Here is a 140,994-nt window from a genome sequence, read left to right on the forward strand (position 1 = left end):
TACTCATGGAGGACCCATCGTCTCTCCGCAAGAACCTGAAAAAGTATGGTTTCCTATAAGATGTGTTCCCTCCATTGACTTAAGTCCTGGTTCAAAACTTTTATTCTTTTTTGGTTTGTGCCTATGTCCATGTGTTGTTTGTTCATGCCTACGAACTATGTGCCTTGTTGTCCATGTTGGGAGTTTCTTGTATTTATTGGTGTTTTAGCTACCTACTTTGGTCAACATGAGTGGTTTTATTTTTATATATATTTATATATGCGGCGTGGTTAGCGTGGTCACCTCACAGCCAGAAGATCCTGGGTTCGAGCCCCGGGGAAGTCCAAACCTTGGTGGGTCATCCCAGGTCGTCCTCTGTGTGTAGTTTGCATGTTCTGCCCGTGTCTATGTGGGTTTCCTCTGGGGCATCCGGTTTCCTCCCAGTCCAAAGACATGCAAGTCAAGTGAGTTGGCCGTACTAAATTGTCCCTAGGTATGAATGTGTGTGTTGGCCCTGTGATGCACTGGCGGCCTGTCCAGGGTGTCTCCCCGCCTACCGCCCAATGACTGCTGGGATAGGCTCCAGCATCCCCGTGACCCTGAGAGCGCAGGATAAGCGGTTCAGCTAATGGATGGATGAATGGAGTTGTTTTTAAATGTGCTCTATAAATAAATTTGACTTCTCATCTAACTTGTACCCCTTTCACACTGGCCAAAAAACCCACTAACATCCGCGGGTTTTTTGGCCAGTGTGAAAGAGGTATGAGCAGTTTGTGTGGTGTGATTTGGGTTGGGTGGATATTTTGTTGACTAAAAAAATAAACTGAATTGATGACATTGTCCACAGTCCAAAAGACATGTAGGTCAGGTGAATCAGCCATACTAGATTGCCCTTAGGTGTGAATGTGTCGCCCCTGTGATGGCCTGGCGGCCTGTCCAGGGTGTTTCCCTGCCTGCCGCCCAATGACTGCTGGGATAGGCTCCAGCACCTACAACCCTGAGTAGGGTAAGTGGCTTGGATAATGGATGGTGACATTGAGTTTATTAAACATGTTAGGACCATGGAAAATGAATTGCCAGTGCTTAGCTGCCATTCTTCCCCCCCCTTTTTTTTTTGTTGTTGTTTTTTTGTTTGTCTCGCATTGTGAATACATTCCACTGTTTTTACCTGCCGGTCCATAACATTACAATAATTACTCTCTTGTAGGAGCCGCTGTTCTTCCCAATGCATCAAGGTTTCCCGGCCCCTGTCTATTGGAAACCCAGATTCAGCCGCAGTGGCCGCCGTTAACTTCCATGCAGGAACACTGAATGGTTTAGGCCAGTGACGAGCACAGTTCCGTTGGCTTTTTTTTTCTTCATGTTTTATTCCATTGCTGTTTCTTTTAACTATTGGTAATCCCAAATTTTAAAAAAAATATTTTTTTTTAACTATCATTACAGCAGGTTGGCCACAACTGCATAGACAGGTCCTACTCTACGTTTTTTGTTTTTGAAAGCACTAGTGTTTTTTGGTGACTTTTTCTGTGTGAAATAAATCAGTTGATGAATAGCCCTTAGCATCAGTGTTATCTTTTCATCAACGGGGGGTGTATAATACTGTGTGATTCTGAGCACATGCGTAATTACGTTTGCAAAGCAGAATGTGGATCAAACAAAACCTTTACCGAATAGTGTTGTGTTTATCGGCAGTTCCAGTCATTGCTCTTTGTTGACGCCCTTCTAGCCAGCCTTGTGTGGTTTTTCTGGGTCCCGTGATCCATTTCCTTGACTCATTTAGAGGCTTTGCAGGACGACCGGGATTTCACCCCTACCTAAAATGACCATGGGTGGTCAAAATGACTGCTGGTTTTTAAACTCTATATTCTGTCAAGATAAATACCCAATTGAGATATTAATACATTATATATATATTGGTGTGTCTGTCAAGAAACTGACACCAAACATTTTAACTACTGTAATACTATTTTTAAAACAATTTAAAATCGCTGCCATCCAGCGCCTGTAAATTAGTGCAATGCCTTGGTGGTAGTCATGGTGCGTCTGGAACCAGACATGTTGGTAATAATCAAAAATCCATGGACAAGGGGACAGACTTTCCAAACACTTAGCAAGGCAGCACCCACACTGGAAAAGATGGGTATTACTGTTGAAGTGGATGGCAGAGAGATGCTGGATAGAGAAATATTACAGGACCAGCGGTCTATTCGGGAGGGGAGCCGGAAGAGGACAAATGTCTAAAGCTGATCTCCGCATCTTAGTACTACGTGACTCATGAACACATAATTACAATGAATAGGATTTCTTTAAAAGAAAATTAACATCCTGTTTGATCTGTAAATATGTGATTACTTTAAATGAAAAATAAGTACTCCTGGGTGATTTTGGTTGGTACTTTGTACTGGCTAGTTTTGTTTTGAAGGAGGCGTATGGTGGTCTGCAGCCCTCCCTGGATCAGCGACTGGGACGGCTCGGAAGAGTGGGGTAATTGTCCGGTTACAACTGGGGACAAGGGTCAGTAAACACTGTCCAATGACTACTTTTTATAGTAGCGACAACAAATCTGTTTTACTTCAGCAAGTTCAGTTAAAAGGGACACTTAAATGCAAATAAAGACTTCATTTGGTGGAGAAGTAGAGCTCAATTTAATAAAGCTGAATTGCGTCCTGTGAAGACTGCTAAGCAGCAGCTGGAAAACTACAACTCAACATTTATCTAGAACTTGAGAAAAGTATATAACATGTTTTACTACACCTGAGTTTGTGTCCAAGGAATCCATTATAAACTTTTTTTTTTTCAAACCAAGGCAGTTAACACATTACCCTACAAAAGATAAGATGGGGTGTCCAGGAAGCATAGCAGTCTAGTCCGTTGCCTACCAACATGGGAATCCCCGTTCAAATTACCTCCGTCTTGGTTGGGCGTCCCTACGCGCGCACACTTGTCTGTGGGTGGGAAGCCGGATGTGTCCTAGTCCCTACACTAGCGCCTCCTCTGGTCGGGGCAGAGGGAACTGGGGGGAATAGTGTGAGCCTCCCATGCGCTACGTCCCCCTGGCGAAACTCCTATGTCGGGGGAAAACAAGCAGCTGGTGACTCCACATGTATCAGACGAGGCATGTGGTAGTCTGCAGCCCTCCCCGGCTCGGCAGAGGGGGTGGAGAAGCGACCGGGACGGCTCAGAAGAGTCAGGTAATTGGCCGGATAGAATTGGGGAGAAAAATGGGGGGGGGGGGGGATTTTAAAACTAAACTCCCCGACAAAGATTAATCTTTCACACATTGTGATGTTATTACAGTGGTAGGGCACTTCATAGACCAGGAAATGACAAAATGTCAGATTTGTTTTGGAAATACATGTGAGACGGTTGTAAATATTAAGCATCTGATATATATATATTTTTTTGGGGTGGGGGTCCCCACCCCCCCAATTATATCCGGCCAATTACCTGACTCTTCTGAGCCGCCCTGGTCACTGCCTTACTCCCTGTGATCTGTGGAGGGCTGCAGACTACCACAAGTCTCCTCTGGTACATGTGGAGTCACCAGCCGCTTCTTTCACCTGACAGTGAGGAGTTTCACCAGGGGGACATAGCGCGTGGAACGATCACGCTATAACCCCCAGTTCCCCCGAACAGGCAACCAGGACACATACCCACATCTGGCTTCCCACCTGCAGACACGGCCAACTGTGTCTGTAGAGACGCCCAACCAAGCCGGAGGTAACACGGGGATTCGAACTGGCGATCCCTGTGTTGGTAGGCAGCAGAATAGACTGCCACGCCACCCGGACGCCCCCCAAGCATCTGCTATTTTAATAAGAAAATGCAAATGCATATCCCCCAAGGATGGAAGTAACAGAAAATACAGTGTCATTTGAGTTAATTTCTTAACATGAATATGGAATCCAATTCCTTAATTAAAAAAATACTACGGCAGTGCTCAACAATTGACATAAATCAGTCACAGAACCCAAAAAAAATTCCTCACATAATATGTATAAGCTCTTATTAGAAGGAAGTCCATAAACCCCTAATTTGCATCACATACAACAATAAACAAGTGTTCAAGTAATCTCAACCAGTGCCAAGCGGTATTGTACTTGTCTTCCGAGTATTTACATAACTGGGGCACAGGAGCACACCCGCCCCAACTCCCCCGCACAAACTACTCGTGAACACTTGATGAAACAGATATCTTAATACCAATATAAATATTGTGTTACAGCAGTAACTAAGCCAAACAGAAGCTTCTCTACAGAGAGGCGAGGGGCAGAAGCAAACTTCCCCGCTGTCCCGATATTTAAAAGCATGTGTGCCCACATCAGCATGATCCTTAGCAGTTAATGTCAGCTTGGAAATATGAAATCACCGGAGACCAGGGTTGATTTAAAGGCACTTTCACCCTATTCCGCTTTGTTTCTGCTGCCTTAGAAACATTTTTATGCTAATGTGGAAAACAAAACGGAGTTGAGTGTTAGTCAACCAGTGGGGTTATTGTGTGTATGCGTGAGAGAGAAAAGGAAGAAATGTCGGGGTCCTCAGGCTTCGCCCTCCACCTCTGTGTCAGCCTCCGTCTCATCCACCATGATGGGCACTATCAAGTTGTCCTTGGCTATGAGATTGTACTTAATGACAAACCGTGTGAACCGATGGCACAGGAAGGTTTCGTTCTGGAGAGAGGGGAGAGAAAATGTGTAATTCATTTCAAGAAGAAAAAACATGGAAAAACCTGCACACATCTGAAAGAGGAATACAGTGAAAAAGAATACTATGAGCTATGCCATCATTGGTACTTATATTTTGATAAGTATGTGACAAGTACCATTTTATTCACTATGCAATTAATGTGCTGAATTTTGTCCTGGTACTACTAGCAGACAAAAAAAATAGTAATAACAACTACTACTACTACTTTTGGCTGCTCCCATCAGGGGTCGCCACAGCAGCTCATCTATTTCCATTTTTTCCTGTCCTCTGCATCTTCCTCTGTCACACCAGCCCACCTACATGTCTTCCCTCACCACATGCACAAACCTCCTCTTTGGCCTTCCTCGTTTCCTCTTCCCTGGCAGCTCCATATGCAGCATCCTTCTCCCAATATTCCCAGCATCTCTCCACACATGTCCAAGCCACATCTCAATCTTGCCTCTCTTGCTTTGTCTCCAAACTGTCCAACCTGAGCGGTCCCTCTAATGTACTCGTTCCTAATCTTGTCCTTCGTCACGCCCAATGAAAATCTTAGCATCTTCAACTCTGCCACCTCCAGCTCCACCTCCTGTCTTTTCGTCAGTGCCACTGTCTCCAAACCATATAACATAGCTGGTCTCACAACCATCTTGTAAACCTTTTCCCTTTAACTCTTGCTGGTACCCTTCTGTCACACATCACTCCTGATACTCTTCTCCACCCACTCCACCATGCCTGCACTCTCTTCTTCCACACTCTTACTTTAGTTAGTTGACCCCAAGTATTTAAACTCATATGCCTTTGTCACCTATACTCCTTGCATCCTCACCATTCCACTGTCATCCCTCTCATTCACACATAGTATGTATTCTGTCTTGTATTCTCCTACTGACTTTCATTCCTCTTCTCTCCAGTGCATACTTCCACCTCTCCAAGCTCTCCTCAACCTGCACCCTATTCTTGCTACAGATCACAATGTCATCCGCAAACATCATAGTCCACGGAGACTCCTGCCTGATTTCGTCCATCAACCTGTCCATCACCATTGCAAACAAGAAAGGGCTCAAAAGCCAAACCTTGATGTAATCCCACCTCCACCTTAAACCCATCTGTCGTTCCAACCGCACACCTCACCACTGTCACACTGCCCTCATACATATCCTGCACCACCCTTACATACTTCTCTGCCACTCCCGACTTCCTCATACAATACCACACCTCTCGGTACCCTGTCATCTGCTTTCTCTAAATCCACAATGTAACTCCTGGCCTTCTCCATACTTCTCCATCAACATTCTCAAAGCAAACATCACATCTGTGGCGCTCTTTCATGGCATGAAACCATACTGCTGCTCGCTAATCGTCACCTCTCCTCTTAACCTAGCTTTTGTTACTCTTTCCCATCTCTTCATGCTGTGGCTGATCAACTTTATACCTCTAGTTGCTACAGTTCTGCACATCGCCCTTATTCTTGAAAATCGGTACCAGTATGCTGCTTCTCCACGCCTCAGGCATCCGCTCACTTTCCACAATTGTGTTAAACAATCTAGTTAAAAACTCCACTGCCATCTCTCTTAAACATTTCCATGCCTCCACAAGTATGTCATCGGGACCAACTGCCTTTCCACTCTTCATCCTAGCTGCCCTTACTTCCTCCTTGCTGATCTACCGCACTTCCTTATTCACTATCCCCACATCATCCAACCGTCTCTCGCTCTCATTTTCTTCATTCGTCAGCCCCTCAAAGCACTCCTTCCACCTTCTCAGCACACTCTCCTCACTTGTCGGCTCATTTCCATCTCTATCCTTGATCACCCTAACCTGCTGCACATCCTTCCCAGCTCGGTCCCTCTGTCTATGTCTACAAAAATATGGTAATAACTCATTTTTAAATATAATAAACATGTTATTTTTCAATGCCCTTTTATAGGGAGTGGGGCAGACAAATCTATAGAGAAGAGTTAGGAGTTGAAGTAGGTCGTAGCTACCTAGGAACTCTTGCCAATTTTAATTCTGAAATATTCTACTGAAATGGGGCAAATACTAGAGATAATTACCTCATACATGTCAAAAATCTGGCGGTGGTGGAAGTAGGCATGTGAGAATATTCTGTAGACTCGCCGACAGACTGAAGCCAGCTTGGCTACTGAGGATTCCTTAATGCTGACCCTGTAGCACAACACAGAGCGATCACTTCAAGCACATAGACCAGCGTTTAAACGAGAATTTGATTCAAATAGGTTGACCAGGCATTCAGCTGATCATCTCCAAGCCAGAAAAAAAAAGGTTTAAGCGTTAATCAAGAGAATATAGTCTTATGCATTACAAATGAATGCAATTCAAACAGTGGGTGAGTATGCCATGTTTTTGTGAGACAGAAAGCATTTGGCTCCTTTTACCGGCTAGGGAAGTACTTGTTACTGTTGAGTAGGTATGCAGCGCCATCCAAAATGTGTCTGGTGTAGTCGATGGCCGGGCACTGATGTGGGGGGAAAAAAACAACCTATATTTGAGCCTGAGAGAACATCGTCATTGGTACAAACAAGGAAGACCTTCAAAAATGTTTCCTCAAGTTAAGAGTCAGATGGTCAGATAGAACTATGCTAATTAATTTATTGGCTGGGTATTAAAGTTACACATTAATCATCCGGGTACTTCCGGGGGGGGGGGGGGTCAGATTATGCACATATACAAGCCTAACATATAGGACCTAAGTTTAATTTTTAAATTTTTTACAGTCTATTCACTGAAGATGGCAAGCAATGTTAAAGTTGCAAACACAAGACAGTTGTAGCAAACACAACAGACTGTTCCAAATTGATTATATATTATATAGCGATCGATAGATAGGTAGATATGTTGGACCCTACGAGTGGTGGACATCTTGAACACATAAAATGTCCTCAGCTCCACTTCTCTAAATCTTTAACCAGACTTCAGACTCCCCAGCCCCACTGAGGAGCACATGTGATCCTAAATTGGCAAATTGAAGGGCACAGGAAAGAAATTTAAGTGCATGCATCTAAAATAGCCCTCATCACTCCACTTCATTTCAAGTTTAACAAAAAAATTGTTTTTACTTGCAAGACTTTGTGCGAGTGTAATTAGATCAGTAACATCGTAGAGCCCCGGTTTCTTTGTACTTCAGACACGAGTAATTGAAACCAGATCTCGGTCATAAATGTATGTCTTAAATCTTTGTATTAGTAGGTACCTCTTTAGGAATCTTGTGAGCAGAACAGAGGAACATCCACTGCCCTGTTGCGGTCATCTGTGTGCAGGTATCTTGGTGGCACTCTACCTATGGATCGATACAGCACAGGAATTTAAAACAGATCAGTAAGTAATGGACAAACTGGACAATTTTAGCTACTCAAGGAAAGTCACAAAGTTGAATCAGTTCGTCTGGACACAACGTTTATTGAGAGAGAAACGTATCGTCACTCATCTAATTGACCTCTTCAGTCTCAACTGACTGCAGATATCCACACCCTTATACACAATACATTGGCATTACGACCAAAACCAACGATCTGTTTCGTATGCAAGTTGCCGTGGCCATTAACTAGAGTTTCAATGGCAACGTGTACTATTCTACAATATACAATGTGTATATTCTTTGTTGGAGAAAAAAAAAAAAGCAGCAAGGTGGCCCAGTGGTTAGCACTGTTGCCTCCAGCAAGAAGGTCCTGGGTTTGAACCTCAGGCCGTCCCAGGTCCTTCCTGTGTGGAGTTTGCATGTTCTCTCTGTGTCCGCGTGGGTTTCCTCTGGATGCTCCGGTTTCCTCCCACCATCAAAGACATGCATGTTAGGGTTATACTCCTGCCCCTGACCAGAGCAATGGAAAGATCTGGAGTTGGTCCCCGGGGCACTGCAGCTGCCCACTGCTCCTTCCATTATGATTGGTTCAATGCAGAAAACAAATGTCATTGTAACCAAACAATTGTACAATGACAAGTCAGTTTTATTTGTATAGCCCAATATATGTCTCTCAGGCGATGTGAAGAGGGAGCGACCATCCCTGAACCGGGGGGGGGGGGGCTGAGAGTACATCTGTCGCCATCTTACGATTACAACTATTTTCCAACCCTCTGTGAATAGTACACATGGCCACTGAAACTAAGTTGTTATGCCACTGTATTGTTTATAAGGGTGGGGATACCTGCAGTCAGTCGAGACTGAAGATGTCACTTAGATGAGCGATGAAACTTTCCTCTCAAACGTGTCCAGATGAACTGATCCAACTTTCAGGGATTTTCTTGCCGGGATTATTGAGCATGCAAAAACATACTCAAATAAATAACTTGCCTGATGTCTTACGTTTTCTATGATCAGAGAGATGCTGCTTAATATTGATCTTTATCTCCCCCATTCAATTATTGGTGAGGGGGGGGGGGTTTAGTTTTTCCAAGTTTCGGTGACATCACTCTTGAGCAGCCAACGATTTACCTGCAGTCCTACCTTTTCCGCTCATCGATGCAATCCATTATATTACAGCTGTCTAGATCAGGCACCAGATGGTAGCATGGCCATATATGTGTGAAATCTGTGTGAGGGCATGTCCTCTGTGTGGAGTTTGCATGTTCTCTCCGTGTCTACGTGGGTTTCCTCCCACAGTTCAAAGACATGTAGGTCAGGTGAACCGGCTAAACTACTAAATTGTCCCTAGGTGTGAATGTGTATGTGTCGGCCCTGTGATGCACTGGCGGCCTGTACAGGGTGTCTCCCCGCCTGCCGCCCAATGCCTGCTGGGATAGGCTCCAGCATCCCCGTGACCCTAAGTAACGATAAGCAGTTTGGATAATGGATGGATGTCTTTTTGCATGCTCAATAATCCAGGTAAGAAAATCAAAGGAAGTTGAATCGGTTCATCTGGACACAACGTTTATTGACAGATACGTTTCATCACTCATCTAAGTGACCTCTTCAGTCTAAACTGACTGCAGGTATCCCCACCCTGATAAACAATACAGTTGTATAACGACAGAAACCAACGACAATATCCATACACATTGTATATTGTAGAATAGTACACACTGCCATTGAAACTAGTTAATGTCACGGCAATTTGAATTCAATTTTGAATGTGAAACATCGTTGTTTTCAGTCGTCATGCCACTGTATTGTTTATAACTTCTTCGATTCGTCATCAGGTTTTGCAACATCTTGCAATAATAATATTTTTATACTAGAGTAATTAGTGATGTAAAAAAAAAACTTTTGCAAATGTACCCTTTTCCACATGCACAAATGCTAGATGCTTTGTTCGCAAAAATGGGCACCAGATGGCCGTAGGCTAAACTTAAGGGCATGCATTGCTACGCGAACCTGGGCCTACATCTGGGTTAAGTCATGCAGAATGACTTGTGATGGGTTCATTTCAAGTTAGGAAACTGGAGATGTTGATTCAAGTGTAAAACAAGAGGGCTGAGTTTGCATACCTGTAGTTTGGCCGCCAAGCCGTTCAACTCCAAACAAAATTGCCTGTAAAACAAAACAGGAATCGCAACACCAACGAAATTACCGTAAGTGTCACTGAGTCAATGAAATCGAACATCTACAGGACTGTAGCTTTAATGAAGATGTAATGTAGCTATACATAAAAATAACCATTTGCGCTTTAAAAATATAAAAGTGTGGCAAAAAATGTATTTGGGGAGAGATCATAGTTAGTGATCCGGGGAATATATCACTCAGTCAAGAGAACTGCTTTGACTTATTTAAAGTTAAACTTTGAAGAATTACCAGTAACCTTCTGGTTTGAGTACTATGACCTGAGTTCCAAGTTGTTTTAGTCCATGTGTTGTCTACAGTTTACTGTTAGTTTTCCAGGAATCAAAAAGAAACCTTAACCTTACCCTGGTGCCAGAAAAAAAGTGTTGTTTTGTTTTTTTATAAAAGAAAACAAGATTAAAACCGGTGACTACCTAAGATGTTCATACTTCCAGACTCCTTCATCCTGCCCCTCCGGAGACGCTAAAATTTTGTCGATGTCTGTGCAGTCCGTCCGGATGCTCTGCTGGATATACTAAGGAGAAACAAAGACAAAACCTCAATGACAACACAGTGGTGTCACAGCCTATTCTACAAGCTGGAATCAACGCATTAGGTTTATAACACAACGATGGCCAACAGACCCACTACAGAAGCCAGTAGCGACACCACTGCTGTGCGTTACTGCGTAACATGAAAGTCTGTCATCCTGAATGTCCTGCTGGTTGTCTACGCTGCCGGGTAGATAATTACATTCACATGTTCCAGGTCTGAAACCCTCCTGTTTGGCGGCTGGGATACCATACCTAACAGGTGACTGAAAATCAGCACTGTCCATTCTGCAAAGCAGTTAAATGCATTTAACCGCTGCGAATGTAATGAAATACTCCCTGATTAAACCACTGGAATACAGAAACTTTGTAGTCCAGTTGGCCTCAGGAGACCCAAGGTTGGGAACCATTGGTTTTAGCCACTGGGGGGCGCAGCAGAGAGATGCAGCTTGGAACAACGGTCCTTATTTATACTTGGGAGCATGTGGCCACAATTTATCTCGCATTACCTTTGTAGGTGGTTTAACTGTGTGACAGTGCACCTCGGGTGGTTTTAAACCGGAGTGCGGATTATCCACAAGTGTAACTTAATGCTGCAGTGTTAACAAAGGGGCGTGGCGCTAAACACCGCGCGCAGTCTTACCTGCTGCACGGCCAGCGTGCTGTCCATGTCGTCAAACGGCTCATCCGGCCAGTTGCAGAAATCCTGACGTCACATACAGACACATGGCGGTCAGCCAACAGCTCAAAAGACTTACTTTCCAGTTCCCGTGTTGGGCGAATGTCTGATCGCTGAAACATTAACAGCTGCGTCAAAGGAGGCAGAATCGGTTCATCTGGATACGACGTTTACTGGTGACACGTTTCATCACCCGGCTAGGCGGTGACGTCTTCAGTCTACAGTTCAAGTCAAACGCTTTCAGACGGAAGATGTCACTTTTGTTGAGTGATGAAACGCGTCCGTCAACAAACGGCGTATCCAGATGAACCGATTCAGCCCTCTTAGCTGGATCATTGAGCAGGCATCAAGACATTAATTAGTCAGTAACTGCGGGCTTATTTGTGAGCCCGTTAGAAGAAGTGATGCTGAGCGGGTCCGCCGTCGCTGACAGCCGTAACCGGCGCCAACGTGGAGGCGGACTCGCTGCTGTTGCTCCTCGTAATTCAACGCAGCGCAAAAAAATGTGAACTTTTATTCTATTTTAACATTTTACGCCATTATTGGACAGGGCAGCAGAGACGAACAGGGCGAAGAGAGAAACGGGGCAAAGGTTCTGAACGGGATTCGAGCCTGCGGTCCGGGGTGAACGTTTCTATTAGCTGGCCCAACTAACCTGGCGCGGGGTGACGCACGCCGCAGATAAGTCGGGTCGTTCACGTTTCCGCTGTCGACCAACAGAAGCGCAGTTATCCCACACACGTACCTCAGCTGCGGGACACCCGGCTACCCAAGCCGCTGGCCGTAGCCGACTTCCGCGCTAACCTGCGTGGGTTGCGTCGTTAAACTGTGTCGCGGAGCAGATCAAGATTGCGCCCAAATGAGCATCGTGTTAACATGTGACGCACACGTGTTAATAAACGATGTCTGAATGATTTTACCTGGGATTTAGTTCCTGGGCGATTTCTCCGCAAGACAGCGGTTCCTTCCGCCATGACCATCTCGCCTGAAACACGGATGCTGGATGGCGCGCTTTCCGCCTCAGGAGCGCCTCTTGTCGGATAACAGTGGCAACAACAACAAACTACAGCAATAGTAGTAATATAATTATCATGGAAGAAATTCTTTTTAGGTTTATTGGCGGTTGGCAAACAACAATTTGGTACATTACCGCCACCAACTGGAATGGAGAGGGTCTGAATGTCTGTTTACTTAAAAACAAAAAAAACCTCTTCTCCATTAAACTAGTTATTTCACAGGTTTCTGAGTGACTAAAAAGCCTGTCTGCAGCTGCTGCACACCTCCAGAAACTCCCACAACACCCAGAAATGTCCTTGCTGCACCTACAATTATGTCAATTCTCTCAGATTTTCTTTCTACCCCAGCAGAACAGTTACTCACTATTGCAAAAAAAAAAAGGCCAAACACTTCATCTGGTCCTTACAAAAGCACAACTCAGCATGCTGTCATATATGAAATGCAGCTCAAAATGCCGTACATTAGAAAGAAACAGACGAAACGATCACAAGTAAAAAATAAAAAAAGACAATCAAAAGGCAGTGTCAATGTGCTATAGAGTGAGTAATGAAAACTTAAAACGCTTAAGGGCAGAGAAAATAATGAAATAAAAAAATTGCAACCAAGAGATGGATGTAAAAAAAATCACGAAATGAATGATGTAATGATCAAGTAATACAAACGGCACAGCAGGCGATTTGGATTTAAAACCTAATCTTGGGTTTTACGTTTACATCTATTCATTTAGCGGACGCTTTTGTCCAAGGCGACTTGCATAAGAGGCTAGAAACCATCAAAGCGTACATCGACCATTGGGTCGACCTCCAACTTGAGGGCCTGAGCGCCCTGTTTCTACATTTAACCACATACAAGAGTGCAAGTTAGCTGTGAGGACTCGGGGTAGGGGTTTAAAAAAAAGTAAAAGTTGTGTTAGTAGGATTTTTCAAGCTAGTTTTAGGCAAGATTGAGATGGCTTGGGCATGTGTGGAGGAGAGACGCTGGGTGTATTGGGAGAAGGATACTGAATATGGAGCTACCAGGGGAGAGGAAAAGAGGAAGACCAAAGAGGAGGTTTATGGATGTGGTGATGGAGGACATGCAGGTGGCTGGCGTGATAGAGGAAGATGCAGAGGACAGGAAGAGGTGGAAACAGATGATCCGCTGTGGCGCCCCCTAACGGGAGCAGCCAGTAGTAGTAGTAGTAGGTTAAGCTTTAGTTAGAACGTGCTCTCTTAACTACCATGTCATATATCATTATATCATTGCATGTTATATAAGGGCTATGTGATAATTTTCAGAAAACACTTCTGTCTTTGAAATTAGCTGTGTCACTCATTTCCGCGTGAGAAACCATCCATCCATTATCTAGACCGCTTCAGGGTCGCAGGGATGCTGGAGCCTATCCCAGCAGTTGTTGGGGGGCAGGCGGGGAGACACTCTGGACAGGCCGCCATGCTATCACAGAGCGCCTGCGCGCCCACACACACACACACACACACACACACACACACACACACACACACACACACACACACACACACACACACACACACACACACAGGGACAATTTAGTACGGCCGATTCACCTGACCTACATGTGTTTTGGACCGTGTGAGGAAACCGGAGCACCAGGAGGAAACTCAAGCAGACACGGGGAGAACGTGCGAATTCCACACAGAGGACCACCTGGGACGACCCCCAAGTTTGGACAACCCCGGGGTTCGAACCCAGGACCTTCTTTGTGTGAGGCGACCGCGCTAACCACTGCGCCACCGTATTGCCCACGTCAGAAACAAAAAAATGTAAGAAATAAAATAAAATAAAAAATGTCGATTTGTTGGGTTTTTTTTAACTCTTACCTATTTTATTTAGTACTTTTCTCTAAAATCATCGCCTATGTCAGGGATCGACAACCTATGGGCACGCGGGGCAAATTAAATGTAAAATAAATAGCGCAAGGGCTGATGGGACTGTTAACGTTCGCGTTAAATAGTGTTTTTAGTGATGTTGTGTTCATGTTTTGATTATTTTTGTGCTGTTTGTTTGGGGGTGCGACTCGGACTAATGCCCCATGTACATTAGTCGACTTTTACCCCGATGTTAAGTCCCCGACGGAACTCCCGACTAATTTTACAGTCGCAGAATAATCTTGGAAGGAATCGTCACAAAATCGCGAGTCTGTCAGTTTTAACAGTCCTATAACGAGAGATGGTCAAAGAAAGACGGCCTTGTCCTGTCCCGCTCCAGTCTGGAAGCTGTTGGCGACCTACCGGACCGTTTCAAAATGGTTTGATTTTGTCGGGGCCGTGCAGTGACGCAACCGTTCGCGTGGATCGTCAACTGCCAATGAGTTTACAATAAAACCAAATGCCGACCGCCGTTAAAACCGAGGAAGAAGAATAAAAAAAAATGTTTGCTATCCGCCAGTAAAAAGCGAAGAAGAAGAAGAAAACAACCAAAAACATGGCGGGGAAGACGTGGACGAGACAAGAAGAAGAGGTGTCGGTGGAGCTGTGGCAGCAACACGACTGCCTTTTTAACATGGCGGCAGACGTTGACCATGACAGAGAGGGGAAACATAAAAGGTGGTGCGAGATCGACGATGCCCTTCAACTGCCTGGTCAGTTAAATCTTATTTCAAGCTAACGTTAGCTAATGTTAGCTAGCAAACTATTTTTACCCCCTCAGCTAACGTCATCGAGCGCTAACTCATACAACACGAATGTGTAGATTGTTGGGGGATTAGCTAGCCTAACTAACGTTATGAGTAGACGACCATTTTATTAACCGACCGATTGTGGAACCGTGACTCAGACTAGTGATTTAATAGTGACGTCGGGGGACGCCATAGTTCGGCAACCAATTGCCGTGTGCAAAATGAGCACTTCCGGGATCGTGCGGCGTTTGGCACACGGGAGCTTTGCCTCTCGGCCCCTTCCACGCCAGCGCGCCACAATACTTTTCTTTTAAACACATTTTAACGGTAATAGTTAACTTAATGTTGACTTTAACGGATAATTTTGTAATTGATATATATATATATATATATATATATATATATATATATATATATATATATATATATATATATATATATTGCTTTTGACAGCAAGAGAGCGCACACAAGCGACATGGCCAATCATCCCCCCCCTCCCCCTGATTCGCGCAGAGTCATTACAGCGGTAGTGATGACTTAGCATGGCTGGCTAGCTGGCTAGCTTTCTTCCCTTTTCTTTTCTGCTTCATGTCAAGAACTGCTGACATGGCAGAAGCAACATCGCCTAATATTCGCCTCTTTCAGCCAACTTGGACAAACGAATTCGGGTTTATTTCACGAAGGGACCGAGCTGTGTGCTCTGCTGCGAAAATGTGTGCTAAAATTTTGCGTGTCGAACTTCAATGTTAAAAAACGTCATTTTGAAACGAGGCCCGGGAGAAACGTCAAAGGCCGATGAAGCTGAATCAATGGAGCGGGCAGCGGCCCACCCAGTACGGGAAGCAAAGCAGCGTGTTTACAACCCGATGTGCCGCCCAAAACCAAGCTACAGAGGGCAGCTATAAAGTCGTACAGTGCATCGCTAAACACGGGAAGCCATTCTCCGATATAAAGGAGGCTTTCCTCGGCAGTTTGGAGGTCATATCTGATGGCTTAACAAAGACAGGATCAAAGAAATGTCCTTTTCCGCGAGAACTGTAAAGACGCATTACGGACACCTGCATTGAAAGATGGCGTCGGTATTCAGCGTAGCGCTTGGCGAGAGTAAACGGCGATCTAGACGGGGAGACAAGCAGCAGCAGTACACAAATACACAGGGAAATGGAGAAATGCTCATTAATGAAAATGAACTGACATTAGGGTCTGTGATTTTGTTGTTGTTGTAAAGTGGCACGGGACATCCAAAAGGGTGCCGACCCCTGGTCTAGCTGCAGGAAAGTTTCAGAGCACAGAGACTCACTGTTCGAAACCAGTCACCATATGTCAATGATAAAAACTGACTCTACTTTCCCCTTCATTGTAGTTTATCCTAGACGTGCCAAAAATGTAACTCAAACAGACGTAAAACGTGTAAAATCTAATATGTCAACAGAATTTTCTCTTAGCTATAGGGGGATTGTTGGTACAGTAACTGCTCTTTTTTTAAAATTATTATTATTTTCCTGAATAACTTATTTGATGTGACATGTATGTCAGCCGTGTGGATCTCGTCCACCTGCCAGGTAAAGTGATGGGCTTGGGTTGTCCAATGAATCTGCAGTGGGCGGTATTGGCAGAGTCCCACAGAATGATGGCTGCTATCAAAGCTGTGGACGTGGGAAACCACACGTTGCTAGATGAAGATGCTATGTTGCATTTAGGCAGTCTTTAGCATGTTTCACTTAGAGACCCACAAGGCTGTGATTTGCATGGAGCAGGCCTGGGTGTTAAATTTGAAATCAAAATGTCAAAGCAAGTACCAAACTCATCTGCATTTATCTTTTTGAACTCTTATCATTACAATAGCTTTAATAATAAATCATTAGAGAATGCTGACTGCTAAAGCATAGTTGTATAACTTAACCAAACGTTTTGCAAAGCTGCATCGTATTAAAAATGACGCATTAATGTTTGCAGCTTTTCATGTCTTGTTTTTTTCTTAACTTGCATTGTTTGTTGTAGTCTAACCGGTGCAGTGGCTACTTCATACTTGTGCTGTTGTCAGACAAAGTAGGTGTGGGTCAATAGAAACTGCCCACGAATATCACCACCATCATCTTTTACTGCTATGGTTTTAGAAAGAAACCAATCTGCAGCTGACCAGTCTGTCTGCAGCATACCAGCACATGGACTTTGAATTTTTTTTTGTCATTATTTCACCTTGTGCAACCCATCATATAACACAAGTGACTGCAAAGGGTTGTGATGATCTGAGGAATTCCAGACTCCAAAAATGTATTTGTGACTTGTTGATTACAGCCCACTTGCAGGATTAGTGAATAAAATGTCTTTTGGTGGGCAACATACTGTAAAAAGGGAAGAGGGCAAATAATGTGCCGGGCTAGGCCGTATGCATTGATGAATCAGGGTTTTTATCTGTATGGACTGGATCAAGACCTTGGCAGGATGGCAAAAGCGCCAAATCCCCGCTCATTAAAATAACAAAACGTCTAATCCAACCACTTTTGATTGAGGTTTATAAAATAGCCTAGTGCCTCTCTGCAGCGGATACTACATTGACGGAACCGGTTCCAGCTGTCTGTGCAGGATGAGTAAGGTTCGTGAGAAATAAATTATCTTTTTTGGGTGGAGATGGTAAAATATATTATTATATTTCTAATCTGTAGAAAAAACTTAGATAGTTTTGCAGTTTGGAGTGTTGATGAGAAAGGTAGCATTTTCTGTTTAAATGAAAGTATAGTGGATAAAGAACAAGCTTTCCGATATATTTAATATTGCACTGTACAGTTATCTGCAGTGTTATTCTGCATTTTCTACATTTAAATGTACCTTTTCTACATTTGAATTGAATTATTTTTATTAGCTCTGTTGAGTAAGTGACCCTGAATAGCCATGTATTGAAAATGTTATTCGGGTTTTTACTGTTTTCTCGTGTAATCCTGGAAATCAGCGGATAGCTGTCAAAACGGCGTGTGCAGTGGCGTTGATATTCTAGACAGTTAATCCCTTTGGCTTCTGGCTCTAGATCACGTTTTACGAGGACAAGAACTTCCAGGGTCGCTCCTATGAGTGCGACTCGGACTGCCCAGACATGCATCCCCATTTCAGCCGCTGCAACTCCATCCGGGTGGAGAGTGGCTGCTGGGTGCTGTACGAGAGGCCTAACTACGCTGGTTACCAGTATGTGCTGACCAGAGGAGAGTACCCCGAGTACCAGCGCTGGATGGGCTACAACGACTCCATCCGCTCATGCCGTACCTTCTCCTATGTGAGTATCAGGGAACTGAAAGAAAAAGGGAGTGATTGGACACATACTTTTTTTTTCCTTTCTCTTTTTTTTTTCTCCACAAAGTTTAGAGATTAATTTGTTTTGGTGTTTACACACGTCTGTGTCACAATTGTCAGTTTATTCATCAAGTTTATTTATATATGCCTCCAGTCACAGTTAGTCTCAACGGAGCTTAACATGCCCACAAGTGAAAACAAATTGATGCAGATTTCACTAATTTGCACAGTTACTTTGCTTTACAAATGCCAATATTAGATAAGTTAATTGAACTTCCAGCCTCAATTTAAACCAGCTGGTTGCTGTTGGTGATCAAACAGCCCCTCCGGTGGTTGACCTGTGTTTATCTGTTGTCACACCTTTGTCCCAGCAGACCAGTGGAGGGCCTTACCGTATGAGAATCTATGAGAGGCCTGACTTCCAGGGTCAGATGATGGAGTTCAGTGACGACTGTGACTCCGTGCAGGATCGCTTCCGTAGCCGTGACATCTACTCCTGCAACGTCATGGATGGCTACTGGACCCTGTATGAGCACCCCAACTACAGGGGGCGCCAGTACTTCATGAGGCCTGGCGAGTACAGGAAGTTCAGTGACTGGGGAGCCACCTGCGCCACCACTGGCTCCTTCCGCCGGATCACAGACTTTTAGTGAACAAATCAACCTCTGCCTAATTGAAAATAAAAATTGATAAATCACATTATCTCTGTTGCCATTGTCTTATTTTTACTGAATTCAGGTCCATATTGTGGTATGAGTGCCTACCCATAAATCAGAATACCATTTGTTCTCTGATTTTTGTCGTGTGCCTCGTCAACAGTGAGTTGCATTTTCCTCCATTCTAAATATATTGAAAGAGGTAGAATGGAGATATTTTCAAATAAAGGAGCTTCCTTAGATGGGTCATTTTAAAGACATGGAGAAATATTGGTGCCAGAAAAAGTGGATAGAGTTTTGACACCAGTTCACTTTTTCATTTGTTGTTAATCTGCATTAAGGTCATACAGTTGCATAGTGTGAAACACTGACCCTCAGCTCCCACCAAACGGTTTTGTGACGGTTCTGGCTTAGTCATGCTGTTGGCTGCTTTTAGCACATGGTCACTGTTCTAAAAAAGGTGAATAGAACCTGAAACATGCCTCGTTGGCAGAGCCAGCAACCATGAAAGGTCAACCACAATGTTCCACATGACAGGAAAAAAAAAAACCTTTTGTCTGCAGAGGGAAACACCGTGAGAATGGGAACACTGATATTGACATTTATTACTATTGTCATTACTGCTAAGAAGAAAGAAAAAGTCAGTTTTTGATATCAGTCTGCAGCGTCTGCCGTGTGGGATGAGTTTTATCCAGTTATGGAGAGTACCATCTGAATTTTTAGCGTTCACCGTGACAAAAGGATCCCTTCTGACCAACATTTACCGCAAATAATGAGCATCGTATTTGAGATCGTTTCGTTCCAATCAGGGTTTGGTAATATTAACGCTACAGACCACACACCCCTCACTGTCAGTTTTGTGAAAAGGCCGGAGTGGAGGACAGAGAAGACACCAGTGAGCATTCTGCTGACTCGCCCACCTGCCTATTTGAATGACAACAGGTAGCAACAAACCTTTCCAAAGGTCAGGTGTATATAAAGAATTTCCTTGATCCAGTGAAAACACAAGAGGGAGGCTCACCAACAGCAACCATGGGCAAGGTATACCTTTTTGTTTGTACCCCTGGGTAAAATGGTGTTTTACAAATACTTTTTATAGTTTGTTGTAGCGCAATCAGGTGCTAAATGGACAATAAAGTTGAGACAATGACGATAAAGTAGTTGCAAGCCAATTTAGTCCTTGTTATCTGTGACTAAATCTAAGTTTTTCCCCCATGCAGAAACAAACACTTGGACTCTTTCACACCATTAGTGTACACTGCTACCCACTCAGAGATTTGTCATAAACTTGTTTTATGGATTCGAAAGTGTTCATTTTACAGCCTCTGCAGGTTGTGACATGCATATCATTTCCTTCTCTGTCCTCAGATTGTCTTCTACGAGGAGAGGAACTTCAGCGGCCGTCACCATGAGTGCATGAGTGACTGCGCTGACCTGCACTCCTACTTCACCCGTTGCCAGTCCATCAGGGTGGAGAGTGGCATGTTCATGATCTACGACCGCGCCAACTACATGGGCCACCAGCACTTCCTGAGGAGGGGGGAGTACTCCGACTGTCAGCGCATGATGAGCCTGACCGACTGTGTCCGCTCCTGTCGTATGATCCCTATGGTAAAGAGCTAGTGCTGCCAAAATCATTTCTGAACTTCTCCACAGGGAGGCAATTCTGTTTCCACAGCTGGTGCATGTTACACTGAACACAGCAGAGAGGGATTTAAGATACAGCATGCCTAAATACCCTACAATACTCAAAAACAGAAGCAAAATTCACACAGATGCAAACGAATACGCCCGCCTTATAAAGTGCACAACGCTCACATAGGCAACAGCAAAGATTGACCTCGGCAGGTAACACAGACACTCTTGCATAATACAACCTTGACATTTGCAAGAAAATAGGACAGACATTTGATACAAGTGATTTGTCACTGGCAAGAGAGAGCAATGCAAAAGTCCAAACTTGTAACATCACAGACAGGATCATAAGGCCATAGCTGTGTGCTGATCACTGTATTCATGCTCTCCCACATGTTACTGATGTACCTCTTTCGTGGTTCTCCTCTCAGCACCGCGGCAGCTTCAGGTTAAGGCTGTACGACACCCAAGACATGGCAGGCCAGATGATGGAGCTGAGCGACGACTGTCCCAATGTCATGGATCGCTTCCGCGCCCCTGAAATCAGCTCCTGTCAGGTGATGGATGGCCACTGGCTGATGTACGAGCAGCCCAACTACAGGGGCAGGATGTTCTACCTGAGGCCCGGCGAGTACAGGAGGTACAGCGACTGGGGAGGCATAAGCCCCAGGATCGGCTCCATCCGACGCCTCATGGACCTCTGAGGAGGTGGTCCTCATGAAATGTCTCCTGTATGCCTTTTTTCACACGTTGAATAAAATGGTATCAGTCCCTCGCATCTCTTTGCTGTTTTCTCATCATTCTTTTCCTTCAGGTCTTACACTTGTCCAACACCCAGGTTCCAAAGGAATAACATTTCTTTTTATAATCAGCGGAGGTTTGGGGGGATTCAGCTAAAAATTTGTGGAGTTGTGCATTTCGCTGAATATGTTTCCACCTTTGATCTCCATTAAACGTTGTTTATAGTATATTAAAGCAAACTATTCAGGAGTACATGGATTCATTTCCATCTATCCATCCATTCATTATCCAAGCCGCTTATCCTCCTCTCAGGGTCGCGGGGATGCTAGAGCCTATCCCAGCAGTCATTGGGTGGCAGGCAGGCAGACACCCTGGACAGGCTGCCAGTCCATCAGGGCGGACACACACATTCACACCTAGGGACAATTTAGTATGGCCAATTCACCTGACCTACATGTCTTTGGACTGTGGAAGGAAACCCACACAGACACAAGGAGAACATGCAAACTCAACACAGAGGACGACCTGGGATTCATTTCCATCATTGTTTATATGACACATCTGCTGACCTTTATCACAAAGAAGTAATGACACGAGTAACAACGTAGTGTAGATATCTAGATAATATTTGTTTGTTTGACAGTAGATGCTTTTTGTACCATATTTTATTTGTTTTTAGGCGATAACGTCATCTTGGTGGAACGGATGATTCAAGTGTCATACCTTGAGGTCCCTTTTTGGTTTGGGTGGATGAAATGGGGCCCGAAAATCAACTCAAAGTTAGCCTGACTGGTAAAGACGGTCTTAAAGAACAGCATCTCATTCACTGATTACCACCTCTAGTGACATTTGATAGCGGAAGGTAACAGCTTCAAAGGTTAAAATGGCGGCAAAATCATCTTCCATTACACAGTAAGCCAAAAAAAAAAGGATTTCCGTCTTTACCCATTACCTCCAAAGGCCGAACATTTGGACTAAGTACAATGTGAAATATACACATAAATATGCATGAAAAGATGTAACGATATAAGAAAGTGTTTTGTGAATGAAACTAACACAAAAACAATACATAGTTTTGCTGATGCCGTGAGCCAGGACCCTTGGGTCGCTAGCGTTGTTTTGATCAATAGCGATGAACATTATAAAACCGGTCAACAACAACCCATCACACTGTGAAGCGTAGCTATACATAACCAGATTTGTGTCCCGATCTGTAGATAGAACCTATTTGAATGACAATACTTTATGCTGTGCAATCACACGGCTGTTTTTCATAAAAGGACAGCTGCACAGAGAGCCTTCATTGAGTGTCAATCGGGCCCTGCGAATCCAGCAATGGGGAAGGTAAGCTTATAATGTTGAATCAATTGGAAATACAGAACTAAACCATTTAGAGGCCATAAGAAGATTTTCTTCTAAGATGAAAATAATATAATTTTGGGGGGGGGGGATTCTTTGCAGATCATCTTCTACGAGGACAGAAATTTTCAGGGTCGGCACCATGAGTGCTTGAGCGACTGTGCCGACCTGCACTCCTACTTCACCCGCTGCAACTCAATCAAGGTGGAGAGCGGCTGCTTCATTGTGTACGAGAGACCCAACTACCTGGGCCACCAATACTTCCTGAGGAGGGGGGAGTACTCGGATAACCAGCGCCAGATTGGTATCAGTGACTGTATCCGGTCTTGCCGCATGATTCCATTGGTAAGCTTTGGTTGGGGGAACATTGCATATGAAATTCGATCCAAACCATCTTACAGCTCCACGAACTTGTATGGGGGACCATAATCTAGATTTAATTGTTTAATGTCTACATATTGTCCTTATTGAACCAATTATTGGAGCCATGTTAGATCCTTTTTAATTCCAATTCAGTGACACAGCAAAAGAAGATCAGGTATTTCCTTTGCTGTAACCAAAAGAATGTCTAACCCTTAACAGAAAAAATTGAGTAATTACGTGAGTAACGTCTCTTTGAAAGCTGTTCCTTGTAATAACAATAGTTACAAGGACCTTTGGAAACCTAATAATGAGTCTGTTTTTGTTGGAGAGAATTTACTCTAGTCAAAAAAAAAAATAGTGTGACGTACACATAGTTCAAAGAGAATTAACTGTAAAGATGGCCCTTAGCATTTGCTATAACTAGCATCGAGTAGAATTAAGCCAAATCAAATGAATAAAATTTGTGTTAGGTAATGTGACAGAAAAGTACACCATAATGCTTTTCATATACCCGTCTGTAATTGTTTAAACTTTGTGAAGCACAGGGAAGTGTCCCATGTGAAAACCCCTGCCTGGCACTTTAATAAGATAACACAAGCACTGTTGTACTCCGGTTTAGTGTAATAATGTTCTCTCCCTGTGTTTAAAGCACCGCGGGGCCTACAAGATGAGACTGTATGAGCATCCAGACCTGAGTGGCCAAATGCACGAGGTTAGCGAGGATTGCCCTAATGTCCAAGACCGCCTTCATGTGTCAGATATCAACTCCTGCACTGTAGTGGACGGTCACTGGCTGCTCTATGACCAGCCAAACTACCGGGGTCGAACCTACTACATGAAGCCTGGCGAGTACCGCAGATACAGTGACTGGGAAGGTGTAAGTCCAAAGATTGGCTCTCTCAGGCGAATCACTGACTTCAACTAGAAGATTTCAACCGATCTTTCCCCATCCGTTCACAATAAACATCCTTGTTTAAACTGTGTGAGTGTTTGTGTCTGCATCCAAAAGATATTAGCATTCAATGCATCCACAGAGTGAAATGAGGGATGTGGGTTTAATGCTTGCTACAGCTTACATTAGAGTACTTGGAGATCAAGTTTCTGATATAATGATAATTTCTAATCTCCTCATGAAACAATAGTGTGAGGAAATCAGAAATATTGTCTATTCTCTGAGAGGTGTTTCATGGCGTCGCCAAGTAAGTAAATTTTCCATTCTAATTAACAAACCATCTGTTAGTGTACAATATTTTGATCTGAATTAAATTATTTGAAAGACCCCTGCGGGAATGGAAGAGATCCTGTCCCCCAAGGTAAATCCCTGATCAGTAATGTAACAAATAAAAAATGCAGAAGGCAGCCCAGTGCATTTTTTGGACAGATTTAATGACAGTACTTCACATCACATTGTTTGGCTATTATCTCTTCTTACAAGGTGATACGTTTGATGGAACCAACCCTAGAGCTCATGCTTCCCCACTCGGTAAATCTCCTGTATTCATTGGGGCGAATTAGATACTGTCGACCCCTGTAATGGGGATGCTCATAGAAGATCCAAAACCCATCCGTCACGTTGCAGGAGTTGATGTCGGTTATATGGAAACGCTCATAGAGGGAGGGGCAGTCTTCGGTCAGCTCGACTGACTCACCTCCAAAATCAGGGCGCGGGTAGATTATCATTTTGTGAGATCCCTGGAGCTGGAAAAAAAGAATAAAGTGCTTTATAAATTAGGACTATATGAACTTCAGAAGTTACAGTGCCAGTGGAGAATCATCAGCAAAGAAATACATCTTTTGATAACACAGCCCTCAACCACATGGTGGGAGCTTACCATAGGGATCATACGGCAGGACCGCACACAATCATTGAACCCCATCCAGCGCTGGTAGTCTGGATATTCGCCCCTCTTGAGGAAATACTGGTAGCCCATGTAGTTGGACCTCTCATAGACCATCCAGCCACCGCTGTCAACCCTAATGGAGTTACAGCGGCTGAAGTGGGAATGCAGGTCTGAGCATTCTACACTGCACTCATACGAGCGACCCTGGAAGTTCCTGTCCTCGAAGAAGATGATCTGAAAACAGATCAATGGGGTTTTTTGGAGGGGGATTGTAAGGATTCTGTAGATATTTTCTAGCAGTGAACCCAAAAGAAAAAGAATATGCGGACTTTACCACATCACAAAAGGGTCTTAAATTATCCCTTTTCATTGATTGCGGTGGAATAATCTGTGTAGGTACACAGAGGCACAGAAAATGCATAGCAAAACAACCAGCCTTACCTTTCCCATTGTGTTAGCTAGCCTCCGTCACACTGTAGCACCAACCGTGTGCGCCAGGCTGTCTTTATAACCCACGGACAACCTGGAACATTGTGATTTAAATCAATAGCTTGGCTTGTCAGCTATTCTCGCAGAACAATGTATTTTTTTGTTGTTCAGGTCAACAAAGCAAATCAGCTCTTTTCCTATGAGCAATGGCTTCCCTATAACTGGCTGGGATCTTTGTTTGACGATGAAAATGTCTCATTACACAATACAAATAAACTACAGGTAACTATTACATTATAAGAAAAATATTTTTGCAACTCATTTTTGCAATTCATTTGCGGTTACTTGCAATGGTTTATTTTGAATTAAGTGTTGGAAGGTACTTCTCACATTTAAAGCAAAAGAAATCAAATCGCCTGTTTATAAATATTTTATTTGTTCAGTCTTTCACGGTTTACAAACTACGGCTTTAACAAACACAAATTTCAGTTTGATATCGTTAATACATTATGCACGAACAAGGTAAATGTGTCTAGAAATTACATTAGGCCATAATACATCTTGTGTTGTAAGCTCACTTTAGCTGTTCTCAAAATTAGTTTAACATTAACAGTGGATGGTGATACTGTGTGGTCAAAATGGATTACATGGAATACATAGATTAAAGTGATCAATTTTGTGCTATTGCCAAATCAAATACATCAACCAGTCACAGCTAATTATCCACATATCTCTACTTTTCAAAACTTCTCTATAGGGTGGGTTTTTAATTCATTGCTATGAGGCTACGTTTAGTGCTGTTACAAACTGCAGGCAGACACTGCCATTGCCTTGCTTCTGTGCAATAAGTGATGCCCGCTGCTTTATATAATTTACGAATCAGTCACTATTCATTTCTTTATCGTCAGCATGACTATTTTCTTTCATTATCTAATTACTGGTTCATTCAGTTTTACTTTTGTTTGACTTTAACACCCCATTGTGACATTTCTATAGGCTGTTCTCTGGAACAGTATTCATCCAGCACAGCCACTCAACAAGAAATGTGACAGGATCAGATTTGAAATCAAGCGTATGGTGCAATACTTAGTTTAAATCCAAGATTTACTCACTTATCACTGTACAAGAAAACAAATGACAGATTTGTCAGTTTTTTGTGAACGTTATAATCGCTGTGTGTTGCATGTCATTAGTGGTTAAATAAAAATCCCACTTACTAACTAACCAGAAGTCTACACCTTTCCAAATATCAGTGTAGACATTCATATGTATGGATGGTTTGAGTTGATGGAGTTCAAAGGTTCAAAGACCACTAAAAAGTTCTGCATTAGTTAAATGGCAGAAAGCATTTTAATTCATTTCAGCTGTTTCTTTTTTTTCACAATAGCACAGTTAGCATGTTTCACAGAGACGACACTAAAAAGAAATGAAAATTTGTAGTTGAAATGTAGATGTTGTAGATGCCAGATGTTGCGGCTTAGTGGGTACACAAAGTCATATATTAACATCCTGATATTGTCCCCCGCCCCCACAACCGTTCCTGAAGCCTATTGTAATATCATGTCAGATTTTACAAATCTTTATTTTGCTGGTCTCAACAGATTATAAATGATAAGAGTGAACATTTCAGATTTCTAACAGGGAGAAAGAAAAGCAACTGAAGTTTGCTGTGTTTTGCAAGTACCTGGTCCTTGATAGCTTTCTACGGTGTCAGGGAAGTTTTTATTTCCATGCTTAGTGTATAACTGGTAATTATTGTTCACAAATGCCCATCTAATCAACTTTATCAAACTATAAACTGTACAGCTATCCACATTTCTCTGACAGTGTCTTCAAAAATTAGACAATTAACCACGGTGGCCCAGTGGTTAGCGCTGTTACCTCATAGCAAGAAGGTCCTGGGTTCGAACCCCAGGCTGTCCCAGTTCCTTTCTGTGTGGAGTTTGCATTTTCTCCCCGTGTCTGCGTGGGTTTCCTCCAGATGCTCCGGTTTCCCCCCACCATCAAAAAGACATGCATGCTAGGGTTAATACTCCTGTCTGTGCCCATGACCAAGGCAATGGAAAGAAGAACTGGAGTTGGTCCCCAGGTGCTGCAACTACCCACTGCTCCTATACAATAGGATGGGTTAACTAATTCATTGTAAGAATACAATGTCAAATAAAGTGGATTTCAACTATCTTTGTGTTTGTTTGTTATCTTAAAATGAGATATTACTCATTTTCTCCAAAAAAAGCGGCTCGGTGGCGCCTCACACCAAGAAGGTCCTGAGTTCGAACTCCGGGGTTGTCCAACCTTGGGGTCATCCCAGGTCGTCCCCTGTGTGGAGTTCGCGTGTTCTCCCCGTGTCTGCAGTGGGTTTTCTCTGGGTGCTCCGGTTTCCCCCCACCATCAAAAAGACATGCATGTTAAGGTTAATACTCCTGTCTGTGCCCCTGACCGAGGCAATGGAAAGAAGAACTGGAGTTGGTCCCCGGGCGCTGCACTGCGGCTGCCCACTGCTCCTAGCTACACAGCTAGGATGGGTTAAAAGCAGAGCGTAATTTTCCCATAGGGATCAATAAAGTATCTTAAAATCGAAAATTTTCTGTTTTTGTAGGAAGATCTTTTATAGCTATCCTTTTGATTCTTCGATCCAGATAATGTTATTTCATAATAACAAGGAATCCAGATGGCAGCTCTTGTGGGTTTCTTTTTAATTTACCTAAGTGTGTAAATGTATGTTCTTCTGAGGTCATAGTACATTTTGGACTAAACTCCCTTTTAGAAATGTTGCCATTGTTTTACAAGCCACCAACACCAACTTTCTGGCCATCCAGTTGTCCTTTCATATTTCATAATTTCATCTCATCTCCTCATCAGCCGCTTCTCCAGGGTCGGGTCGTGGTGGCAACAAGCTGAGTAGGGCACTCCAGACATCCCTCTCCCCAGCAACACCCTCCAGTTCCTCCTGGGGGATCCCAAGGCATTCCCAGGCCAGATTGGACATGTAGTCCTTCCAGTGAGTTCTGGGTCTACTGCAGAGTCTCCTCCCAGTTGTACATGCTTGGAAAACTTCCAAAGGAAGGCGCTCAGGAGGCATCCCAATCAGATGCCCAAACCACCTCAATGGCTCCTTTCAACGCAAAGGAGCAGCAGTTCTACTCCGAGCTCCTTCTGGATGTCCGAGCTCCACACCCTATCTCTAAGGCTGAGCCCAGGCACCCTACAGAGGAAACTAATTTCAGCTGCTTGTATCCGCAATCTCACCCTTGCATTTCATATTCATAGTCAGTAATTCAATCATTTTATAATTTTGAAAGGCAAAATAGGGCGGCATGGTGGTGCAGTGGTTAGCGCGGTCGCCTCACAGCAAGAAGGTCCTGGGTTTGAGGCCCGGGGTAGTCCAGCTTTGGGCGTCGTCCTGTGTGGAGTTTGCATGTTCTCCCCGTGTCTGTGTGGGTTTCCTCCGGTGGCTCCGGTTTCCTCCCACAGTCCAAAGACATGTAGGTCAGGTGAATCGGCAGTACCATACTAAATTGTCCCTAGGTATGAATGTGTGTGTGTGTGTGTGTGTGTGTGTGTGTGTGTGTGTGTGTGTGTGTGTGTGTGTGTGTGTCAGCCCTGTGTGATGGTCTGGCGACCTGTCCAGGGTGTCTCCCCGCCAATGACTGCTGGGATAGGCTCCAGTATCCCCTTGACCCTGAGAACAGGATAAGCGGTTTGGAAAATGGATGGATGGATGGATGGATGAAAGGCAAAATAATCTGCCAAGGCTTGGGAGTGTTGTCAAGTTTCCGTGTACAGAAATTGTAAAGTTTACCCAAAGACCCTTAATAATTCCCAATTTTCTGTGTCACTGAGTGCACTAAAACAGTGTTCTTGTTTTTGGTATGTTGTGGAAACTCATTACATACACCTCAACTGATTATTATCCATGTTGGAAACCCTGGTGGTCACAGCAAAATATCTCAACATGGTCACCACAATTAAGCAGACCATCTCTAATCACCTACACTAATTGTTTTATAGCAATCTTAAAGAAGGTAAGATTTCAAAAAACAGTTCGTTTAATCATCTTGCATGAATGAGCTTTGCTTCTCAGAGGATTTGATTTTTACTATCCAGAGGGTTCGACCCTGTAACACCTGCTCTGAAAAAAAGTGTCCATCCGCTTTTAGAAGACAAACTTGGACTAGCAAATTAAGACAAACATACCTGGTGCATTTTGGATTATAACTATTTCATTTGAAATAATTCAGTCGTTTTTCTATATGTCAAATAAAAATGAATTCCCATTTTAAAGTTTCATATACAAGCCTTTATTAAAAATTTAGTATTCACAAAAAGAGTGAATTAACAGGATTCCATGATACGCCTGAGGGAACTGAACCTCGTCGCGTTGCTCATGCCCATATCCCTTGTGCTCCTGTACTCTCCGGGCCTCAGGTACATCATCTTGCCTCTGTAGTTGGGCTGCTCGTATATCAGCCAGTGGCCGTCCATCACGTTGCAGGACTGGCAGTCGGACATGCGCAGGCGGTCCATCATGTTGTCACAGTCGTCCATCAGCTCGTGCATCTGGCCTCCGAAGTTCTCCTTATCGTAGAGCCTAATCCTGAACTGTCCCCTGTGCTGCAAAGTTGGGGGGGAAAATCATATGAGTTTAGCGTGTGTTTTTATTTGTGGCTCAAAGTCAAATGCTGTGATTCTAAGTCTGAATTGGACCTATGTCGTGCTGGCGGCACCGCAGAATTAAATGATTTTAGATTTACCATGGGGATCATACGGCAAGACCTGATGCAGTCGGTCATCCCCATACGCTGGTAGTCGGAGTACTCTCCTCTCCTGACAAAGTACTGGTTTCCCATGAAGTTGGAGCGGTCATACACCATGAAGCAGCCGCTCTCCACCCTGCAGGAGTTGCACCTGCTCAGGTAGGAGGTCAGCTCAGGACAGTCACTGCTGGTCTCATAGGAACGACCCTGGAAGTTCCTGTCCTCGTAGAAGATGATCTGCCAAAAGAAAATTGAGAAGGTTGAAGAACGTTGCAGTGAATATTTAATTAATCAAAACGTTTATTGAGCCAATACCATCAATGGCCTAATTTTTTTTTTAAATTACGCGCCTCTTACCTTGCCTATGGTCATGGTGAGTCTGTTGCGTTTGAATGGATATACGAGGATATTTTGGCAGGTAATTGTACAACTAATGCACTGTACAGGGTACTTTTATACGCAGCTTATCATCCAAACAATCTCCATATCCATTGTTTAAAGCCCTGACTGGACAGTATGATATAGGGCCCCCCAGTATATTGAAACACATTCATTGGCGTGCTATTGGCCATTGTTTGCAAGTGTGTGTGCTGGCGGCTATTGTATCTTTTTCAAAAGCAGAGAAAAGGATAACTCTCATAGAGGCATACAGATCTGTCGAGTGGCATATTGATGGTAGCACTATACATAAAGTACAGTAATGGACTTGTAGACTTTAACATGACACATTTATAGATGGAGTGATCGCAAATTCATTCATAAAGAGGAGTTCCTCGGCTGAAACATGACCAAAGACAGTGGAACTATTATTTCTAAGTTTCATTGTCAGATTTTGATTCATACAGCTGTATAATTTTCTCTTGGTGTTGACTGGTACAGTCTTACCACTAACAGGTTCTGTTTATTGGACATTGACCTCTGAGTGGTTGCTGAGGAACATATATAGATATCTCTTGTACCATATACAGATACCTGTAGCATATACCTGTAGTAGCAAAGGTGATGGATGATGTCATGGAACGTATTGATGAAGTCACACCATCCATCCATCCATTATCTGAACCGCTTATCCTGCTCTCAGGGTCGCGGGGATGCTGGAGCCTATTCCAGCAGTCATTGGGTGGCGGGCGGGGAGACACCCTGGACAGGCCGCCAGGCTGTCATGGGCCTCGCCAGGGCATCACAGGGGAAGTCACACCTCCCCTATTAAAATCCTCCTCAAGTCCCTCAGCTGTTAAGCAGATTAACAGCAGAACACAGATGCATAGGAGTGCAGATGTAGGGCGCTTTCTTAATATGATATATGTGGAGAGATGCTGGGTATATTGGGAGAGGGAGGCTGAAGATGGAGCTGCCAGGCAAGAGGAAAAGAGGAAGGCCAAAGAGGAGGTTCATGGATGTGGTGAGGGAGGACATGCAGGTGGCTGATGTGACAGACGAAGATGCAGAGGACAGGAAGCGATGGAAATGGGTGATCCGCCGTGGTGACCCCTAATGGAAGCAGCCAAAAGTAGTAGTAGTAGTAGTAGTTGCAGTAGTAGTAGTAAGTAGTAGTTAAGGATGGATGAAGCAGAATTACGAATTGCGGAAAACAAGGACCACGAAATCAGTATGACCGAAGTGCTTATCCACAGCCTGCGCATACAGAGACAATTGAAAGCAAAATGTGAGGATCTTGAAGGCCGTGCCCGAAGGAACAATCTGAGGGAAAATGTGAGGGAAGTAACATGGTTGAGTTCGTGGAAAACCTGATACGGGAGAAACAGGATGTTAATGGTGAAATCTGCATTGAAAGAGCACCCTGGGCAGCGGGGCCAAAGACTGGGCACAACGAATGTCCCAGGGCAATAATAGTTTGCTTCCAAAGCTACAACATGAGGCAAAGGGTGCTTCAGGCTGCCTGGGCAAAGAAGGAGATTTGGGTGAACGACAACAGGATATTCTTTGATGAAGACTTCACGACCCAAGTGTTTATGGAGCGTGCAAAATACAGACAAGTAAGAAAACAACTTCAGGAAAGAAAGATCAAGTCACATGTAATTTTTCCTGCAAGACTGAAAATATTTGAGAAGGATGGAAAAATCAAGGTGTTTGACAACCCCCAGCCTGTGGCAGAGGGTCAACTTGAGTATGGTGTTAACATGGAGATTCCAGCTGGGGAGCTGGACTAGGAGTCTACACTGCAGGCTGGTAGACGCCCCGCTCTAGGAGCCGGAGAGCGCCAGCAAGTGAACTGATGTCAGGCGTAAAGACACTACTGGCTTCTCTAGATTGGCACAAAAGAGCAAAGGACTGAAAAGGTATGGATGGGTTTCCAAAACAGAGTTTATTGTCCAGGCCAAGGGGTGTGTCCCCTGCAGGGACATACAATTATTTTGAAACAAACTAATGACTGAGCCACTCCGACGTCAAATCTTTTCAAGATCTGACTACTCTGAGCATAAAATGTATGATTTTGAATATGATGTGGATCCGCGGAGCCATGTGTTTAATTTGATCAGTGACATTTGTAAATACTATTCTGAGGATCAGTTTAATGAAGATGCTGAACTAAATAATACATTTTCGTCAATACATTTCAACTGTCTAAGTCTTTATGCAAACTTCACTAAGATCAGTGATTAGTTGAAAACCTTTAAAAGTAAATTTAAGTTGATAGCCTTATCTGAGACGTGGTTAAATCAAGAGAAAGGTTTTGATTTTCGTATTGAGGGTTATGAGTTACATCATATCAGGAGTCAACAAGAGGGGAGGGGGTGTGGCCTGTATAGAGGGGAGGGGGTGTGGCTTGTATGTGGACAGTGACTTGAGATGCAGACCAGTTGAATACATGACAACTGTAATCGATGATTTCATGGAATGATGCATAACTGTGGAAACTGAAATGGAAAGGATGAGAAATATCGTTGTCACTTGTGTGTACAGAACACCAGGGTCAAATGTAGAAACGTTTAAAGATAGTATGGAAGAATTAATGAATTGGCCAAATGAAAGTAAAACATTTATAATCTGTGGGGATTTTCAATATTGACCTTCTAAATGTATCTAAACATAAAACAACATCAGATTTTTTGGATGCATTATATAGCAGAGGGCTATACCCATTGATTACCAAGCCCAGTCGAATAATCTCGAGTTGTGCAACATTAATTGACAGTATTTTTGTAAATATTATGGAGAACAATGTTAAAAGTGGCGTAATAATAAACGACATAAGTGACCATTTACCTGTATTTCTAACATATGATTGTCAAATAAAGAGAAATAAGACGGAAAATTGCTAAAGATTTGTATATACATTAAGGTGTTCTTAAGAAAATTACTACAATTTGTCCATTGCTACAATTTGTCTATTACTACAATTTGTCTAGTAAGAAAATTAATACAATTTGTCTTGCTTCATCGGTTCTCACTAAGGGTAAGAACCGATGAAGCAATAGACAAATTCAGGAATGGCCTCTTAAAAGAAGAGTGGAAAGGGGTGTATGTAGAAGAGGTAAATACTTCATATGAGACATTTCTAAAGAGCTACTTATCGCTGTATGTTTCACATTGTCCAATAATGCCATGCAAACATAAATGTAACTGTAATAAAAAACCTTGGCTTACAAAGGGCTTACAAAATGCGTGCAAAAAGAAAAATAAACTTTACAGAGACTTCATAAAATTCAGAACAAAGACAGCTTGAAAAGCGATATAAGGTTTACAAAAATAAGTTGACAATGACATTGGGACAAGCAGAGAAAGAATATTATAATGAAATGTTAAAAGAAAATCAAAATAACATTAAAGGTACTTGGAAAATATTAACAGTGTAATCGGAAATAACTGTGTCTGCAGATCTGTCCAATCATCTCATCAATGACAATAATAAGGTTATAAAAAACATCAATGAAGTGGTAAATAAATGTGATTCCGTTTTTGTTAATGTTGGGCCTAATCGCTCAAATTCCATTAAAAAACCTAACGATGGGCGAGTAGAAGGTGGCCGGAATGGAGGAAGTAAAGTGGCACCGTCTATGTTTCTAGGAGAGGTGAGGGAAAATGAAATTAGATCCATTGTAGCAAAATCCCAAAACAAGACATCAACTGGCAGTGATGGGATCAACATGATTATAGTGAAAAAGACTGACTGCATAATCAAACCTCTAAGCTATATTTTTAACCTTTCTTTTCGCACAGGTATTTTTCAGACAGAATGAAAACGGCAAAGGTTATTCCACTTTTTAAAAGGGGAGATAAACACAGCTTTACTAACTACAGACCAGTGTCTTTGCTTTCATAATTCTCCAACTTGCTTGAAAAACTGTTTGTACAAAAATTAGATGCTTTTCTTGAAAAGAATAAATTGCTGTGTGAGAGTCAGTATGGCTTTCAGACAAATTGATCTACATCTTTAGCATTAATGAAAACAATGGAAGAGATTACAACAGCAATGGAGTGTAAGAAAGACTCTACGGGTCTATTTATTGATTTAAAAAAAGCATTCGACACAATAGATCATAACATATCAGTTTCTAAGTTACATACATATAGTGTGAGAGGAGTAGTTCTAAATTGGTTAAGCAGTTATTTAGATAACAGAAAACAATTCGTACAGTTTGCTGGCAATACATCTGAGTGCATGAAGATTGAATGTGGAGTCCCACAAGGCTCGGTGTTGGGGCCGAAACTTTTCATTTTATATATCAATGACATATGTGAAATGTCAAAGATATTGCAGTTTGTTTTGTTTGCAACTGACGCAATTTTTTTAGTTCAGGAGATGATTTAAAAACGCTATATATATATACGTATATATATATACGTATATATATATATATATATATATATATATACACATATATATAGCGTTTTTTTCCAAAACCATCAATGGTGTTGTGAGTGCTCGAGAAATGAGGAGCGGAATATCAACAATATATATATGTTTATATATATATATATATATATATATATATATATATATATATATATATATATATATATATATATATATATATATATGTGTGTGTGTGTGTGTGTGTGTGTGTGTTTATATATATATGTGTTTATACACACATACACACACACACACACACACACACGCACACACACAGGTTGAGATACATATATAGGTTGATATGTATAGGTTGATATATATATATATATATATATATATATATATATATATATATATATATATATATATATATATATATATATATATATATATACACATTACCGTTCAAAAGTTTGGGATCACCCAAACAATTTTGTGTTTTCCATGAAAAGTCACACTTATTCACCACCATATGTTGTGAAATGAATAGAAAATAGAGTCAAGACATTGACAAGGTTAGAAATAATGATTTGTATTTGAAATAAGATTTTTTTTACATCAAACTTTGCTTTCGTCAAAGAATCCTCCATTTGCAGCAATTACAGCATTGCAGACCTTTGGCATTCTAGCTGTTAATTTGTTGAGGTAATCTGGAGAAATTGCACCCCACGCTTCCAGAAGCAGCTCCCACAAGTTGGATTGGTTGGATGGGCACTTCTTTGAGCAGATTGAGTTTCTGGAGCATCACATTTGTGGGGTCAATTAAACGCTCAAAATGGCCAGAAAAAGAGAACTTTCATCTGAAACTCGACAGTCTATTCTTGTTCTTAGAAATGAAGGCTATTCCATGCGAGAAATTGCTAAGAAATTGAAGATTTCCTACACCGGTGTGTACTACTCCCTTCAGAGGACAGCACAAACAGGCTCTAACAGGTACTATTTAATGAAGATGCCAGTTGGGGACCTGTGAGGCGTCTGTTTCTCAAACTAGAGACTCTAATGTACTTATCTTCTTGCTCAGTTGTGCAACGTGGCCTCCCACTTCTTTTTCTACTCTGGTTAGAGCCTGTTTGTGCTGTCCTCTGAAGGGAGTAGTACACACCGGTGTAGGAAATCTTCAATTTCTTAGCAATTTCTCGCATGGAATAGCCTTCATTTCTAAGAACAAGAATAGACTGTCGAGTTTCAGATGAAAGTTCTCTTTTTCTGGCCATTTTGAGCGTTTAATTGACCCCACAAATGTGATGCTCCAGAAACTCAATCTGCTCAAAGAAGTGCCCATCCAACCAATCCAACTTGTGGGAGCTGCTTCTGGAAGCGTGGGGTGCAATTTCTCCAGATTACCTCAACAAATTAACAGCTAGAATGCCAAAGGTCTGCAATGCTGTAATTGCTGCAAATGGAGGATTCTTTGACGAAAGCAAAGTTTGATGTAAAAAAAATCTTATTTCAAATACAAATCATTATTTCTAACCTTGTCAATGTCTTGACTCTATTTTCTATTCATTTCACAACATATGGTGGTGAATAAGTGTGACTTTTCATGGAAAACACAAAATTGTTTGGGTGATCCCAAACTTTTGAACGGTAGTGTATATATATATATATATAGTTTTTTTCTGAAACCGTCAATGGTGTTATAAGTGCTCAACTAATGTGGAGCGGAATATCAACACAGATACAGAAAAAAAAGTTTTAATGCATAGCAGTGTGTGTGTGTGTATATATGTATATATGTATATATATATATATATATATATATATATATATTCCAGTTAATCAAGTAAATTCTTTATGAGACAGTACAAGCCTGTTTCATGCCACAAGCAATCAGATTGACAGCTGATGATTGCTTATGGCATGAAACAGGCTTGTACTGTCTCATAAAGAATTTACTTGACTCACTGGATTTTATATATATACATATACATACACACACACACATATATATACACACACATATATATATACACATACACATATATATATATATATATATATATATATATACATACATACATACATACACATATATATATACGCTCATGTATACATACACACACACACACACACACACACACACACACACATCTGCAACCCTGAGAGCAGGATAAGCGGTTTGGATAATGGATGGATATGTATGTATGGATGTGTGTGTGTGTGTGTGTGTGTGTGTGTGTGTGTGTGTGTGTGTATACATTAACTCATCAACTGCCAACTTGGTTAAACAATGTAGTTATTTAACCACATTGACAGCTGATGAGTGCGTGACGCACGAAACCGGCTTGTATTGCAATGCACTAAAGGTTTTTTCCTACATGGGGTAGGCTCTAGCATCCCCACGACCCTGAGTACAGATAAGCAGTTTGATTGAATATAAATATATATAATGAATATAAACATATATAGATAGATATATATTGATAGATAGAGATATATATAGATATATGTTTATATTCATTATATATATTTATATTCATTCAAACTGCTTATCCTTACTCAGGGTCACGGGTATGTAGTAAAATGTGCAATCTATGTCTAACTGAAAAATATTTTATCTTTTGCAAACCAGAAATGTCCACATTGAATAATAGGAATGAATTGGCCAGCAGTTGCAGACATAGATATAAGCACCTATTTTGTAATTATAAACAAATCATGCCAATAGACAAATACCAAACCCCCCCTCCCCCCATTGGACTGTTAGCGATCACGTGGTTTTTAATTTTTTTAATGTCACACCTCTCCCTTCCCCATTGGGTGTTGCGCACGTGATGTGCATGACGATGCAGTAAATGGTATGTTTCCCGAGTAACTTTATTGACAGCTGATGATCGATGATTGCTTATGGCATGAAACAGGCTTGTACTGACTCATAAAGAATTTACCTGACTCACTGGATTATATATATATATATATATATATATATATATATTCATTCAAACTGCTTATCGTTACTCAGGGTTGTGGGGATACTGGAACCTACCCCAGCAATCATTGGGCGGTATATATATATATATATATATATAAAAACTTTGTTAAAAGAAACACTCAATGGTAGGGAAAGTGCTCAGTAAATAAGAAGCAAAATTATCCAGTGAGTCAAGTAAATTCTGTATCAGACAATACAAGCCTATTTCATGCCATAAGCAATGATTGCTTATGGCATGAAACAGGCTCAATCATTAGTTTGATTTTATATATATAAAAAATCCTGGATTTTATATATATAAAATATTGGATTTTATATATATACGTATATATGTATATAATACTGGATTATATATACACACACACATTTATATACACGTATTTATATATATTTTATATATTATGTATGTGTATATATGTGTGTGTGTACGTATATATATATATATATATATATATATATATATATATATATTTTTTTTTTTTAGTATAGCAATAGTGTATTATTGCATAAACATTTACCATGCAGATAGTTATTTCCTGGAGAAAAAGACAAGTGATGATCTTTAGAAATTGGTGACTGCTAATTTCAGAAACAATTTGTGGCAAATCATTTTATTTTGTGCGTAACATTGCTTGAAGTAGTAGAGTTGATGCACTGTGGCTTAGCCGTGTGATGCCGCTACAGCTCAGGTTATACATGAAAACAGTGTTTCAGGATGCTGTACAAGATCACACTCTTTCTTTTGTCAGCAGTGAGGTAAAGATGCAAGTATGAAAACAAAAGAAAACATCAAATTGAGCTTTAGTCTTTACGGCCAAACAGAATATCTTGGTCTTACTAGGTCTTGTTTAGGTAAAACACATTGGTCAGTGGCAGAAGGGTTTCAAAATACAGCATTTGGAGCGTCACAGGGTTCAGACTTTAGGTGGGCTCAAAAAAAAAAAAAAAAAAAAAAGAAGAAAAAAGAAAAAAAAAGATTGCTATTCAAATTCTTTGTGTTTATTTAAAAACTATTTCAGCCTCTCGGCTGCGAGGTGCTTAATAGTTATCTGTGATGCGTCTGATAGAGCAGAACTTCGTGTCCTCGTTTCCCATCTCTCTCAGGTTCCTGTACTCCCCGGGCCTCAGGTACAGCATCTTGCCTTTGTAGTTGGGCTGCTCGTACATCAGCCAGTGGCCCTCTAAAACGTTGCAGGATTGCATGTCGGTCATGCGGTAGCGGTCCTGGATGTTGTCGCAGTCGTCCTGCACCTCGTGCATCTGACCTCCGAAGTTCTCCCTCTCGTAGATCCTCATCCTAAAGGGTCCCCTGTGCTTTAAGGGTAAGGGGACAGACGCCATTTCACAACTGCACAGAGTACCATAGGTGCATCCTACTCAACAGCCTCTGCAAGTTAAGAATCTGAAGTGGTTGTGGGTTCAAGTGCAGCCTGAACAGCACAGCCGTGTCCAACACTCAATATTCCACCATCAAGTGGGCATTACGTTACATCTCCTACTGTCAGTAAGTACCTGCACTGTAACACAAACCATGACATATGAAGTGTACGTAAAGGAGGGATACTCATCTGTTTCTGGCTGATTATGACGTACAAATGTATTTACCACAGGGATCATGCGGCAGGACCTGATGCAGTCATTGAATCCCATCATGCGCTGGTACTCGGGGTACTCCCCCCTCCTCAGGAGGTACTGCTGTCCCGTGAAGTTGGGCCGGTCATAAACGATGAACAGACCGCTCTCCACCCTGCAGGAGTTGCATCGGCTCAGGTGAGAGCCGATCTCGGAGCAGTCGGTGTTGCACTCATACGAGCGGCCCTGGAAGTTTTTGTCCTCGTAAAAGATTATCTGCAGGAGCAACAGACACATTGAAAACACAGCCAGCATTAGCACCTCACACACGAGACCTTTAAGTCCATCTCATCCAACAAGTCCTAACAGTAACAAGGATCACTATATTAAATGATGGTCATCGTATAGTAAACATTATAGGGGCCACAAGACCAAGGGTTCACAAAATGTCACATTTCTCAGCAAAAATCCTCGTCAGCTTTGATTAACGTGCATCTATTGACAATATATTGTCGTTTTTCTCCACTGTTTTTCCCAACGGTGATCCATACTGCTCATTACCTTTCCGTTCATGGTCGCGGTATTTCGATTTCTGTCGTTCTCCTCGCTGGCGGGCAGCCTTTTATGCATGATGTGGCATCAAAAGAATCTGCCCCTCAATTGTATGAAATGACTGAGTCAGCTCAGCAACACAGCTGTCCTTACTGTACTAGACATTAATGCCGATGCAGGCTACAATTATGTAGCGCTCTGTAAAGTCAAATTAAACTGTAGGGGTAGGGGTTTTACATCAATAAGCAAGGCCCATGAGTAGATATGTCTCAGGAGTTTGCATTTGTTCCTTTTGTTGCCACTATTGCATCAAATGCTGTTTGCAGAACATACATTGTAGCAGTAAAAGGCAGGCAGTAGTGCGATGTGGCTGAATGCATTAAATCTCTGCCTTGTTCCTCTGCGAAGAACAAGGCAGAACACCTTCATGTAAATTAATTTTGATTTGTTTTTTGTTGTGCGTGGCCTTACAGAGATGTGCAGGGATCAAATTGTGTCAAATGTCACTTTACCGTCGCTGCTGATGATTTCTACATTCACAACCGACTACAAATCATGTGTATTCTTCAGCTTTGCAAGGTACTATTAATAAACATGTACACATAGAATAGTGTACTACTGGTCACACAAGTTTAAGAAAATCATGTTGGAAATGCAATTAATCAGATTAATTACTGCAAGTTTAAAACTGTAATGAGTAACAGTCTGCTAACTAGGATTACTCAGATTCATTAATGTAATCTGATTACTGAGCTACTTTCCAAAACAATCCAAAGACTAAGACCTTCAGAAGGGAATGATCCTATTTACAGAATTGGCTGTAAAATAAACAATTATCTGAATAGCATTTGTATCATTTTAAAGCAATACCAAATAACTGAAAACAGAAATCAAAACAGCTATTTCCCTCTGCAGTTTCCCCCATTTTTCACTCTTCCTGTACATGTAATCTGATTCATACAATTACATCTTTAATTAGTCATTAAGTTAATCCTGTTTTATGTAATGAGTCACAACAGAAGTGCTCTTCCGGATTAAATGAATGTGCACCTTCTGCTTATCCAACAAGAGTTCATCTGAACTGAAACTTTTTCTGTCTTTTTTTTTTTCATCCATCCATCCATTGTCCAAGCCACTTATCCTAATTGGGGTCGCGGCCTGCTGGAGCCTATCCCAGCAGTCACTGGGCGGAAGGCAGGGAAGCACCCTGGATAGGCCGCCAGTTCATCGCAGGGCTGACACATTCACACCTAGGGCTAATTTAACATGACCGAATCACCTGACCCACATGTCTTTGGACTGTGGGAGGAAACCGGAGCACCCGGAGGAAACCCATGCAGACACGGGGAGAACATGCAAACGCCACACAGAGGACATAACATATAACATAATTTCAAAAATGTTCAGAGGTCCAAGGGCAAGTCTGTCTGAAATTTGTCGATTTGTGTGCGCTTTCATTTTTATCAAGACGGGTAATGTAGCACACTTAGCCCTTTTTCCACTAATACTAGCTTGCTGTACATTTACACAATCGCAAATTCAAATTCATAGTATGGCTCCCACAGACTTGGAGCTCTTTCAAAGACTCAATGAGAATATACAGAATCAGCAGTGCACTGAGTCAGCGCCGGGCCCCAATGCAAGAGGGTCAAACTGGGCCCCGGCCTGCCCATCACAATCAGATGTAACAAAATGTCATGTCACTAGCGAATGAAAGAAGGGAAAACAAGCAGCAGCGAAACGCACTGCACAGTTGACACCTAAATAAGTGATAACTAGGAAAACACACCGCCGTACTATAGAAGAGGAGTCATAATAGCAAGGCCAAGACAGTGATAGACAAGCCTACATAACAACATCTGGTGCCGGAGCACCATAACAGATGAACACATAATCAGTGGTGGCGCGCTTTGACAAAGATGAAAACATAATCAGTGATGGCGCACCTGCACATTGACACCATTATTCATGTCTGCGCATAGGCCTCATAAACACAAAACACAAGTGTGTGGGTTGATTACTTAAATAAATAATAAATAAGTTCTACTTACATCATAAAGTGCACTCCCTGGGCTTTTCACTGTGTGAAGTCATCTATTCTACTGCGTAGTGTGCATGTCCATAATTACGCGTGGGCAAACTACACATTTTTGAACATACTGTATACTCAGTGCTAGACTCAGCGCTCGAGTTCTCTAATACGATAGTGGAGAGGTAACGAGAGGTCAGTGTGTGTGGGCCCTAAACTGTTGCAGGCTCCAATGCAGCTGCATTACCTGCATATATGGTAGTTTCGCCGCTGTACAGAATACACAGAATATACATACAGAACAACCTTGTCATTAGTCTACCTGAAACCATAACAAGTCATGTGAGAGAAGTCCCACACCATGCATGTATTACCATATCTAACCAATGTACCACACATGAAATGAATCAGAATAAAATAGCTTTCAAATATGTCTTAATGCATGCTCAATAAATCAGGTAAGAAAATCAAAGAAGATTGAATCAGTTCGTCTGGACACAACATTTATTGGCAGATTAAATAAAGCTTTCAAATAATTTGTCATTTGAGCGTTTTTGGACTTTTTGGACTACAGAAAAAAAGAAATACAGATTTTGAAAGAGGCCAGAGCAGCACACTGTACTGGTCCTCTGTATGAAGGGCAGGCAGTACATATGTGTGTGGTACAGTAGTTGTGGTGCTATGTGGTACAGCTCTGTTGGGAGTAGTTTGTATATCAGAGTCAAGAGGGAGTCCACTGGTTTTATATGGGACTTCCAGGAAGTCACTTTCGGCTTTTCAAAGTTGTCTGAAGAACCTCTGCACAGGGCCGCTTCAGTCGAACAGTATCCACACTAGGCGATTGGACCAGAGCGGACCATTCTTAAAGCACCCTTTTACACACAATAAACCTTGACAGGGGACTCTTTCAACACCATGCAGTTGCTTGAGTGCCATTTTCTGACTATGTTACATGCAATGCCTCATAAAAATGTAAAACAAGACAGAAAAAAATGATTTTTATGTATTCTCAAATAAAATTGTGAATATACTGAGCAAACAGCATGTGGTAACATCCGCGACTTCCTTAGTCTGGCTGGATGGATGGATGGATGGATGGTATGCAAAGATCATAATGTGTTATACATCCAGTGATATTGTGATGCTGAATGTGTTTTACTGGTTTCTTTCAAGCACGGAGGATTAAAATATTTGACTTGTGGCATGGTTGACATATTCAGAAACCATTAACTCAAGAATCAGACAAATGAGCACGTGTCATTTATTCATTGTATAGCGTTTATTGATTTATATTTTGCAGAAGAGGGCTGAGGATGAAATCTCTATCGAGTAATCAATGAGAGAAACCACTCAAATCAAAGAGATGTCCAACAGAGTCGGCACGTTTTAGTTGTTTTGATATAAAACATTCCTTAAACTTTTACTTAATGAGAATAATATCCTTGCGTGAAATATTCTCATTTGGTAAAGGTTATGGTTTATTTATTTATTTTGGATTGTATCCGGCCATTAACCACACTCTTCTGAGCCGTCCCGGGCTGCAGACTACCACATGCCTCCTCCAATACATGTGGAGTCGCCAGCCGCTTCTTTTCACCTGACAGTGAAGTTTCACCAAGGGGACGTAGCATGTGGGAGGATCACGCTATTGCCCCCAGTTTCCCCTCCCCCTCGAACAGGCGCCGCGACCAACCAGAGGAGGCGCTAGTGGCCTAATGCCGTGACCAGGACACATACCCACATTTAGCTTCCCACCCGCAGACACGGCCAATTGTGACTGTCCGACCAAGCCGGAGGCAACACGGGGATTTGAACCGGCAATCCCCGTATTGGTAGGCAACGGAACAGACCGCTACGCCGCCCGGACGCCCAAAGGTTATGATTTCTCAGTTTGGATTTGAGTGGTTAGAAGTGGTGGCAGAGCTCCCAGTCAGTAGGGAGGGGTGTGAAATGGCAGAAGATGAAGGTGTTTGAGGCTCCTGTTTGTGATAAAGTACACACGGAAAATGGAAAAAATGGTTCCCATGATTGCAGCATGTTCGAACCCATCATATGGGAGACTGAGACCACATAAAGGTCGTTTCATTTGCCCTCCTCGGTTTTTGTTACGTCGGCCTACTGAATTGAAATTTTGTCAACTTTTTAACAGAACATTTTCCTTAAAAGGAAAGGGGTAAATCGCTAAACTGACACCAGTGCAGCAACATTTTTGGTCACTGCCTGTTGTGTCAAACAAATACACAAGTGCCCAAATCAGGGATCACAAACATTTTAAATACACTGTTCAGCAAATCTAAACTGCACTGTGGTTTAGGAGTCCTTTAATCTTAAGGGCCAGTAGCTCAGGACCCCATTCGTCTGTACTGAACTGATGATGGAGATGTTCTCCTTCAATCAGATTACAAGGAAGAACGTGCTTGGAAACAAAAGCAAAGACAATATGTTCTCTTCTAAAAGTTTGATGTCCAGAAACGAAAATAATCCCAACCTTAACCCGCCTCTCATGAACTATGCTATCAAACACAAGCTTTTAAGACCGGGCCCTCACACATAACATATCTAAGTCAAGGAATAACAGACACAAAGTAAGAGAATACTTCAAAACACAATCTTTATTTTTGAACAGTACTGAACGGTTAAGATTGCTTTAGCAGATGTCCATGATACGTCTGATGGAGCTGACTTTCATCAGGGTGGTCATTCCCATGTCCCTCATGCTCCTGTACTCGCCGGGCCTGACGTACATCATCCTGCCTCTGAAGTTGGGCTGCTCAAACATCAGCCAGTGGCCCTCCATCACATTGCAAGACTGGCAGTCGGTCATGCGGTAGCGTTCCAGGAGAGACTCGCAGTCGTCCATCAGCTCATGGACCTGGCCTCCGAAGTTCTCCCTCTCGTAGATCCTGATCCTGAACTGTCCCCTGTGCTGTTGGGAGCAACGCCACGACAAGTTGAGAACCACAGTGTTCCAGAAAAACTCGCAGAACTCAATGACAACTCGATTAATAAGCATTCAACCACACATGTCTCACCATGGGAATCATACGACAGGAGCGGATGGTGTCCAGAACACCCATGCCCATCATGGTGCCCATGCGCTGCACATCAGCGTACTCTCCTCTCCTCAGGAAGTTCTGGTTTCCAATGAAGTTGGAGCGGTCGTACACCACAAAGCAGCCATTCTCCACCCTGCAGGAGCCGCAGCGGCTCAGGTGAATGGTGAGGTCGACGCAGTCGGTGCTGCAGTCGTAAGAACGACCCTGGAAGTTCTTCTCCTCGTAAAAGATGATCTGCAACGAAGAAGAGCCACGTCATCATCTAGCTAGCAATCGGTTTCAGGAAAGGGAAAGGCCTTCATGAACATGGAAGACTGGACTTTGGCCTGACTGAACTTTTCACTACACCAGAACATAGTGCTTATTTAGATAAACACATTCAACAAGCTGTGCTTTTGTAGAAGAGTTGTCAAGGCTGTTCTAGCATAATCCAACTCAGTATCAGGATCCTGTTGATCAATTTGTAAAAACGGCATCCGATAAACGCTGTGATTAATATCCAGTTAGTTGCAAAGTGAACTGTAAAGTAAAAACGAAAGCACTACATGGATCAAATTTTAAAACATATATTAAATATACATACATTAAATATATAAAATATTAAATAAAAAGAAGCAAATAATTATTTAAATCTTTTTTTTTTTAAATCTAGGAAAGAAAATGAGTTATTACCCTGCCCATGATGACGGTTTAGGTGGTTGGAGATGACCAGATGAGATGGTATGTCAGTTGCCAACCCAGGGGCTACTTTTATATTGCCTACCTCCCCACAGACCACCTTACGCACCTTTGTGTGAAACCGCATGAGTCATCACAAGGCCCACGTGGTCCCCGCATTCATTTTTTTTCCCAAAGTGGGCCTCAATAGTTATTATTGTATGTTGAATGTAGTTTAGAGAGGTTGTGACAGTGAAATGGCCCCATCCCCCATTGTCAAACCCAACACCCACCTGCACCCCCTCACCCCTACCCCCACCCCCCAGGTCATGCCAGAAGCGATCATGGTTTCCTCACAATGCTCACTATATGTAACTTATACTGCTCAAATGATTTAGTGATATTGGTCCAAATCACATTTTCTCATTCCTTCAAATACACTGCACTGTGTACTACCCATGCGTATGTAAATACCACACAGTTTATTGAATGCTTTCACTGTCACAGCCGAGTTCAGTTTTCACCCTTATGTCACTCAGCCCCATTCGGCCATCACTGCACTGCATTTGCTGTGCAGATTTTCACAGAGGAGTGGACAGATGATAGTCAAATGGGAAAAGATGCGAAATGAACTCACTGGAAACACAAACATTAAACCTGTTAATGTGACTGACGAATGACAGATCCAAATTGTGACATAGAGTGAAGTATGCCACCCTATGGTTGTGCACTGGCCCGCAATATAGACTGATGACTCACAGGATTCAGCACAATACACGTGGACATACAGTACTATCGCCAGGCCGAGCAATGTATAAATAGGGTAAAGGGCCGATGTTGTAGCATTGCATCTGGATTTCATTCACTATCATCATGACCATGGGCAGGGTAAGTGGAACATTCATCGTATTCTCCCTAAAGTGTAAAGTTAAAGGTAATATATTTACTGACATTTAATAGTCTCTTGCACTCTGAAGTGGTCTACCAAAGTAAAATCGCAGATACACAAAGAAAATTAAAAAAAAATATATATATATATATAAAATAGAAATGATAGAAGTGTCAAAGTCATGAATTTTCTTTGACCAAGATAAATAAAATAAGGGAACGAGGAGTCAAAATAGCCTCCCGTCTTAGTTCTAATGGGGTAATTCACTGATGAGGTCGGGTTTGCCCTGTTTTTTTGCAGATCATCTTCTACGAGGACAGGAACTTCCAGGGTCGTTCCTATGAGACCAGCAGCGACTGTCCTGAGCTGACCTCCTTCCTGAGCAGGTGCAACTCCTGCAGGGTGGAGAGCGGCTGCTTCATGGTGTACGAGAGGCCCAACTTCATGGGCCACCAGATGCTGGTGAGGAGAGGAGAGTACCCCGACAACCAGCGACTGATGGGCATGACCATGAGCGACTGCATCCGTTCCTGCCGCAACATCCCCATGGTACGTCAGCCAACCCATCAATTAATCGGTCAATCAATTTAGAGCAACATAATGTGATGTACTCGACATGAAAGCGAGTGGCGAGTGTAAAGGGCAGCCGTTTGCATGTAACTACCCTGCTCCGAGCCTCAGTGAAGGTCCGTTGTTTGCACTGTCTTGGCTAATGCAACAGAAATACCATTCCTGAGGTGCACCAGATTCCCGCTCTCATGTTAAAAGTGTTATCAGAGAAACTTCTCAAAAACGCCCCATACATGTGTTTCTCGGTGGTTTTTAAACCAACAGCACAGGGGACCTTACAAGATGAGGATCTACGAGAGGGAGAACTTCGGCGGCCAGATGCACGAGCTGGTCGACGACTGCGAGTCTCTCCAGGAGCGCTACCGCATGTCCGACTGCCAGTCCTGCAACGTGATGGACGGCCACTGGCTGATCTTTGAGCAGCCCAACTACAGAGGCAAGATGATGTACCTGAAGCCCGGAGAGTACAGGAACCTCAGGGAGATGGGCATGGGCAACATGATGAGGTTCAGCTCCATGAAGCGCATCATGGACTCCTGTTAGTTCCAGCAGTGTTTTCTGGGTACATCAATAAAGCTACTTTGAATTTCAACATTTTCTGATGCCTCCTTACTTTTTTATTCAGATTACATGATAACTGATTATAACTGACACCGATTCACCCAAAAGTGACTGAGGGCTGAGTGTTGTCGAACCTAACACGAACCCTAATCACGCCACGTGCATCCTTCTGAAACGGCCTCACTGTCACGAAAACCCAGTATGTGACATGCCATGGCTCCATTCCTTCCTATATGTTGATATTTTGAGTAATTTCTGTGTCATTTTTATAACATACATTTTAATAGGCTTCATATATTATTTTTAGGCATTATTTTTCTGTAGCCACTTCTGAGTTACAACACAACACCAACAGCAACAACAACAACAATAATAATTGTATTTATTATAGCACTTTTCTAAAACAGTGTTACAATGTGCTTCACAAAAAAGAAGAAGATAAAACCAGACAAGGCAAAAATAAGAGTTAAGCTGTTGTTAGTTGAAGTCTGTCTTGATAGCTATGGAAATAGGGAAAAGCTTTTGTAGTGTAAAACAGCAAACTATTCTCACCTTGCCTTATATAGTCCAGGTCCCTGTAATGTAAAGAATCTCTCTCTAAAAAAAGGAATTTAAATCAGCTATCCATCAATCAAGTTGAATTTTATATCATGCAACTCATCTTAAAGACTTTCCTTTCCCAGGCCTTCATGTGGTAACCTGCACTTCCATCATTTATGTCTTAGAGAGATATGATGCACACTTCTGCTGCTGCTCCACCGTTCCAAAAAAGGTACTGAGCTGTGAAGGCAAAGGCGAACTAACAAATATTCAAACTATATTAAAAAAAAAAACCCATGAAACTCAACAAACTGCTTTTGGGTATTGTCTAAAAAACAGTAAACACAGCCGAGTTTTTGCCCGGATGTTAAATTAATGTAATAATGGTGGTTTGGTTGCAAAAAGGTGAAAACAAATCTGTTAACGATGTAAACTATGAAATGAAAGCCACTTTATTTTTACATTGTATTCTCACAACGAATTTGTTCTCTGCGTTTCGTTGAACCCATCCTATTGTAGAGGAGCAGTGGGCAGCTGCAGCACCCGGGGACCAACCCCAGTTCTTCTTTCCAGTGCCTTGCTCAGGGGCACAGACAGGAGTATTAACCCTAACATAAATGTCTTTTTGGTGGTGGGAGGAAACCGGAGCACCCGGAGGAAACTCACACAGATACGGGGAGAACATGCAAACGCCACACAGAAAGGACCTGAGACGGCCTGGGGTTCGAACCCAGGACCTTCTTGCTGTGAGGGGACATTACTAACCACAGGATGTTGTGTTGCTGCAAAGCCCACTGAGGCAAATTTGTAACTTGTGATATTGGGCTATACAAATAAAGTTGCCTTGAGTTGACTTGACTGGGCCAACAACTATTTAAACTATATGTAAACCTGGGGAAGTGGATCCAGGGACAAACTGTGTTTATATTTGAAAGCTAAGGCTGAAATTCTGATTCACTGCATGCATGCAAACACTTTTTACAGAGTCCCTTACTTGCATGGAAGTACTTTTCAGTTTCAAGGACATCTGCAACATCTGCAAGCCAGGTGGGTGCAACACATTGGTGTTGGTTGAGGTGAATTTCCCTCCTTCTCTGTGAAGCACTCTGGGTGTCTAGATAAAGCACTATATAAATGTAATCCATTATTATCATTATTATTTTTGTTATTATTATTATCAGCCATTCATTATCTAAGCCACTTATCCTGCCCAAGGTCATGGGGATGCTGGAGCCTATCCCAGCAGTCTTTGCAGCAGCCATTATTATTATTATTATTATTAATATTATTAACCATCCATTATCCAAACCGCTTATCCTACCCAAGGTCATGGGGATGCTGGAGCCTATCCCAGCAGTCTTTGCAGCAGCCATTATTATTATTATTATTATTAATATTATTAACCATCCATTATCCAAACCGCTTATCCTACCCAAGGTCGTGGGGATGCTGGAGCCTATCCCAGCAGTCATTATTATTATTATTATTTTACCCGCTGGGCAGCTGAGTGTTTGGCAGAGACGATGAGGTTGAACAAAGGATTCCACAGCACTGTGTGACTTGCAATTAAATTTTTTATTTTGAGAATTTCTCCATGGTACCCTCAAAAATATACAATGAAAGATACATCTCAGTAATGAGTTGCAAATATTGTAGTCCTAGATAACATATTGGTTTGACATCAATGGCGGCGACTCTCACAGGAATCCATGATGCGCCTCATAGAGCTGAACCTCATCACGTTGCCCATGCCCATCTCCCTGAGGTTCCTGTACTCTCCGGGCCTCAGGTACAGCATCCTGCCTCTGTAGTTGGGCTGCTCATAGATCAGCCAGTGGCCGTCCATCACGTTGCAGGACTGGCAGTCGGACATGCGGTGACGTTCCTGGACAGACTCGCAGTCGTCGGTCAGCTCGTTCATCTGGCCTTCAAAGTTCTCCCTCTCATACACCTGCATCCTGAAAGACCCCTGGTGCTGTTGAGCGAAACAAACCGACATATAACTATGATGTTACATTTCTGCAGTGGGCTGCCAGTGATATCAACGTGGTTAAGATCGCCAAAAAATGCGATGAATTCACTGGAAAATGAGTGATCTTACATAAGGGATCAGACGACAGGAGTTGATGGAGTTGGCCATGCCCATGCACTGGAAGTCAGAGAACTCGCCAGTCCTCAGAAAGTACTGGTTTCCAGTGTAGTTGGGCCTGTCGTAGATCATGAAGCAGCCGCTCTCCACCCTGCAGGAGTTGCACCTGCTCAGGTAGGAGGTCAGCTCAGGGCAGTCGCAACTGGTCTCATAAGTGCGACCCTGGAAGTTCCTGTCCTCGAAGAAGATTATCTGAGGAAACCAAATGTAGCACAAATGAACAAATTAGATAGATACACAGACAGGTTCATCTATCTGCTATTTTGGCATTCACTTTTCAAACCTCGACATTAAGATCTAGATTTGCTTGCTGGCTTCACTAAACCAAAAAAACATAAACTATTTTAGGAACAGTCAGAAAAGGTTCAAGTGTCAGTGGAAAAGAAATGAAATATAGATGCATTAGCTTTTCCAAACTACAGCAAATGCCCTGCACGAATCAAAGACAAATGAGAAAATACCAACTGTCCATTGGAAAACTCTGTACCTTGCCCATGTTGGATGCTGTTCTGGGAATGAGTCCAATAGTTCCAATGGTTCATGGTAGCTTTTATATATGCTTCGAGATGGCTTTTGTTATTCAAATTCCTCAACCTGATGAATAAGCAGAATCCCCAGTGCTGTAACTTTTATGCCCATGGCAGCTACAAACAGAGGGATTGTTTATTGCTATTGTACGTAGGGAAAGTATCCATCCTGGTCTATAGCATTGTTACGAATCTCTCAGAGGAGAGGAAAAACAACAGTTATAAACAGCAGATGAAATAAAGACTGCAGCAAATGTATGCAGACTTTTATTACTGATAAAATTGCAATTGCATTGCATTGCGTGCTCTGCTGTTCTCTCTCTCTCTCTCTCTCTCTCTCTCTCTCTCTCTCTCTCTCTCTCTCTCTCTCTTTTCTTTTCTTTTCTTTTTTTAATTTGGTCAGAGTGTTTGCAAAGGAGGGGAGTCTCACTTGCCACAGTCTCATCCGCCAAAAACATTAAGACGGATCCGCGGCTGAGGGGGAATAAAATCTCTGTTGCCATGACAACTATTTATGGGAGGCGGACGACAACGTTCCTGGCAACAGAGGGGTCACCAGGTCACGGTTGGACGCGACTACAAGGACACAACTCAAGCAGACCAAAACAGCTGAAGAACTCCGCACATTTACAACGACGATCGAAGACAATATTAGCGGAGGAGGACACTTCAAACTGTCCGGCTACATTAGCTACATTAGCTACATTAGCTAGTCCGACTGACTTTGTATTCCTGAGATATACAATGGCGGCGTCTTAAACGGGACGACGACCCAGAGACAAGCGCTTGAACAGGCTTTGAAATGTTAAAGACAACGTGAAATGAAAATTGACCTTTTTTTCCACCCTTCGCAGCCATGTTATGCAACTGTTCAACAACTTGTGCCCGACAAACTCCACTTATTTCACAGCGAAACCCATTCGCTCGAACGGCACCTCAAACTGCCGAGTTCTTGGGAGGGCTTCGCCGAGGCCGAGTGGGCGGGCTAACAAAATTCCAACCAATAATATCGTGAATGTTGTGCACCATCCAATCATATCACAGCCCTCCCTGCGCGTTGTCCCGCCCCAAGAGCCTGTTGTACTTTGAAATATGCGGCATTGCCAAAGCAAAAGCCGGTTCACGTTGTGTTTAATAATGTTCTGCCTCAGCGGGACTCCTCAGATCTGTGCAACAAGCATTTGATGTCGTTTCTATCTGTGATAAAAGAAGATATCGCAGCTTTCTGAAGGACGGGCGAATATCTCAGGAGGAAAAACAAATACCGATGGTTGAAGAATGTCACAGTGTGGCCCCGGTCACAGTTTAGCCATGGTAAAACAAGCTCACTGTTGAAATCTGTCTGTGGTGACTTGCGCGCCAAGGGAGAGATTATTTGAAAACCGGGCAGCCAAGTCAAATAACGTTTGTATTAGATTTTGTGAAGGCTCCTCTGACTAGATTCACTGTAAAAACTCACTGTGTCGGCCTATATTTATAGGCCCTTTTCTTCTATTCCAGAAGGGAGTTTCCCTCAAAATGCAGAGTTAAAAAAAGAGGTCCTAAACAGCGGTGCCCTCCACTTCCACTGCAACATCCCCTACACTGTTCCAGCAAATCTTTGATACACAGTCACGATTAGATTCGAACAAAAAGAAATCAAACATGTCCAAACCAGTTTGCTGATATGTAAATCTGCCTCATTTGGGTATCAAAGACTTGCCTCACTCTGCACATTTTGTTTATGGATAAATAGTTTCATCGGGCTGCAGCAACGAATGAGTTTTGCAGGGCATCCAAATGGGGAAGGTAAGGTCTAACCTCCAGTAATAGGATAATGCATGTGTCCAAGCTGTAAATTGTTTGGGTGCTTTCTCTTTTCTCGAGTACGGCGCAAACCCCCTCACGCTTCTGGGGTCTAATTTCGCAGCTGACTCGTGTGTGCATGCCCTCTGCCTTTTCCTGCAGATTACGTTTTACGAGGAGAAGAAGTTCCAGGGTCGCTGCTACAACTGCAGCAGCGACTGCGCCGACTTGCACACATACTTCAGCCAGTGCAACTCCATCCGGGTGGAGAGCGGAGTGTGGGTGATTTACGAGAAGCCCAACTACAAAGGACACCAGTATGTGCTGTACCCCGGCGAGTACACTGACAACCAGCAGTGGATGGCCTTCAGCGACAGCGTCAGATCCTGCCGCTCCGTGAAGAATGTAAGACGCCACGCCGGCTCGTTTGTTTGCACTGAGCCATGGGTAGTGGAAGGAGTGGAAAAGAGCACACCACAGTAGCGATGTGAACAGTTTTGTGCCAGCAGAAAAAAACATGCAGACAAAATACATGGGAGGAAGAAAAGGCCACAATGGGGGCCTGTATGTCACCAAGTCACTTCAGTTTTTTAAAGAGGAAGACACTATAATTGGTTCACTGAGCCTGATATAGGCGTGACATGATGAATGTACTTCGTATTTCCTCTCATAATCCAGAAGTTACTCTCTGAAGCAACGAAGGTGCGACATGTTGTGTCGACCAAGTGTGATGGCAGTTATACCTTTTGTCATGTCTTTCTGTCCCATGTCATGTGCGTTCAGGTTTATGGAGATGGATGGAAGCTGAGACTGTACGAGCGACCCGAGTTCGGCGGGCAGATGGTGGAGTGGACCGAGGACTGCCCCTCCGTGTTCGACTCCTTTAAGTTCCGCGAGGTTTACTCCTGTGTGGTCACTCACGGCGCCTGGGTTTTCTACGAGCTGCCCAACTACAGGGGTCACCAGTACTTCCTGGAGCGTGGCGAGTACCGCCAGCACGACGACTGGGGTGCAGCTTCACCCGGCGTGGGCTCCTTCCGCAGGATCACCGAGTATTGACCCGGCTCCGGCCTTCCTCGACATTCGACCGGAGCTTGAGGAGAGATCATTCTGTACATTGATACTGATGAGCAATAAACAAGAAGCAGCAATTTGTCTGGTGTTTAATTGTTTAATGAGGGTTTCCTAAGTGTGAAAATGCACTACAGCATAATATATAGGACAACAACATGATGGCCTAAAGAAATAAACACTACCATAATGTATACAGTCCAGAATAAATACTATATAGGTGGGGTTTCACAGCAATCTGAAAGCACCATGATTATAAAAGGCCAGAGCATTGACTTAAAAGAAACAGCAGCCTAAATGCAAAACCTCTATACTTTCAACAATAAAGGTGGCCCTGAAGTGTGCTGCAACTACTACTACTACTACTACTACTACTACTACTACTACTACTACTACCACTACTACTACTACTACTACTAGTTTTGGCTGCCCCCGTTAGGGGTCACCACAGCGGAGCATCGTTTCCATCTCTTCCTGTCCTCTACATCTTCCTCTGTCACACCAGCCACCTACATGTCCTCCATCACCACATCCATAAACCTCCTCTTTGGCCCTCCTCTTTTCCTCTTCCCTGGCAGCTCCACATTCAGCATCCTTCTCCCAATATACCCAGCATCTCCCCTCCACACATGTCCAAACCATCTCAATCTTGCCTAAAACTAAACTACTTAAAGGCTTAAAAAATCCTACTAACACTTTTTTTTAACCTCTATCCCCATTCCTCACAGCTAACTTGCACTTGTATGTGGTTAAATGTAGAAGCAGGGCGCTCAGGCCCTCAAGTTGGAGGTCGATCCAATGGTCGATGTACGCTTTGATGGTTTCTAGCCTCTTATGCAAGTCCCCTTGTCCAAACCGTCAATGTCAATCTTGCCTCTGTTGTTTTGTGCTGCTTTGTCCTGAAGTGTGCTGCCAACAGACATCAATAATTATAGACCAGTGTATAAATAAATCTTCCTTACTTTAACATGTAGGCTATGCAAACCGACCATTGCAAGGTCCATCAGTGGTTGCAGGATTCATCGATGATATGTGAAAACAATTATTATTTTTACTTCAAAAGTATGAGTGGTATTATCTGGAAAGAATAGATGCAGTCACCCACCATAATACTGGAGAAAGTGACTTGATCGTATCTGAATATTGTGTGATACCCCTCGCCTCAGTGAGTCAGTGAGTCAGTGAGTGAAAGAATAATGTACAAAGCTGTAATTACATGATTCAATAAGGGGTCAGGTTGTCCTAAAGGTTTGCAAACTCTTTACAGACAGGTTGCAGGTTGATGGGCAGTAGCCACCGTCACTGCCCAAGTGTCACTGAGCAAGTGTAACTACACAAGGCACTGAAGACCGAACTGCTACAAGAAGGCTGCACCGCAGGTCTTGCAGGTCTCCTGGAAATGCGTGGGCTCTGCAGAGACGTGCCTCCAGTGTCTGTTTGTAGTGTCTGACATCAATTATCTAACAATTAAAAGCTACCTACAACCACTTGTGTGTCTTGTGTGAATTGAAATGTGAAAAAAAATGAATCAGTGCATAATGTTACGACTTGCCAGGCACACACCACATCATATGGATTATGAGTATTTCCTCCAGACAGAATCATTTCCATTTAGGAAATTACATTTCCAATGAAATAGCACACTGAGTATACAGAACTTGTGTGTTTTTGATGCCTTGGTAAGCAATAGCTCGTGATCTCTGAGACTTGTCTTCCCTTGTCACACCCAGATTCACTCACTCGTCAGTCAGAAGAGCTGCGATGTGGTGCACTGTGAAATTGACAGGACGGGTTAAATTCCTGAAACGCGGTTAAACTCGTGCTCAATATAAACGTCGTTCCATTCTTTTCTGTATGTCTAAAATCCAGCGTCAGAGGTAATTGTGGCAGTGCACCTATGGGCACAACAGTGATATGATTTGAGTACATTTTCATATGATCAAGAATGTTGTGAAAAGTGTATAACTTATTATGGCATTATTGACCCAGCCACATCAACTTATGAGTGTTAATTTTAAGTCAAACTGGTCTCAGATCAGTCCTCCTGTTCTAGGATTACCCCCCCCTTCTTAAACACAGTTGCTTGACGTTGACTTTGGAGGGTTTTAAATTTTTCTCACAATCTATTGTCGTATTCCTTAAGTTTTCCTCCTCAGTAAGTTAGTACATTGCTCAATTTTACAGGCGATATATGTATTGCAGAGTTAAAATACACTCGAGTCAGTATCTGTGAATATACCATGTAGCTGCCTTGGGGTTCTCCTCCTGCTCCTGGGGAGCTGACCGCACTATAAACCAGAGTCTGCACGGTACTATATCATTGGTGGCTTCACATATCTTCTTAAGTTGAGACAATAAACCAAAAGGACCTCCTTTCACCTGTCACGTGGATCATGACGGGGGTTTGACCCAGCCCGGAGTATTTGATATCAAACCAAATGTCCTCCTGTGCCCTTGTTTTTGTCAGCGAGCTGTATTTCATCCAGTAGGTTTGGGATGCTTTGCACTTTTCCATTTGCATTGTTTAGGCATAGCAGGACTCACTGCTTCACAACAATGTGATGAGCCTAGATAAATATTTGAATCGCTGATTGAATTATCCAATTCAAACTGTGGGAACCATGTGCTTGCTTTTATTGTTCCTGCTCTGTATAAAGAGAATATTGGAGGAGCCTGCTTTAATGTTTTATGTATCACACCAGACCCACTGATACAAACCATGGAGAAGGTAAGCTTCACATTAAACAAATAACACACTCATTTTAATGTTCTTCGACACATGCCTGATCGGTACAGCACTCGACCATCAAATTTTGGGTAGATTTGTAAATGTTCTTGAGTGAGCGACGAACCGATATACTTTTAATCATATTTCGAAGCTTTTCAAAGCTTCTCAAAATGAAGTTCTGCTTGTGTAAAATGTGATAGCCGAGCACTGTATTGATGGACAACACATGTATTACTCGTTTACAGCCTTTTGATTGCACTTTAAAAACTCAAGCTGAGCTCTTGCATGGTACAAATGTACATCTCCACTTCAATAAATCACCCTGGGAGCTGGATTTGTGGATTTCCCCTTGTGTTGCACAACATCTTTAAGGTAACTTGTGTCCTTTATATGCATTATCATTATTATCTTCTCCCAGATCATCTTCTACGAGGACAGAAACTTCCAGGGCCGCTGCTACGAGTGCAGCAATGACTCCAGCGACCTGCACTCCTACTTCAGCCACTGTAACTCCATCCGTGTAGAGAATGGATTTTGGGTGCTCTATGAGAGACCCAACTACCAGGGTTATCAGTATGTGCTGAGCCTGGGAGAGTACCCCGACTACCAGCACTGGCTGGGCTTCAGCGACTCCATAAAGTCCTGCCGCATTATTCGCAATGTGAGTCAAGACCATTATGTCCAAAGCCCCTGCCCATTCCAGTACAATCTGTCCAGATACGCTAGCATTGAATTGTTGTGCACGGTGTGCAGATGTTTGTGTTGTATCTTCAAATTGAGGAATTTGATTTGATGGACATATTTTCGGACCTGCTCCCTCAAAGGCTGCAGCACGTTCAGTTTTGACAGTCAAATAATTTGAATTTTCAGCACCATTCCTGCAATTTCTGATTGGTGCCACATTGCAGATTCAGGTATACTAAACGATGTGTGTGGCATCCATTTGCACCGTATTTGTGATTCATCACTTGTACCTGTCTCGCATGGGTCCAGGTGGGGACCTCCTGGAGGCTGAAGATTTGGGAGAAGCCCAGTTTTGAAGGACACTCCATGGAGGTGGCCGACAACATGCCCGCCCTCCACGAGCGCTGGCACAGCCGGGAGGTGCACTCCTGCAAGGTGTTCGAGGGCGCCTGCGTCTTCTACGAGCACCCCAACTACAGGGGGCGCCAGTACCTGCTGGAGAGGGGCGAGTACAGGAAGTTCACTGAGTGGGGCGGGCTGCAGGCCAACATTGGCTCCATCCGCCTGGTCAAGGAGATCTAGGCCCGCTGACCCCAGGGGCTGAGAGTATGGATTTGTTTGAATGAAATAAAAGTTATGATGCAAAAAACAAACCAAAACAACTACTGTTTCCTCTTCTGTCCCGGTGGCGTTTCTTTCCTATCTCTTTTATGAGTCCATTTACATACAGCGACTAGTCAAATGAATTCACACCTTCAGTATTACACAATACAGTGAAAACCAGGCCCACAAGAGGAGCAATGGTGTCCCACAATTAAGTGGCTCTGATTTTGGGGGGTGGGGGGTGGAAAATATTATTTCACACTGCAGTTCAGTCTTTTATACTGATGCTTCCTTCCAACACAGTATTTTAAACTAAACCCAATATAGATTTAGAGACACATTTGCAACACGAGGAAGAGGAGAGGGAAATCATGGGAATGAGGTCACACCTCACACAACTCATATAGGTGTGGAGAATTAAAATGCGAGAAAAGTTTCATGGTATTTTCAACCCCTATAAGCGACTCGCTGGGGGGGGGGGGGTCGTGTTTTATTTCGAGCCTGTTTGTGCTCACCGACCCGTTTTACTTGGCACATTTAATCTGGCTTCATGCGGCGACGCAGAGAAATCATTTCAGATCGTGCACATTTCAGGACGTTCAGCTTTGCATTTCTCGAGGATTTTACACCTTTATATCCAATATAATCCAAAGAAACGCCTTTTTTTTCTCCATGACACTCATTTGGACATTAATAGTTCATTTGCATGAATATATTCACACACAAGGCCCACGCATTGTTTTGCAATGCTGTACAAGCTGGAAGTGTGGGTCTGAACGCTGTCGGGGTAAATCAGAGTTGGTGCGAGTGCAAAATCTGTCACATTCAACGTCACCCAAAAGTCAACACAACGAGTAGCACGTGATTCCAGTCCATGAAAACAAGAACCTGGTGTAGGATATGCACTTTAGAAATGTCATTTCATTTCATTTAAAGTGAATATTTCAGTGCTTTAAGCACTTATCATTAGTGGATATACACCCTTGTTGTAAGTGACTTCACCAACAGTTCAGCCGGTGTGTATAAGTGTTTATTTTAATCTCGTATATGGTTTTGACTTAAAAAAAAAGAACGCTAGGGACCTGATCGTGTCTCTCTCATCATTTGGAGTAACTCCACTCTTGGTATTAACTAAAAGTCAGCGTGACAGATAGTTTCAGCACTTTAAATTATGTAAAACTCCCCCAACGGTAGACCTTCAGCTCTGTCAGAGCACATTTCAGCAATTTCCAAGTGGAGGATTTTCCACCTCCTCCATTCCTGTTTACAATGAGCCCAGGGACTTTTTGCAGATCTGGGCTGTCTGCAGCATCGCTGCAGCGTGCACGCAGCAAAAATGTAAAAATTCATGCACTCCGAGGGTGGATAGATATGTATTTGACCCAATCTAAGGAGATCATCTCGAGAAATTGCCAACGCTTCGTCAACACGAGGCCAAACACAAACAAACAAGGCAGGAAGACTCGAGGTTAATTGTCCCCCCCCCCCCCCCGGACTCTCCACCGCGTTTACCAGCAAAAGTTGGCAACAACTTTAATCAGGTGAGAGAAAGCCATCTTTTTCTGGAACCGGCGAGGCTTGACAGGTCAGCCTCTGTGCACCGGGCATTAAACATTGCATAAAAGCCACGTATATGAACAAACGCAGCATCAGCTGTTGTGTTGTGGTTAATGGCGGGCTCATTTGAATGTCAATCATTCCACTGGGCAATGCATTTTAATGTGCTTCATATATAGGCGGGGGCCGTGCTGCTGGCAGTGCGGTGTGTGTCAGTGGGTTTAAAGTTTGACTGGGACAGATCATTGAACAGGCTGTGATCATGGATCGTGTGGGAAAGGTAGGTACCAGCTGGGGCAAGGGCCCACGCCTTTACACCCGTCCCAGTGGGGCTGTGCCACCAGGTCTGTTTTCCCAGTTTAAAGCTTTAATCTTTGATATATATATATAGACGGTCCCGATACTTCAGGCCAAACCAACGGGACCGTCTATAGACTCGTCCTAAAGGCTTACTTTGGGGTTTAGAAGCACTTATTGAGGCTCGGGTTGGATTTACGAATCATCGTGACGTGTGGATTCTTGTTTAGTCCTCCAAATTGAATTTCGCTACAACAGTCAGACCTTTGCAGTATTTAGATCCACATTTTCATGTTATATAGTGGTTTTATGTTCATTTCCTTCAGAGTGCAATGTAATTTTTGATGTTTGCAAAGAACGCCTTTACAGTTTTGAAAAGGGCTTCCCAAAAAGAGTGAATATTTGCAGCTGCAATAGTAGCAACGGCAGCAGAAGTGATAGAAGAGCTGCGATAGTAACGTTGGTAGTGAAAGTGGTACTCATGGTAATTGTAATAATAGAAAGAACGGCGTATTTATGCAGTTTGCACCAATCTTAAATCTCAAAGTGCATCCTGTTTAAAAGCAATGTGATTGCACATCCAAAAAATAATGAGAAAATGTAGTGATAGCAGAATACCGGTAAGAGCTGAAACATCAGAGGAAAGTGGTTGTGGCGGCAGTAGAGGTCGTCTTTATCGAATCTGTTCGGTCCTTTCACCCTAAACGCCCTATGCTCCCACCTCCCAGATCATCTTCTACGAGGACAGGAGCTTCCAGGGCCGCTGCTATGAGTGCAGCAGCGACTGCCCCGAGCTCAGCTCCCACTTCAGCCGCTGCAACTCCATCCGCGTGGAGAGCGGGGCCTGGGTGATCTTCGAGAGACCCAACTTCACCGGTTACCAGTACGTCCTGATGAGGGGGGAGTACCCCGACTTCCAGCGCTGGAACGGCTTCAACGACACCATCCGCTCCTGCCGCCTGATCAGACACGTAGGTCCCTGAGCAACGTGTGTTAAAACCGACTTCCCGACTCGTCTTTGTTCATCTGGCATCTCTCTAGCATGCGTAAAATACACTTGGCATGCAGTAATATAGAGTAGATCTAACTTTTGCCTGGATGCTGTGGCTTTGACCTTTGACCCTTAGCATCCTTACTTCGATATCAGCTTGTAATCCCGCTAATCTCGGAAATGAGGTCTCTTTTGTTGCGCGTAGTGCACTTTTCTCTTGTGAAAAGCGTCACCAGGTGCCCGAGAGTATCTTTCCAGCGCACACTGCTGTCGATATAAACACAAAAACATGTTGCGGATGTTTGATTTCTCTCCTGGATGTTGCTCATTAACAACTGAATGGGTCGATCAAGCATTAATACGGGCCTCAGCATTTTCAGACATAACCGGTGGGGCGTAGAGAGCGGTAGGTTTAGATGACGGTGCTTGCTTAGCAGAGTCCCTGTAGGAGGCTAATCAGGAGGCTAATCAGGCTAGTGTCTGACGTAGCTGTTGGCTTTATCTATTTCATCATAGCATGTGTCAGTTAACATTTCTCATGCATGTAGGGCGTCCGGGCAGCGTGGTGGTCTAGTCCGTTGCCTACCAACATGGGGATCGCCGGTTCGAATCCCCGTGTTACCTCCGGCTTGGTCGGGCGTCCTTACAGACACAATTGGCCGTGTCTGCGGGTGGGAAGCCGGATGTGGGTGTGTGTCCTGGTCGCTGCACTAGCGCCGCCTCTGGTGGGTCGAGGCGGCTGTTCAGAGGGGAGGGAGAACTGGGGGGAATCGCGTGACCCTCCCACGCGCTACATCCCCCTGGCAAAACCCCTCACTGTCAGGTGTAAAGAAGCGGCTGGCGACTCCACATGTATCAGAGGAGGCATGTGGTAGTGTGCAGCCCCCCCCCCTCCCGGATCGGCAGAGAGGGGGTGGAGCAGTGACCGGGACGGCCCGGAAGAGTGGGGTAATTGGCCAAGTACAATTGTGAGAAAGAGAGGAAGGGGGGGAAAAAAACCTCCCAAATAACAAAACATTTCTCATGAATGAAGTTTTCACTCACATGCCTCTTCTTATGTTCAAGACTTCCGGGATGCACAGGATCCGCGTCTACGAGCGCCCTGACTTCAGCGGCCAGATGATGGAGTTTTGCGAGGACATGCCCACCCTGCAGGACCGCTTCCGCTTCCGCGAGGTGCACTCTGCCCACGTGCAGGACGGCGCCTGGGTCTTCTATGAGCACCCCACCTACAAGGGTCGCCAGTACCTGCTGGAGAGGGGCGAGTACCGCAGGCACTCCGAGTGGGGGGCCCTGCACCCCACCGTGGGCTCCTTCCGACGCGTCCTGGACTTTTAGAGCCCCTGATTCACCACCCAACCTTTGACCCTAAATCACCACCACCACCCGTTCTTCACCTGCTTCGTCCACTCATTCTCCCTTGACGACTAATGTCTTTTTGAATAAAAACAAAGCTGTACGCAAACTCCATCTGAGTGAGTCTTTTTTTCTGTCCCCCCCCCCCCCCCGAGTTACTCAACTGGAACAACCCCATCACCTTCCAGCTGATGTAGACACACGTGGCGATCAGTGAAGATGTGGCGCTGTTCACCAGGTAGAAACGACATGCGAAGGGGCGTCCGGGCAGCGTGCCGGTCTATACCGTGGCCCACCAACACGGGGCTCGGCGGTTCGAATCCCGTGTTGTCTCCGGCTTGGCCGGGCGTCCCTACAGACACAAGTGGCCGTGTCTGCGGGTGGGAAGCCGGATGTGGGTATGTGTCCTGGTCGCTGCACTAGCGCCTCCTCTGGTTGGTCGGGGCGCCTGTTGGGGGCTGGGGGGGGGGGAATAGCGTGATCCTCTCACGCGCTACGTCCCCCTGGTGAAACTCCTCACTGTCAGGTGAAAAGAAGCAACTGGCGACTCCACATGTATGGGAGGAGGCATGTGGTAGTCTGCGGCAGAGGGGGCGGAGCAGCGACCGGGATGGCTCGGAAGAGTGGGGTAATTGGGCAAGTACAATTGGGGAGGGGGGGATGATAGGAGAAAACTGAACTCAACATCTATTTTTAACTGGTTTAACTATACAACAGCAAAATTAGTGAAAAAGCAGTTGAAAAGAGCATGATGGAAAGTCAAACTGAATTCATTAAAGCATCTATCTATCTATCTATCTATCTATCTATCTATCTATCTATCTATCTATCTATCTATCTATCTATCTATCTATCTATCTATCTATCTATCTATCTATCTATCTATCTATCTATCTGTGTGTATATCTGTCTGTCTGTATATCTATCTATCTGTCTGTCTATCTATTCATGTTCCACAACAGCTAAAACACTAGCTTTGTCTTGAAGTGTACATCAACATAAAACCTGCAGGGATTAAAAAAACCTGAATTGAAAAAAGAAAGGGAAACGAGTCTTTCTGCCATGTCAGGCTGTGTTTTGGTTGCGGGGTGCGGAGCGCGGCAGGTCACCTCGCGTGGCCCCAGACAGAGGCCGAAAGAGGTCCTGAAGCCTACAGCACTCTGTTATGGGCCACAAAGAACACTCCAGAAGAGTCACAACATAGTGTATCATCCTTTTGTCTTCCCACGTGAAGCCACCTGATGACCTCCAACGTCGACTTGAATGGGGGCGGAGCCTGTGGTGGATGCTGTGTGTGTGTGTGTGTGTGTGTGTGTGTGTTTATGTCTGCATGAGTGTGTGTGTGTGTGTGTGTGTGCATGTCTATCTAGCCCCACCCTCTGCATGTGTGTGTGTGTGTGTGTACATGTCTATCCTACCGTGTGTGTGTGTGTGTGTGCGTGTGTGTGTGTGTGTGCATGTCTATCCTACCGTGTGTGTGTGTGTGTGTGTGCATGTCTATCTAGCCCCACCCTCTGTGTGTGTGTGTGTGTGTGTGTGCATGTCTATCCTACCGTGTGTGTGTGTGTGTGTGTGTGTGTGTGTGTGTGTGTGTGTGTGCATGTCTATCCTACCGTGTGTGTGTGTGTGTGTGTGTGTGTGTGTGTGCATGTCTATCTAGCCCCACCCTCTGTGTGTGTGTGTGTGTGTGTGTGTGTGCATGTCTATCCTACCGTGTGTGTGTGTGTGCATGTCTATCCTACCATGTGTGTGTGTGTGTGCATGTCTATCCTACCGTGTGTGTGTGTGTGTGTGTGTGTGTGTGTCTATCCTACCGTGTGTGTGTGTGTGTGTGTGTGTGTGTGTGTGTGTGTGTGTGTGTGTGTGTGTGTGTGTGTGTGTGTGTGTGTGTACGTGTGTTTTTAGAGGGGGGTGTTTGTGTTTTTGCCTGTATATGTTTTTCGTGTGTGTGTGTGTGTGTGTGTGTGTGTGTGTGTGTGTGTGTGTGTGTGTTATGTCTGCATGAGTGTGTGTGTGCATGTTTATCTATCCCCACCCTGTGTGTGTGTTTGTGTGTGTGTGTGTTTAGTGTGCTTTCATGCACGGTCGTCATAAGCACATAAGCATGCTTGCTGGCGGCTGGACCGGGGCTGGAGAGGCGACTAGAAGCAGGTGCTGGTCGGCGGGCACGGGGCTAAACCCCAGAAACAAAAGGGGCCCAAAATGAAAACCCACTGATGATTCAGGAGGATTTGCCAACAAGGACCCAGAGAATGCCAGCACCCATTGTGCTGAGGCGGCAGCCTGTGCCAGGGATGGCTGGGGTGGGGTGGGGTGGGGGGGCAGAGGGCTGTTTCCACATAGGGAAGCAGTCCAACTGTACCGGCCCTGGGCCGAACTCCCAGCAAGCACTGCAGGGGGCTGATAATAACTAGACAGAGGCGGGGGGGGGATGTTTAATGCTGCATTAATGCAGTAGTCTTTCTTATTTTGTTTCATTCTCCCTGTTACAGAGCCAGGTTTCCTCCGCCTTATAACAGCTGTCAACATTCTGACGCATTTGTGGAACAACGTGCATTCTGGCTGCATGAATGCACCACAGTCCTGGAAGTGAGACACGATGCAAAAAAAGGGTTTTAGCTCATGCAAATTAACATGAATGTTTTATAACTGTCTCAATGAACGCAGGGAGAACACACCAAATGTTACAAACCATCCATCATCCACATAATCGACTAATCAGTCACCACACAAACACACACAACGACAACAACAACAACCCTCTTCTCTCACATGCACTGATATGATTAAAGGGCACATGTAAGTCCTGCTCTTTTGCTTCTGTGACAACCGCCACCAGCTGCAGGCAGATGTGTGTATCGGGGTTATTGTGGGGTGCACAGATCCTAGCTGGGCTGCTGGATCTCCAGGGCCAAACAACCCTCACGGCCTTCATACTTTTTCAGCCATAGGCGGGCCAAAGGTTGACAGCTGCCAGGGTGCGTTTCCTCATTAGGGGCCTGCACACCAGTTCTCTGGGGCCCCCTGCTGTCACCAGATGCTCTGCAGTTTTGGCTCGGGAGTGTGGTGTGCCAGGTACCGTGTGTGGACACGGGAGGGCGCTGCAGGAGTCTTTGTGGCGGAGGGGCTGTGGACTAATGAGAGGTTGTTGTTGGTTTTTTTTTTTTACAATTCCCTTCCTCCTTTCACCCTCGTGGGCTAGAAGTGGCTTGCAACAATCATGACCATGCTGCTACACTTGCACAACACCCACACACACGCACACACACAACATCAGCTGCAGACACTGTGACATAAATATGACCCACTTTCCACAGTCGGTTCTGTCCTGCCGTGCTACGGTGAAGCTGCCTAAGAGAAACGAGACAAATATAAGAGCTGCTGCCATGTTGGTAACGCTGTAGGAGGGGATTGGTGCCGGCTTATGGCCCAATTTACCTAAAAGAAATACACCCATTAGTTCAGAGGTGACTGTCAGTGAAAGGAGGAGGTAAACGAGGACATGAAGGTCTTTCTAGTTGAACATGTGTTAAGACCTTCAGCAGTGAATATGTTCTCAATCATGCTGATTAATTACAGTAGTGAATTATCCACAGCTATATATCCCCGCAGACTATATCAGTATTTTCCGTCAAACTGATTACAGTCGTTTACGTCACTGATACATAGTGCGAGTTGAAACCGAGGCTGATAACAAGAGGTCATGCCCGTTTACATCACAGCTGCTGATCGGTTTGATGGGACGGCCTGCTGTTTACGACGGATCAACCTTCACTCTTGGCTGTCATGAGTGGGAGCTGGTTAACCAGTGACATGACATCCCTTCACAATCTTCTCAGAATTATGAATGAATGAAGAAGAGGAAATGAGTCATCCTTCAGCACAACACATACAAGAGGCCTGTAGCCCCTCAGTGAGTGTGAGTCTGTTGTAAACATGACAAGGTAATCTGCACACATGGATCCCAGATAGCATGCGGATGTGGGCCACTTCAGGAAATGATGCAGCACTGATGGCTTTCTTCTGGCCCTGACAAAATGGATGTGACCCTGAAGTGGCCCGTGTGGTAAATGGTGAATATGGTCCAAATATCCCAAAACAAATATGGGCCACCTTTGGCAAATATGTGGCACTTGCGGCATTGCTATGGCTTGGTTCTGGCCCAGATCTGGCAAACAGGAGCGGACCGCCCAAGTGCCATATCCACACGGCATGTGGGCCGGATAAAAGTGTCGGGTGTGGGACGGGTCCAGGCCACAGCAATATTAAAGGCAAATTAGGAAGATAAAATGATATCTAGACTGCCTAAAGTTGATGCCCAACTGCATCACTTTCAAGCCACGGTCACGCAGCAACGGAACAGGCTAATCAAACATCTGATGCTTGCACATATTTTCAACACATGCCCAGCTGACTTGTGAAGCTATTTCTACCGGTGACACATGTCATATTAAGGAATCATATCAGGGAAGCAGAACACGCACAAAGCTCTTAGATAAGCACAACACTGGATGCAAAACAGACCAGAACAGGGAGCATTAGCAACATTCATTAACATGTTAAAAAAAAGGGAGGAAAAAAAGCTCTCTTCAATTTAGGTAACAGCTACGCGGCTACCTGGCAGGATGCGTGTTAGATAAGAGGGGGGGGGGCTTATTTATTTGGCCCCACACCAAACGAGGAAGTGTAAAGATAAGCCCCGTGTTATGGACACACGATAGTACACACGTGACGGCAGAGCAAACAGGACAACCGCCGCGTCAGTAATCTAACAGCAGCCTGTTGCTACGGACTGCTTAGCTCAGCTGATGCGGAGCAGGTAATTGTGCACCATAACTGTTATCACACCCACAAGGCCGGCCGAGCGCTCGCTAGCAGCACGTACGCACGCAGTGCTGCACATGAGGGGTGGGGGGACCGTTTAAGTCGAGGCCTTCAGCTTTGGGAGCGTTTCCGGTGAACTCTGTTTCGAATCGAGTGTAGTCATCGCCCAGAACGCGCAGGCTGATTTCTCGAGACCCTTGTCATCCATTATATGAAAGCTGTGTGACACATGAAATGGCCGCGGAAGGAACCGGAAGTTGTTCGCTGTCGGGGGGGGGGGCTTTAAGACTACGCCTTCAGCTTTGGAAGCGTTTCCGGTGAACTCTGTTTCGAATCGAGTGACGTCATCGCCCAGAACGCGCAGGCTGATTTCTCGAGACTCTTGTCATCCATTATACGAAAGCTGTGTGACACATGAAATGGCCGCGGAAGGAACCGGAAGTTGTTAGCTGTCGGGGGGGGGGGGCTTTAAGACTACGCCTTCAGCTTTGAAAGCGTTTCCGGTGAACTTTGTTTCGGATAGAGTGTAGTCATCGCCCAGAACGCGCAGGCTGATTTCTCGAGACTCTTGTCATCCATTATACGAAAGCTGTGTTACACATGAAATGGCCGCGGAAGGAACCGGAAGTTGTTCGCTGTCGGGGAGGGCTTTAAGACTACGCCTTCAGCTTTGAAAGCGTTTCCGGTGAACTTTGTTTCGGATAGAGTGTAGTCATCGCCCAGAACGCGCAGGCTGATTTCTCGAGACCTTGTCATCCATTATACGAAAGCTGTGTGACACATGAAATGGCCGCGGAAGGAACCGGAAGTTGTTCGCTGTCTCATATCTCAATGGGACACTTGCAGGTTTCCCAGTTATAGTCCTTCGTTCGTGGTTCTGTGATAAACCTGAAGACTTGCCGTCACCCTGAACCGGATTTGGAACCGCAATTAGACGATTACAATTTATCAGCCAGACGATCCTCCGGTTTGTGACATTGCAAGCGGATGGGGGAATCGCTTATCTGCGTTGCCAGCTATTTGGTGTCCTGCACTTCCAAACGTGACTGTCATGGATGTCCGAATAAAAACCTTTCCGAGTAGAAGCCAGAGGGGTGTTCTGCTAACTATCTGGAAACATGTAATGTGCTGTGGCAGGCTCTGGCGTGGTGGAATGATGGAGGGATGAACGGATGAGACGGAGTGGCACTTTATAACAAGCACCACGAGGGGGGGGGGGCAATAAAAGGAAAAACAGGCCACCGCGAAACAGTCTCTGAGACAATCCGATATGACAGGTCCTTTTCAGGGCTCCTCTGTGCCTTTGGGGCAAGTAATGTGTCACATTTCCGGGTCCTGGTTTCACTGCAAGCAGGCAGAAATAGGTTAGCCGTTCATTACCTAACTGTTGGCAGCTCTGCGGCTACTGACCTGCTAGAGATGAACCTCTGTGACTCCCCGTTCACAAAGAGGCCATCTATGTGAAGAGGGAACGACCATCCCTGAACCGCGGGGGGGGGGGGGGGTAAGAGTACATCTGTCACTATCTTACAGTGCTGTGATTGCTGCAACTATTCCCCAATCCTCTGTGAATAGCACACATGGCCATTTAAACTCTAGTTAGCGGTCAACCCATATTTGCATATGAAACTGGTCGTTGGTTTCGGTCGTTATGCATCTGTATTGTTGATGGGGGTAGGGAGACCTGCAGTCAGTTTAGACTGAAGAGGTCACTTAGATGAGCGATGAAACGTATACGTATCCAGATAAGCTGATTCAACGTTCTTTGATTATCTTACCTGGATTATTGAGCATGCATCAAGACACATAAGGGAACGTCCAGCATTGACAGCTGAAGAGCTAACAGGCCCACAATTGGTTTACAGATGCTCAAATAACTATTCTGTCTGAAAAGAAGAAAAAAAGACATGACACGGACCGATCCGATTACATTAGTGTCTGAAGCCATCAGCTGAATAATCTTTTGCATTTTAACATCTTTGTCGTTCGTTTGTGAGTTCATCAGCTTCTCCGCCATTCAGTCGTGCAGCCACACTGGTATGCACAAAATCCATTTGCCCAGATGACCCAGATGACACGATCGTACACTGAGGTCTCTGTCCACTGAGGTCATTATTTGCCCGGCAACCCCATAGAACCCTCACAGATCTGAGTATATGGGGATAATCCAACACCACACTGAGGTAGGGGGATTCGGGTTAACGGGAGAAACAAATGATGGGAACATGAACATGGACGCACCTGTGCATACACAACAGCATACAAAGTATAACTTAATCACATGTAAGTGTGCACACATACATGCATGCACAGATTAACAAACAAATACATAGACACAGCCACACACACACACACACACACACACCTACACTGGTCAGTGGGTTTAATCATCACCCTGACAGCTGGTCTATTTTGACATCAGACAAGGGTTTGCTTGCTATCTTAAAAGTTCATCCAGATATATTCCGGATTCAGCTTACTTGCATGCAATGCATGGTAGCATAAATCTTATCATTTGAGTTCCTGTCAACAGCAGATAAAGGCCAATTTGTAAAAGCTGACATGGCTAATTTAGTATTATGCACTCACTAGTACCTATTACATACTTGGTTTTGGTTTGGCACCTATCTCAGAGTGCAGCAAAGTTGTCTTGTTTGGATTTTGTTCTCGTATTCTGGGGAAGAATTGTGTGTTTCGGATAAAAACTGTCGAGCCGAGGAAAACTGACTAATTAATATGTTGCTTTCATTGGGCTCTACCCCTTCTTCTCAATCCATGGTGACATTAACAGTTGTCCAGATGAGACGGATAGTAAAGACTCAAAACACACACAAGCACACGCGCACACTGTACAGGACTTCAATATCTTGTATGTAGTTACAGAGAGGTGACTGTACATGCTTTCTCTTTTTCAGCTATGCTAACACATTTATACACAAATTCTCTCCACACCAACTCAGCAACTACTGATCACTTGGTGCCTCCATTGGAGCCATCAGGGTACTGGTTAGGGTTTAAATGTCTTTCTCGAGGGTGCCTTGATACTTAATGTCAAGGGAGTTGGTTCTTGAGTAAAACTGACGATGCTGCTCTTTCCTTAAAAGAGATGGCCAAATTGATCTGGTTTTTATTGATCCTAGTTCAGCAGTCAAAAGGCCTCTTTTTTTAACTGTCTAAAAACATAATTGTGGCTCATCAGGTGTGGTTTGGGTATTAGGTTGGAGGCAGGAAGAATCAGGAGTCGCTTATGCGGACAGTGAGGCACATATTATATGCTGGATACTATTTGGGTATTCTATTCAGTATGTATTATCCAGTGTGCATTGGGTATTGTCTACATTACATTTGGGGGACTCACATCCAAGTGAAAGTGACCACCAGAAGAAGAACTCTGGCGCTTTCGTTTTGTCTGTTTCAGTTGAACCATGGCACTTCACCATCCATCCATTATCCAAACCGCTTATCCTGCTCTCAGGGTTGTGGGGATGCTGGAGCCTATCCCAGCAGTTATTGGGCAGCAGGCAGGGAAACACCCTGGTCAGGCCGCCAGGCCACACAGGGCACTTTATTTATGCTTAAAACATTTTTCAGGGCATCTGGGTAGCGTGGCGGTCTATTCCGTTGCCTATCAACACGGGGATCTCCGGTTTGGATCACTGTATCACCTCAGGCTTGGTCGGTCGTCCCTACAGACACAATTGGCCGTGTCTGCGGGGGGGAAGCCGGATGTGGGTATGTGTCCTGGTCGCTGCACTAGCGCCTCCTCTGGTCAATCGGGGTGCCTGTTCGGGGGGTATGGGGAACTGGGGGGAATAGCGTGATCCTCCGGTGTGCACTAAGCCCCCCTGGCGAAACTCCTCACTGCCAGGTGAAAAGAAGCGGCTGGCGGACTCCACATGTATCGGAGGAGGCATGTGGTAGTCTGCAACCCTCCTCAGATTGGCAGAGGGGCGGCTTGGAAGATAGGGGCAATTGGCTGAATACAATTGGGAAGAAAAAAGGGGGGAGCCCCCCCAAAAAACCCCAAAAACGTATTTTCCCCCCTACTTTGTTGTCCTATTGCTTTGGAAAATCCTCCATGGATACAACATTATGGGATTGTGGTCGTTTAGTGACCATGTGCTCCATACTTAATATTTTTATCGATGTAGTACGAATGCAAATCTTGTTGCATATTGAGTTTGCAAACTAACATTGTGCAGACTACAATTTGCAGACAACTAGTGTGTGGTATGAACAGATTGGATGCAGCTCATGTGTGGATTTCAGTAGTCTGAGAGACTCTCTGGACTGTCGGTGAACTTTTGCCAACGATCATGAGAAGAGAAGATTGAACTTTGTGCAGGACTTGCTTTTTTGTTTGCAGTGCCGTGTTGAATAAATAATGCTCCGCGGCCAGAACGCGCCTTGCACCCTGCGTCCTTCCTTCAGAGCCTTGTCACAGTAACAAAAGCAAATTGAGCTATTATTAGCTACTGTGTGCACCGGCCTGATTATTCAAACACTCCATGTGCTGCAGCAGAGAAATGTGAACAGCAGTATTGTGGGAGGACTTGATGAGGAAGGTTCACCACACCATAATGCTGGTCCCTTAGGCTGCAGATAAGGACATCTACACCACAGTCTGTGGAAATAAATTTAAGTGGCCAGACCTACTTTGAATTTTTCAAGGTCCACGTGCTCCTTGTTCAGTTTTCGAGGTAATGCCAGTTTATTTATAAAAATAATGGGAAGATGGCGGCCTCACCCAGTACCATCCATGCAGTGTCTTAGTCCAAATCTGCATCTAAGTTTGTGTCTTCGTTTGATGGCTGGGAGAGCTGGCGTTGGATCAGCTGGGAGAGCTGGCATTGGATCAGCTGGGAGAGCTTGGTCTGCTGCGCCCTGTGGGCCCAGGGACCAGGGCCCTGCCTGGAACTGCACCCGAAGAGGAAACACCAAGGGCGGTCTGACAGGACGCGGAGGCGGGGCAGGCTAAGCTAACTGCTAGCCCATGCAGACCGGCAGTTCCGATAACACCGAGGGCGGTCTGGCAGCGACCTGGTCTCGCATTGACTGTGTTTTTGGTGTCTTCGTGTGGAGTGTGGGGAGATGTGTTGAGGGTGCCTGGCTGGGAGAGCTGGCGTTGGATCAGCTGGGGGAGTTTGGTCTGCAGCAGGCCTCTGCCTGGAACTGCGCCCGAAGAGGAAACACCGAGGGCGGTCTGACAGGACGCGGAGGCGGGGCAGGCTAAGCTAACAGCTAGCCCATGCAAACCGGCAGTTGGGACAGTCATCCTGGCTGGCATTCGTTCTCCTGGACAGTGATTTTGCTTCTTCTTTTTTTTTTTTTTTTTTGCTTAGTTTGGATATACTACATGTTCTAGTTTGGATACGTGTGTTCTTGTAGTTTTTGGATGTGTTTTTGTCTGTGTTGCACTGCTGTGGGCTGGGGGAAACGGTATTTTGGTTCACTTCATGTATGCAAGTACATGAAGTGAAATTAAAAAAAGTGTTCCTGATTTCTGATTTATTTTTAGAAGCGTCTTGATGCCCAGTTTTTTTCCCTCTGTTCCATTCCAGCTGATATACAAATGCAAAACATGTTCCTCGGCTTGCTTTTTAACACAGCTGCCTTCTCCTCCTTAATTCGATCCATGCAACAGCACCGGTCTGGAGTACTTTGTTGTTTAACTGTCGTTCTTCTTTGAGTTTTAATATGTTTCTCTAGATAGCTTATTTTCAGCATTAGCATATGGCCAAGTGAAGCTACAGCACACGACACACTCAAACTATATCCTGACATGTGATTATGACACATCATCAATCATATTTTGCATCAACCCAGCCTCACAAGAGCATTCTCTTATGAGGGTGGGTATGAGGGGATTTGTATTTCTACATAAGTTAACAGGCCAAAAAGTTTTAGATGTAGCCACAAAAGGAAAAGAATGGAGGTGAGGGATGTTTTATGATGTCAAACTGCAGCGTTACAATTGAATTAGCGTTTGTTGTGAATTTATCGTAAGCTTTTTTAAAATGCTTACTGAACCCCATTTACCCCAGTTGACAGTGGCGAGCGTCCCATTGATACTTCCATGCACATGGCTAATGGCTGATTCAAAGCTCCTGCGTGGCCTGTCAGGACTTGGCAGCCGTGCTTGGTGCAGACACGCCCTCAACTAGACCGCCGCATGCATGCACCTGTGCAGACATGCACACATAAACGCACACGAGCATGCAGTTGGCCCTGTGTCCATGCAGAACTGAGTAGTGTGTGGGCCCATACGCTGTCTATTTTTAGTACTGTATGCAATAAGAGTGAGTTTAGTTTTGTCTGTAGATTGTTGCCAGTATGATTGAGTCCATATTGTCACATAGGGATATAATCTATACCTGCTTGATGGGTTTACATTTTGCGGATTCATTGTTTGTGAGCTTACTTATCATTCATTCATTCATTCATTCATTCATTCATTCATTCATTCATTCATTCATACTCTATATCTGCTTATTCCAATTCAAGGTTGAGGGGAATGGAGTCTGTACCAGCAGCCACTGGGAAGAAAACAGAGACTTACCATACATTTCTGTGGACCATGAGAAGAGACCAGAGCACTCCCAGGAAACCCGCGCAAACCGGGAGGAAACATGCAACCTTCACACAGGAAGCCTGAGGTAAAAACTGGGACCCTCTTGCTGTGAGGTAACATGCCGACTCGTCCATTTCCAATTAAAAAAAAGTGCTTGTAATAAAAATCTGTCTAGTGCTACCATGCCTCATATCAAAAAGCACAACAGTACGCAACACAAGAGCTGACGCACTTTGTGCCCTCTCTGAAAAAAACAACTGGAAATGGAGTGGAACGAGTTCAAAGGGGAATTAAAGATGGATAAAAACAAGCTACGGTACCCCCCCGTTCCCCTTCCCCTCCCGTCTGTGGCCGGCTGAGATGAATGGTCTTTGGAGCAGTCATGTGTCATAATGCAGGGTAAATACTATCAAAGAGCCGCGAGAACCCTTACAGAACTGTACAAGTGTCTGTTTGGGTTTTTTGGCTCCAGTCAGAGAAGGGGTGGTTGAGGCGGATTAGGAAGCCGCACCGGCAACTTCAAAAGGTCCGTGGCGTTTTCCAAGGTCGGACAGTGGGAATGTGGCGCTGGGCCGTGCGTGGTCCTAAATCCGCACCTGCTATTCTGCATGGGATGTCACAGACTGACACCGGCACAGGCTGCAGAGAGGAAGCGAGAATCAACCCAACCTTGTCCGAAGAGTGTGAAACCCAATTGAAGCCTTGTTACACATATACGAAGAACATCAATATGTGATGACGTAGTTTTAGTAAAATAGATGTGGCTGATGGAAGATAGATATACTGTGACCTTTCCATCCTTAATCAGCCCAAGGCACTAACTAGTCAGGGCCACCCGTAAGGGGGGGAAAAGGGGAAAGCTCTCAGGGACCCAGCCACTAGGGGGGGGCCATGGACGCCAGCAACAATCATGTCCATCCTAAATATAGGCAATGATAATGGCAATGCTTGCCATTGAGTGTGAACTGGCTAAACAGATGGACATTATAAAGGACTTTGCATCCAGTAAGACAAGGAAGATGGCTGTATAAGAGGCAAAAACAAAGCCAGAAGGTAAGAAATTGCATTTTCTACTAAGAAATGTGTGGCGTAAGTGTAGCAAAACTTTGTTGACCATGACGTGTTTAAGTGTGTCAAAGAGTTATATTACGGTGTGTGTGTGTGTGTGTGTGTGTGTGTGTGTGTGTGTGTGTGTGTGTGTGTGTGTGTGCGTGTGCGCGCGTGTGCGCGTGTGCGCGTGTGTGCGCGTGTGTGCGTGTGTGTGTGCCTATGCAGCCCCTGTTACTGAGCAAGTCTCCCTCAGTTTACATGTATGTGTTTAGTAGGAGAGAGAGAGAGCACGTGCATGCATTGATATGAGTAAAGCAGATTTGGGGTGGGGGTGGGGGGGTCCCCGGGGTCCCCATTCACTGTACCTTTTCGGGGGCTCAGCCATTTCAGTGGGTAAGCCTGGCAGTGACCATAATACACATCAGGAGAGACAACCCCCCCCCCATATTCAGATATGATCAGGTCACACACACCCCCTCCTCCCCCAACATCATTGTTTTTGATTATTTCCATTGTTTCCTGCTCTATGTTGATCAGCTGTGGCGCAGCATCTGATACAGTCAAATTCATTCATATCTGTTAGTACTAATGGTAATTTTTACTTCCATCTGCCATTGATCTGAGTAAACTAAAACCAACAGTTGTCATGTAACGAATATTCCCCTGATATTCCAGTGGACACGTGACTAAACTCACCCAAGACAATTACAACTATTTCATCTTTGTTTTATATAATATATGAAAATTGCAGGAAATTGTATTTTTGAGAACCTTGACACATTTACTCCTCATTTTTCATCCCCAGCCACCACGCCATACACACCCAGCAAAGGTAGGCACACTTATCAATACCCACAATGCACTTCTGCAGATACCAGAGTGCTCATAATGACAGCAGCAGAGAGGGTACTCCAGAGAGCACAGACCCATTGACAATCTATCAAATGAATAATGGATGCAAGAGATGAGAGGCACTCTCTCACACAAGCGGCCCATTTCATTGCCGTGGCTCCCTCTGTGACTGAGATAAAACATACACACTGTACACACCACGTGTGGACCGGTCACGACACACAAAGTGTGTGGCGAGGCAGCTCCCAGCAAACATTTATACAGCAATGTCACTCATATGAGAAAAAGATTATATCCTTTAATGTAATTGGAGGAAGTTGTTGAAGGACAGCACCTTGAGGTACTAAACCAGTTACATCAACATAAAGAGCAACTGAAGTGGTTTTAAGATGAGAAAATACAGATGAGCTGAAGAAGCGGAGAGGGTTAATAGATCTCGGAATGAGAGGAAGATTATTCCATTCAGATGGAGCTTTGTATTGGAACGGCCTGCGTCCGGCTTCTTCGACCAAAAAAAAAAAAAAGGGGGATGTTACACATGTCTGAGTGGACATGAAGAGCTACACAGACCCCAAAAACTGTTTCAAGTAGGAAGGAAAATTAAAGTAAACACATTTGAAGATGAGCTGAACCCAGTGACATTGCCTTCTAGATTTGAGCTGCAACCAGTTAAGCCATGCATACATGAAACAAAGGCGAGGTCCACACGGACACCTGGAAACAAAACTAAATAGAGAGTTATGCACAGTGCTAAGCTAGATGTCAAACTTAATCACAGTGGTGGTTATGACAGTATACTTCATTAATCATTAATGTACGTTTTGTGTCACATGGAAAAGAGCCAGGCTGCTGCTAGAGTGATGATACCAGACCAGTCCACCACTTCAGTGGGGATTGAGGAAAAAATATGAGCACCTTGAGTCGTAAAAAGCAGAAGTGTGTATGTCGTGTGCATAAACTGGGAGATGCAGAGAGAGGAAAAAATGTGCAGAAGAAGTATAGAGACACAAAAACACAGCAATAAATAACTTACTTTGACTAAATAGCATAAAGAAAAGCTACTGTGCAAACGAATAAAACTGATAGAATGACTTTAGTCGGGTTAAATCAACTCCGCGATGGCAAGAAACTGAGCTCTACTTAACGAATTATATAAGGCTGGCTCACATCGGCCATAGGCTGCGCGTTTGAGCCCTGTTGGAAAGCGCCCAGCGGACATGAATGAAACGCAGCCATTCATAAAAAAAAAACGAAAAAACAAAGGCGGGGCTGCTAGGTGGGGGGGCGGGTCTTAAAGGGGATTGGTCAGCCGCTTGAGTGGCGCTCCGCCGCGACCAATGGGAGGGTAGCAGGGGGGAGTCGCTGCCCTTCGGGGGTAAAGCGGACGGCCGGAGCGCTCCCATTGAGAAAAAAAAAAACCCACACAGTCAAGTTTTGCGCGAGGATCACTGCAGGGAATGTGGAGCGAGACAAGCGACGCTGCTACGTGGATATTTCGTTCCGCCACCGGTTTAAACCTTCACTTTCCCAGCGTAAGTTCTGCACTAATACCCCTATCTCTTCATGGACGCTTAGGCGTATGCGTTTTCACCCTTTTCCTCCCCCCCCCCACACACACACCCCCGCTAACCCTCCTCTTTTGATCCGTGAGTGTGTGTGTGTGTGTGTGTGTGTGTGTGTGTATGTGTACCAAGCGATGGTCCGACCCGCCGTGGTTTTGCCTGTCGCCGCTGCGCGTCGCAGACGAGATGAGCAGACTGGAGATCGCCATTTTATGGCAACGAAAAACGCCGCATCGCAGCGGGACCCTCCGGGGGCGTCCATTTCGTGCGTGAGATGCGTGTGTTTGGGCCGCTTTTGACGAGCGGCGTTGCTTTTGCGAGGAAGTTTGGCCGTCGCTCGCACGCCGTCTCGATTCTTTCTCCGCGATGACAGGAAAAATTTATGAATGACCCCCCCCTCCTCCATTCCCCCCCCCTTCTCCTCCTCCTCCTTCCCCCTCGGTGCGCACGGCCGAGGGATCGGGTTTCGCTTCATTGAGAAAAACAAGGGCCTCTTGGGGGAGGCCCGGTTAACGAGTGGGTGGTTGTGTACAGTTTGGAAACTTTTCGTAAAATATAATCACCCAGCGTTTCCTCCCCACCCCCCCTCTATGTTTGTTACGTCTTTTTTTTTTTTAATTTCTCTTATTTTTTATTTTTGCTTCAAAGTGAGCCTAGAGGATAGCAGCTGCACACACACCATAGTTGCGCAGTTAACGTCAAGGCATTAAAGCTGTATCACATATTCCCTTTTGGTTGCATGTATTGATATAAACCTCCGTGTAAATCCAAACTGTAAAATGTGGTTGAAAAGGGAGGATGGCGTGTCAGAGTCAACAGCCAAACGTGCTGCAGCGTGTTGGGCTTTTATTAATGGGGCAGCTGCATATCACATCTTTATCCCTTAATTGTACCAGTGTAGACAAATGGTTTGTGAATCTCTCTCTCTCTCTCTCTCTCTCTCTCTCTCTCTCTCTCTCTCTCTCTCTCTCTCTCTCTCTCTCTCTCTCTCTCTCTCTCTCCCCTATCCTCTATTAATGTGACTAATCTGAGTTTAGCGTGATAGTCATGATAAGGTCGGTTGTAACATTGGATAACCTTAGTGAAAGCTTCTTTAGAGGCTCACTCCCCCCCCCCCCCCCGTGTAACCCATATTCCTCCAAATCCTGAAAGCTACCTTTATGGGATGTTACATAAGGGCCTCAGCACACGCCGAGCCACCGTAAACACTCGCAGAGCACCGCGGAGGTTAAACCAACACAAACAGGCCGACACAGATGAAAGGACAGTAGTGGTAAGACAACAGACTCGGACCTATTTTTCCGTGGTGATCTCAAGTGACAGGCAACTAGATCTTGATGATGGGGGTGGGGTGGGGTGGGTCCGCCTTGCAGCGCCAACAGGTGTGTGTGTGTGTGTGTGTGTGTGTGTGTGTGTGTGTGTGTGTGTTTATGTATGTGTGTGTGTAATGTGCATAAAGAGCGATCTCCCCTTGTTTGACCTTTGACCCCCCCCTTTTTCTCCCACGTCTGCCATATCACAGGGAGAACAAGGAGTCCTGCAACATGGACGGCTTTTATGACCAGCAGGTCCCCTTCCTGGTCCCAGCCAGTGTGAGTATTAAAAAGATGCCCCTGTTTGATTTGACAGTATTGTGGTTTACGTCATGGATCGAAGGAGAAGCCCCTAGAATGGGGGAGGGGGGCAGAGCGGTAATCTCCTCTCATAAATTTAGATAAGGGTTGAAGGGGATCTTGAAGATCGCATTACTGGTTATAATGTGTTATTCCACATGTGCATGAGAGCGTGCCCGAGTTTGAAACCGATCAGCATCGTTTCTATGCTGCCTGGCTGACTAATTTTTATTTTATTTTTTGTGATTCCAGAAATCGCATGTGGAGGAACCACATGGGATCAGACCACTTAGCGATAGGAAGAGGAAGTTCGTGGATGCAGAGCTGGCACAGGACACTGAAGGTGGAGTCACAATCGGATGCCAGTCCTTCAAATACAGCAATATAACAGAAAAATGTGTTGTCTGACATTTAAACAGGTTTCACCATTTCTGCAACAGAAAAGCTCAAAGGCTCCCTTATCGGTCTTTGTGTAGCTGAGAAACATAGGCAGCATTTAGTGCAGGTGTATTCCAACAAACCAGCACATGCATAGTTGCACACACCACCTAAATCTGTTGTTGTACCTTTTTTTATCTTTATTTTTATGATAAGCCCCTGTGGCTTACAGTTGTCGTAAATGTGACATCGTGAATTTGATTTGATTTTCAGAACTCTTTCAAGACCTCAGCCAGCTTCAGGAAATATGGATCGCAGAAGGTGAGCCTTGCAAATACACGAGACAAAGCCTGTGAACTCATATAAAGGCGGGGGCCGGTTTTCACCTGAGGGCTCTTTTTTGATCTCCTCCTCCTCCTTCCCTCCCCTACAGCCCAGGTACCCGATGATGAGCAGTTTGTCCCAGATTTCCAGTCTGAGAGCCGTAAGTACCAACATGTCCTGTATTATTTATCGGGGAGGGGGTGATGGGGGGGAGTCATCATGCATAATAACATGCATTGTTTATTTATGCCTTTGGTTTCCACAAGACACCTACTTAGCCAATGTGGGGGCGGGGGGGGATCTATTTTGATACTGCAGCATTTCAGGGTACCTAAAAATGCCTCATAGGAATGAAAAGAACAAGGCAAAAACATGCAAAGGCAATGGACATGGAGTAATAAGAAACATAAAACCTATAAAAGACACAAGGTATTAGGAGTGAAAGAAAGGTAATAAAGTTGGAAAGGCCTGCAAAGGCATGTTTGAATAGGTGTTTTTTTTTTTTTCATATGGTGAGTGAATCAGGAGAGAGCCCCTAAATGGAAAGTCTGTGAAGACTTGATTTGGTGTGTCAGTTAGGTTTCAGCACGGGTGGTTCGGGTTTGCTGGGGTTTGTTTTGGACCAGTTCCCTCGGCTTTATGGCCATTAGACGACATCAATCAATTACAGAAAACTGCCCCAATCCATTTGGAGAGGTAATTCAAGCCAGTTGTTGAGCGACCGCAGGAGAAAGTGTTGTTGTTGTTCAGTTCAGTTACACCCAGAGCCACTCCACACCAACCAAACACTGTTGGCTTTGTCTCTCTCTCTCTCTCTTTCTCGCTAGCTAGCTCGGTCTGTCTGTCTCCCCGTCTCTCTCTCTCGCACTAGCTAGCTCCCTCTCTGTCTGTCTGTCTGTCTGTCTGTCTGTCTGTCTGTCTGTCTCTCTCTGTCTGTCTCTTTCTCTCTTGCGTGTGCTAGCTAGCTCTCTCTGTCTGTCTCTCTCTCTATGTGTCTGTCTGTCCCCCCCCCCCCTTGCTGCAGGCTTTTTACCTCAGAGAATGCCTGACATGTCTCTTGAGGTCGAAGTGCTACATGGTGCACGATGGAGCTTCCTAGTAACATGAGCCAGGTGCAATCTAGCTTGCGTGGCAGTGTTTTGGCTGGTGTAATAGCACTTTACCACTGGAAGCATCCTCCAATGGGTGTTGAAGACTGTGTGTGTGTGTGTGTGTGCGCGTGTGTGCATGTGTGTGTGTGGTTGGCTGGCACGGGGCTAGTCACTCTCATGGACCGTCCCCTTTTCTTCAGTCCTTGAAGCTCTGGACTGAGAGGAAGCAGTTAAAGCAGCAAGGCTCCTCCCAAAGGCATTTCCACTCCTTATGTGAACAAAACGTTATCTCTTAGTATTCATTTGAAAGTTGAAATATGGCAAGTAGGTCATGCAAGCACCTGGGAGACCAGACACAAACAGATTGGTATTTCCATTGTGATCCCTTAGCATCATCCCTCCTCTGGTTGTCTGGGTCTGAGTCAAGTCAACCGTCTTAACTCTACTTTCATAATGTATATTTTACTGCATTTACAACTACTGGTTTTTTTAAAATTATTATTATTTTTGAGCCAACCACTCAGGTTGATCTTCCCTTTATATTCAGTAGATTCATGATAATAGATTTGCGTCACTGCAGTGCACCTCCTATAAGAGCAATGTTTAACATGTAAATGCCTTTAAGCAGAGTCCCACTAGATGCAAAAGTAAGCAGGCTGGTGACCAAGATGGTTGCTGGCTTGAAATATTAATTCGAGTTGAGCTCGGGGTGTGAATGACCAGAGCTTTCCCTTCCCTCAACAACTGACTGCTTCCAAAATTCCTCCGAGTCCTGCATTCCTGAGTTTCTCTCGCCATGTCCAATAAACTTCCGAGATGAGCTCCGCCGGTATGCTCTTCGGTGTCCCGTCGATGCAGCAGATAGACTAAAGTGGCTGCGGCTCCCTTGCCTTTGAGCGGATGTGAATGTGGCTGTTGATGGTCTGGTCTTCCTCACAGTTTAATCCTTGGAAGACACTTGTGATGATGATAAGATTTGGGTTTGGGAAAAAGGATTATGAGATACACTGCCTTCCAGTTACTGGGGACACCATCAATCTGTTCTGCAGTTTCTTCCGTTGCCTACCAACACGGGGATCGCCAGTTCGAAGCCCCGTGTTTCCTCCGGCTTGGTCGAGCATCCCTACAGACACAACTGGCTGTGTCTGCGCGTGGGAAGTTGGATGTGGGTATGTGTCCTGATCACTGCGCTAGCGCCTCCTCTGTTCGGTTGGGGCACCTGTTCATGAGGGAGGGGGAATCGGGGGGGAATAGCATGATTCTCCCACGTGCTACGTCCGCCTGGTGAAGCTCCTCACTGTCAGGTGAAAAGAAGCAGCTGGCGACTCCACATGTATCGGAGGAGGCATGTGGTGGTCTGCAGCCCTCCCCGGATCAGCAGAGGGGGTGGAGCAGTGACCGGGAAGGCTCGGAAGAGTGGGGTAATTGGCCAAGTACAATTGGAGAGAAAAGGGGGGGGGGTCTGTTCTGCAGTTTCCCCAACATCTTTTTTTTTTTGTGTGCAAATGATCAAGTGCTGCCAAGGTGCCATCAAGCAAGGCATGCAACTCTGCAACTGTTGTGTGGCAGTAGGGTGTTGTAGTGGACATGGAGACTGTACTCCAACCAGAGAAGCTCCATTTAAACGCCTTTGTCAGCAAGTTTCGTCCCGATGAAATGTCCTTGAGCAAGGCACCTAACCCTGTTCTATCTCCAGAAGAGCTGGACCGTGCCGAGTGCTTGGATGTGCGTGACCGCCGTGTTTTTACTCCTTCGTTTTCACGACGATGTACAGTACGCGCCAGAATCAAACAAGATGGCAGCGGTGCGGTGCCATCTGAATGGTGGCGGTTACGAGGCAACAGGAAATGGAAGAGCTGTTATAAATCAACGTGGACACGCCCTCTGACTTCCTGCGTCCGCCCCCCCCCCCTGCTGCAACCTCTCAGTGCTCATGTTGCAGATAAGGGCGGACGTGTGGAAACCTTTCTTGTATGTTTTGGCCCCGCGTGGAGGCCGTTTCAAAGCTGTCTGTTGTTTTCTCGCCGGTTGACGGTTGCCTCGATGAAATGGTCCTCAGTGTGGGAAATAATGCTGTTTACAAATCCCCGTCAGACAGCAATGGCATTGTTCACTGAGACATTGACCGGTATTGTGTGTCAGCTCCGCGCTGAGCCGATGAGGGTCGAACTGAAGAAAGTGGCGCTTCTCCAGCTCACTTGGCTCCAGAGTAAATCCTGTGTCGAGCTCAACGCACATTTGTTTCTAATTTGAGGTCGCTTTTTCTTTGCTCTTTTTTTTTTTTTTGATATACGGAATTCTAACTCGTGGATACGTGGCTATATTCTTGTTAGCGACACCCCGCTTTGCAGGTTGAAAGCTGAACTGAATAGTCGACACTTGTGATTTGAAGAAAGGTTGTTGTTAGAGATGTGGCCTTCACCATGGAGGGAGTATTGAACCAACTGATGAAACAACCAGTAGGTTGTTGTTTTTTTCTGTTGCAATCCTAAAGATTATCATGCTAACGGTGGCGGCCCAGCGGTCGGCACTGTCGCCTCGCAGCAAGAAGGTCCTGGGTTCGAACCCCGGGCCGTCCCGGGTCCTTTCTGTGCGGAGTTTGCATGTTCTCCCCGTGTCTGCGTGGCGCTCCGGTTTCCTCCCACCATCAAAAAGACATGCATGTTAGGGTTAATACTCCTGCCTGTGCCCCTGAGCAAGGCAATGGAAAGAAGAAGTGGAGTTGGTCCCCCAGGCGCTGCATGGCCCCACTGCCTGTGTACAATAGGACGGGTTAAAGGCAGAGAACAAATTTCATTGTAAGAATGTCAAATAAAGTGGCGTTCATTTCATTTTTAACATGCAAACAAGTGCCCTTCGTGACGCCTTCAGTCTCCGGCGTACAGGAGATGAGGCTGACCCACAAATATCTCAATCAGGAACAGTTCGGTCATCGTGGCTGGTGAGATAATGGCAGGCCGAGCTCATGGAAGACTTATACAGCCATCAGATACAACAATATCAAAAAAGTGAAACTCTGGTTGGTCCGGCGGGGGGGGGGGGGGGTGCTGACAAAATGGCACGGATGACTCATTTCCAAAGGGTCCTCTGGGGTTTGGTGTGCAAACACACATGTCGTTACCAGTATCAACACCGGTGTCAGCTAGCCAAATAAGAAAATGGACGCTGTTCAGGATTTGTAGCTTTAAAAATACATGACGCCTACTTCACCACTGCTGCAGCCCTTAGCTCTGTGTGTGTGTGTGTGTGTGTGTGTGTGTGTGTGTGTGTGTGTGTGTGTGTGTGTGTTTTGTCCACAGTGATGTTTCATGTTTCCCCGGTCAAAAAAGTGAAGCGGGAGCCAAGTCCGTCCAAAGACCTCTCCCCCTGCAGTCAGGAGCAGCGGCTCACCCCGTACCCTGACAAGTGCCTTTACAGCTGCAGGTAGGGCTTCACCTTACTTACACACACACACACACACACACACACACACACACACACACACACACACACACACACACACACACCACATCACACCCATGCCGAAGTATGTTGGATAGGCCAGATTTGTCATGTTGGTGGATGGTAAAGTCCAACAGGTATGTCGACCAAAGGAAAATTCAAGTCTGCTTAATTCCATCACCAAGTGAACAACCAGTATTTGGCTTTTCTTTTTACTCCTTGGTTACTCTGTGTGTCCAAACAAGTAGCCAAGGCCGGGAATATTTTGCAGCCTTTACTTTGAAAACACAGATTTTAGGCAAATTCAAATTCATGATTAATTTGACATATGCCAAGACATGCTACACAACTTTTCCCGCTTTTTTTTCATGCTAACTTTGTTTTCCATCTCTTTGTCTCTCGCCAGTGCCTACGACAACAAAGCAGGCGGGGTCAAACCGCCGACTCCGACCTCTGCGCCTGCCTTGCCGAGTGGCTCTGCCCACGCTGCCAGGACGCACGCCATACAGAGTCAGATTCCCACCTCCGCCCAGCAGCTGCCCAACAGCTGTCCTCCCGGCCACGCCGCCTCGCCAAGCCCCGCCCATCCGCGCGTTCTGCCCCAGGCCGGCCAAAGTCAGCACTTTGCGGTGCCGCGCCCCCCTGTCAGCAGCCCCGGTGGTTCGTTCAGCCCTGAACACAGGTGAGCCGTAGTATCACGGACGATGAAGTGTACCCGAGTCATGCTTCAGATATCAGCGAAATATTCCTGTCGCCTTGTAATAATCAAGAACTCTGGAGAGCTGCCAGAAATAACAGATAGCCAGAGTAGATTGAAAACGACTGGACGCAATCTGTGTGATGAGGGAACAACCATCCCTGAATAGGGGGGGGGGGCTACGAGTACATCTGTCGCCATTTTACAGTGCTGTGATTGCAACTATTCCCCAATCCACTGTGACTAGTACACATGGCCACTGTAACTCTAGTTCATGGTCATGTCAATTTGCATATGAAACCGATCGTTGGTTTCGGTCGTTACGCCACTGTATTGTTTATAAGGGTGGGGATACCTGCAGTCAGCTGAGACTGAAGGAGGTCACTTAGATGAGTGATGAAACATCTCTCTCTCTCAATAAATGTTGTGTCCGGATGAATCGATTCACCTTTCTGTGACTACCTGAAATTATTTTCCACAGGCAAACGTGCCATTTCGAAGAGGTATATGTTTGATAAATCACAACTTCGTTTTATGCACGTCTTATTGAAAACATTTACGCATGTTAAATACTTTATAAATGAGACAAAATAAGTGCATTTAGGCGGCGTTAACCACAGGCTATCTCGTTGTTTTTATTTCCTCTCATCAGTAAAACAAACAGGATGTACAGTAGCCTTCCAGTGTTATAAGTACAATTATCAGAACAACACGAACATTCAGCACTATCGTCGACATGCTTCTTGTTGAGTTTTTTCAGATGCTCATGCCTGTTATCACAAGTAGGCTTGTGTTTAAGTACAGCTATTGATACCAAACAGATAATCAATCAATTTGAATGGTCAACGATCAGTTCATTAACCACGTCAGGTCTGTTCCACGTCAAATCCCATTAGGCTCATTATGTGCTATTTACTTATCCTGAATATTACTATCTTTTTAGGCCTAATTGGGTAAATTATTACGGCGGAAACCGTGTGTGGTAAAAATACCCACGACCTCCCTCGTGTGGCTGAAATGTGTACTGCAGCTATGATTCCTGAAAAAAAAAGACTGGAAGAAATTCTACAAATTTCTTTGGAGACCCAAATAAAATCTCCTCGCGACCCAGTTTCTGGGAATGACTGGGACAGACTGTAGTCCTATGAAAATGATTACTTTGTCCCGCTGACTGAATATTTCATATATCTAAAAGGCCTCTCCTGTTAGTTTTTCATGCTTAATTCAGTTAAACATAACTAGCAGCCCATAACATGACACAGGATGCAATGATAACTTCAGAGAGTTAAAAATCATGCTTAATGATAAAAAAAAATCAAGCAGAGTTAAAACACCAAAAGTCTTCGTCAACCCATGACATTTTCAGCTGCGTTTTAACCTTAGTTTAAAATGATGCTGATAAAAACATGCTCCTGAAGGTGGACGTTGATGATGTAATCCAAGTAATTGGCAGTGAAAGAGTGGAAAAACTGCGGATTCGCTGGCATAATGTTACAACAATGTGCCCGGATGCCTCAGGCTTTAAGTGACTTGTGTGGATTGGTATTTACAATGGTGTTGCTGTAGTCTGAATGAGTAAGCAACCACATATCAAGGCTGATGAGTATCGGTGTTTGTGTTGAACGACACCCACACAGTCATGAAAATGTAAAAAAAAAAAAAAAAAAGAATTTAAAAATGGCGACATGGGACCGTTTGGGAAAATCTGTTGCTTGGAAAAGTTTACTGTGAAATGCAAAGAAATAAGACTTGCTATGACATCAAAAATTAGATTACATTGCGAAAGTGATAGCCATGGAAAAAAAATAATGGTTCAAATTTTGTTAAATCTAGAGTGTAGGAGTTTTAAGAGAACAGATAATTACAACTTCTGTTTTCTCTTGTTGCTTTATATTTATTTCTTTAAGGTGAGTCTAATTAAGGACCAGGTATTCTACAGGCCACATTTTATTTATACATGTTCTCGGCATGTGTCACTGGCATGTTGAACTCTGCTCCATTTATATCACATCATGAATTAGTCTGCTGGAGTCGACCTTGTCCTGACCTGATTAACTTGAAGCAGTCTACATGGCATTAAGTCAGTGTACGGGTAGCGTAGCGGTCTATTCCATTGCCTACCAACACAGTGCGAATCCCTGTGTTACCGCCGGCTTGGTCAGGCGTCCCTACAGACACAATTAACCGTGTCTGCGGTGGGAAGCTGGATATGGGTGTGTCCTGGTTGTTGCACTAGCGCCTCCTCTGGTCAGTTGGGGCGCCTGTTCAGGGGGAAGGGGGAACAGGGGGGGGGGGGGTGGCGTGATCCTCCCATGCACTACATCCCCCCGGTGAAACTCCTTACTTTCAGGTGAAAAGAAGCAGCTGGTGACTCCACGTGTATCGGAGGAGGCATGTGGTAGTTTGCAGCCCTCCCTGGATCGGCAGACGGGGTGGAGCAGCGACCAGGACGGCTTGGAAAATAGGATAATTGGCCAAGTACAATTGGGAAGAAAAAGGGGGAAAAAATTCCAACCCCCCCCCCCCCCGAAAGTCAGTGCCCTGCGAGAAACTTGGCTTATTGTCAGAAAGGCAGAAAAGCAGCAGATGCAAGTAAATTCCCAAGAATATCAAGTTCTAACAAAAAGTGGTTTTCCCATTGATGGTGAATGCCATTAATTCGGTGCAGCCACTTTATCAGTATCTCTCTAAATGTTAACCCCTCCCTTGCCTTCCTCCACCACAGGTTCCACAGGCAAATGTCTGCACCCTGCTTGCCCTTCGCCGCTCCAGAGAACGCAGCAAGGACGCCCTACCCCCCCCAGTCCCACCACAATAACCACCACCGCCGCCACCACCAGCAACCGCTGGCCCGTGATGGCCGACCCCTGTACCAGCGCCACCTCTCGGAGCCCATTGTCCCCCTGCCCTCTCAGGGTTTCAAACAAGAGCTGGTGGACCCACGCTACCCAGAGCAAGGGCCCCCCAGCATGGCTCCGCCATCCCAGTTGGCCCACTTCCATCCTCTGGCCATAAAACAGGAGCCGAGAGACTTTGGCTTTGAGTCAGGTCCGTGTACTTCTGTGTACATTTTGTTCTTATGTTCAGGCTGTAGTCCCCAGATTACTGAGTAGAAGTAGTTGGCAGTTAGCTGAGCATGTCTCTCTAACCCACTTTCTGCAGGCCAGGTCAGTGATGTAATAGTCAATCCTATTAAAGTTGCTTTGCTAGCCAAAGTGGGTGAGTGTATGTATGTGTGTGCGTGTGTGTGTTTGTGTCTGTGTAATGGAAGCAAAATAATCCAACTAAACAATTGGTGTGTAAATGTCTGACATCTCTAAATGTTGACTCTTCCCCTTGTGTCTTGCAGAGGTACAAACCTGCCAGTCATCGTTTGGGAGGCCATCGACCTTCTACCAGAAAAACAGTGATGGTGAGTTCAAATGTGAGTCCTGGTGAGAGGTTTCATGTGCTTGCTTTGCGAGTGAATTTTTTTTATTATTATTGAGAGACATTTTGTTCATTCAGAGCATGTCTCCAACCTGAAGATTTGATTTCTATTGACACCACAGGTTTTGTTTTTGATGGAGAGCCTCGGCTGTGCTATGACGACACGTGCGTGGTGCCAGAAAGACTGGAAGGTAAAGCCCCACTGTCAGACTGGCTGCTGTATGGCTGGTTAAGTCACAAGTATAGCATGGCAAAATATGGAGAAGAAGACAAAATATCCTCCATTGGGAGATATTTCAATGTTGGGATGCTTGCGTACTAGCTGTGGAAACACAGTTCATCTGGTTTTGTACGGGCAGGAGGACACCGGGGCAGAAAAAGTGCCCCATTGGCTTTTGCCTCCACAGTACTTGCCCTAGCATTATTTAGCTAATGTATAGAATGCTGAAGTAAAACTATACGAGTCAAAAAACAATAAATAAGCTTAAAAATACATGCTAGTTGGGAGTCCGGGTAGCATAGCGGTCTATTCCATTGCCTACCAACAAGGGGGTTCGGTGGTTCGAATCCCCATGTTACCTCCGGCTTGGTCGGGCATCCCTGCAGACAATTGGTCGTGTCTGCAGGTGGGAAGCCGGATGTGGGTATGTGTCCTGGTTGCTGCACTAGCGCCTCCTCTGGTTGATCGGGGTGCCTGTTCAGGAGAGAGAAGGAACTGGGGGGAATAGCGTGATCCTCCCACACGCTACGTCCCTCGGGCGAAACTCCTCACTGTCAGGTGAAAAGAAGCGGCTGGCGACTCCACATGTATCAGAGGAGGCATGGGTTAGTCTGTAGCCCTCCCTGGATCGGCAGAGGGGGTGGAGCAGAGACCAGGACAGCTCGGAAGAGTGGGGTAATTGGCCGTATACAATTGCGGGGGGGATACATGCTAGTGCAGTAAATAGAATTCACACAAGATAATTTATTGATTTAAAAAGATAATTTAATACTTAAGGCATCTGGAAAAGACTACTAAACTTGTGATTATATTTCAGCTGCAACACTAAATAATCATCTTTTTTCCACTGCAAATTGTGTTGCATTTGTCCTCCTGTTCTTTGGGTTGATTGTACATTGCATTTGTCACACAATTTTTTTCCAAATGGTGCTCTCAAAGGGAGTTTGGCTTCTGTCCCCCAACCAGGCAAGGTAAAGCAGGAGGCGCCGGCCTTCCGCGAGGGCCCGCCTTACCAGCGGCGAGGATCTCTGCAGCTGTGGCAGTTCCTGGTCACCTTACTGGACAACCCGGCCAACGGCCACTTCATCGCCTGGACAGGACGCAACATGGAGTTCAAACTCATCGAGCCAGAGGAGGTTAGTAGTGATCCGATCGACATAAAGGCACATATTTCTATTTCTGTTCTAGGCATTTCGATCAGTACTCACAATAGCTATGTTTGTTTATTTATTGTTCCCCTTTTGGAATAAATAAATGTGATTGTGAATATGCAGCTTGAGGCCAACCAGGTTAGCCAATAGCGAGAGTTACTGATGCAGATGCAACCATATAAATTCTTATTCCACCACTTTCCTAACATTTAAGGCTACTGAACAGCGTGAATGGATGAAGTGGTAAACGAGGCCCGCCGTAGGGACAGTAACCGCCATTTTACAAAAGCTTTTTCCAAGATTTCCGGTTCATTTACCGGTTCTCTTGTCCTTTGATTTCCAGGTGGCACGCCGTTGGGGCATGCAGAAGAACCGGCCGGCCATGAACTACGACAAACTGAGCCGCTCTTTGCGCTACTACTATGAGAAGGGCATCATGCAGAAGGTAAAGGCAGGTCACGTTCCAATTCTCTTTCTTTCATCATTTGTTTTATCCAAACATAGATATTTATGATGCCTTAGTACATGCATAGTTTTGCTTCTCAGATGGGGGTGTGTGTGTTTTTTTTTTTTTTTTATTGGTTTATTTCATTCTTCATCTCAGATTGCCCAGTGACCGTCTTGCCCCTTTCTCTTCTGTCTTCTGATTGGTTACTCCTGCAGGTGGCTGGGGAGAGGTATGTGTACAAGTTTGTGTGCGACCCCGAGGCACTCTTCTCCATGGCTTTCCCAGACAACCAGAGGCCCAGCCTTAAAGGGGATCCAGACACTTTCTTGCCAGCTGGGGAGGAGGACGGTCTGCCCCTGCCCCACTACGACGAGGAGGGGGCCTATCTAGCCGATGGTGGAGAGCAGTGCGTCCAGGGACTGGGGTTCCCCGACAGTTACCCCTATTAATCCCCTCATCTAGGGGGCTCAGACTGTTCTTCATTCATACTTACCAGGAGGTGCCCAAAATGTCTGTGCAGTGTTGGAGTCAGGTGGGTGGAGGAGTGTCTCCAAAACTTGCATACACGTAACAGAGTTTGGGAAGTAAAAAAACAAAACTCTGTGCTCTGATAAAACACTATTTTCCATCCAAATAAACCATGCACTTATCTGGCTCAGTCTGTGGCACAGCTGTGTGTTGTGCTGGCAAGTGTATGGCTCCCAGTGTGAGACAGGGAAGGTGATCAACTCAGCTGCAAGCTATAGAACTTGCTAGCGTGAATTCCAACCATAACACACACACACACACACACACACACACACACACACACACACACACACCACACACACACTCACCCATCCACTTCCCCGCCCTCTTTAGCACACCAGCTTGGTCTTTGTCCTCCTCACCTGTTATCTCCATTTGCCGCGGATGAAATAGACACTCCCACTCTGTCATCTGGTGCTGCTCCATCTGTTGCCAACCTTTGAACTGTACGGTAGGGTTGAATGGGTTCACTCAGGCCAATTTGCTAAACCGCCACAAACCCAAGTCTCGCACGCCACGTTTCCAGGTGTAAGCATTAGGCTGCATGCCACGTTCACGCAAGAGAAGCAGGGCACATGATTTACCTCTGTCAGATCGCAGTGGTTTTGTGGTCCCCTCGCTAGTAACAAAAGCATAACATTGGTGAAATTAACAACTGCTGTGTAGAGGACCTTTTTCTTTTTGATATACAGAGAAAGCTGATATAGGGGCAGTGGAAATGGGTTGGGGACCATAATGAATTATTTCATAGGGAACAAGATGAGGAGCTAAGTTGCATGTCAATTGTGCTTTTCATCAAAAGCCATTAAAACAAGAAGGAGAGGTCCTGACCATTGTTCTCAGCTTTCTGTCAATGTCTGAACTCGGGGATCTGTTTTCACACCAAAAATTCTCCTCTAAGCCACGATACACAAATACTGTCAACTTCAAGGTTATTGGTGTATTTTTTTGTAATGTTGTAGTGCTTGAAAGGGATAAAATAGCTGTATTTTCCTGATGCTTTAGTATTTCTATAAAGATGTATATTGAAATGCTTTTTGTGTACGTTTTTCTTTCGTTTTACAAAGCTAATATTTTTGGCACTTGTAATTTTTTTTTCTATGACTGTTTTATGACAAAGGAACTGCCACTGTCCTCCTCTGATTCTATATGTAAAGCTAACAGGTTAATATGACACCATCTTGCATGGACTTTCTTACATATAGCTGTACCAATCAATGTTCCGAGATGACTTTTCTGCTTTTGTATAGTTTATTAGCTTCAGTGGCTGAAAGTATATAAAATTATATATGAATATATTTTTGTGAAGGCTGCATCCATTGGAAATTATTAAAGGCGCAAAGTTTATCCCGCTAATGTATCACATCTCATATTTCACCTCCAACCAAGGGAGTGGGATAACCATCCCCCATAACATTCCTCAATAGATGGTTCATATATAGAATTTGTGTACTAGTATATTTTGCTATAATCACAACGTGGTATAAATGTGGAGCAGAGGAGTGCCAGCTTTGATCACTGGTGTGGCACTGTTATAACAGCTGCGCACCTGTATAATGTGTGCCTTCTGTTGCTTTTGGTTAATCGTTTACTGGATACAATAAAATATCTCCTTTACCTACCCATTTTTTTTGTGTGAGTATTTTTTTTTTACAATGGGTAAAAATGCACTTAGGTTGACATTTTGAAAAGTTGTTACATTCTAAGTTTTGTGCAATAAAATTGTTTAGTTCTCAGGACTCCAATGTGATAAACATGATGTTTATTTTGATATTGTTGTTTGCAAAATAATAATAACAACAATAGTAATAATAATAGCTCAGTGGGTGGTATTCAACAATATGCCATGGAGAGACATGTCTGCAGGGCCCCCCCCCCCAAACAATAGACCATACAACCACAGAAATACTTTAGCATCTTTCTTTATTGCTACTTGCGTTGAACTAAATGATCAGGAAACCGGAGGGGGAAAAATTCTGAATAAAAATGAAAAGCATGCCCCTCACTTGGAAACCCAACGTGCCACACCTCATTGACAACAAATCTTACTTTATTCAGACACAAAGGTAGGTCCATGTTCAAGACAAGACATGAACCGGAACCTTTTCGTTGAAAATGTCTGTTCATTGGTTTAAATCTAACCACCAAACTTCAAACTGACTCCACTAAGCTAGCTACTACTACTACTACTACTACTACTACTACTACCATTAGACTAGCTGTATACTGAAAAACTGTTCGGACGGCGTTGACTGGCTGTTGACGTTCTGGTGTTCATTGGTTGTATACGGAGACTGCTCGGCCAATCAGAACATTGATTTCGTCAGTTTTCATTGGGATTTTTTTTCTCCTCCATCCGCATTTCGAGTAGACCCGCCCTACTCTGCCTCTGATTTGCGTTGCATTCGTTGCCCTCGTGGCGAGGGTTAGGTGAGGGCGGGGTTAGGGTTAATATCAGCCAATCAGAGGTAGAGTAGGGGCGGCTTTTCGTGACATGGCGACTTCTCCGAGGTTTCCCTGAATTTGTAATATTTTTGTTGCCCAAAGTGTGGCCTTGTTTTGTTTCCTGAAACATTGCCATGATTAAGATACCAACATTGTTTATTTTACGGTGACGTCTGGGTGGCAAGAGGACATAGAAAGGTAAAGAGCCGCCGTTCGTAATGAAGTGCGCACTTTTCTAACACACATACACAATTAGGAAATTTGCATCGGAGTAAACATGTAACTACTCAATTAAAGTAGATATTTGCCCCAAAAAATGTATTTCTGCTTTGTTACCCAACAAAGTTTGAACAGCTTGTTTTTGTGTTAGTGCTGTGGTCATTGATCCTCGACCAATACTACCCCAAGTATTACTTCAGTGCTGTAGAATAAATAGTACGTTGTCATGGCGACTCTTCCTGTCGGCCACGGAGACATGTTTCTTGGAGGGTCCCCCCACTTTTTTTGCCCTCCCCAATTGACCTTTCGCAAAGTCCCGCCCCCTTAGTTACTGTTGCTATGCCCGTCAAGCATTTCAGAACTATCCAGGAAGTAGCCGGAAAACACCAAAACACGAAGGAAGAAATCAGCGCATTGTGTGGGTAAAAGTAACAGTAATAATACGTTAGCTGTATTAGCTATCAGTAATAGCTAGTAGCAAGCTTAGCTTGGAGCAGACAGGTATTTTTGTTGATTTTGGAGGGATTAAGCTGGCCATGGGGTCTGCTATACTGCCAAATCTATTGCCGACATTGCGCTTCTTGCGTTCTGGGTTTCGGGAAGGGAAAGAAAATTACACCCCCTCCAAACTTTTCACATATCTAGTATCCGATTTGCAGATCCCATAGGCACACCGTTTCAGCATTTTGTTGTGTGTTTGAAAGCTTGACGGACCGTTGCTAAGGTAGGATTGGACAAGCACCGTTCTGGGGCGGTACTTTGCGAAAGATCAATTGTATTTGGCCTTACCCCTGCTCCACCCCCTCTGCTGCTCCGGGGGCGCCCCGACCGACCAGAGGAGGCGCTAGTGCAGCGACCAGGATATATACCCACATCCGACCAAGCCGGAGGTAACACGGGGATTCGACCCTACCCGGCGATCCCGTGTTAGTAGGCAACGGGATAGACCGCTACGCTACCTGGACGCCCGTTTGTTGGAGTTTGTGAAAATGTCAGCCGTGTACTTCTGTGGTCATTTTACTTTCTTTCATTCGATCGGTTTACGCAAGATTTATTCCTTACAGTGTCTTTTCTCATTGGCTCATAACATTGGCAGGGAGGCGGTTTCAGCAGCGATCGACGGTGGTTCCTCGTATCAAGAACCCCAAGATGACAACCAATCACAATGAGCCTTAGGTCATCATGTACAGGTATGTGTTGCTCAGTTAACCACTACCTGCAATAAAGAACTTCTCCTGACACATAGCGCCTATAGGAGCCACTATGGGTGCAGCCAAATTCCCTATGTAGACCAAGGAACGTTCCTCAACTATGACCTGGAAGGTTTTTTTGGGGCATTCATTAATATCTTGGTTCATTATGTTATTTGTTAGTCATCCTGATCTTTTTCAGTCTTTTCCTTTGGCTGTATATTTTTGAGATACACAGCTGTTGGACATAAAGCCTCATTCGGAGTTTGGTTTTCTTATCACAGTGAGCAATTGCTAAGCACAGCTGTCATGTCTGTCCTCTGAGTGCTTTTCTTTCAAAGATGCTTACCGAAAAACAAATAGACATAAGTTTACGTGATTTCTTTTTAACAACTTGTAACTACATGCCATGGCCACTTCTTTTTAGATTCAATTTAAGAGTTGAGAATATGTCATAATATTCACCCAAGTTGGTCACCACTCATCATCGGGAGTCACTCGGAGTCGAGTATGACTGTCCTCCTTCTGGGTCTTCAGTTGGGCGTAGAGGCTGATCCTGGAGCCGCATAATGGAAAGACGCCTGTGTGTGACAGCTTTTTACGTGGAGTGGCTGATGCACCTGTAGCCACACAGTCCTTGGCAGGGGGTGGCCAGAGTCCAATGGCATGGAGAACCAAAATGATTGGGGACCACCCTCTGTTGCAGCCTTCATCCGCCGTCACTGCAATTGCGACCGGGGGACATCTTCTGCCAGTTCTGCCGTTGAGGTCTTTGTTGGATCGCGCTTTGTCTAGAACCTCCCCCTTGATCTGTCCGCCTTGGGTGACCCTACCAGGAGCCAAGCTCCGAATGGCATAGCTCTTGGGATCACTGGTTACATGCAAGCTTCTCCACCACAGCAAGGTGGTGATCCAGGAGAAAGTCACCACCACTTGTGTTCAAAACAACAAACCAAAATTCTGAGTTGACCAACAACAGCGTCTTATTTCAGGGACTAACCTTAGTTTGGTTGACTGAATAAAGATACAGTTCCACATCATTGTTCCTTTGTCAATCTTATTTTTGGGGGGGGGCAGCACGGTGGCCCAGTGGTTAGTGCTGTCCTCTCACAGCAAGAAGGTCCTGGTTTCAAACCCCAGGGTTGTCCAACCTTGGGGGTTATCCCAGGTCATCCTCTGTGTGGCGTTTGCATGTTCCCCCTGTGTCTGCAATGGGTTTTCTCCAGGTGCTCCGGTTTCCCCCACCATCAAAGGAAACTTGCATGTTAGGGTTAATACTCCTGTCTGTGCCCCTGACCAAAGCAATGGGAAAAGATCTGGAGTTGGTCCTTGGGCGCAGCATGAAGGTGGTAGCCTACTGCTCCTAGCTACACAGATCACAGCTTGGATGGGTTAATTTGCAGTAACTGAGTTTCCCCAAGGGATTAATAAAGAGAACTTAATTAATTAATCTACAATCTTAAAATTGATATTTTAAATCTTGAACATTGCCCAGACCATCATAGGTGTAATTTTACTTTCAGGAAGTCGTGTGTGTGTGTGTGTGTGTGTGTGTGTGTGTGTGTGTGTGTGTGTGTGTGTGTGTGTGTGTGTTTGTGTTTGTGTGGATGGTGGTGGTTGGGTGGGGCAGCCCTAAAACAGAACCACTTAGATGGCCTTACCATTGAATTGCCTGCTCAAATACACACTCGCATGTGCCCACACATATGTATGACCCTGCAATGAATTCAGCAGAAGCTTCACCTCAAAGAGAAAAGTGCCTTATTCCCCTCCAGCATGCTTTTAATGATGTTCTGGGGAAGGAACAGAAAAAAAAGTTACTATTTCTCTGACTTCAGAAAGTAGTGAATGCAAAAGTGAGGCGCTTCTTTTGATGAACAGTGACATCATGTGGTTAAATCATTACTTACACATAAACTACCAAAGGATATCAAATGCATTATGCTTCCTGTGAGGAAACTGTGTACTAATAATTTAAAATGACTCCTCTAAGCAACTGTGCCATGGCAGGTGGGAGTTCAAAATCCAATCTAGCGGTGGTAATTACACCAGGAAATAGACCCTATGTGCAATTCTGTGATGTTCCTCATGTGAGGCGATGTAATCAGAGCATAATCTGAAGTTAAGATTGCATCTTGCTGCCAAAAACAACTTGAGACAACTTTAGAACGACACTTTATTTTGGAAAAAAAAAACTCAAGTCACTTCTAGTTTTGCCTTTGACACGATCATTTCCCATTTCACGTATTTTTCTTTTAATTCTTTATAAATTAGAATGGTATATTATGCATGCAATACCGCATTAGCCGTTAAGATTTCATCTTCCACATAAAGTAAAAAGATAACACAAATCCCCCTTAAGAGTTCAGATGAAGCTGCTTGGAAAAGGGCAACTGGAGAAGCCACAGCATGAAGCGATGTACACGGTTTGCGGTTGCATAGTACAGTACATGAAGTTCCTCATTTTAAAACAGCATGCTGTTTTGTATTGCACTTTACTGAAACTTTGTATACTGGACCTTGCTGTCGTTCGAGGTGTCCCGAACGGGTCGTCGTTTCATTTCAATTGCGAGCACAAGTATACAGCAAATAGCATCTCTCAAAGACATTATGTACAGTTATGTATCTGTTATAAAAATAATCACCAGCAAATATTCATCTATTACTTTTCTCCTTTTGCGTTGTTTTTTTTTAATACATTTTACCAAAGAAAAACCACCTCAAGATTTAATCCATGTTATATAATGAAATGTAATTGTAATGAAAATTATCCTTGAGGGGAAAAAAAACAGTTTGCCATTGACTTCTCGTAAAACAAAAGTAAAAGAAAGCCAAGGAAGAAAAAAATTTGAGGTCGGCGAGCATGACTTTTTTTTTAGGTGATATCTACACAAAGAGCGACATCTTTTATTCCATTCACGGGGAAATGCACTGGGACACGTTTCAGGAGGAGGTGAAAAGTCAAATCCATAAATTTCATTCGTGTTGTTCCGAGCAGAAAATGGCGGGTTAAATTTCCAGTTTGTTGGAGTAGTGGAGGAGCTCACTCTAACGGTTTATTATTAGTAGTAGTAGCATTAGTAGTAGTATTATTAATAGTGGTAGTGGTATTAGTAGGACTACATCTCACACCTCATTGCCTTGAATGCACGCCTTGCCTGTTGCAGAAACCCCCTCTGATTGTCAGCAGCAGCCCCACTGAACATTGGCTAGCTTCTGTTCTAACGGTCAGTGGCTCCTGTGTTTATTTATACAGCGGGTCATGTCACAGATAAGCATGCTCGTAAACAGTAGCCTATGTACTTGTGTGATACTGCTTCCTTTCTTTCTTTTTCCTTTTTTATTTATTTATTTATTAGCAGTCTCATTCAGTTCATGACCGAATGGCGAAGAACACAGAGGTAAAACTTGTAAATCCACTGACTCGTAATGAGAACAAATCTGTGTCTTTACCAGATTGAGTGTTTTTATTTCGTTGTTTTTACTTTGACCAGTTGTTCAAAACATGCTCACCAAGCCTTGACATTATGCAGAATTTGGTCCGCCACCAAGTTATTTTGGAGTTATTTTTGAGATCTATGCAACTTGATCTGTGAAAATGTAAAAAAAATCTAGATAAAGTAACGCTTTTGTGATTTTTTTTCCTTAGGTAAATTCATTGACTAAATAGAAATAATAGAATTTGAAAAATGCTCAATTTACAACAATTCAGCGTCATGTAATTTTGTCAGGTTTGAGCAACTGAAGTTTCCAATCAAATCCATTCTACTATAGGACCCCTCAATACATGTTAATAGATTGTAAATCTGTGGCCAGAACTGTGTTGGCTGTTAGCTTCAAATAAGGATGACGTTCAAACCCAGCCCCTTAGGTTTTACCCTTCAGTATAATCATCCGTCCGTTATCCAGGCCACTTATCCAAATTCGGGTCACAGGATGCTGGAGCCTATCCCAGCAGTCATTGGGCAGCAGGCGGGGAGCCACCCTGGACAGGCTGCCTGTCCATCACAGGGCCGACACATTCACACCTAGGGACAATTTAGTACGGCCGATTCACCTGACCTACATGTCTTTGGACTGTGGGAGGAAACTGGAGCACCTGGAGGAAACCCGCGCATACACGGGGAGAACATGCAAACTCCACACAGAGGACGACCCCCAAGTTTGGACTACCCCAGGGTTCGAACCCAGGGCCTTCTTGCTGTGAGGTGACTGCGCTAACCACTGCGCCACCGTGCCACCCCAGTATTATAATAATAATAATAATAATTAATAACATGGTGCACTTTATGCAAAACCTGCCCATTTTCCCCAGCAATTTCCCTAGTAAAATTAGACAGGTACCAGTCATGTCAAGTGTGCCATCTTAGTCTTCATGTACTGTAGTTTTAAGTGGGTTTACCCATAATCTTCCTGCAGGTATCGGGTCTCAACTTGGTTACACTGGATTTGCAGCTTTCGAAGCATAATCATGGCGTTATCCCGAGACAGTCGTCATTATTTTATGCTCCGTGTTTTTGTTTTCTGGGTCTCACACCATCCTACAAATGAATTTTCCAATTTTACAGAATAAAGCACTCCATGTAGATCTTTGGAGAAATAAGAAAAAAGGGAACCAAAATCATCCTTTAGGGGTTGAGTCACTTTTTGAGCTACTGTCATTTAGCAGCACTTTTTTTTATTTGCTTTTTCAAGGTTCATTCAATGTTTGTAAGGCACCAGTTTATTCTGGTGCTACAGCTGTCACTACAGTAAGTCAACTTTATCAGAGGGAAAGTATTTAAATACAAGAGCAAGTAATCTCGGCACTCTCGAAACATGCCAAAGGACACTGTACAGGAACTCATTCTCCCAAGATGCATTGTGTGGTGTGCTCCAGCTCTATACATATCTGAATGCAGAAAGGAGATTGGGGAATAATTCACTCTTTCTTTTTTTCTAAATAGAATTGGATTTTTTTTATTTGTTTTTTTTAAGTGTGGGTGTGTTTTTTTGTCTTTATGCATGCTCAATAATTTAGGTAAGGAAATTACAGAAAGTTGAATTGGTTCATCTGGACACAACGTTTATTGACAGATACGTTTCATCACTCATCTAAGTGACCTCTTCAGTCTCAGCTGACTGCAGGTATCCCCACCCTTATAAACAATACAGTGGTATAACGACCAAAACCAGCAATCAGTTTCATATGCAAACTGCCGTGACCATTAACTAGAGTTTCAATGGCCATGTCTACTATTCACAGAGGATTTGGGAATGGCGACAGATGTGCCATCTTACAATGCTGTGATTTTAAACATTCCCCAATTCTCTGTGAATAGTACACACGGCCATTGTAACTCTAGTTAATGTTCACGGCAATTTGCATGTGAAACCGATCGTTGGTTTCGGTCGTTATGCCACTGTATTGTTTATAAGGGTAGGGATACCTGCAGTCAGCTGAGACTGAGTGATGAAATGTATCTGTCAATAAATGTTGTGTCCAGATGAACTGATTCAACTTTCTGTGGGTGTTTTTTTTTTCTTTTCTTTTTTTTTTCATTCTTCAGCTTTTCGGGGTGATTTAGTGGAAGGTTCTCAATCTCCCCCTGCCAAATGCACCACGGGTAAGTAAACCCCATGTCCAGGTTTAACTCAGTTTAACCTTCATGTTTAGCCTTCTTTCTGATGGTGCCGTTACTTATAGGAGAGCTGTTCCCGTGTCAGGCTGCACAAACCCAGCGGGCGCCAGCAAAATAAAAGACAGTTCTGTGAGATCCACCCAAAACTATTACAAAGTGCCAGAGGGACAAATCTGGGGCAGTGATCAAAATATCAAAAGTAGTTCTCCACAGTTTGGCGTTCCATATTTTTTAAACACGATAAACACTCCTATTTGTAATTCCATGAACAAAGTAGAATCAAACTTATTACTCCCTGCAAGAAGTGAGATTCAAATTAAGATAAAAGGGGGAAAAACCCAGCCCATCTTGAATCACATATTAAAAAAAAAAATCTTTAATGATATAAACCAGTACTCATTATATTTTTGTAAGCCATTTTGGTGTTTTCAGTGAGAAAACACAATAAATTAAGGTTCAGGGCTGGCACCTTATAATTAAGACCCTTTTTGACAATGTGGGCCCTATATTGTCCATAAAGACCTGTCCGTGGTTAAACCAGGGCTCTACTTTCCTGATTAAGGTAGCATGCTCTGTGGTTGGGACAGCGTGCCAGCAACACAGAGAATAAACGTGATGCAAAGGATCGTACAAAGGGATATTCCTGGCGTTTAGTCAGGAGCCTTTAAGGACACAGGCAGACCATTCACATGAGGACGATAAGAAAACAGGGATGCTTATTTTTACTGACTCAGTAACTGACTTCTATGTATGTTTGTTCAGTTGCCTCGAGGAGAATTGAACCTGAATGCCTTTAAATTCAGTAAATGAGTAGCTTCATTAGAGAGGCACTGTAATGGTCTACCTGTAACATACAGTTCATTATGGTTTTTATTTGAGATGGCAAGAGCAGAAAACTCACATTTTGGACCTTCTATGTAGATTTCCCACAGCGTTTGCTTCTGTTGCCAGTTGAGTTCACACCTTCCAATCATCAAATGGCATCTCAAGTATTGTTTTACTGTTGAAGTGGATTATCCTATTTGACTTTCATGACAACGACTGTCTTCTCTGTCTCTAAGTGCTGAAACAGAGCACTGCAAGGGCCCTGGCACCATCAGAATCTGTGAAGCCTACGACAGTGAGGGTCTAGACCCAAACAATATCCTACAAGCTGAGCTACACGAAAGCTGTCCATTTTCAATATGAATTTCATATGGCAAGGAAGTGGTGAGTGAGAAGAATTGGTCAACAAAACCAACACCCAAAGCAGGAATTGATCTGAAACCCCACCCCACCACCACCACCTCCAATCAGCGTCAGTTGAAGTCACTTGGGGAAAAATTGAGGCGGATGCTTTTAAAAACTTCCATGGAGTGAATTTGGAGGTTGGCTCTCCATCAGCATGCGGGCAGTTAAACGGTGACAGGATTTACACGGGGCTTGGGTTGAAGGTCAGGAACACAACCAACCTTTTGCAGTGTCTCCATGCACTCTGGGCTTTCCTCCAAGCCAGTGGTTTTGTCTCAGGCACTTAGAAGCCTGTAAATGTGTGCCATCTATCCACTCTCTCTAATTATCTTGCTAATGAGGTCAGCGAGTACAATCTGCAATGCACGTCTGCCGAGTGCTCTGTGTGAGCAGTGCGCACAACCCCAAAAAGACCCAGGGACAAACTAACAAACAAACAAAAATCAGCGATAAAACAAATTCTGATATTACAGCTTTAATTAATGGTGGCTCCTCTCAAGCTGACTAACCATACTCTTGACTGACCGGGTTTCCATGGAAGGCTGACAGAACAAGATATACCTTAAGGTGATTTGTTTGGCTTTCTTGGAGTGAGAAAAAAAAAACAGGAAGACGAATCAAATTGGTGTGAAAGAAAAAAAAAGGCAAAATTTGGGACCATCTGTCTTCTGTTACAGAGTGTATTGTGTGTGTGGGGTGTTTGGGTCAGCTGAGGCCTGCTTGGTTACTGAATTTGGACTCAGAGCCGGTGCCGGGAGTCATGGCTGTAGCTGCCCGGTGAACTGCGGTTGCGGTGTGGCTTGTAGGCGTCCTGGTAGGGGTCCTGGTAATCCTGGTATGGGTCCTGCTGCTCCCGGCTGTGTTGCGAGCCGGATGACATGCGGTTACGTCCCTTGTGAGCACGCTCATTGTGGTAGTTCTCATCCGGCGTCATCAGGTTGCGCCGCTCGTTGGCGGTGGAGTGGTCTCCTGTATGGTTGCTCTGTCTCATTCTTTGGCTCTGCTGATCAGGAGGACACACCAAGGAGACAGTGATGCTTACTGCATGTTAACATTCATTCATTCATTTTCTATAGCTGCTTAATCCAGTTAGAGGTGCTGGAGTCTGTCCCAGAAGCTATTGGGTGGAAGGAAGAGAGACACCATGGGCAGGTCTTCCACCCAAAATCCTAAATACAATTACTTACACTCTGATACATACCTACAGACAATTTAGAGTTTCCAGTTCACCTGCCAAATTGTGTTTGCTCTCAGTTCAAGAAGAATCTGCTCTCAGTGAAAATCCTGCTTTTTCAAAAAATGTTGCCTTGCTGCAGGCTCTGTCCCCACCCCAGCTGTTATGTGACTACGCACTGAATGGCAGTAAAGGAAGGATTTTCAGCCTGTGTGTACCTACTCTTTATTCAGTAGAAAATACATTGTTAAAATATAACAACAGAGAAAAGTCCACTATCAGGAATCTGTACCTGGAGTCCAGAGATGGTAGTAGGGTAAGGAGTGAGGGCTGTGGGGCCCAGGTTGCGTCCCAGTAGGGGGTTTAGGGGTGTAGCCAGCGAAGTGTGAGTGGCCTTCCAGTAGGCCTCCAAGTACTCCGCCAGATGCTCGCAGGCATCCTCTAGTTGGTTCTCATCCAAGATGATATCAAACATCTCCTGTTGGAGGTAGTAAGGTAGGGGTGAAGGAAGACACAGTAAGAGGGGTTCTCGTCAGTGTCACTGAATCAAATGTCAAATATGATGTAAGGTGGATTGTATAGTCTATTGTATGTCGTATGCCTTATGTTGTTTCTCTGCATTGTTTGCAATAATGGGCCATGCTGTGCTCAGATCATGTTTTTTTTTGTTTTTTTAGTTGCACTCGGTGTCACCAGGAAAAACTCCCCTGCATCTGTTTTGTTTGGCAAATATACTGAATCGATGTCTGAAATGTTTTTGTCATACCAGAAAACTCATTGCCTTTTGGTGACAATCACCATTTTTTAGTGTCAATCGGGTCATTCACGTGAGAGTTTTTAAAAATGGAGGGGGGGGGTGCTGAGTAGTACTGACCAATAAATCGTATTTTCATCATCATCGCGATATGAACATGCAGAAAAAACATTGCAAAAGACTGCCTGAAACTTGGTAAATGAGAAAAATCCTTTTATTTACATGCGCCATGCATTCACACTCGGCGTGCAAACATTTGACCTATCAGATGGAGCCCTGTAGCTGGTTGCAGCAGCAGAGTATAAGTTCGATCTTTACCTAGTTCAAACATAAATCAGTACTATATTCAAGTTTACAAAGTTATACTTTTAGCACCAAATATCATCCGTTCAACATAGAATTGTTACACCAAAAAAAACTTAAAATTAAAAAAAAAGTAGGTGCAACGTCAGCTGTAAAAAACCCATTAATATGGTTTTTCGGTTTGAGCAAGTGGAAAACCTGCTGCAAAATGAAGTAGGACGCAGTTTGTGTAGGCAACGAGTTCTTCGCGACAGATTAAATCTGCTGGACCTGTACGACAACATTGATTTATATTTGCGTTTCACAGATTTTGCCGCACAGAAATTCGGCGAGTAACGGACCTCTTTTCCATTGACATGGACAGGATTGGAAATGATAATTAAATACACAAAAAAAGCATGACATGGACAGGATTGGAAATGATGAATAAATACACACAAAATGAATATGTTAATGATCTTTGGTCCAGTCAAATGACAGAGCCCTATATCAGCCTCACTGTACACTTCTTGGATCAAGACTGACCTGAAAACGCAATGTTTACAGACAGCCTGCTTTCCTGGTGAACACACTGTAGAAAACATCACGGGTGGACTGTGTAATTTATCACAAGTCATATCGGCATTGCAATATTGAAGGATGTTATCGCACATTGCAGATTGTCCTCATATCATGCAGGCCTGGTGCTGAGCAAGTGAGGAGAGAACGACTGCGATTGTGCATTATCTGTCTTTGCTATGAGATCGTCCTCCCCGCCAATCCAGGCTAGCATCAACCTTATTTGATTGTCCAATCAATAGTGTATTTTTGGTTAGTTCTGTGGCATTTCTATGGACCAGTTGGAACTTTGATCTCGTCCGCTACGTGATGTCAGCTTGAAGACACCCTCTACCCTGGACCTTGGTGACTGTGTCCACCAAAACTTGAGGTAAATGTTTATTTTCGTAGCGAACATTGCATTGTTACTCTTGTCATGTTTGGACTTATCATGTTTGGAGGCTACAGTACGGCACTTTATTTGCTCAGGCTAAAATGAATTATACAATAATGATTATCCATGGCACGAGAGTTTGCCGTGAGTCAAGTTTGATTACCTGCAGCCTGAGCAAATTAGGTGCCGGTAACGGCACAATAGCCACCGCCTTACCATTGAGCATTTAAAGCCACCTTCCTGATATGCAACCTTACCTAAACTAGCAAGCATTAGCTAACTTCATGGAATTTGTCAATGTATCCAGTAATTTCCTTTTCAGAATGAGAGAGGAGAATGAAGAGGAAGACGCTATACATACATATAGCACAGCTAGATTCAGGAGTGAGAAATGGAACTGGGCACGGCTTAAAGTGGAGGTGAAGTTTGTGGTGAAGGGAGTCCAGCACACGTTGCCCCTTTCTCAGTATTTTAATAAAGTAGACAAAGAAAAACATGCTGCGTGTTGTCCCTCTTCTTCCCCTCTCTCACCTGAAGTTGGACATTGTGGTTAAAATAAATGAAATTCAATAAAACTTAAGTGTTTATAAAAAATAAAAAAAATATGTTGTTTTCTCATTGTATTCTAATCTCAGAAAGCTCCCACAAAAAAGAAGAAGCTTCATTTGTGTATTAAAATGACTAAAATTTTCTTCTGGGGGAGAATGATCCTAGATCCCCATTACCCGATTTGACTTTCTTATCTTGTCACCTCTCTAGAGTTTGCAGGTCTGTTTCGTGGAAGATAGAAAGTTTTTCATTTCCTGAAGCCTTGATTTCAGGTGACATCTGAAATAACTAAATCACATTTTGCTGCAGTCAGTGAAATACTCTTGTTTACAAATTTGTGTTTTAGCAATTATCATTATGTGAACTTTTACCAGTCCCCAAGTAAGTTTGCATGCACAAGGAATTTATCCTGGTAGGATGCTAAAAAATCACAAGTCATTCTAAAAACTAGAAAAACGAATTGTCTAAGAATATCTATAAAAGAGTCGAATAAAATGAGAGTAAGTATTTACAAGAGGTTAAAAAGATTAAGAGAATGAAAGTAAACTTGAGCTGTATCACATTATACAATTCATCATTAATGATCCAGTGGCTGTTTTGCTCTCTGAAGTTTCAGAAAGCCACAGTGTGACTTGTAAAAAATGTTAGAAAATAAAACAAACTCAACATCCTTTACTAGAAAAAGATTAACCGATGCATAAGGACTAGCACTCACCGGCGGACACTGAGCCAGTTTGTCAGCTGCAACCAGTTGGACATTTAGGTGTTTGCTCTGGGACTTCCCTCTGGACTTGACCAACCTCTGCAAGACCTGAATCACATTGCAAGGGCACATTAGGCTCTGCTTACCCAAATGGCAAAATTACATTTGTTTCTGTGTACTGTGTGGGGAGTTTGTGCTTGGTTCTTTGATTCATATAGTGCACATGAGGTGCAGTCAGTATATGCAAGCATAGCCATTCATTATTGCCAAGGGTTGGAAAATCATCTCTTTATTCTAATTCAATAAACCCTAATTTTTTTCAGCATCATTAAGTTGCGCTGACTGAATAGTAGCATGCCAGGCTCCTGTGTGTGAGTTCAGTTATTCTCTGGGGCCTTAGCCCTGTGTGAAAATATATATTCTTAGTCAGTTTTCCTGTGACAAATAATCCTGGTGTACAGAAAGAAGGTGCAGCAGACGTGCACACACTCTTCCATGCGGAGGTGCCACAGGTCAGATTCCTACCACAAACTGAATGCTGACACCACTACACAAAAGATGTCTGTGATTGAGTGGGGCTTTGAATAAAGGGTCACATGTTGCCTTCTAGACAACACGGTGTTTCTCCTGGGCAAAGATCTAAGCAAAGATCACAAAGATTTAAGTGAGAGGAGCGTGACAAAGTAAAAAATAATGCCTTTGGTACCAACCCCCCCTGCCCTTTTTCTCCCCAATTGTATCCGGCCAATTACCCTGCTCTTCCCGAGTTGTCCCGGTTGCTGCTGCACCCGCTCTGCCGACCCGGGGAGGTATTGCAGACTACCACATGCCTTCTCTGAGACATATGGAGTTGCCAGCCCCTTCTTTTCACCTGACAGTGAGGAGTTTCACCAGGGGGACGTAGCACATGGGAGGATCACTCTATTGCCCCCAGTTCCCCCTCCCCCCCGAACAGGCACCCTGACCGACCAGAGGAGGCACTAGAGCAGTGATCAGGACACATACCCACATCTGGCTCCCCACCCACAGACATGGCCAATTGTGCCTGTAGGGACGCCGACCAAGCCGGAGATAACACGGGGATTCGAACTGGCGATCCCCGTGTTGGTAGGCAATGGACGCCCCCTCATTTTTTTAGCCAATCCAAACAATATGTGATCAGTGTGCCTTTTTCAAACACTTTCACACCTGTTTCAAGAAATGTTTTCCATGACCAGCAGGTGAAACCTGCGTGGCCTATTTAATAAATAGACCCGGTCTGGCATCTGTTTTGGAGTTTGCCCAGATTTTATGAGGAGGACGAACAAACATCGTTGAAATTGCATTTGTATTCATCTTTACAGTATTTTATGAAGGTTCTATTGTTGTCATTGTCAGAGGTTTATAAACAAATCAGAAAAGGGATAGATGTTGCTGAAGAGATTTAATGTTAACCCATGTCATTTCCCACCCAAGTGATGTTGGCGGCTCCTTTGGGAAAAAAAGTATTGTTTCCCAAAATTAAGCTAGCATATTGCATAAAATCCATCGCACTTCCTCACCGTTGGAAGGCAGATTTCACCACATCTTTTTCATGCTTTGGTTTACCAGGTTTACCCATCCAAATACGCAAGAGGCAAGGGTAGGAATAAAACTGCAAACACCTAATATGTTTTCTGAAGAGGAATCACACTAGTTTATGATCGAGTTTCACATATTGGAATAAATTTGTGTAATATTAAATTGCCATTCTGAGCTCGATCGCTCCTTCTCTTTGCCCTCTTTGCCTCTTGAGACAACGACTTCCTCTTTCTTTTTGCTAAAGAGGGTACAGTTAGAAGCAATTGTCGTACAGGGCTTTCTTGAACATTACTTACATCTGACATTTTGAAATAATATCCAGTCTTCACTCCTCTGCTGAATCAAAGCTAAGTAGCTCTCCTTCCTCTCTCATAACCCTACAGCCACGTTCTGGGGATTTCCTCCCTGTTTTGACTGGCCTGAAGTCTTCGCGACAGCATGAAGGAAAATGTGTGGTGGCAGGCTACTGAAAATAATACGAAGAGGCCACCAATTTGAGGTGAGAAATAGTCAAATTTTTTTCACAGCAAATGAATTTTACTTTGACGATTATTGGTGTTGCAATTTTACACGGGTTATCTTTTAACAAGTAACAACTACGCTAAAGGGGAGAATTGCTCCATTTAAGAAATCTTCGAATTTGGTTATCGTGAAAGGATCATTTGTGTTTACAAACACTTTGTAGACTCTTCTAGACCACAGGAATATGACATAGGAATTTGTAACCACAGACTGCGAGGAAAGAACTTCTTTTGTGATGAGAAGATGAGCAGAAGTTTCAGCTGTTAGTATTTAGTATTAAGTATTTAACTATTCTGCACTGACAAAACTGTTGGTACTCCACTTGCACATACAGCCCACTAAACTTTCCCAGTGTGTTTAAGCACAAACCATATATATATATATATATATATATATATATGTATTTGTTTTTTTGGATTTTTTCTCCCCAATTGTATCCGGCCCATTACCCCACTCTTCCCGAGCCGTCTCGGTCGCTGGTCCACCCCCTCTGCTGAGCTGGGGAGGGCTGCAGACTACCACATGCCTCCTCCAATACATGTGGAGTCACCAGCTGCTTCTTTTCACCTAACAGTGAGGAGTTTCGCCAGGGGAATGTAGCACGTGGGATGTAGCACGTGGAATGTAGCACGTGGGAGGATCACGCGATTCCCCCTCTCCCCCAAACAGGCGCCCCGACCGACCAGAGGAGATGCTAGTGCAGCAACCAGGACACATACCCACATCCGGCTTCCCGCCCGCAGACACGGCCAATTGTGTCTGTAGGGGGACGCTCGACCAAGCCGGAGGTAACACGGGGATTTGATCCGCCGAGCCCCGTGCTGGTAGGCAACGGAACAGACCGCTATGCTACCCGGACGCCCCAAGCACAAACTATATTTAACTAAATATATGCAGGATGTACAGCGGTCAAACAGCTATTCACATCATGGCTTCTGTAAAGTGTTTCAACAACAGGGTTAACAGTGACAGCAGAGCTCATTTTTACATGCATGTGTGATATGCATGCCTCTTTTGCTGCTGGCTCACCTTTGGTGAGGAGACTTTGACGTGGACGATGATGGGAGCCAGCGAGGTCTTGAGGAGCTGGGCCGGGTGGTTGATGGTGTCTGCATCCAGAACCACCAGCTGGAGTGAGCGGGCCAGCTCAAAGATCCTCTCAATCTCACTTTGCACTTCCGCTGATGGAGAGGAGGGCAACACAACATGTTCACACTCCATAAAACTACATTGCTGGAGGAATGTACATGGCACTTTAAACAAAACTATAATCACAAACTAATGAAAAAAACCTTTGATGAGTCAAACCTGTGAATAAGTATATGACTCAGAACAACCAATCTAGCAATAACCGGTCAACTACAGCATCTGTTTACACTGATTTAACTGAACTGGAGATAACATGATCACAGCCCTGCTTTACACATTTCTTACCTAAGCTGGACCGCGTGTTTGATCTTTCGATGATGGCCCTTTTACTGGGGTTGTTCAGTACAGACCTCTTGGCTAATGATATATCCGCAGTGACTCTCGTGATAGATATCCTGTAAATGGGCGAGAGACAAGTTACCATTTTAATCACCTACTCAAAATAAGTTCATTTAGTGTACAGTGAGAAAATTACTGCCGTTGGATTGTCGGCCGCCTGCTGACAACTGTGCCCCCCCCCTTTTTTCTCCCCAATTGAACCTCGGTCAATTACCCCAATCTTTCGAGCCATTCCAGTCGCTGCTGCACCCCCTGTGCCGATCCAGGGAGGGCGGCAGACTACCACATGCTTCCTCCAATACATGTGGGGTCGCCAGCCACTTCTTTTCACCTGACAGTGAGGAGTTTCGCCAGGGGGATGTAGCATGTGGGAGAATCACGCTATCCCCTCCCCCCAAACAGGCGCCCCGACCAATCAGAGGAGGCGCTAGTGCAGGACACACCCACATCTGTCTTCCCACCCGCAGACACGGCCAATTGTGTCTGTAGGGACACCCAACCAAGCCGGAGTTAACACAGGGATTCAAACCGGCGATGCCAGTGTTTGTAGGCAACGGAATAGACCGCTACGCTACCCGGACGTCCATGTTTTTGAAATTTAAGCATAGGTTTCCCTGCAAATGAGTGCAATCTCCTCTGTGGCCACAAAAACCCCACTCTACCAATAACGGACAGAACAAGGAGAGCGAAAACGAAATTAACGGCATTCTTTTCTGAGACAGCAGCGAAGTTCAAGGTTCTCTTATCATTCAACAGTTCAGTGAAGTGAGCTTTCCTACGGGTGCCTGGAAGGCTTTAATTGGCATTGGCACCCGAGTGGAACCAAGTTCAAAATTAACAGACACTGCGGGAGGAGGACCCCGCGCTGGCAAAATATTAATCTCACCTGCCGTCGAATCTGTGCTTGAGGAAGTCGAACAACGCCTTCTGCATCATGTCTGTCACCTGAGAGGGGGAAGACATGTGAGCGTGGTCCAGAAAATAAATGGTACAGAAGGCTGAAAAGTTTGTTACGCAAATTTTTATGGATTCACTTTCAAAATCACTTAGTTTCCTCTGTATTTAAGTATGGCTGCTGTTTTTTTTTTCTGTATACGTTTTACTGTTCTTACGGTTTCATTGTGTTCATCGGTAACCATGTCCAGTGATTCTGAAGGAGTGTCAGATTTTCCCCACAATGTTAAGTGAGTAAGGACAAGTTAGGGACTCATTTAGCCTTGCATGTTGGTTCCCTGCAGCAAACGCATGTGAAACTGGATGTTCTTTTTATGCCTTTTTTTTATCTTAATCGAACCCTACAAATCGAATCCACATCACGTTCAGTGCGATTTTCACAACACGTCCTCAAATCCATGTCTTTTACAGGTCCTCTGTATCTACAAGAGCTCGTAATTAAATGTAATGATTTCACTCGGCGCTTGATGTCCACTTCGCCTGGACTGTGGTGGTCATCATTATTGTCAGGCAGTGAACGCACACACACACACACACACACACACACTGTTCGGGGGGCTCCCCTCTCCTCTCTCTTTCTAATTTCAAACCTTGCTCTACTTCTGATGCTGACGTGTTTGCACCCAGAAGGTTGTTACCGCGGCAACAGAGCGCACTGGGGGATGAGGCGAGTGATTGTGTTCCCTCCATGAGAGGAGAGGAGAGGAGAGGAGGAGGTGGAAAGAGAGAGAAGGGGAGGGCGGGGGAGAGGGCTAGAGAGGAGAGTGAAGAGGAAATGAAAACGAGGGGGAAAGGAGAAGGGAGGGATGAGGACACTTTGATCCTCTCTTCAGCGTCGACATTGTCGATAGTGGTGTCTCTGTGTGAACGTGTGAGCTAACGCCACACGTTAGCCCTGTGAGATTCTCAGCCTATCAGTGTGGCGAAACACAGCTTGTGAGAGCAAATTTCACCTGGATGAAATTCAGTTTTTTTTTTAAATCAAACAATATCTCACCACACAAAGCAACCAACATTTCAAAAGAGGCAAAGGACAACATGAGGAGGTCATGTTTTCATGTGGTGTATGTGTGTGTGTGTGTGTGGGGGGGTTATCATTCCCCCCCCCCACGTGGGGAGCAGATGGCGGGTGTGTGACTGACGCATGGCTGCTCCAGAGCGCTTACCTCATAACCCTTGAGCGAGGGTCCTACCAGCACAACAGGCCGCATGGAAGGAACCACGTCGTACGGGGGGACATGCTCCGTCTGTGAGAGAGGGGTGGGGTGGGAAGATCAGCAGCAATGGACTCACTCGCAAACAATGGTAAAGGACAGAAATATCCATCCAGCAACTGAACCACAACCTGCTGCGGTCCAGTGCTGGATGTTAAGAAATACTATAGCTTGATCAGAGATGGCAATTATGAATGAACTTGAGAACACAGTCTAGGTTACTTACAATGCACTGATAGATGGAAATGGTATGGGTTTTTTTTTTTTCCGGTCCTTTGATGGTACAAATGGAGATGTTTGGCTACATGAATGTGGTAAAATTGCATGGTAATATATTTTCACTTGCAATACAATACCATCCAAGCATGTAATACCAAATAGTGTCACAATACCAAATCGCCACTTTTGTCACAATGCCAAAGTGGCGATACTGTCACTAATATATATATATATATATATATATATATATATATATAAAATACCTGCCAACTAGATGTTCACAACAATCCTACGACCAAACTGGCAATCTTACAAGCGGTCTGTCATTTCTTGTTTCTTCTTTTTTTGGAAATTTTTCCCCCTTTTTCTCCCCAATTGTATCCAGCCAATTATGCTACTCTTCCAAGCTGTCCCGGTCACTGCTCCACCTCCTCTGCCAATCCAGGGAGGGCTGCAGACTACCACGTGCCTCCTTCGATACGTGTGGAGTCGCCAGCCGCTTCTTTTCACCTGACAGTGAGGAGTTTCGCCAGGGGGACGTAGCACGTGGGAGGATCACACTATTCCCCCCAGTTACCCCTCCCCCTGAACAGGTGCCCCAACTGACCAGGGGAGGCGCTATTGTAGCGACCAGGACACATACCCACATCTGGCTTCTCACCCGCAGACATGGCCAATTGTGTCTGTAGGGACACTCAACCAAGCTGGAGGTAACACGGGGATTCGAAACGACGATCCCCGTGCTGGCAGGCAACGGAATAGACCGCCATGCCACCCGGATTTCTTGTAATTGAAGCACTTTCTGATACGCCACCTTGGTAACATGGCCGTTGTCACTGTTTGGTATTGCATACTTTAGTGATATTTTAGTATTGCATGCCTGAGAGTGTTGTGAAGGGTTGTGACTGCTCATAATTCCTGATGATTTCTGATGGCAGCAACAGGAGTCTACTTGATGATGTGGTGATTGGATATTACCGTCACCCACTTACCACTTTCTGTTTCTGCTTTCCTGTGAGGAGGGGAGAAAACACAGTTGTCAGTAACTGGCGTTTGCATGGGAAAAGGTCACCATAAATATATCAAAAACACTACAGCATGCTTCATATGAAAGCAACTATTAATTATCATCCACGGTACATCAAACCCATCAAGGATGTGACCAGCATGATATAAATAGCTTATCTTGGTATGTTTTTATTTATGTGTTTATTTAAGTAAAAAAAACTTATTTCTAATATCCTATGGTCATATTCACAAAGTCACATGTGTGCAGTTCAGAGAGGGGGGGGTCATAGTCTTGTCGTTGGGTTCACACTGTTGTAAGCCCCAGTCTCAGAGTGCCTGCAGTCCTCAACTGGAGGAAGAGGAGGATCATGGGAAAATGTACCAACAACTCTACGGAGCCACAATCATTCTACGCAGTGATTTTGTCAGCTTATGCTCTATGCAGAGACATGGGAAGGCTTTAAAGCGGGCCTCTTTTGCTTTCTACAATAGTGTGGTTAAGTTGGAGCTTTCCTTGTTAGCTAGCAGCTGGCACGTAAGCGGCCATGCCCTGTCCCCCCCCCCCCCCCGTCCAAAGCTCTCACCTGCGGAGGAGATGAGGGGTCGGATAGAGGCAGATACCTCATCCTCTACACTGGAAGAAGAGTTCCCTCCAGACTTACTGGAAAAGACAAGAGGGGATAAAGGAAGACAGAAACACACCGCGGCATTAATGTGGCAGAAGGTGGAAGAACTAGAAGATGAATAAATAAATGAAATTATACAAAATCAGGGCCAATGTTGACCACATGTCTCTAAAGTCAAGGTGTCATTTTTGATCTTGGCCAAAAGGTGGTGAACTGCTGGTCAAGGATTCAAAGATACGTAAAAAGAAATGGGGCTAAACAAACCTACAACTGGAGTAACTTTAACCCTGCGATTTCAATCAACATTCTGATAATCTCCATGATTATCACACAAACCACATGTTCTGAAATTGCCAGTACACCAAAACTGAAAAATCTGGTTTTTGATTTAACTTTAGCCATTCCGGACACAACACATGGCTGTTTCCACTTTTAGGAAACTGCAGCGTTGTAAGTTCTTAATAGCTGCATTGCTAGAAGGCATAAAGAGAGACTGGTGACATTGCTGAACAAGATGGCTGCACACCACAGCTAGTAGCACGGTCCAGATGCACAAATATATGAGATGACTTTTGAGATCTGGGCTGGCTTTACACAGCAAGAAAAAATATAATTTTAAAGCCCATGTGGCCCAGATGTGATGGGATGTCTGGCATGCAGTGACAGGGTCAGATGTAACTCACATCAGTTGCACAATCAGACTTTTTTAAAAATATAAATGCAAATATAGTCCTGGCAAATGACACTGGATCTCTGTCAAAACCAAATCAACCACCTAAGTAATGCTATACCACTCCAAATATAGAGGTTTTGCAATTATGCTGAATTAGTATTAAACTCAACAGCCCACTTCATGCATGACTTGAGGAGATATGTGTTTGAGGCAAAAACCACAGGTCACAGACACTTCAGGACTTATTACACAGATGTGACAGCAGGGAGAACAAAGCGACTGCTAAGTACAGCTCTTGAAATTGTTTCATTGCTACTTTCTGCGTGAAGAAAGAAGTTAGATGGGTTAAGTGCAAATAAGGTGAGCCAAGAGCAGACTTGGGTCAAAATTCAACTGAAAATCCATGCACTTTGTACTTTTTCCAGTAATTAATAGAATATTTGGGCAATCGAGAGCCCCGACAAACCTCACGAACAGTGTGCATACTGCACTGGCACTAATGATGAGCCCAACCAACGAAAAAAACAAAACAAAATAAGTCATCTAGGTCAAAAGCCTGTTTGCCTCTTGCCAAATTGACCCAGGTCTGGTCAGTGAGCATATGGGCAGACACTGAGCCAGGTGTGATGCAGACTGTGTCCTATGAAGAGACAATAGAACCTGCACACAGTTTCCTGCATTCAAGATGCTCTGAAATGTTACTGCCAGATGAACTGGTATTTTCACATCAATAAATATATATGCCTTAGAAACAGGGTATGTTTGTTCTTAGTTTCTTCTTCCACCGGGCACAATATTTGGTGGTCATTCTCATGCCTTTACTGTTTAAACAGTCAAACAGGACATCATAGGAGCATAACACAGCTGTCGGGCACAGCTTTTCCTTCCATCTTAAATTCTGTGGAGGACCAACTGGTGAGGAATGGAAGTGTATGTGTAGGATTTGTGTGTTTGTGGGCTGTGTCTTACCCTTGGACTCGTCCCCTCTTCTGCTCCTGCTGGAGCCTGATGTTCTCGAGCTTCAGAGGGCTGGGGATGAAGCCGATTTCACAGCCCTCCTTCACCAGCCGGCCAATCCACCAGTCATTGTTGAACTTCTGCAGAGAAGGGGATCAGGAGAAGGAAAGAAAACAGCTTGAGTGAAATCTGAATTGACTTTGGGACATTTGCCTATGATTGTCAAAAACACGTGACTTCTGAACTTGTATGTTTGTTTTTTGTTTTTTGAGTTTTTCCCCTTTTTCACCCCAACTGTACGCAGCCAATGACCCGACTCTTCCGAGCCATCCTGGTCGCTGCTCCACCCCCTCTGCCAGTCCGGGTAGGGCTGCAGACCACCACATGTCTACTCCAATACATGTGAAGTCACCAGCCACTTCTTTTCACCTGACAGTGAGGAGTTTCACCAGGGGGATGTAGCACATGGGAGGATCACACTATTCCCCCAGTTCCCCCTCCCCCCTGAACAGGTGTCCTGACCAACCAGAGGAGATGCTAGTGCAGCAACCAGGACACATAACCACATCCGGCTTCCCACCCGCAGACACGGCCAATTGTGTCTGTAGGGATGCCTGACCAAGCCGGAGGTAACATGGGGATTTGAACTGGTGTTCCCCGTGTTGGTAGACCACTACACCACCCGGATGCCCCTCGTGATACACATATTGACCCCGCGGTGTGCTTCGGCTGCACCTCTTTAATGTGGAGGAAGTCCTTGGCGTCGAAGGAGATAGCTGTTGCCGGCACCGGGACATCCTCGTCCAGCGCTCCACAGTAGCTGACGTTGGTCTTCACGGCAAAGGCCACTGCTTTAGTCTAGGGGTTGGTTGAGGTAGTCATGGGACATGGTTACACTCACAGGAGAGGTAGAGGGTACACCCTCCCTCAATTCATGGTAACTAAGTAATGGTTCAACTGATAATTAAAATGTAAATCAAAATGTTAATCAGTGTTTAACCACATGCCCAGTTTCGTAGTAGAAATCTAATTCGTTCCAAGTCAATCACATGTATTACTGATAGTCTTCTGTATTTAGTGCACTCTACGTGCAGTCTGACTACACAAGCAGATCCATTCGTCACCAAACCTAGAAGTGATATTACCATTCTAATGCAATAAATTATGCTTGTTGACAGGTTAAACATAAAGAGACCCGTTTGGTTTTGAATATACACACTGCTGACTGTTTGTCTAGTGGAATGTGACAGGGCTGCTACCTTTGCTCTCTCCAGTTGTATGGCGGCCTGCTGCTCCCTCTCCTGCCGGCTCTGACCCTGTCCCTGGCTCTGGCTGGGGCTCTGGCCTTGGAGCTGGCCCGGCACCTCCCGCTCCTCCTCCAGAGAGACATCTGAATCCGATGGTCTGCTAGTATAGGAATCAGCTGAGCCCTGTACGTACACACACACACACACACACACACACACACACACACACACAAGTCAGACATGACACTATCATTGCGGTGCTTGGATTCACATACACATTTAACCCTGAATGCCTGTTACATCCCATGTTCATATAATGATTTTTCTAATTCGAAAAATCAGTCCATCGGTTTGTTTGTTAATTTGTTGGTTAGTACACGTTAATCATTTGAAAAATTCAAAAGTCAGATATACACACAGGCTGGGAAATTAAGATTAGCCAGTCAACTGATACTAAATTTTGTCTGTCGCTAAGTTTGTGTTTGCCAATAATGAGGATCAGGCCTTATTATTTAGAGGTTGTATGTGCTTTTATTGATATCCTGTTTGCATGGTTAAATGGTTGGCTGCTGAAAATTGGAATTCATCTCCATGAAAATGAGACATTTAGTGTGTCTATGTAACCAGGAAGGAGGGAGAATAAAGTCAGTGAACACACCACAATGCCCACATCTTCATCCTAGATATGTGTGCACGCACACATACACACACAAATGTGCCCAGTAGAACATGGACTTGTTTCCATTGGTTAGATCCCAGTAAGGTGATTGCAGTGGTTATTGCCTTGCCCAAGGACCCCTCATCAATGACAGTGAATTCCGCTGGAAGCCACGCTCCAGTCAGTACCAAAAAAGCTCAAATCTATGTTAGCAAGAACATTGTTGCTTTGTGGTCATCCTTATCTCTTGGCCAGCCTGACTCCCTTAGAGGAAAACGCATAAGAAAGTTGTTATGATCACTCCCCAAAATCACTGTTCTCAACCCACTTGGCTGATGGCTTGATGACCCCATATGGAATAACAGCTGTGTGTGTGTGTGTGTGTGTGTGTGTGTGTGTGTGTGTTTTGCTCTCCAGATTTGCAGTATACAGTACCACATCCCGCATCCCTGTCATACACATTAGGACCATTATGACTGTTCCTCTAACCTTTCCCTAAATGAGTGTTAAAATAGTAAAAAAAAAAAAAAAAGTTGAATCATGTTCAAATATGTTTTATCTGTCAAACACTAAAACCTTTAAATATGCTGTCCACCACAAATGATGCAGGTTTTGATGATGCAGTCCTTCTATTGAGATAATGGCAGTGAAATGTGCTAAAAACATTATCAAAAATTGGCAGCAACCATAAAGGGGTGAAGCTTAATGCTCGGGGAGGCCAAATTATTCAAATGGGGAGATGCCATGTGTACCAATTTTCAAGACTAGCTGCAATTAAATAGTTCTGCTTGATTAAAGTTTGGATCTTTTTGGCCTGCAGGCACCACATTGAGCCAATCTGTTATTTTTTAACAACATACCCAAACCAAATAAGAACAATCAGTAGATTAAATGTGGGTCAAATGAACTATTTTCTTGGGTAGACTCGGGCTAACAAGAAACAAAAAATAATGCCAGCATTCACATTTCTCATCACAGAATAAAGAGCATGTTCAAATACTGATTGATAATGATAGATAAGACCAACAAATCCTTTATTGTGGTCTGGCTTTACAGTTAATTAAGGAAAATAAATCATCTGACATGATTCAGCTACATAGATAGTAATTAAAAGTGCATTACTGAATTTCCCGGACTATAAATGCAGCTGTTGTTTTTTTACTCGTCTGGCTGGTCCTGCGACTTATATTCCAAAGCCACTTATACAATGTAATTTTGTGGGACGAATACGCTGCATTTCAAATAAGACCACTAGATGTTTAATCTTGTGACTCGATTGAAAATATTGTACCATAGTGACGCATAGGTTGGACGGGTTCGGATAAGTTTACTAGAAAATATCACGGGTTCGGGCGGGCAGGTCAAAAAGTGACAAAGCAACGTTCAGAGTAAGTTATAAATAACCTACAGAAACATTGCGTGCAATAGGCTAGGCTGTACATTACTAGCCCACCTTCACTTCCCCTCTCTCTGTCAGTCTATCTCTCTCAAACACATGCACGCATTCAAGCAGCTTTATCATCAATTTGCAGTCGCGGTTTTGGTCAATGCATGTGTTTTGGAGTGTTGAGGCTTCACCTACAAGTTTTTTCCCTAAGTGGTATCCGTAGCTTTTGTTTACACCGCCAAAACTCTTTTTTTTTTTGGTCAGAAAGAAGGGGCTTGTGTGTGTGTGTCTGCATGTGTGCGTGCGTCTGTGCGGTTGCGTGTGTGTGAGCGAGCAAGAAAGACAGAGTTCATGTCTTTAATGAGGGGTTACTTGTTTTGCTGCTATTCAACAATAAAGAACACAGTTTGGAACAATTCATTTGTATATTTAGTAGCCTAGACCCAGACACTGTTAGGCTGATACAATAGGCTACGCCTTGCAATCAGTCTATTATGCTGGGCAAACAGCCCAAAAAACGAAATAGTGCAACTCTGCTCACTTTGCTGTAGCCTAGGCTAAATTTGGAGGTTTGCGGGTCAGGTGGTTAGTTAATGCATATTTTAGCATGTCGGGCGGTGCGGGTATTAAAAACCTCTGACCCATGCATCACTACTGCACCACCATATAAGTGCGACTTATACACCGAAGCGACTTATATGTTTTTTTTTTCCCCTTGCAACAACTCGTTTATTGCTGAATGCGACTTGTACTGCAGTGTGACTTGTAGTCTGGGAAATACGGTATGTAATTCTTGAATCCTGGTGTCTGTCAGCGAAGTGAATTTTATTTATTCATTTTTGGATATACTTTATTAATCCCCGTGGGGAAATTCCTCTCTGCGTTTAACCCATCCTAGCTGGGTAGCTAGGAGCAGTGGGCAGCTGCTGTGCAGCACCCGGGGACCAACTCCAGTTCTTTTCCCATTGCCTTGGTCCGGAGCAAAGGCAGGAGTATTAACCCTAACATGCATGTCTTTTTGATGATGGGGGAAACCGGAGCACCCGGAGAAAACCCACCGCAGACACGGGAAGAACATGCTAACTCCACACAGAGGACGACCTGGGATAACCCCCAAGGTTGGACAACCCCGGGGTTCGAACCCAGGACCTTCTTGCTGTGAGGCGACAGCACTAACCACTGCGCCACTGTGCCACCCCAATACCAACAACAAATCAAAGCGAGCAGGACAGACAAATTCACATTTGCACAGCACATTTGCCGACATCTGCTATTTTCAAGTGCCTTCAGTAAATATCATTTGTCATGACTTCGCTGTGAAACTTTGGAAAACGGAGCATCAGACAACAACAACAACAACTCAGCCAGCCTGGGTCCTGTTTTATGAATTAAGAAATCCGGGGGGTTGTGTGCAGATGATACGATATGACATTGGATACAAGAAAGAAATAAGTTAGCTGTACACTCGGCTAACTCAGCTCAGGCCCAAAAGCAACCAAACACGGGAGACAATTTAACTTAACCAGTCATAATTACATGATTATTTAGAGTCATTAATAAATGAATTTTAAGAAGAAGGAAACAAAACTTTTCTAATGTATAAAGGATCTGCTGTCAAGTTAAATGAGGTCAGGGGGATCTGGGTAGCGTAATGGTCTATTCTCTTGCCTACCAACATGGGGATTGGCGGTTCGACTCCCCGTGTTACCTTCGGCTTGGTCAGGCATCCCTACAGACACAATTGGCCGTGTCTGCAGGTGGGAAGCCGGATGTGGGTATGTGTCCTGGTCGCTGTACTAGCGTCTCCTCTGGTCAGGCAGGGCGTCTGTTCGGGGGGGAGGGGGAACTGGGGGGAATAGCATGATCCTCCCACACACTACGCCCCCCCTGGTGAAACTCCTCACTGTCAGGTGAAAAGAAGCGGCAGGCGACTCCACATGTATGGGAGGAGGCAAGTGGTAGTCTGCAGCCCTCCCCGAATCAGCAGAGGGGGTGGAGCAGCGACCAGGATGGCTTTGAAGAGTGGGGTAATTGACCAGGTACAATTGGGAGAAAAACGGGGAAAAGTGAAATGAGGTCACATGAAATTGGTCAATGAGTTGCTAATAACTTCTGTCCAAAAGAAATAAAGACTTGGTTGTCACAGAGCATCTTGTGACATGAGGGCTTTAGCGAGCAGCAAAGTGTGTTGGACATTTCATGACCAAGTGCAGCCTTCTGCTGTGGCAATCTAAATGTCCAAGAGCTGATAGTAATTCAATTAAGAAGGATCATTAGCTTCAGTGAAACACACCAGCAAGTCACCATAGCTAAGCACTTTTTTTCACCACACCAAGCTGTAGTGAAGCCTTACTTCAGCACACTCCTCGATTGGACAACGTGCAGCCAGTTGCAAAGTGCAAAGTTTGACAAAACTAAAATGTGGTTTGCTTATTTCTCGGGGAATGGGAGAAATCTGGCCTGTTGTGCCTTTAGAGGGATTTTGTTTGTTTGTTCATTTACTTCTTTGTTTAACAATTTGGCGGCACGGTGGCCCTGTGGTTATCACTGTCATGATTTTGGGCGGCATGGTGGCCCAGTGGTTAGCACTTTCACCTCACAGCAGGAAGGTCCTGGGTTCGAACCCCGGGGTTGTCCAACCATGGGGGGGGGTCATCCCAGGTCATCCTCTGTGTGGAGTTTGCCTGTTCTCCCCGTGTCTGTGGTGGGTTTTCTCCGGTTTTCCCCCCACCATCAAAAAGACATGCATGTTAGGGTTAGTACTCCTGTCTGTGCCCCTGACCGAGGCATGGCAAGACGAACGAGTTGGTCCCCGGGCGCTGCCCACTGCTCCTAGCTACACAGCTAGGATGGGTTAAATTCAGAGCATAATTTCCCTACGGCGATCGTAGAGTATATCAAAAAAAATGTTTTAAGCAAAAGTGAAATTTTAGACCAATGGCATGATAGATTTTATGTATATCACTCTTCCTGAGCAGAGATGTAATAATGATGCCGGTCAGGTCTGCTTTTGTACCGCTCAGATACATCATTCAGAACAGGAGGGATTCATCTTTTTTGGCTCTCGCACATGTACTCCTGCATGCACCTGAGCTCACAAACACGGAAACCAAATACTCCAGGTCATATTGTTTAACCTTTTTTGTTTGGTGTACTTGTTTGTTTTGTTTCCGTGCAACATCGAGTATTCTCCAAGGAATCTCCGTCTTTGTCTTGACGCGTCCTTCCTCGTGATGCGAGGGTCCTTACTGCCCGACATCACCAAACCGCTGATGAATGATGAATGATTTTGTGTGCGTGTGTGAGAGAGAGAGAGAGATCTGGTCGCTTCGAGGGTCTAGCTTCTCAGACATTATCCAACGGAGTACCTTTAGCATGTGACTCATCTACATCAGAGTCGACTCAATGACATCACGATGCATGTTTTCCCCCTGCCTCGGTGGTACGTATATTACGTGTCACTGTGGGGGGAGAGGGGGGAAAGATAGTGCACCTTCAACAAAGGCGATAAATTCAGCTGGCCTCGAGGAAGACGACATGATGAATGAGGTTTTTTTTTTTATCATTTCATCCCCATCCTCAGTCCCAGCATATCAGGCCTCGGAAGGATTAGAAATGAACATCTCGCCCCTTGCTCTCACACGGAATAATGGCTCGGTCCATCTTTGGGCGCCTACAATGTGGCGTGCACACTAAATGGCTCCCGTTGTGTTTGTGGCTTGTTATCGGCCGCTCTCGCAGGGGCTTGTTGTCACATTCAATTGAATTAAGGATTTATTGACATGTATGCGTGTAGGATCATATATTGGACACATCGAACCGTTCGCCTGTCACATGTCAACCGCCATCTCCCTAATGTGTGCACCAACCCCCCTCCAGCCCAGCAGAGCCCACAATATCACGCTAAGATGTGCCGTTGGCTAACCCATCAAAGGCCTCGTGTGTGTGTGTGTGTGTGTGTGTGTGTGTGTGTGTGTACGTGCACCACAGCTGAGCCACCTCTATCGATAAACACACACACACACACACACATTCATCAGGGGAACTCTGAAGCAGAATTGCCCCCCTCCCTCCCCCAAAACAGACACCTACACGCAAATGTACTCACCGCCTCCGAGTCTTCAAATCCATGCAGGTACAAATTGTCATACATGGAGGTTTGCTATTCCAACAGCACCTCTAGAAAAATGGAGCAGGGTAAAAAAAAAAAAACACAAAAAAAGAGCGGAGGAGGTAGAAAAGAGGAGGAGGGGGGAGGGAGTCACCACGGAAAAAAAAAGGATGGATGGGGGGATGACGATCCCCTCTCTGTCTCTTGCTCTTTCTCTCCCTGCACAGCAAAGAAGGAGGAGAATGAAATACTATATATATGTATATATATCGCCCCTTCCCGATGGAGGACGCCTGGGATCAGGCCTGCACTGGTCCTCCCAGGGTCCCCGTTGCTCGATGGACCGCTCGTTCTCCCTGAGCCCAAAGACGCTGCCGGCTCACATTATAGGACCGCGAGGCTCTCCCTAGAGGTGGCCCGATCTTGGCTTTTCATTTCATCAGCCTCCCGCGCACATATGCACAGCAACTCTCGCGCGCATGCGTACACACACGTACACACACGCACACACACATACACACATACAACCCTGCGTCCGCACGCGCTCTCGCACACACTGCGAGCAGTGGCAGCAGCAGCAGCAGCAGCAGCAGCAGCAGCACCGAGTAGAGGATCCTTCCTCAATATACCAGCCTGATGACACAGCCAGTGTGCAAGGAGCTGATTGGCCGGCTGACCCTCCACTCAGCTGTGCCGCTCACTCTCCTCGATTAGGGGTGGGGGTGTGTTGAGGGGTTGGGGGGTAGTGGGGGATGAGTCGTGTGCTGGGAGAAGCAGTGCACCCCACCCCCACCCACCCCCCGCCATGTCTGTATCTGACTCTCGGTTTCCGCCTGCTCTCTGCTGTTACTCCATCTCTGTCCATTCACTCAGAGAATAGAGGAAAGGGAGGGGGGGGACAATTAAATCTCGTCCCTAAGGGTGTGATGGATTTGTTGCCATGTAAATACAGCGAGTGAAATAATTTCTTCTCATTTTGACATTGGTGCGCCTCACTGACAGACCACATGAGTATTTGTTCTTCTAAAATATTGATTTAATGATGCCGGGTCTCGCATACAGTGCAAGACTCCTGAGGCACGACGTGCAATCGCTCTCATTATTCAGAGGCACCGAAGATGAGACGCAACGGCTTTTTTAGAAGACTGTCTGACTCATCAAGCGTGCTCTCAAGAGGTTCACATGTGGTGTGGTTTTGGCAATGGTTTCCAATGGGACCAATCAGGAGACACTTTTTAGATTCCCTAGATCACATCACAAACATTCAGTGTTTTAGTGTTGGGGTTGTGTAGGTTAATAAGAAGCTCTGGCCAGAAACCTTGAGCAAAATGTATACCTGTGATGCCAAAATATTCAATCCCCTGTGATGTAATTATTAGGCGATTACCATATCAAATAGCCACAACTGGACAAAATATATTCATTCAAGAAAATGAAACACGATATGTTGTCTTAATTAGTAAGCATGCCTCAGTTGTTAAAAACAGGAATTCTGCAGTAGGTAGTTGTCAGTTTGCTTCATTACTATTAACCACGTATTATACAACCAAATCAAATGTGTAATTTTGGCCCATCTTGTTACCAGTGGCTGTTTCCTCATTTTCTTTGAAAGCTGCTCTGGGCACAATTGTGACAAGAGGGTCGTGGGTTCAGCACCCGGCACTAACAGGCCAGCAGACCATTTGTGAGTCACCGTCTGCAGGGGGCAGGCAACTTCACATCTTTATTGCTCACGGTTGCTGAAGCGCCCTTGAGCAAGGCAGCACTTGAGGCACCGCGCTTTAAGTCCAAATCTAATTTCAGAGGAAATCCTTTCCATCCCGTTTGGTTCTCCTCTGTTCTCTTCTCATGTGATGTGCAAAAATACACCGACACCGGACTGCAAAGAGCCAGCAGAAACATATCAATGCTATCGATATACTTTATGAAAGGAGGAGTTGTTGGTTGGGATCAGACTGCCTCTCTGATTACTAGGGGAGGTAATGTTCATACTTTTTCTGCATGTGTGACATTTCTGAACAAGAATACTTGAACATGGAAGCATTCGGGACTGCACGCCTGTGGCAGAGGACAACCAGTAGGGTCGCAATTTTGGCTTTTCGGTCAAAAAAACGATTTGGCAGTGTGCGTCTCCACTTTTTGGGACTGAAATCACTCGTGTTTGTGTAAAGATGAATAGATTTTTATTCTTCATCCAGGTAAAGTTGCTTGAGCAAATATCCTCTTCCTATTACATACATTCACAGCTTATTTGACACCAGTAGTGGATCTAGAGATTTTTTCCTGGGGTGGCAAAGGGGTGGCAAGACTGTGTCCCAGAGGTGGCAGCTGCCACCCTTTGCCACCCTGTACATCCGTGCCTGTGAAGGGGAGGGGGATTCTAAATCGGCGACTTCTGTTTGAGATGATTTTGGTGCAGGTCTCAATGACCTTCACCATGCATGTACATAAAATATACTTTAAAAACATGTTATCTGATTTATAAATGGGGTGGCAACAGGGGTGGCAAGACTGTGTCCCAGAGGTGGCAGCTGCCACCCCTTGCCACCCCGTAGATCCGCCCCTGTTTGACACTGGTCTACTGCCAGCCACTAAGTAGCTTTACTGGAGCACTTGAACACTGGGTGCCTTGCTCAAGAGCACCTCAAGGGCAGTTGTTCATTGAAGAGTTGCACATTCTTTCACCTCAAGCCCAGTTTATCCAACCTCTCAGGGGACTTGAAGTTGCTGCCTACCATTCACAAGACTTTGGGGTAACGCTTTAGATTACAGCCTGCGATGTTCGGAATTATGGTGTAATCTTTTTTACGGTGTACCAGTACAGTACGTACTAGGCTTGGGCGATCTGACAAATATATCAGCAAGTGGCGATTGGCTGAGTCCAATTGGCATTTGTTTTTTTTGGGGTATTTTGCTAATTTGATGGTCTGTCTCCTGAAGAATTCAACTCGGTAAATAATTAACCTGTAAAGTGTAATTCAAAGCATGTGTGAAAAGGAACTGGCAGTTGGAGTTGGGCCATATGCACATTCTTGTTGCACTGATTTACAGTTTAATTTAGCAGATGCTTTTATCCAAAGCGACGTGCATCTGAGAGTTAATACAACACAAGCAAGGATCTAGTCAGGAGGCGACAACGCAAGTAAGTGCCAAAAAACTACGTTCAAGTCCGATAGGACATAGGTGTCAACAGGCAGTGCACAAAGGCGGATGCATAGAAGCTTTTTTTTTTCAATAATCCCATCAGGTATGGAGGTGTTCAAGAAAGAGCTGGGTCTTCAGCTTCTTAAAGATGAAGAGGGCCTCAGCAGATCGAATGGAGGATTTCCGACGACTCTTTCACAAAACAGGGCAGTGACTAAATGACAAGCCGTCTTCAGTGGTTGCTGTCCAAACAATTGGTGCTGAAAAGCAACGTCAACTCATAAATCATATTTGAGAACTACACCAAAAACTGTAAGTGCAGTTGTGCACCCTGGTCATTTAATAGCATAGTTATGTTATCCCAACCTGTTTGTTCATTTGGAGGCTGCAAGCGGAGGCGTCTTTCATCTGAAGCCACTGGACTTTTATTTCATTTTATTTTTTTCAAATCGTGTCAGACAGCTGCTCAGCATGTCTCAACAGTTTGTTGCTCAGCAAAGATCTCAAGGTGATTTATTTTGTTTAACTGAAGAGTACCCTATAGGCTGTGATTTTTTTTAGTAAAATTAGAGCTTTGTGGTGATACACAATTGAGGGTAGATTCACCAGGGGCTGCTGCTCCTTTAAGGCAGACGTTCACAGTGTTGACGTAGGCACTGCTTAGAGTTTCCGGGGTGGAGCCATGTTTGCAGCAGCCTAGCGGTTAGCTGGTTGCCAGGAGAGGTTGTGCTGTATCGGTGTTGTTTTGTGTGGCGAGTAAACGGAATTGACTTGACTCGATCTCTCCGTCTCCTCATTCCTGCACTCCCACAGTTTCACATTAATGCTCTTGGAAATTGGTAGTTTGAAAATAATCCCAAATAGGTGATTTTGTATTCTTTTTTGTAACGAGCTCTTCCATGATTGCATTCACTGACAATGGCCAACGTGCACGTGTGTGTTTGTGTGTGTGTGTGTGGGGGGGGGTATCGGCAATCGCCGATTGTTGGGCTAACAATGGCCGGTAGGAAAAGTTTGACATATTGCCCAACCCTAGTACGCACCAATACATATATGTAGGTACTGGGGAACAAAATATGAAGTTATGGAATAAGGGGGTAACAATTCAGGATCTTACAAAGAACTTGTACTGTAGTTATTTTTTAACTACAGGGTACCTATACATGCAAACAAAGTATGTTGCTGTAGAAATCAACGCCTACTCAAACATGATTGGTCAATAGTACTCGGAGTAAAACGGAAACGGAAACCAGAATGCTTCCAATACCAAAATCTTGCCCCGTGCCTACAAATAGTATATAATATAATATATATATATGCATATATAAAATCTGTTAATAGAGATTATGGTTGGCCTCTGAAGAGCTGTCTCAGCTGTCGTTCACCTCACCAGCAAACTTCTTTACTGGATGCTCTCGTTTATGGCCTCGTGGCCTCCATCCTCTGATGACAGGCGGACAGAACTCACCCTCCCTAGATGTCACTCACTTGACTTCTGCTTTGGTGTAACCACATGTCGACAATTTTGAAGTCTTTAAAATGTTGAAAGTCTTCTCCCTCACAATTATGTTCAGCCAGCATTACAGCGCCTCAAAGTGTAAGCTTACATTTTCAGCTCTGTGTACGGCCTCCTCTCATCCCAGGAAATAAATACAAATATAACAAGATAAACCCAAGACATGAATCACAGCGCATATATATGGTCAATATACTCTTCTGACAGCAACTCTTTTCCTGTTGAACTAAGACAAACCAAGTCTCTAGCTTCTTTTAAATCTTGTCTTAAAACTTTTTTTTAATGAAAGCTTTTACAAATCTTTGATATTTGTTTTTATTTATTTATACTGTTTTTATTGTACACTTACTTATTTGGACTTACTCGTCACTATTTTTGCCTTGTCTGGTTTTATTTCTTTGTAAAGCACTTTGTAACATTGTTTTAGAAAAGTGCTATTTAAATAGTTATTTTTAGTAGTATTATATTATTATTATTATAGGCATCCTCAGTGTATCTGTCCTCCCCACGCACTCTCATCTCCTCACTTTTTTCCTCAAGAAGACCTTCCCCAAAACCAATGGCAGTTCACTAATATTGAATGATTACTAATACCACTAATCAGAAACCAATTGCACATTACTCAAGGGTTTGGTTGTCTCGCCACAGCTAACACTGATATTACAGCACAGTCATAATACTTGAATAGATGAATCAACAATCTTTGACTTGATAACCCTGCTCACCTTCATATATTACAAATTACAAGTTACTGTCATTTGAAAGTAATAGGTTACTTTACAATATTACTGTCTATGTAGAGTAATGCATTGCTGATTACTCTACTTTTGCGTTACTTTCACCGAAATAACCACAGAAGTACAACTAGGCATTATAAAATGGAAGAGGTTAATGTTGTTTCACAGCAGGTAATCAAAGCACAGAAGCTCATGTTGATTGCAGTTCATTACAAATCCAGTGGTGGGAGATAGTGTATAGCCTAATGCAGGGGTCCCAACCTTTTTTCCACAGCAGACCGGTTTAATATCAACGATATTCTTGCAGACCGGCCAGCAGCGGGGTGTTATAAGTCAAAGGCATCATAACATTTAAGTAACGTAGGATATTAAGCACAGCACATATTTTCCTCGCATGAACATGTAAAAAAACATTGCAACTCACCAATATCACTGAAGCAGGGGAAGCCCTGGGCTCGTTTCTCTGCAACAAGCCGTTCATGACATGCGAGTCATCAGTCGCAATAAAGCCATATTTTAGGTACGACTCGTCATATTTCCTTTTGAAGGAAGCTTTCTTTTTTTGAAGGCGCGGCCTACGCTGTCTCTGCATTATCATCATCATTGGACCTTTTATCTTCCCTACCTCTTCTGAAGAAACTCTTAAGCGGCGCTTGTTTTTTGCTCATGGTAGCTAGCTAGTTGCAACACGCACATTGAGTATGTAAGTAGGTGATGACCAACTGATGACCTCGCATGCGTTGCATCACTCAAGGTCAACATCAGTATCCTCATCCTGTTGTGGGCGTGAGAGGGAATGGTGAGGAAAGGTGCAGTACAGACAGACCGTGCCAAGTTCAATGTAATTACCACACAAGTTAGCCTATAATGTTATATGTTTATTATTCAGGGGTTTTTTTAATTCTTTTTTTTTTTTTTTTTTTTTTGCTGAATCATATAATTTACTCACGGCCCGGTAGCAAATTCTTTGCCGCCCAGTGCTTGTCTGTGGCCTGGTGGTTAGGGACCGCTGGCCTAATGAAGCCGTAGACCTGAAACAGCTTATATTAACAGCTTATATTATCGATAGTGTGATGATCTAGAACAATTAAATAGCCTAGACAAAGGATCAAACTCTGATAAATTATGAGATGGGGATACATATTTTTAATTATAGGCCTATCATATGAAACACAGTAGATCTCGACCCTTTTATAATGTAGCCTATAATTACATGACAAGTCACTAAATCTCTTTTCCTATGCTATTTTTATTAGGTTAATGTTCACAGAAGAACAAGGCATGGACATATTTGATTTGATTTCAAGAATGAAAATAAAAATGTGCCAGGAGCATTAGGCCTATACAGCCACCAGATAGGGCCTATTTTGCAAACCAATATTGTACGAGTTAGGCCTATAGCCTGCCCTGAAATAGCAATAAGAAAAAGAGCATGGGACCAACCCAAACAACAAATGATTCATCATTACACAATACCTGGCTCAGTTCAGTCCCACCTGGAGACTTCACAAAGAACTTAGGCTCGGCTTAAACACACTCATAGATTATAGTAATACACTGATGAGCCAAAACATTAAAACCACTGACAGGTAAGTGAATAACATTGATTATCTCATTACAATGACACCTGTCAAGGGGTGGAATATAGTATAAGGCAGCAAGTGAACAGTCAGTTCTTGAAGCTGATGTGTTGGAAGCAGGAAAAATGAGAAAGCGTAAGGATCTGAGTGGCTTTGACAAGGGCCAAATTGTGATGGCTAGACGACAGGGTCAGAGCATCTCCAAAACTGCAGGTCTTGAGGGGTGTTCCCGGTATGCAGCGGTCAGTACCTATCAAACGTGGTCCAAGGAAGAACAACCGCTGAACAGGTGAGAGGTTCATGGGCCCCCAAGGCTCATTGATGAGCTTGGGGAGTGAAGGCTAGCCTATCTGGTCCGATGCCACAGAAGAGCTACTGTAGCTTAAATTACTGAAAAAGTTAATGCCCGCTATGATAGGCAGGTTTCAGAACACATATCGGAGCTTGCTTCTTCTGGATTGTCACCTTGCCGTGGTGGAGAAGCTTGCGTGTACCATTGATCCCAAGAGCTATGCCATCCGGAGCTTGGCTCCTTGGAAGGTCACCCAAGGCAGATAGGTCAAGGGGGAGGTTCCAGACAAAGCGCAATCCAACAAAGACCTCAATGGTGGAACTGGTGGAAGATGTCTCCAGGTCACAACGGCAGTGAAGGCGGATGAAGGCTGCAAGAGAGTGGTCCACAATCATCTTGGTTCTCCATGCCATTGTTCTCTGGCCACCCCCTGCCAAGGACCGTGTGGTGGCTGCAGGCGCATCAGCTACAAAGCTGTCACGCGCAGGCATCCTCCCATTATGCGGCTCCAGGCTTGGCCTCTACACCCACCTGAGGACCCAGAGGGTCATACTCGACCCCAAGTGACCGCCAATGATGATGATGCTGTGTAGCTGCAAACTGGTCAGAGTGCCCATGATGAGCCCTGTCCACATACAACAGAGGAAACATATAACCAAACAAAGGCTGAAAAAAATAAAGCTATTGAAGACACTTTGCTTAGACCTATACTTAGGACTCTGAGGGCTAGCCTGTTCCATACCACTAAATTACCTGTTAAAGGGCATGAGGAGAAGCTGCTGAAAGCGTCCACCACTGAGAGGATTTCATTTTGGGGTGAGCACAAGACTCCCGAGACGGAAAAGTTTTTGACAGGTGCGCTGGATGGTGCTGAGGGGTTACAGTGGAGTGCAATTTTTTTTTTCTTGGAAACTGGTGCAGGCTTTCCATTTTAGGGGCAGATTTGAGATAATCCATCACCTCTGTTTCCACGGACATGGGCGCGTTGGAGTCAGTGGTGGCATCGGGCTGTACATATATCAAAGGAAAAAAGTCATCCTCGCTGGAGGCGGCAGCGGCAGGTTGAGGATCGGGCATCGGGGCTGCAGGCTGTTCTGTAAAGGAGCGGCACTCTATAGTGAGCAGGAGCTTAATGTGATCTCTTCTGGTTTCTTCTCTTAGCCAGCATAGCTTGAACTTGGGCAGCAAGACAGTGGCCAGCAACGCATCCTTGGAGAGAAGAGTTATGGCAAAATTACTTTTGATTGCTCCCACAATAACTTCAGGCAGTCCATTGGTCATTTGCGATGTCATGTTTCATTGCAAGGATTTTTGCCATTAAAACTTCTAATGTTGGTTGAAGCGTTCCATAAAAATATGTGTCCTCACCCCGCAAAATGCCCATTCCGACTGAAAGGCTTCATAATGGAACAGGATTCTTTGAGAAACTGGTATTCCCTGTCATTCATACATTTAATCTGAAGCTGTGAGTCAAGGGTATTGATGTCGTTGAGGGCCATTTCTATGATCCATGCATACGCATCATAGAATGCGTTCCACCGTGTTGCAGTGAGGACAGTCAGCATTCTATCACTGACCTCTTCCAGGCACTCTGCTTTCGACTGTGAAGTGGCTGGCCTTCGTCCACAGTGCTGAACATTTGCCTGTCGCACTACGATACACAGCCCTTGATTCTAGATAAGATACCAGCCATTTATCAACCTCATTGTTTGCAATTATATTAAGTGTTTGGGCTCTGCATCTATGGTGGGGAGGCAGTTCTGGGCATCATCATCGGTGGTGGTGAGCACACTCTGGATGTCTGTAAAAGTCACCTCGCCATTATCCTTGACCTCTTGCTCCTCATCAGACTCAGAGTTTACTTGCTGCTGTTGATGCTCCTTGAACGCCTTCACAAAGTTACTTCCATAGTCCGTCACACATGCAGTCATTTTATTTTTGGCCAGTCCATCCCTAGACATAGATTGCTCTTGACTATTATATTCTTGTCCTTTTCTATAATAGACTGAAAGTATAATGGGAGTATACCCATTTCGAAAACGTAGAGTCTGCAGCCATCTCAGCCGTTGAATTTCAGCAACAGGAAATTCTTCGGGGGATATTTTTTCTGCTGGTGCACTGGGGGAAGTGGTGCAGTGTGTGGATGAATTCTTAAAAAAATAACAATAAACACAATTTTGGGTGGTAAAGCATTACTTGACAAAGTAACTATAATAATATTACCGAAATCCTATTAGTAAATGTGTTATATTATTTCATTACTGCTAAAAATAATATATTACTGTAACATCCAACACTGATGATAATAATGATAATAATAATAATAATAATAAATTCAATTATATAGCACTTTTCTAAAACAATGTTACAAAGTGCTTTACGAAAAAAAAGATAAAACCAGACAAGGCAAAAATAAGAGCAAGATCAAATAAGAGTAAAAATAAAAACAGTCTAAATAATACTAACAAATACACTGATGACAATACGCTGTTTCCTTGACCTTTGTTCCGAAGTAAATCCACAGATGTACCCCGTAGTTATGTAGGCTACCCCAGGGGTGTCTGGGTAACATAGTGGTCTATTCCGTTGCCAACCAACACGGGGATCACCAGTTCGAATCCCCGTGTTACCTCCGGCTTGGTCGGGCGTCGCTACAGACGCAATTGGTTGTGTTTGCAGGTGGGAAGCTGGATGTGGGCATGTGTCCTGGTCGCTGCACTAGCGCCTCCTCTGGTTGGTCGGGGCACCTATTCAGGGGGGAGGGGGAACTGGGGGGAATAGAGTGATCTTCCCACATGCTACGTCCCCCTGGTGAAACTCCTCACTGTCAGGTGAAAAGAAACGGCTGGCGGCTCCACATGTATCAGAGGAGGCATGTGGTAGTCTGCAGCCCGGATCAGCAGAGGGGGCGGATCAGCGACTGGAACGGCTCGGAAGAGTGGGGTAATTGGCCAAGTACAATTGGGGAGAAAAGGGGGGGGGATCACCCCCACCCCCAAAAAAGTCAGCTACCCCAAAATTATGAAGGAACAAAGTTGTTTACGTATGTGTTGGCAATAAGATCATTTTGTAATAAAATCACATCAGATTTATTAAGTAATGCAGAAGTCATTATTCCATCTTACCTGAAACATCCAGATTTTTGCTTAGTTTTATGGTCATACTGTACCCTGAATTAAAAGACTAGGTACCCAGTAGTTCAATAACTACAGTATAAGTTTTCTCTAAGTTTCTCCCAAATGTCCAGGTTATTGCTCGGTAGGTCGGCCATACCCTGTAATAATAGAATAGGTACCCAGTAGTCATAAAACAACTACAGTTTAAGTTCTTTGTAAGATCCCGAATTGTTCCCCTGTACCTACATATATGTATTGGTACTGTACTGGTACACTGTTAGTACAAAAGATTACACCATAACTCCGCAGTAATTACGCTGTACGTTGCTGGCTGTAATCTAAAGCATTACCGACTTCCGCTGCTGTTAGTAAATAAGTATTTACACATGCACTTATCTTTGTGACACAAGCCACGTTGTCAGATCCTTGTGATGTGAAATATCAGAACATCCCTTCACACCATAGATTAGTTGAGAATGATACAAGCTACCCCATCCTGTTACTATCTCAGCTCCTTGAAAATCATCTACACTGACAACCACAGAAACTTATGGAGACACTTGCCCCTTGTAAACCAATCCAAACAATCTAAGTTTAAATCCCCCAGTCTTGATTTTAAGAAAAGTGCGCAAACCTGACTGGTATGCACACTTATTTGGGCCCGACATCCGCACTGGCTCTGTAGTGTGTGAGGAACAGCAGCTCACTCACAAAGCAGGTGCCTGCTGATTGTCAATAACAAAGCTAATGGCAAGGTGTAAGGTGAAGACTCTGAAAAACGACACACTGGAAGAGACAAACACATGAACAAAGACTCATTCCTCGTGATTATTTTGACTCTGAGTTTCCATACTCATTTATATGTATTTTCAAGTCTTAATATAGCCTGCGTCTGAGTCTAGAGGTCGGTTACACATCAGCAATTCCCATGAGAATGTCAGGTATATTGTAAAGCGTGTGACGTTCCGTCTTTACCCAGTCATCCAGAGAGCAATCATGTGTTATGTGTGTGAAGCTCTACAACTGCCGTTTCCTGTTCTTGAAGTGAATATGATCAAGAAGGAAGACTGACATCGTTCCTTTTGAGACTACAAAATCCCGGCCGTCTGTGCGATCCCATCCCAGCCAGCTGTTAAGTACAGTACCTGTCTGAGGATGAAGCTGGTGGACGTGGTGCTACCATCGGACCTCTTCAGCCGGCTCCTCCTGGAATAGGTCCCCCGGTTCACCTGAGTGGGACAAACACATCTCTCCCATCATCCCACATATAGGAGGCAAACATACAACCTGCAAAAAGCCAGATTCTTGAAAAAATAAACTAAAATATGCAACAAAGTGTCATATTTCAACCAATATACAGTGCAGTGCAGAGCCACATGAAAACATTCTGCATAAATTACATCAACAAGAAGATTGCACTCATGTGCTGGATGCTAATTTAACACATTAGCATGAATTCTGACCTGAGAGCCCATGTGAATTACTTACAGCAGTTTTTCTCCTTCAAAAGGGATTGGAGAGGTTTACAGTCAAGTCAGAATCAGTAATCAGATTTAAATTGTCATGTCTAAATACCTTGAACACAGCTAATTTTGGGTTGTTTTTATACTTTTTTCCAATAACTGTTCTTAGTGATCTAAAGAACTGTGAGGGCGTGGTCTAGTCCACGTTAATATTTATCAGCTGACCTTTGAGTGACCAGTACAAGCAAGGGGTACGGGTGGGTGGGGTTTCATTAGATGGTTTGATCTGATAGGCTGTATGTAAATGAGTGTCTGATGACATCATGAATATCAGCAAAAAATATCAGCTGAATGGGTGTGCTCTTGTAAAAAGGAAAAAATAAAAATAACTAAATTCTGCCTTTTATATCCATCCATCCATCCATCCATCCATTATCTGAATCGCTTATCCTGCTCTCAGGGTCGCGGGGATGCTGGAGCCTATTCCAGCAGTCATTGGGTGGCAGGCGGGGAGACACCCTGGAAAGGCCTTTTATATATTTTTTTAATTAATTAGAAAGGGATAGTACAAAATGCATGATGATTAGATGTGGTGATGTTAAAAAATACTAGTGTTTCAGTTTTAGCCCAACTTTAACTCAATGTAAAGTTGAGGTTCTCATGGTCCTGGTAACAATGAGCCCTGTGGAGGTGACCCGCTGTGCTCTTTCTGCTGTGTTCGAGCCATGTCGGGCCTCGGTGTTGCGAGGTGTCAATGCAACCTGTCAATGCAATATATCGTCTTTACACCCAACAGAGCCAGAAGAAAACGGCACAGGTTTTAATTTGTTTTATTGTTATTGCTTCATCATTGTTATCGCTACCCTCTCTTCTCTATTTTTAACTTATATTTACTGTATTTTGCCTCGAGCTCTGGTGTCGAAAAAGCACTACACAAATCAAGGTTAATATTATCTTAGACCAGTGCAGCTATATAGTGGTAGTGGTGGATAATCCAACTAAACTCAGTTTACTCACCTTTTTATCTGTCAAGGAAAGTTAACACTTAGCCATTTTTACGGGGCGATCAATGTCTTCAAGTTACTAAGTCCTGGTACACATTACAGTAAGCCACAAGAAAAGATTTGGTTGGAATACTACTACTTCATTGTACGGTAAGACAAATTTGGTTTGCAAAAGAGGGTTTAATAGTAAAACATACAGAACATATATGAAGGCGAGTGACTCTATAGCCTAATGTATTGATATGTCAACCAGTAGTGCACAAACTACACTGTTATTATATGTGCATAAGAGGATAAATCATTCATTCTTTATACCCACTTGCTTCAATTCATAGCTGCAAAGGGCTGAAGCGTATCCCAGCATGCACTGGGCGGAAGGCAGAGAGACACCCCACATCAATGTAGTTACCAATACACATGCATGTCTTTGGATTGCAGGGACAAATTGGTGCACATGGAGAAATCGCCCAAGAACACAGGAAGAGCATGGAAACCCCACAGGGCTGAAATCCTGCTGCAAGGCGAAACAACGTTAACCAGCGAGCCAGCGTGCCACCGTGTTACATTGTCTTGCAAAGTAAGCATTGTGGCCGCATAAATACGGTGTTTTTAAAAGAACGTGTTGATAGATACTCTTCTGAATTTAAACTTGCTGTTGTTGGTTCGTTTCCTCATTTTCAAGGTCGTTTGTCTAATGATGAAGACGAGTGAGGGTTCAGTTTACCCAATTCTCTTACCTGCCACTATCTCAACCACTCCTGTGTTTTACATATTCATCCTTATTCCAAATCTGAGATTAACCGGGACAGACACGAGCTGGCTTTAAGGCTGTGTGTGGAAACACACTTTATTGCAGTGAAGTTGAGATTTCATCCCCAAGTCTAAAGTTTCCCTCTTCACTTCATTTTACATGCAAGGCATCTGGCTGATGTGCATGTACCAGAAGATTTGCAATGAACGTGGAGGTAGAATCAGGTTCTTGCTGATGCTCACCCCTTGCAAATATCCACAGTGTATTACATTCTGTAAATAGGTATTCTTGAGAAGAAGAAAAAAAAAGAAGATTATCTTTCTTGCTGTGCTCTCTCCATTCTGTCCAAATTTCCCTGCGGCAAACTGTCATTCATTTTCTCTTCCCAACCAAACTTTTGAATTTCAGTGAGATTTCTCCAAATAGGCCAAAAATAGAAACGCTGATCATCTCCAGAGAGCTAAGTTAATTATCTAACTGTGATTCGCCCCATTTTTGCTCAAATCTCCTGAGTTTAGTGACAATGTCACCGTTGAAAAGTCAAAGCCTACTTCCTCTGAAACGATCAAACAGGGACATCTCAACTAGGTCACCGTCTATACGAGGCTAGGCTGTGTTTGTTTGCACTAACATTATAGCATCTTCCTCTGTGCTGGTCAACTTCAAGTTAAGGCTGTGACTGCACTTGACCCAAACTGGCCTATAAAATCAGCAGTACGTTTGCCCATCTGTTAGAAAGCCAACATGTCATGTGAAACAATTAGAGCCGAGACAGGATAACAACAGATCCTAAACTGCAAAAACCTAGTCTGGGCTACCTCCCGTGCAGCCGTGCTCCACTTCCATACACGTTGCAGAACCATTACACTGAATTTTATGCAAATGATGCCTCGTCGATTGTAAAAAAAAATAAATACTGTGCAGCGACATGTTATTTTTTCAGTTCAGTTTGCTGTTAAGTAATCAAAACTCCGGAATAATGATTCACTATACAAGTAAGCTGCCCTATTTTTGCAACTATATGCACTTTTGGACCGAGTTATTCTGAGACGTGCTCCTTTACCCTTCTGATACTGAACCTCTATGTCCATGCAACTCCGCGCCGCTCTTACTCTGATGCCTTTAGTCCCGACTGCAAAACAAATTTACCGATTGATGGATGGATTGATTGATTGATTGATTGATTGATTGATTGATTTGTGGTGACCTACCTGAAAGATGGGCGCCTGGATGCCCTCGCCGATCTTATTCCGGATGTAGATGTGCCGGGACATTTCGGCCAGTACATCGGTCCAGAGGGGGGGCTGCCGCTCCGGCCCAGCCCAGTGGAAGTGCGGCGGGTTCCGAACTGACTGATCCAGTTTCAATCAACTGCGGACGGAGCCCGGAACAGAACACGCAGCGGCGGAGCTCCGCGGAGTGGAAACGGACAGGTAGCTTAACTCGCACCGCCCCGGCGCGTCGCTCGCAGACGCGCGCACGGCACAAGCACACGCACGCAGGGCCGCGGGCCACTTGCGCCGCTCAGAAACAGATGCGACCGAATGAGAGGACGGAACTATTTTGGGAATGAGTGGCAGCGACTATTATTATAGGAGAGGCTCTACCGGTCCTCCGTTGCAACGCCTTTGCATCACTAACGCAAAAAAAAAGAAAAAAAAGAAAAGAAGAATGAATGAAAATGAAACGTGTATGAAAAAGTCCACAGTATATATTATGGGGTGCCGAATGTAAAAATAAGGTTAGGTTAATATTTAGCTCCCTGTCTTCACATTTAGCTCATTTTCCTATCATTTGAGACAGAAATTCATGTAAAACATTTAGCTCATTTTCCTCTTCCGCTTCCGGTGTGGGAAGATGGCGGCGCGAATTCACATTTGCGGCGACCTCACGCAGTACCGTCCATGCTGTGTCTTTGTCCACGTCTGCGTCTTAAGATTTGTCTCCGTTTTATGTCTGGGAGAGCTGGCGCTGGATCGGCTGGGAGAGCGGGGCAGGCAGAGCGGCAGTTCCGATTACACCGAGGGCGGCCTGGCGGCGGCCTCACCTGACGTTGACGGTGGTGTTTTTGATGTCGTCGTGAGGAGTGCGGGGAGGTGTGTCGAGGATGTCTGGCTGGGAGAGCTTGGTCCGCTTCGTCCGGTGGGCCTGGGGACCACGGCCCCCTGCCTGGAACTGCGCCCGAGGAGGAAACGCTGAGGGCTGTCTGACAGGATGCGGAAGCGGGGCGGGCTAAGCTAACTGCTAGCCCATGCAGACCGGTGGTTCCAGCAGTCATCCTGGCTGGCGTTCGTTCCCTTGGACAGTGATTTTTTGTTTTTGTTTAGTTTGGCTATATGTGTTAGTTTGGGTATGTGTGTACTTGTAGTTTTTGTATGTGTTTTTGTCTTTGTGTTGTACTGCTGTGGGCTGGAGGGGGGGGAAGGCATTTCGTTTCATTTCATGTACGAAAGTGCATTAAGTGAAATGACAAAGTGTTCCTTAAATCTAAATGTTAAATGTGGGCGCCAAGTTAATTTTTTCATTCGGCACCCCATAGTATATTGGGGTTTTTATGTTGACAGTCAAGGTTTATGTGGATTTGCATTTGTTTGTGTGTGTGTGTGTAATTTCTCTGAGGGGTGTGACATGCAGCCAAAACATTAAAACCACAAACCACCTGCCTGATATTATGTAGGTCCCCCTTGCGCCACCAAAACAGCTCTGACCCGTTGAGGCATGAACTCCACAAGACCTCTGAAGGTGTCCTCTGGTATCTGGCACCAAGACATTAGCAGCAGGTCCTCTATGACCTGCGAGTTGCGAGATGAGGCCTCCATGGATCGGACTTGTTTTCCCAGCACATCCCACAGATGCTCGATCGGATTGAGATCTGGGGAATTTGGAGGCCAATGCAACACCTTGAACTCTTTGTCATGTTCCTCAAACCATTCCTGAACAATTCTTGCAGTGTAGCAGGAATTATTATCCCGCTGAAAGAGACCACTGTCATCAGGGAATACCGTTACCATGAAGGAGTGCAGTTGGTCTACAACAATGTTTAGGTAGGTGGCACGTGTCAAAGTAACATCCACATGAATGCCAGCACCCAAGGTTTACCAGCAGGACATTGCCCAGAGCATCACACTGCCTCTGCTGGCTTGCCTACTTCCCATAGTGCATTCTGGTACTGTCTCTTCCCCAGGTAAATGACGCACACACACACCCGGCCATCCACATGATGTAAAAGAAAATGTGATTCATCAGACCAGACCACCTTCTTCCGTTGCAGTTCTGACGCTCAAGTGCCCATTGTAGGCACCTTTGGCGGTGGACAGGGGTCATTATTTTTCCCCTCGGGGATAAATAAAGTATTCTGACTGATTCTGATTATGGGCACTCTGACCTGTCGGCAGCAACACAGCCCCATACACAGCAAGCTGTGATGCACTATGTGTTCTGACACCTGTCTATCATAGCGCGCATGAACTTTTTCAGCAATTTGAGCTACAGTAGCTCTTCTGTGGGATCGGACCAGACCGGCTAGCCTTCACTCACCACATGCATCAGTGAACTTTGAGCAACCATGACCCTGTCACCGGTTAACCGGTTGTCCTTCGTTGGACCACTTTTAGTAGATACTGAACACTGCATACTGGGACACCCCAAAAGACCTGCCGTTTTGGAGATGTACTGACCCAGTTGTCTTGCCATCACAATTTGGCCCTTGTCAAAGTCGTGCAGATCCTTATGCTTGCCCATTTTTCCTGCTTCCAACACATCATCTTAAAGAACTGGCTGTTCACTTGCTGCCTAATATATCCCAATTTGATAGGTGCCATTGTAATGAGATAATCAATGTTATTCACTTACCTGTCTGCAGTGTTGCCAGATTGGGCAGTTTCACACCCTATTGGGCTACTTTTTATTTGATTGGGCGGGTAAAAATGGCTCTGATAATCATAATTATTATTACATACATACACCAGGCATACAGAGAAACTTTCTACTAAACGGCAGAGAAAAAAAAGGCAATTTTTGTGATGATTGGGTGGGTTCAGGGCTCTGATTGGGCTATTTGGTCTCAGTCAAATCTGGCAACACTGCCTGTCAGTGGTTTAATGTTTTGGCTGATCGGTGTATGACATAGTATGTCATATGTCTTTGTATTACATGTCTTAGTATCGTGTGTGTGTGTGTGTGTGTGTGTGTGTGTGTGTGTGTGTGTGTGTGTGTGTGTGTGTGTGTGTGTGTGTGTGTGTGTGTGTGTGTGTGTGTGTTCTAAAGACCAGTCCGTTTAACATCAGCTTTTGTAAAGTGGAGCTTCGGGAAACATTAATTACAAATAATTCTTATTCTCTTTCATTGGTAATATACTCTGATATTATAATTTACTGATGCTAGTTACTTTAAATACTGTAGCATTTTTTTTTCACAGGAAAAATGCTAATCTGACCGTTAAATCGGCCTACATGTAACAAATGTGGTACCCCCACATTTGTTACATGTATTAGACAAAGAGCCATGTCAGTCTTCTGGTTTGAAGGTCAAATTTTGATGTTTTTGTGCTTCAGCCAAGAACAAAAGCAACTGATTGCTCATGTTGGCCATCTTGTGTTTTCTTCAGTTTTGCTTTTCTGCAGCTCGTCAAACTAATTGGCCGGGTCTAATATCCTCACACTTGGAAACAGACTGACAAATCTCCTCGGCCTCGTCTTGATGCACGCTCAATAATCCAGGTAAGAAAATCACAGAAGTCAAGTCAATTTTATTTTTATAGCCCAATATCACAAATTACAAATTTGCCTCAGTGGGCTTTACAACAACACAGCATCCTGTCCTTAGACCCTCTCATCAGATAAGGAACAACTACCTAAAAAAAAAACTTTAACAGAGAGAAAAAATAGGAAGAAATCTCAGGGAGAACAACAGGAGGGATCTCTCTCCCAAGACGGACAACGTGCAATGGATGTTGTGTTTACACAATTTACAGAATACAACATGGAAAGAGGATGAACAGAATTATAATGGACTTATAAAATTTTGAAGAATATGATGCGCAGGATGCCAAGCAGTGTCCAGATGCCACTGGAACAGCCCAGGACCCAAGCCATGCAACCAGCATCACCATGTTAAAAAAAGAAAAAAGAAGGTTGAATCAGTTCATCTGGACACAACGTTTATTGACAGATGTTTCATAATTCATCTAAGTGACCTCTTCAGTCTCAACTGACTGCAGGTATCCCCACCCTTATAAACAACACAGTGGCATAACGACCAAAACCAACGACCGGTTTCATATGCAAATATGGGTGTGACCATTAACTAGAGTTTCAATGGCCATGTGTACTATTCACAGAGGATTTGAGAATGTTTGCAGTCACAGCATTGTAAGATGGTGTACGAGTCACTCAGCAACAGTGGCCACATCTAGTGAATCAAATGTTAATCTCAGGAA

At 44.3% G+C, this 140,994-nt stretch overlaps 14 protein-coding genes across 30 annotated transcripts in view; 8 read left to right on the forward strand and 6 right to left on the reverse strand.

The window, feature by feature from the left end:
- Positions 1-2,609: 2,609 nt before the first annotated feature.
- On the reverse strand, positions 2,610-12,369 carry LOC130131534 (MOB-like protein phocein). Its single transcript, XM_056301254.1, has 8 exons — positions 12,310-12,369; positions 11,354-11,416; positions 10,594-10,694; positions 10,108-10,150; positions 7,880-7,966; positions 7,065-7,144; positions 6,723-6,834; positions 2,610-4,649 (listed from the first exon to the last, which is right to left on the reverse strand). Exons 1-8 carry the CDS (start codon positions 12,367-12,369, stop codon positions 4,518-4,520), a joined length of 678 nt encoding a protein of 225 aa, XP_056157229.1. The 3' UTR covers positions 2,610-4,517.
- Positions 12,370-12,553: 184 nt separating this feature from the next.
- LOC130131541 (gamma-crystallin M2-like) lies at positions 12,554-18,976 on the forward strand. Of its 2 annotated transcripts, none has more exons than XM_056301269.1 (3): positions 12,554-12,562; positions 18,067-18,309; positions 18,701-18,976. In XM_056301269.1, the coding sequence occupies exons 1-3, from the start codon at positions 12,554-12,556 to the stop codon at positions 18,974-18,976; spliced, it is 528 nt and encodes a 175-aa protein (XP_056157244.1). The 2 variants fall into 2 exon arrangements, with proteins under 2 accessions (XP_056157244.1, XP_056157245.1); XM_056301270.1 differs by lacking the exon at positions 12,554-12,562 and adding an exon at positions 17,629-17,637.
- Positions 18,977-20,008: 1,032 nt separating this feature from the next.
- On the forward strand, positions 20,009-21,321 carry LOC130131544 (gamma-crystallin S-1-like). Of its 2 annotated transcripts, none has more exons than XM_056301275.1 (3): positions 20,009-20,023; positions 20,351-20,593; positions 21,049-21,321. In XM_056301275.1, exons 1-3 carry the CDS (start codon positions 20,015-20,017, stop codon positions 21,319-21,321), a joined length of 525 nt encoding a protein of 174 aa, XP_056157250.1. In that variant the 5' UTR covers positions 20,009-20,014. The 2 variants fall into 2 exon arrangements, with proteins under 2 accessions (XP_056157250.1, XP_056157249.1); XM_056301274.1 differs by having other exon boundaries at positions 20,015-20,023; positions 20,351-20,604; positions 21,060-21,321.
- Positions 21,322-22,693: 1,372 nt separating this feature from the next.
- On the forward strand, positions 22,694-24,005 carry LOC130131543 (gamma-crystallin M2-like). Its single transcript, XM_056301273.1, has 3 exons — positions 22,694-22,702; positions 22,820-23,062; positions 23,730-24,005. Exons 1-3 carry the CDS (start codon positions 22,694-22,696, stop codon positions 24,003-24,005), a joined length of 528 nt encoding a protein of 175 aa, XP_056157248.1.
- A 503-nt stretch (positions 24,006-24,508) lies between these two features.
- Positions 24,509-25,371, reverse strand: LOC130131542 (gamma-crystallin S-1-like). 2 transcript variants are annotated; one of them, XM_056301272.1, is made up of 3 exons: positions 25,363-25,371; positions 24,913-25,155; positions 24,509-24,778 (listed from the first exon to the last, which is right to left on the reverse strand). In XM_056301272.1, exons 1-3 carry the CDS (start codon positions 25,369-25,371, stop codon positions 24,509-24,511), a joined length of 522 nt encoding a protein of 173 aa, XP_056157247.1. The 2 variants fall into 2 exon arrangements, with proteins under 2 accessions (XP_056157247.1, XP_056157246.1); XM_056301271.1 differs by having other exon boundaries at positions 24,509-24,772; positions 24,898-25,155.
- Positions 25,372-29,685: 4,314 nt separating this feature from the next.
- On the reverse strand, positions 29,686-30,479 carry LOC130131540 (gamma-crystallin M3-like). Its single transcript, XM_056301268.1, has 3 exons — positions 30,465-30,479; positions 30,105-30,344; positions 29,686-29,964 (listed from the first exon to the last, which is right to left on the reverse strand). Exons 1-3 carry the CDS (start codon positions 30,477-30,479, stop codon positions 29,686-29,688), a joined length of 534 nt encoding a protein of 177 aa, XP_056157243.1.
- Positions 30,480-38,693: 8,214 nt separating this feature from the next.
- Positions 38,694-39,727, reverse strand: LOC130131536 (gamma-crystallin M3-like). Its single transcript, XM_056301261.1, has 2 exons — positions 39,464-39,727; positions 38,694-39,172 (listed from the first exon to the last, which is right to left on the reverse strand). The coding sequence occupies exons 1-2, from the start codon at positions 39,725-39,727 to the stop codon at positions 38,897-38,899; spliced, it is 540 nt and encodes a 179-aa protein (XP_056157236.1). The 3' UTR covers positions 38,694-38,896.
- Positions 39,728-44,658: 4,931 nt separating this feature from the next.
- On the reverse strand, positions 44,659-50,929 carry LOC130131412 (very large A-kinase anchor protein-like). The gene is made up of 8 exons (XM_056301089.1): positions 50,921-50,929; positions 50,386-50,625; positions 49,986-50,259; positions 49,777-49,886; positions 47,634-47,719; positions 46,985-47,072; positions 45,044-45,322; positions 44,659-44,937 (listed from the first exon to the last, which is right to left on the reverse strand). Exons 1-8 carry the CDS (start codon positions 50,927-50,929, stop codon positions 44,659-44,661), a joined length of 1,365 nt encoding a protein of 454 aa, XP_056157064.1.
- On the forward strand, positions 46,598-47,726 carry LOC130131538 (gamma-crystallin M3-like). Its single transcript, XM_056301267.1, has 3 exons — positions 46,598-46,612; positions 46,914-47,162; positions 47,448-47,726. Exons 1-3 carry the CDS (start codon positions 46,598-46,600, stop codon positions 47,724-47,726), a joined length of 543 nt encoding a protein of 180 aa, XP_056157242.1.
- Positions 50,930-52,731: 1,802 nt separating the features above from the next.
- LOC130131535 (gamma-crystallin M2-like) lies at positions 52,732-53,887 on the forward strand. Of its 4 annotated transcripts, none has more exons than XM_056301256.1 (3): positions 52,732-52,748; positions 52,908-53,174; positions 53,550-53,887. In XM_056301256.1, exons 1-3 carry the CDS (start codon positions 52,740-52,742, stop codon positions 53,802-53,804), a joined length of 531 nt encoding a protein of 176 aa, XP_056157231.1. In that variant the 5' UTR covers positions 52,732-52,739; the 3' UTR covers positions 53,805-53,887. The 4 variants fall into 4 exon arrangements, with proteins under 4 accessions (XP_056157231.1, XP_056157234.1, XP_056157230.1 ...); XM_056301259.1 differs by having other exon boundaries at positions 52,908-53,157; positions 53,539-53,887; XM_056301255.1 differs by having other exon boundaries at positions 52,908-53,150; positions 53,529-53,887.
- Positions 53,888-56,535: 2,648 nt separating this feature from the next.
- On the forward strand, positions 56,536-57,810 carry LOC130131413 (gamma-crystallin S-1-like). Its single transcript, XM_056301090.1, has 3 exons — positions 56,536-56,544; positions 56,957-57,205; positions 57,538-57,810. Exons 1-3 carry the CDS (start codon positions 56,536-56,538, stop codon positions 57,808-57,810), a joined length of 531 nt encoding a protein of 176 aa, XP_056157065.1.
- Positions 57,811-59,638: 1,828 nt separating this feature from the next.
- LOC130131545 (gamma-crystallin M2-like) lies at positions 59,639-62,014 on the forward strand. Its single transcript, XM_056301276.1, has 3 exons — positions 59,639-59,668; positions 60,414-60,656; positions 61,742-62,014. Exons 1-3 carry the CDS (start codon positions 59,651-59,653, stop codon positions 62,012-62,014), a joined length of 534 nt encoding a protein of 177 aa, XP_056157251.1. The 5' UTR covers positions 59,639-59,650.
- Positions 62,015-76,747: 14,733 nt separating this feature from the next.
- LOC130131532 (ETS translocation variant 5-like) lies at positions 76,748-90,493 on the forward strand. Of its 4 annotated transcripts, none has more exons than XM_056301250.1 (13): positions 76,748-76,861; positions 78,414-78,483; positions 78,757-78,847; positions 79,156-79,203; positions 79,316-79,366; positions 83,597-83,720; positions 84,145-84,420; positions 87,161-87,483; positions 87,785-87,859; positions 87,987-88,055; positions 89,051-89,220; positions 89,579-89,686; positions 89,899-90,493. In XM_056301250.1, exons 2-13 carry the CDS (start codon positions 78,436-78,438, stop codon positions 90,130-90,132), a joined length of 1,617 nt encoding a protein of 538 aa, XP_056157225.1. In that variant the 5' UTR covers positions 76,748-76,861; positions 78,414-78,435; the 3' UTR covers positions 90,133-90,493. The 4 variants fall into 4 exon arrangements, with proteins under 4 accessions (XP_056157225.1, XP_056157226.1, XP_056157227.1 ...); XM_056301251.1 differs by having other exon boundaries at positions 89,579-89,680; XM_056301252.1 differs by having other exon boundaries at positions 87,785-87,847.
- An 11,162-nt stretch (positions 90,494-101,655) lies between these two features.
- LOC130131295 (voltage-dependent L-type calcium channel subunit beta-4-like) overlaps positions 101,656-140,994 on the reverse strand; it is a 40,644-nt gene continuing 1,305 nt past the window's right edge. The window contains exons 1-15 of one of the 8 annotated variants that reach the window (XM_056300934.1): positions 136,769-136,831; positions 133,485-133,568; positions 115,916-115,981; positions 115,811-115,861; positions 115,287-115,409; positions 114,564-114,691; positions 112,880-112,956; positions 112,280-112,299; positions 111,021-111,101; positions 109,787-109,845; positions 108,847-108,956; positions 108,442-108,593; positions 105,343-105,438; positions 102,383-102,568; positions 101,656-101,916 (exon numbers count right to left, since the gene is read on the reverse strand). In XM_056300934.1, the coding sequence (XP_056156909.1) occupies positions 101,656-101,916; positions 102,383-102,568; positions 105,343-105,438; positions 108,442-108,593; positions 108,847-108,956; positions 109,787-109,845; positions 111,021-111,101; positions 112,280-112,299; positions 112,880-112,956; positions 114,564-114,691; positions 115,287-115,409; positions 115,811-115,861; positions 115,916-115,981; positions 133,485-133,568; positions 136,769-136,831 (1,557 nt within the window). Of the gene's footprint in view, positions 101,917-102,382; positions 102,569-105,342; positions 105,439-108,441; positions 108,594-108,846; positions 108,957-109,786; positions 109,846-111,020; positions 111,102-112,279; positions 112,300-112,879; positions 112,963-114,563; positions 114,692-115,286; positions 115,410-115,810; positions 115,982-121,951; positions 121,997-133,484; positions 133,569-136,768; positions 136,832-140,994 lie in introns of those variants that run through there. The other 7 variants (XM_056300932.1, XM_056300933.1, XM_056300936.1 and 4 more) reach the window with 7 other exon arrangements.

The sequence above is a fragment of the Lampris incognitus genome, chromosome 21 (genome assembly GCF_029633865.1).
Source record: "Lampris incognitus isolate fLamInc1 chromosome 21, fLamInc1.hap2, whole genome shotgun sequence".
In the NCBI taxonomy this organism is placed as follows: Eukaryota; Metazoa; Chordata; class Actinopteri; order Lampriformes; family Lampridae; genus Lampris; species Lampris incognitus.

Bases quoted from the DNA above. Each gene is read 5' to 3' on its own strand.
- LOC130131532 (XM_056301250.1), top strand. From the start codon at position 78,436: ATGGACGGCTTTTATGACCAGCAGGTCCCCTTCCTGGTCCCAGCCAGT. The intron at 79,204-79,315 runs GTGAGCCTTGCA...CCTCCCCTACAG, and splicing joins GGAAATATGGATCGCAGAAG to CCCAGGTACCCGATGATGAG. The intron at 88,056-89,050 runs GTAAAGCCCCAC...TCCCCCAACCAG, and splicing joins GGTGCCAGAAAGACTGGAAG to GCAAGGTAAAGCAGGAGGCG.
- LOC130131536 (XM_056301261.1), bottom strand. From the start codon at position 39,727: ATGTGTCTGTTGCTCCTGCAGATAATCTTTTACGAGGACAAAAACTTC. The intron at 39,173-39,463 runs GTAAATACATTT...TTACCCTTAAAG, and splicing joins CCTGCCGCATGATCCCTGTG to CACAGGGGACCCTTTAGGAT.
- LOC130131543 (XM_056301273.1), top strand. The intron at 23,063-23,729 runs GTAAGCTTTGGT...CTGTGTTTAAAG, and splicing joins CTTGCCGCATGATTCCATTG to CACCGCGGGGCCTACAAGAT.
- LOC130131541 (XM_056301269.1), top strand. The intron at 18,310-18,700 runs GTGAGTATCAGG...TTGTCCCAGCAG, and splicing joins CATGCCGTACCTTCTCCTAT to ACCAGTGGAGGGCCTTACCG.
- LOC130131413 (XM_056301090.1), top strand. The intron at 57,206-57,537 runs GTGAGTCAAGAC...GCATGGGTCCAG, and splicing joins CCTGCCGCATTATTCGCAAT to GTGGGGACCTCCTGGAGGCT.
- LOC130131538 (XM_056301267.1), top strand. The intron at 47,163-47,447 runs GTACGTCAGCCA...TTAAACCAACAG, and splicing joins CCTGCCGCAACATCCCCATG to CACAGGGGACCTTACAAGAT.
- LOC130131544 (XM_056301275.1), top strand. The intron at 20,594-21,048 runs GTAAAGAGCTAG...TTCTCCTCTCAG, and splicing joins CCTGTCGTATGATCCCTATG to CACCGCGGCAGCTTCAGGTT.
- LOC130131535 (XM_056301256.1), top strand. The intron at 53,175-53,549 runs GTTTGCACTGAG...GATGGATGGAAG, and splicing joins GACGCCACGCCGGCTCGTTT to CTGAGACTGTACGAGCGACC.
- LOC130131412 (XM_056301089.1), bottom strand. The intron at 47,720-49,776 runs GTAAAATAATAA...TGGAACTAACAG, and splicing joins AACACTCAGCTGCCCAGCGG to GAGTCCATGATGCGCTTCAT. The intron at 44,938-45,043 runs GTGAGACATGTG...TGCTCCCAACAG, and splicing joins CCTGTCGTATGATTCCCATG to CACAGGGGACAGTTCAGGAT.
- LOC130131534 (XM_056301254.1), bottom strand. From the start codon at position 12,369: ATGGTCATGGCGGAAGGAACCGCTGTCTTGCGGAGAAATCGCCCAGGA. The intron at 10,695-11,353 runs GTAAGACTGCGC...GTTTCTCCTTAG, and splicing joins GCACGCTGGCCGTGCAGCAG to TATATCCAGCAGAGCATCCG. The intron at 10,151-10,593 runs GTAGTCACCGGT...TTTGTTTTACAG, and splicing joins TGGAAGTATGAACATCTTAG to GCAATTTTGTTTGGAGTTGA.
- LOC130131545 (XM_056301276.1), top strand. The intron at 60,657-61,741 runs GTAGGTCCCTGA...CTTATGTTCAAG, and splicing joins CCTGCCGCCTGATCAGACAC to ACTTCCGGGATGCACAGGAT.
- LOC130131542 (XM_056301271.1), bottom strand. The intron at 24,773-24,897 runs GTGGTTGAGGGC...TTCCAGCTCCAG, and splicing joins CTATGGTAAGCTCCCACCAT to GGATCTCACAAAATGATAAT.
- LOC130131540 (XM_056301268.1), bottom strand. The intron at 29,965-30,104 runs GTAAATCTAAAA...CCAACTTTGCAG, and splicing joins CTTGCCGTATGATCCCCATG to CACAGGGGACAGTTCAGGAT.